Raw genomic sequence first — 142,218 nt, 5'->3', positions numbered from 1 at the left:
AAGTTTACAAGTTGAAGAAAGCCTTATATGGTTTGAAACAAGCTCTTCATGCCTGGTACACTCAAATTGACAACTACTTCATTGAAAATGGTTTCATTAGAAGTAAGAGTGAGCCTACCCTCTATGTGAAGAGCAAAGGTAATTCCCAAATCCTTATTGTTGCTCTTTATGTTAATAATTTTATTTTTACTAGAAATGATGAGAAGATGGTTGAAAAAACTTAGAAATGAAATGATGAAAAAAAATATGAAATGATTGATATGGGATTGTTGCATTGTTTTTTGGGAATTGAAGCTTATCAAGAAAAAGATGGAGTGTTTATTTGGGTATGTTTAACATATCCTAAAAAAGTTTGGCGTGGCTGGTTGCAATCTTATATCTACTCCTTTAGTTGTGAATGAAAAGTTGAAGAAAGAAGATGGTTAATGAAACTCACTTTAGAAGTCTTATTGGAAATCTCCTGTATCTAACTGAAACCAGACCTGACATCATGTTTGCAATAAGCTTGCTTTCAAGATTCATGCACTATCCTAGTCATCTACATCTTGGAGCAGCAAAAAGAGTCTAGATATATTTGCAAGGCACGGTTAAGCTTGGAATAAAATATTTCAGGAAAATTGAAGTGAAGCTAGTTGGCCATTGTGATAGTGATTGGGGTGGCCATATTAATGACATGAAAAGCACATCAGGCTATGCATTCTCCCTTGGTTCAAGTGTTATATCTTGGGTCTAAAAAAACCAAGGTTCAGTGGCTCAATCCTTTGCTAAAGCAGAGTACATTTCAGCTTCATTGGCAACTTCTCAAGCCATATGGTTGAGAAGAATTTTAGAAGACATCAAGGAGAAGCAAAATGAAGCAACAGATCTACTTTGTGACAACAAATCTGCTATAGTCATTGCAAAAAACTATATTTTTCATAGTAGGACTAGGCATATTGTAGTGAAGTATCATTTTATTAAAGGAGCTATTTTAGATGGTGTGGTTCAATTGATGTAGTACTGTAAATCAGATGAGCAGGTTGCTAAGATCTTCACTAAAGCATTGCCTTTGGAGAAGCTTGTTCACTTCCGAAGGCTTTTGGGTGTAGAGGAACATCACATTAGGGGGGAGAATGCAACATAATGTGCCTATGCTGTGTTTAGGTTGCATGTGTAAAAAATAAGTACAGTTGGTTGAAAAACACTGCAGGTCCAATTACTAAAGCGAAATAGGTGTATATTATAGAGTATGGACTGCTATTGCAGTTTTGAGCAGCTCATTCTCCTACCTCAAAAATTCTGTGGTAGAAAGGAAGACATCAAACTATTTACATTGCTCCTCCTGCTACTCCTTCCACTGTTGTTCCACAAGGGACAATCGTTCTTCCAGAGTGAGCAATCCTTCTCCCGACTTGTCTCCTGATATTGTGAAGAGAATCAAGTTTTTTTGTGCTTGATTCCCACAGAATGCATGAAGTGTTGAGTCTAAAAAGTCTCTTGCTCCAAGGTTGCTCTTATTTATAGAAAAGACTCTTGCCAAGCGTCTCATTCTTAGTGGGTGGAGGATAACAGAAAGATCTTCACTATCGACGAAGGTGTCTCATGTTAGCTATAGAACGAACTCTCATGTTGTCGCTAACATGAACACCTGTGTTGCTCTTAACACGAACTCTACTTATGCTAGATGAGTATTGCTAAGCCAATCTTAAACGAGCTATATTTTGCCCAGTTCAACAGCCATCCTCCAATCGACCATCCACCAATCTCTTCTTACTGGTTTAATACATTAAGATGAAAACACCAGGGAAAAAAAAGAAGAAAGAAACCATATTTCTAATCAAACATTTAGCTTTCCTTTGACACGAGAAACAAAATTGGAGTATGTGTTAAAAAAATATGCAGGTGTAAATTTGGCATGTTGCCATACGCTAGAGATTTTTTGATCTAAGTAAGGATGACAACAAGGTGGATTCAAGACGAGTTACCCTAATCCTAACCCCACCTCATTTATTAAAAGCAAAGCACGTATGCAAATTTCTTATAAAAAAGAGACATTTTGAAAATATATATTTTAATTTTTTATAACTTATTTTTTTAAAAATCAATTTTTTATTATATATATAAATAAAAAAATAAAAATTAAATTAAATTGATTTAATATATAATTGAAACGAGACGAGGTGAAACAAGGCAATACTTAAACTCCTTCTGAATCTGTTCCACATTTTTTAAAAAGAATTTCATATCCACGTTTAACTTATTTATTTAAATTTTAAATTTGTCTCATCAAGTATGATGCATGATGGCTACCCAAAAAGACCCACCTCATTGCCATCCCTAGGCCAAAGCCCAGCTCGGCCTCCATTTGACAAGGTTCCTTTTATTCGAACCCATTGGAAGGCCGATATGTGTCAAGTTTTGGGTGGTCCAAATCAGGTGGAAACCCAAGCTAAGAAGGCTCGAGTCTGGCCCGTCTAGTGCCTACTGAAAAAGGACTCTAGTACTCATTGCTCACCTGCTGTTGTCCAAGGGAATGCCTCAATTTCCTAGCATTCTTGCCACGAATGCTAATAAAACACAATAATAACACCAAACCAAATGAATTTGTAGCAAAAGAGCAGGAATTTGCAACATACACTTCGATCCTGCAGCAATGGGTCCAAAACAGAAAAGGTGAAAAAAACTAAAGGTCCAATTGACTTGACACCCACCATTTCATGGATATGTCAACCTGATAGATATGTCCAGCCTTGACCTCTGCGTGGGATTGGGCCATCAACTTTCAGGTTAGGTCCCAACCTAACCCAACCCACAGCCCTACTGATGAACAGGAAAAACAGACCACCTGTAGAGAACCTCTGATGACATTCAGACACCCTTCTGCCTCAGCAGAAATATGGTGATAGCATAATCCAAGTATGAAAAGCCTTATCTTCTAATTACAAAGAACTGGAAATGATCACATGAATATAAAATTTAATCAAATGAAAAGAAAAACAAAACAAAACAAAAGATGAAGATCCGGTATGCCTTATAACTTCAAGGAACTGAAAATAATCACATGAATATAAAATTAAATGAAATGGGAAAAAAATAAAAGAGATTGTTAACTTTACATAACCAGAACCATCCAGTAGGCACGGTGGATGAGGCCATTGGTTTTTATTTCAACTGTGTTTGAGATACACTGCACAGGATTTCATTTGGAAAAAAAATCAAGTTGAATGAAAAGGTGAACCTTCAAACCCTTTGTTCGTAAGAGTTTTCAAGTATTGGGACACCTGGTCCATATATCAATCGACAACGCTCGCTAAAGGATCCAACAAGTCGAGAGACCACCTCCTTAAAGAACATGGAAGCCACCTGAGCAACAGAAAGATATCACCAAATTTAGAATGCTTCAAGCTTCATATTCTGGACCTTTTGGGGGTGATATTCCAATATAATGAGCATGGACATACAAATTTATATACCCTGGAAACTTTTACAATTGAAATTGGCATATGAGCCCACAAACATTATAAATGACACATGTAAACAAGGTCCAGAATAAGCACGAAATGTTTATATGGCATAAGAATTCTCCCACACATTGAAAAATACACCTCCATCATGTTGGAGATGGTACCTATAAAAAACATGATAATTGGAGGAGTTCCTGGTTCATTGATGGAGGTGATTGTGGTGGCATGGCAGCGACAGTTTGGCAGGTGGAGAAGGTGGTGGTGGAGGCAGCCTTGGTTTCTTGGAGGTGAATTTGATAATAATTTAACTTCCTTCTACTCCACAAATATCCAGAAGTGACTAAAACTCAATAAAGTTTAATAGGCATTGGCTTGATACGTTGTTGGAGCTTAAGCTTTTAGGGTGAGTGGCAGGTCTAACACGGTATCGGGTTCTCTTTGAAAGCATCTGTTTGTTCATTTCTTTGTCTATCTGCCAGTCTGCCTTTTCACCTGAGGGAGAGAGTGTCGTGTGAAGGAAAGGGATTATTCGCTTAATGTGCATTGTTGGCTTATTCCCTAACTGCTAGACTTTGACCAGTGGCAGTCTGACAGTAGGAACATTGTAAACAGCTATACCTATTTCCAGCGTTTTAAAAACTGACCGCCGGGCGGTTACCAGTCTGGTCCGGTTCACCCCTTTGAACTGGCCAGCCTCTGAACCGGCTTCGAACATCTAGAACCGACAGTCAGACCGGTGAACCAGTTGACCTAGCCGGTTTTTAATTAACCGAACGGTTCAAATGAATTTTTTCCTTTTCTTTTTTTTGTCTTCCAAAACAATGTCTTTCCTTTCTTCTTCGTACTTCCAGCCCGTTCTCCTCCCCCCACCCCCAAAACAGTCGTTGCCCCGCCCACAACCAAACAGTCCACAAACCACCCCCCAGTCATTGGCCCGCAGCCCGTTCTGCCCTCCACAGTCGTAGCCCCACCCACGCCAAAATAGTCCACTGGACTCCAAAAACCACCCCCCACCCCACCCCCCCTTTCCAGCTCGCGTGTTGCTGCTCCAGTCAAACTCCCATCTCCAGCCCAGCCAACACAACATCGCCGGCCTACATGGACGCCATTCCGACGGCCATAAGTCCATCTTCATATTTTCTTTGTTTCTTTTACCCTATTACCTTATTTATCTTAATTTTTACATTTGTAATTCTTTTGACTCTATGATTTTTAAAATTTATGATTTTAATCTAAATTAATGAAACATTATGATGTTAAATAAATTTTTGAAATTTTGTGTCCTCATATTTTAAATAAATAAATTTTTTATTTTAAAATAAGTTTATGATTTAAAAATAAAATTTAAATTTTCTAATTTTAAATTAAACTTTCTAATTTTAAATTAAAATTCCTATTTTAATCTAAATTTATTATTTGAAACTAATTTTCTGATTTTTAAATAATTTTATCATTGTTAGCTTATTGCTCATTTGTGGATATAGGATAGTAATGATTTGATAAAAGTATTATATTGATTTACATTATCATCTTATATTGTATTAGAAACATGATAATGACTTAGTAGAATTTATTATTTTTATTTTTTATAATTATTTTTAATTTTAATAATATATAAAATATATATTTATGATGTCATTGGTTCGACCGTGATTCGACAATCGGTCTGACCAATGCACCATGAACTAATAACTTTTCCGGTTCGATCACCAATCCGGTTCTGAAAACATTGCCTATTTCACTTTCTTGCACAAAGTAGACACATTTTTCCGGACAACTCAACTACTTAGATTATCATACCTGAAAATACCTTTAATTCATGAATAAATGTAATAGCAGGCCCTGGTATGAGTCCAAACTTTATAGAGCTAAAAAGATGAATGGTATAATAAACCGACTAAAGAAACTTACCTGACGATAAAGTGGTGACTGGAATTTGAAATCCACCAAAAAATAGAGGTTGCAAGTTCCAGGACTTGGACCCGGATTGAATTCCCAAATATTTATCAAGTGATCAAAAAGAGAACTTTCTGACACAGTTGTCTGGAAGTAAAGCAGGGAAAAAAAATTATCACAATGGGGCCAGTAAAAACTACATGAAAATCAAAACCAATTATAGGAAGAGCTATATGCTACTTAGAATATTTGTAAAGATCCATTTATGGTAGTAACAATTATCAGACCAGACAAAAGAGAATTCAACACTCTGACAGACAATGTAGAGCCTCACATACCTAGCAGCAGGATCAACTCTATAAACTCTAATTTGCATAAGAATTTAAAGCCAGAACAACATCAATAGGTTGTGTCTAGTAATCTAATCCCTTGTCTAATACCTTAGCCCTTTTAACACCAATGCAGTTGCGAAGAAAAAATGAACCAATCATTTATGGTATCAAAGGTCTCACCAGGTTGATGATGGTGCTGAATGATAAGCATTATCAATCTTCTAATGGCTAAAAACTAGAAATGTCCTTTGATATGACAAACAACCATCTCAAGCACACATGATTTTTTCTAGTTAGTCTTAGATTATTTTATTACTAACAACAAGAACAGTCATCAGTTCCAGTTCAATAACCAAACAATCTCTTCTATTGTTTCTTGTTTCTTAAACCTTTTATTTCTGCCTCAGAGAGACACTAGAATCTTGAATCCTGATCCAAAGTCTTGCAGTTTTCCTCCTTGAAAACCGGTTAACAGCTAAATAGATCCCTCAACCAAATTTCCTACACAGTTTCATGAGATGCACACATGATTATATGCTTACATGCTTCAATCCTTAGTAATGAACTCACAATCAAACAAAATATACTACTTTTTATCTAAAATTTAGAAGAACAACAAAAAAAAAAACCTTTCATTGAGAAGTCTCAATGCTTTGTCAGAATTGAATGGGGACCCCCAAGCCTAGATGGGATCTCAATAGCCTTTAGGCAATTTAGTTGGGATTTTATCAAGAATGAGATAATACGGTTTTTCAAGGAGTTATATAACCATGGAAGGTTCGATAGAAGTCTTAATGCAACATTTTTAGCGTTGATTTCAAATAGAGTGAGTGCAGAGGATCTAAAAGACTGTAGGCCTATTAGCTTGTTGGGTGATTTATATAAGATTCTTGCTATCGGCAAAGAGATTGAAGGTGGTGGGAAAAATGGTTTCCAAGTCTCAAAATGCTTTGTTAAAGGAAAGACAAATTCTTGAAGCAGTGCTAACAGCCAATGAGGTTGTAGATTCTATGTTGAAAAGCAATGCTTGTGGTGTCATATGCAAGCAAGACATCAAGAAGGCATATGATCACATCAATTGGAGTTCCTTGCTATCAATTCTTGAAAAGATGAATTTTGATAAAGAATGAATAGGATGGATTAGATGATGCATATATTTTGCAAAGTTTTTGGTTCTTGTTAATGACACCCCTGGCTTTTCTAATCAATGAAGGAAACAATAATTCCTAATCTTTTCTTATTCTTCCTCACATATGGTATTAGAGTAGGAACGAATCTTATAGGCCTTGTTTAGAAATTGTTCTTGAAAACAATTTTTTGCTCTTTAAACAGAAAACAATTTTTCCAATTTAGAAAACACATTTAGCAAACTTTTAATGGAAAACAGTTTTTTTAGAATTTGTTCTGAAAACATGTTTTTTAGAACAAATTTGAGGTGTTTTAGTTATTTTTTTAGTACAATGTTTTAATCAACAATTGAAAATATGGAAAATACTTTGAAAGTTTTTACGTTATATGTAAGTAAATAGTACCTTCATGGAGAATAAGCCAAAAAAACTGTTTTTCATATTTAAATTCCCAAATAGAATTTTGTTCTTCAAAACAAGTAATAATAGTTTTCAAGAATTGTTCACAAAAATTATTTTTTGAGAACTATTTTCTGAAAACATTTCCAAAAAAGCCCATAATTTTCTTTCCTAACATTTAATTCGGCTTTCATTGTCAATCTCTACCTGCAAGTTTTTTTTAGGTATTTATCTCCACTTTTTCTTGTCTTTTTGCCTAGTTTGTCTTTACACCTTTTCAGCCAAAATCAATCACCCATTATGAGAATCCAACTCTACAGATTACTTCCTAAAAACTAAATGGTGAAAATTTCCCAGTGTGGTTGCAATCAACAAAGCTTTCTTAAAAGCAGAGGGTTGCTTGATACTATTGAGAAACCAAAGGTTTCTGATCCTTCCTTTGAATCATGAGATGCTGAAAATTCCATGACTATGTCATGGTTGACTAACTCTGCAACTAAAAATTAGTAAACCATATCTATTTCTCTCTTTGGCCAAGGAAGTTTGGGATGCAATCTCAGACCTATTCAAAGAAGGGAAGCTACGCGGATTTTAGAGTTGAAGATGACAATCCATGACACCAAACAAAGAGATCTTACAGTGACAGCCTATTACAACACTCTGAAGGTCCTGTGACAAGAGTAGGACTTTCAACAACACCTTGAAATAGAATCTACAGTGGAAGTAGCAAAGTTGGCTGAGGTGTTGGAATGAGATCAAGGTTTTTTTGTTTGTTTGTTTGGTTTTTTTTTTTTTTAAATCAGAAACAAGAAGTGTATTAATTACACATAAAGATTTCATGAGAGGGATGAGGAATCCTTCCTACAAATATACAAATCTGATCTAAACCACTAAAAACCTCCGTTATACAAGGAGATTTGTAAAAAAAGATGGATCACAAAAGAATGTACAGGAGAAACCTCTCCTGAAAAAACGGCTAGGCTCCTCTCAATGGTGGCACAACTCTAGTGGTGTACATACCGCAAACTAACTAAGTTGAATGACGTTCAAAGAAATGCCTTTAAAATCATTAGTACAAGAGGCCCACAAAGAAGTAAAGAAATGAAATAAATCTCATAAAGTCTCAGACGTCCTCCATTTATCCTCAAATATTCTAGCATTTCTCTCTCATCACACCATCCAAATCAAAGTGAGATAAGCAATCTTCCAAAGTGTCTTGCCTTTGGTGGTGTTCCCAAAACCCATATAAGAAATAGTCATTATATCACAAAAACGCCTAGGCTAAACCCACATCATCCCTGCCTATATAAAAAGTTTATGCCATAACCCAACAAGATCGAGTTCTTTTTTTTTTTTTAAATGTGAATAAGCAAGATATATTAAAAGCATTTGTCAAAAGGCACAACAAAGCACACACAGAATATACAAATAAGGTTGATCGGCAAGCAAGAGAATAGAGAAGAAAAACCCACCACCCTAACAATAAATAGTCACAAAAGAAACTGAGACGCAAGAGAAAAGAGAAACCCCTACTGCAACCCCAAAAAAGAAACTCTTATTAGGCACTAAAATTTCCTGAGCCCAAGTCCAACCCTTCTCTAAATTTTGGCACCCCTTCCCTTTCCCCTTACAGTGGAGGGAAAGCAATCGTAGTTAATTGAACTCTCTAGCTTTCGAATTTCCCTCTCAAAACGGAAAGAAGGCAAAGATTTCTTCCCCTTTACCCCCTTCCCTTTTCTAGAATCTAGTTTCTTAAGAAGAAGATTGGTTTCCTTCTCTAAGCCCGCGACTAGCATCCCCAAACTATTGCTAAACTTGACAAAGCTACTAGGCAAACTAACAACTTCCTCCCCCTCCGCAACTCTTTCGAAACCCAGATCACAAGGTGGAACCATCTCCTTATCCCTTACCACCAACTACTTACCAGAAGGACTCTTCGTTGCGTTTCCCGAAAGCTCCAACAAACGACCATCCTGAAGCAACATCATTGAGGACTGACAACCAAGGCTCAAAGGTTCCACACATGGGAGGGTAGAACTCCCAACATGTCTATTTGCCTCTACCGCAAGAGCCTCGTCCATGATTGCTACACGAGATTCTGAAAAAGACTAAGGGCCTTGTCTTACAACACTCCACTCCTTGCACCTCACAACTGCCACATAGTCATCGTCAAGGGTTGACTCCGCCACCGCTGTTGGAAAGGGCTCTCGCCTCTCAGCCCTAAATCCAAAGCTCCCCCCTTCTCACTTTGCAGTCGTGACTTCTTTTCCACCCTCTGGCTTCATTGCGAAAGCCATAGCAGAAGTGTTGCACCCTGGCAAGCCCAATTCTTCTTTAGGCCTCTCCTTTAAGCGTCATTCCTCCCTATAAGGCCCTATGTGATGTAGGACAACCCTAGGATGGTTACCTACACTCAAGGGTAGGTGGACTAGGGTTTATTTTTTAAGGTGTAAGGAGAGGAACAAAAAATAAATTTTATAGTAAAGAAAATTATAAGATAAGAAATAGAGAGAAAGAAGAAACAATGAAGAAAATATGAAAAACCTTAAAGTCTCACTAAGGCCTTTTAGGAGTCTCACCTAGAAGAAAATCAATGAAGTCTCACCATTGAGGGTTGCAACCTTGCAATGAAAGAATATATAATATTATTTATCAATTCATTCATTTGATTTACATTAATTAGCCTATTTATAGGCTTCTCTAAGAAATCCAAAGTCTACTAGGACTCTAATAACCTATCATGATTCAAATTCTAATTATATTATAACTTAACTAGCTAATCCCAATTTGATTCCAACAAATATTAATCTTAATTTAATTCCAAGTAATATTAATCCTACTTAAAGTTTACTTAGGTTTTCCCTTTCTTCCTTGAATAAACTTTAAAAAGGCATTCCCCCATCACTATGTTTATTAGGTTAGATAATCCAAGAGAGGGCCCAACCTTGACAGGCCCCTTACTCCTTCATCTGAAAGCAACCGAGCCTTAGAAAAACCCACCACCTAGGCCTTAGACGAGGATGACCCTTCAGAGCCTTGGGCCTCCTCCAACCCTCGGCGGCCCAGTTTCAAAGACCCAACTGAGCCATCCTTAAAACACGACTCAACCTAACAATCTTTGTCTTCTCTTGTTGTACTCCTTCTATCGCCACCTAGATAATCCCCCTCTTCTGCAAAAATTACAACGCTGACTGACATTGCCTCACCTGCCACTTCTTTCCTATGCAAACACAAAACGATCACATCCGAAGACAACGAGTGATGTAACTCCTTTCCCGCCCCTTTGTCGACGTGTGAGCCTCTCGCCGCACCATTGTTTTATTGCAGCTCGCTGGTATTGTTGCTGCTTCTCAGCATCACATGCAAAAACCAAGGAGAAACTTCCCACCATAACTGAATGGAAAAGCTAGAGCTGCCAACAACCACTTATAGCGAACCGGGCAAAACTCTCCCTTCAAATTTAACTAGGATTGACAAGATCAAGTTTTGGCATTCCTTGCTAGACTCAATGCAGAGTTTGATTAGGTTAGAGGTCAAATACTTGGTAAAGAACCTCTTCCTTCCTTACGAGAAACTTTTGCCTATTAGCATAGTGAAAAGAGTCATAGGATTGTGATGATAAAATCAAACCCACAAGAGAACTCAATACTCAAAATTGTTTAGGACATCCCTATGTGCTACAATTTCACTTAGGGTTATTTGATTAAAAGGGATTAAAAGGGTCATTGGAAACCCAATTTTGGAAGTCTAACCCTTCATCCCTTTTTTGCCTCATTTTGACAAAAATACCCTCATTATTTTCTTATAAAAATAACCATTTCTTTTAAAATATATTTTAAATACTTGAAATAGTTAAAAGCATTTATGTTGAAAATGGATTATTCTTCAAACAAAAACATAGGGAGGGATAAATTCATCCCATTTAACCAATTATTTCTTTCACTTATCAATCTAAGTCATGGATGAAGAAAAATGGAGAAAAAGACACTTGCTGATGTGATTATTGCCAAAAATCAAGACACACCAGAGAAATGTGCTAGAAGTTGCATGAAAAACCTCCTCTTGGTGACAAAAGGAAACAAGCAACACTACAAGGAAGCTTACCAAAGTGTAACCACTCAGAACTCTGAACCTACAGACAGTATTACTCAGCACTTAGATGGCACACCATTCACCAAGAATCAATTCTAGGCCTCGCACAAAATAATGGACCAGGAGGTTCTAACCCTTCTTAAACTTTTGCTCAATTAGGTAATATCTATTCAACTTTAAGTGCCTTCAATGATAGTTCATTTAACCTTTGGATCATTGATTCAGAGAAAAAAATCATATGGTTGGTGATTCACATTTTTTCTTAACCTATAATTCATGTCCAAGAAAAGTCAAAGTAAAGGTTGGCAATGGCTCCTTTATTCCCATTCATGGGAAAGGTTCAGTTCCTGTATCCCAATCTTTGACCCTATCCTCAGTTCTTCATGTCCCAAATATTATTTGTAATATTTTTTCAATCATTAAAGTTACAAATACATTGAATCGTTCAGTAACTTTCTTTCCTGCTCATTATTATTGCCTATCATATAAAAAAAAAAAAAAAAATCTTCTATTAAGTTGCTGTTAATAAAATAAAAAAGAAAACACACAAATTGCTATTACAAAAATGAACATTCTTCAATTGACTTTCTATTAACCAAAAAGAAAAAAAAAATCAATATCACTTTATTACTTCTAAAACAAACAGCTAGAAATTGAGTCAATTACCTTTATGCACTTTGGCCTGTTTAACTCCACATGGGAAACATAATTTTCAACAAGAAATTTGAAACCAATCTCCAACTCAGCATCAAATGATCCATCTGGATATCGTTGAATTATCTCTGACTGTTGACACCAGGGGACAAATCCATGATATAAGTCAACAGCTGCAACTACATCAAATAACTGCTCTGGGGAGTACCTGATATACAGAAACCATGTCCACATTATCTCTCTCATAAAACAAAATATCCAAATGATGTAGTGTAGCCATGAGAGAATATATCCAAATGTCAACTGTAAATCTGATGGGCAAAAACAAACATTCCTTCACAAACCTCACGCAAACCTAGCCCCCACCCCAAGGGCTAAGGATGAAATCTGCTTCAGAAAATATTTCTTTGCAAATAGTAGAATACAGAAAATATTTCTTTGCATAAAGAAAATAGTAAAAATAGCCAGCTTCAAGCATTCAAATAGAACAAAATAGTTAGGGAACTTAGGAAGTGGGGAAAAAAGGCATAGAGGAAATGCTTTAAATAAACAGAACCAAAAGATAGATGAAAGAAAAGTATAATCAAGCTGGGGGACTAATGACCAGCAGACTAGGGTACTCACCAACTGACCCAGCAATGATCGAGGACCTGGCCCCCACCCCAAGGGCTAAGGGTGAAATCTGCTTCAGAAAATATTTCTTCGCATGAATAAATAGTAGAATACAGAAAATATTTCTTTGCATAAAGAAAATAGTAAAAATAGCCAGCTTCCAGCATTCAAATAGAACAAAATAGTTAGGGAACTTAGGAAGTGGGGAAAAAAGGCATAGAGGAAATGCTTTAAATAAACAGAACCAAAAGATAGATGAAAGAAAAGTATAATCAAGGTGGGGGACTAATGACCAGCAGACTTCTTGAAGCAAACCATTTAGAGTAACTAAGGTTGCCCATCAGGTAAAACTGCTGACTATGGAGAATCCTAATGTTAGTCAATGATGGATGTGATTTAGGAACCTTATGTCCTGTATGACGATGCATTACAAACAAAATGCAGAAAATTTTCTGAAAAGGAAATGAAAATGGATGGTGCTTTCAGTTACTATGCTCAATAAAATAGACAATTGATCAATCACAAAGACATGCATTCATAAGATGAGTGTGGATCAATTAGAATGTTGGCATGAGCAGTCAGAATCAGATAAAAAATTGTAAGTTTGGAAATGTACACAACTAATATAAAAGTAGCCTATTGGTAACAACTCAAATAGTTTTGCATGCCTTTAGAAGGATAACAACAGAACAAGTGAGAATTCCTTAATACATTACTTGGATGCAAAGTGATAAGTAATGGAGTGATAGAATAATGAAACTAAAAAAATAATAATTATAATTTAACCAAATGCTAGGAACCAAAAAGAGTAAAAGGAGTTGTTCGATATGCCATTGTCAATAATAAATGGTAGGAAGGAAAAGGAAGTTAAAATTTTTTGAGCCTGAGGGTTCCCAACAATTGATTGCCATGGAATATCTGCAAGAGGATTATCCTCTTTATGAAATTTGTAGCTCTCAAGAAGAAAAATAGAATTGATGGGACAGATACTACTCACGATTTCAATTTTCTCTCTTGTGTATGAGTGCCCTAAATATGTAAGACTTCTTTCTATCCTGGGTTAAACTATCCTATTTGGATTTGAAGAGCATGTTCATGGCATTTGCTACTTTGTTGATTGCACAACAACAATGTTTGTTGTTCAAAAAACAAATAACCATGGAGTTGAAATTAGATTTCGAGAAAGGATGAAGAGAAAATGGTGGTTCTAGAGGTGTAAGCATATTTTCATAGAGGTGTGAGAATGAATTCTAGGCATGAAAAAATGCTTCTATTAACAAAGAGAAATTGTTGTTTTGGTGTGGAATCAAAGTCCTTCGAAATCTTTTTGGAGTCCGTAAATGGTAAGGCAGTGGGGAAGATTGTAGAGACGGGTCAGGGGTTTTCCTCTTAGATCAAATTTAAGATGAGTCTTCCTTGGCTTCTTGAGGGAGTGGAAGACTGCTGTGAAGGAAAGTTCAGAGAGCCTTTCAGAAGAGTGTGGAATGAAGGGGGAAGGAGCTACAAGTTGGAGTTGCGCAGCTGCAGCAACAAAACTGGAAGGCTTCTGTTGTGTTCAGCTGTGTGCATAGAGGAAAAAAGGTTTTCCTTAGTTTTCCTAGAAGGAAAGGCTCCCCAAGGGGATTGGAAGATTCTTGCCTCAAATCTTAGGAGCATTGGGGTAGTCCCTGTGTCTTAGCCTTTGGAGGAGTCAAAGGAGCAGGTCAAGCATTGGGAGGAAAAAATAGGTGACAATCAGTTTAAGGAAGCTTCCTTTGCAAAGGTGTTGAACAAAGGCAAGGAGTTGGGTGATGAAGTGTGGGTTGAGAGTGAGTCAGGGGAGGTATTAAGCAACTTGGGGTTTCTCAAGAAGTGTCAAGCGGGGAGGTGGGATGGTTCTTTAAACTGGTTGCCAGCTTTGGACACGCTGAATTTGTGAGCTTGACATTCTAAAGGTTTGAATGGGGATTTGAATCTACTTTTGTTGGGAGACAATCTTGTTTTATTTGAGTTTGAAAATGTTTCTAAGGCCAAAAGTGTTTCATTTTTTACGTCTTGCTTGTTTGAGGGAAGAAGAATGAAGCTAGAATGGTGGGATCCGGATGCTGGTTACTTCAAAGAAGGTGCTTGCGTCGGTGAAGTGTGGTTGAGGGTGTTGGGTCTACCAGTGCATCTATAGGGAAAAAAGTTCTTTAAAAAGAGTGGACAATGTCAGTGGAGGTTTTGTGATGGTGGATATAGAGATAAAGGAGAGGCGTCACCTGAAATGGGCAAGATTACTCATTAAATCTAGTGGAAGAAAGGTGTCAAATCAGTTAGTGGCTGTGGACATAGACAATGTCTTTGTCATCTTTTTGTGGTGGGAAGTTTCGCTATGGTCGTCGATGAGCTTTCAAAGAGGAGTTGCAGAAATCCAGAGGTTAGGGATAATAAGAAAAGAAGTTCATGTGTGGTTGGGAGAGTGTAGGAGAAAGAAGGGAGACGTGTTGCAGATGTCGTGCAAGAAGAGGTGACTGAATAGAAGGCCTTAGGGGTTGTGCCTAGTCTCTTAGCACAAGATATAGAGAAACGTTTGTGGTCAAAGTCGGGCAGCAGCTTAGATGGGGAGCTCCTTGGACCTCCTTGCAGGTCACTGGGTCATAAGGCTTTAAATGAATTGGATACTGGTGAAAGGAACACATGTTTCTTCTCAAGCCTGCCCAAAACCTCTTCTTTAAGTTTGTCCAAAGGGAACCAAGCTGGGCTTCCTAAGTTTGGGCTAGGTTAAGAGCCATGTGAGCTGTTCCCAGTGGGCAATATGGAGAATGTGGAGGAGTTGGCTTCTGAGCTTGGTTGTAAGGTGGGAAGTTTACCCTCCACTTGGGAATGCCATTGGGTGCTCCCTTCAAGTCTGTGACAATTTGGGATGGAGTGGAGAAGAGATTCCGTAAGAGATTGGCTATGTGGAAACGTCAATATATTTCTAAGGGAGGAAGAATTACCTTGATTAGGAGTACACTGTTCAACTTGCCTATTCTTCAATTGCCAAGGGGGGTCAGATTAAGGTTGGAGCAAATTCAGAGAGATTTCTTGTGAGGAGGTGGAGCTTTAGTCCGAAGACCTCATTTAGTAAGATGGGCAACAACTTATCTTCTTAAGAGAAAATGGGGTCTGGGGGTTAAGAGCATTTCTACACTCAATACGGCTCTCATTTGCAAATGGAGCTGGCATTTTGCAAATAAGAAAGGGGCTTTATGAAACCAAGTAATTAGAAGGAAATATGGAGAGAAACAAGGAGGGTGGTGTTCTCGGGATGTAAGAGAGGGGTATGGTGTAGGGTTGTGGAAAACAATTAGGAAGTTCGGGCACACAGTTAGCAGTAGACTCTCCTTTGTGGTGGGGAATAGGCAAAGGGTGAGTTTTTGGAAGGATGCTTGGTGTGGGAATACACCTTTGTGAGTTTCTTTCCCTTCCTTGTTCGCTCTAGCTGATCCAGAAGAAGCTTGGGTGAAGGATGTTAGGTCCGGGACAGCAGAAGGAATTGAAGTCCTTGCTTTACAAGGTCCTTTAACGATTGGGAGATGGAAGAGGTGGAGGGCTTTCTGTTACGCCTGTGTGGTCAAAAACTGATCTTGGAAGAGGAGGATAGGGTGCAGTGGATGGAAACAAAGGATGGAATTTTCTCGACAAAGTCACTTTACAAAGTTCCTCGGTGTTATTTCCAATGAAGAACATTTGGAAGTTGTGTGTGAAGCCAAAAGTAAGCTTCTTTGCTTGGGAGGCTTCTTGGGGTAAAGTTTTAACCTTGGACCAAGTTAAAAAAAAAAGGGATGGGCCTTAGCAAATAGATGTTATTTTTGTCAAGCGGAAAAGGAATCCACTAACCACCTCCTTCTTCATTATGAAAAGAAAAATGCATTGTGAGAGATGTTTTTCACTCTTTTTAGAGTGTCTTCGATGTTCCCATTGTCGATTAGGGAAACACTATTGGGTTGGACTGGTTTCTTTATGGGAAAGAAGCGCAAGACTGTTTGGAGAGCGGGTCCTCTTTGCATTTTTTGGACAGTTTGGAAGACTAGCAATAGAATCGCCTTTGAAAATGAGGTGTTGTCCATCCAAAGGCTAAAAACTTCTTTTCTTAACTCACTTTGGTCGGAGACTAATTTGTTTATAAAAGATGATCCCTCTACCTTTGTTGAGTTCATTCATTGAGTGGGTTCCCGTTGATACTTTTTTTGTACATCTTTATGGACAATTTTTTATTTTACTTGTAAGGGGGTGAGTATTTTCCTTTCTATTATGTACATCTTGAGTCACTATTTTAGCGCCTCTTAGCAATACAATACTTTTCTTACTTATCAAAAAAAAAAGCCAAGCCAACCCATGTCTTTTGGAACCCTGGTTTTAAGTTCCCAAGAAAGATGTCAAAGGAACCCTAACATTGGTGATTCTGCTTCCTCTCTGGAGTTCTTCGCATATCCCCTCTCCTAAAGGCAATGATTCAGTCTGATGGAGTGGATTTCAGGTGTGGATGAACCCTGATGGCAGAAGCAGTAGGCTTAAAGGTAGGTCCCCACTCTTGATGTTAGCATGTCAGACAAGGGTGGCGCCTCCCTTGGGGACTCTAATTTCTGGTTCTTGGCCGTTTTGAATGATGTTCCAAAATCGAAGGATGTTAGATCTTATGTGGTATGAAGAGAAGGGTCCTTCGGGTAAGGAGTTGGAGGTCAACCAAGTTGTGGAGGCCTATTGCCTATCAAAGGGGAAGGAGCTTAGCTTTACGAGTCTTCCTAGTAAGTTTGCCAATTTCAGTAGTTTTTTGGGTTTGTCAATGGTGGGATTTGAAAAGGAAATTACTTCCCTTTTAAAAAGAATGGAGTCAAGAAAAGGACATGGGTTTAAGGTCTCAAGGGAAAATAGGAAATTCTCATCTACTCGTTTGGAGAAGGAAACCTAAAAGCTAGAATGTTCAGTAAATTACAATTGCTCTCCTCTCTCAATCAGGGAACGAAGGGAGAGCAATGGGGTTTTAGTTCTCTCTATGAGGTCGCTTTCTTCACCCCTAGCTTGGTTGATGGTTTTTGGTTGTAGAAGGACTCTCGAGTGGTTTCTTGTCCATCCTAGGCTTTAGGTGTTTCTTGCGAGGTAGCTTTTAGGTATTTCCCATCAGGCCTGTCCAGTTTTCTAAGGAGTTGGGGTTGGATGCTGTTTGGATGGTTTGTTTTAGCTCTGCCCTTTTCTCTCTTGCTAGCCTTTAAGCCTTTTTTGTATAAGGGGGGTGGGGGTGGCAACAAGGAAGATGCAATATCTTTTAGAATTCTAGAATGAAGTGAAACATCATACAGATTTTCAATTTTGTTTCCTCAGTTATGGGAGAACCTTATTTTGTGCAGAGGGTTTGCCCAATTCTTCGAATTGTACGGGTAGCATTTTTCAAAGAAACACAATAACAATGCTGACAGACGAGAATGAAGTAATTTCTTCGTTTCATTTGCAGAAAAATCATCCAGGCAACAGAAGAGAAAAGAAACAGAAAATTAGGAATATTACAGCAGCTATTTCAACCCCAAAACTAATAGAAATTTCCAAGTTTTATTTTCAATTATCCTCTTACAAATCCTTAGCAACGAAACAGAGAATAAGCCAAATTGGTTACCCTATAATGCGCCGTTCCTCATAAACTTTAGATAGAATACCGCCCTCTTCTCCGTCTACACAACCAAGAAAACTCCTCCTTTGAACAGCACTGCTGCAACACATTCTTCCCATCAAAGTATTAAAATCCTTGTTAGCAAGGAGCGATTCATGGACCGGAGCAATGCCACTCAAGCACCTAGTCTGATTGAATAACATCCGCGACTGCCCACCGTTCTTGGCAGACCTCACGCAGTTACTACGGCGGACGAAGGACCCAACAGCCCTCGCCGTCGTAAAAAATGGCTGCATCGTGATTGCACACCTAACTCATGCAAATAAAAAAACTGCCCCGCTAAACAACAAACGACGGGGGGAAAATGGGTCCTGGGATGAGAGAAGGAGCGAGAAATCAGAGAAGAATGGAGGGAGGAGGTGTTTCAACAAGTTTTATCAGTTTCGCTTCCCTTTTTCGGTTTCCCTTTTTGTGTCCTATCAAAAAGGGGGGGGGGGAGATTGGGTCGGTACCATGAAATAGAAATAAACGGACTCTTTAGAAGGTTCGCCTTTGCTTCTTTGACATTGACCCGACCATCGAGTCAAAAGCATGCCACTTTTGAACTTTTGTTTAAATTTATGATGCTTGGAAGTTTTGAAAAGAAACTTCAAAAATGCCATAAATCTAGAAGAAATAATTTTAAAAGTGTCATATTTTTTTATTATTATTATTATTATTATTTTCAAAATCCCATGAAAATTTGGTGCCCTTTCCCAGATTCCAATCATTTACGATTGAAATTTAAAAACCATCATCAGTCATTCTTTCTCTGATGGGCGTGGACCCAGAAATGGATTTGTACGCCAAATCCTGTATATGAAATTGGATTGGACAAAATTCCCATATGAATATGCACGTAGGATTATGGTGTGCAGTTCATTTTATTGGGGTTTGAAAAGGCCTAATATAACTTCATTCATATCTATATAATATAATGCGCTTGCTACACATCCATAAAATCACAAAAAAGAAACATATACAAATGTTTGTTATGTGCTTGTTATAGCCATGGAAGTCAGGTTCTCGTCAATACATATACTATGCCCAGACACAAATCAACAACAAACAGCTCCACCCACCCAAAAAGAAAGAGGAAGAAGAGTGGTCGCACACAACATTCTTCATTCTTGTCCATACCCCAATTTGTACTACCAGAGAGTAAAGACACACCTATTGGTGCCGTCTCTTCCTCTCTCTCTCCATGCTCCTCTTTCATAGTACTAAAGCCACATCTACTATGCTTTCCCTCTCTTGATTTTGTTGTTGGTTTATGAGTTATAACAATCAATATGCCCCAAGTTTCCTTCATCCACCTCCGGAACAGAAAAGAATATATACACAGACCAAATTGTGATCTGAAGCCAGCCTTGTTGCTTGCTTGACAGTCATTGATAGAATCCTTCATCAGTCTGCAGGGACACTGTTCATAGTGGCATCTCCAGTGACAGTATGTCTGTGAGAAGGAACAACCTGAAAAAACCACTTAATGGATTGAGAACCACATGATATTATGATGTACAGAATACAATAAAATGATGCTAACGGTCCAACACAGTACTTGATCATTGACACAAGTATCAACCACTATTGTTTTCATCCTCTTTGCACTGACTAGACTGTTTTCCCTCCCCCCTTCAACATCATCGTCAAGAAAGTTCTGATCAGACACCTCTGCATGAAATAAAATATTCTAATTAGTTTCAGGAGCTAAAATCACTTAAACCTTCCTTTTTTTTGTCCCTAATTCGCTAGTATCTGAAGTATTAAGTGGCTAAAGTATGGAAGGATCATGAAAATTTCCTGTCAATGAGTAAAGAATCTCCATTTTGCAGCATACAGATGCATCATGAATCACAGAGTACAAAGCAGAAAAAGGAAAAAAGAAAGGGTGTATTGTCCATGATTGAGATACCATAGTTTTCACCTAGTAGCCAAGCCCAAGCACAACACAGGCATCACTGTGACATGTCAAAGGAACCTATTTCTCCAGTGCCTACGGGACTGGATATCTCATACTCAATTCAGTCTCCATTGGCATGCATCAAGATGATTGGCACCTCATGTTCAAACTACAGACAATGATTGAGAATATGGCAAAGTGCTAAGAATATCGGCTTAGAGCATGAGGGATATGTTTGGCTATTAAAAGGGATTGGAGCTCGTCATCGGTTGAAATGCTGTAGTGATGGCATTATTGGGGTGAATTCAGAAATGTTCAACTCTTGAGGCTTAGGCCTCCCGAGAATCACAAAATGCATTGAAGTAGAAAAGGTCTTGACAGGGAAAGAAATACAAGTATTTGAGCACAAAACATCATAAGAGAAAGCATTTTCAAGTTCTTCCCTCTTAAAAATGAATTCAATTAATGATTTAGAGCCTTGCTCAAGCCATTCTTGTTAAATCTGAATCCAGATTGTAGAATCCTAAGTTTCTCGGTCCCATATCACAAGGGAGACATTTCTTGATCTTTAGGTTGACCTTAGTTTTTCAAGTCACCATTGTCAACCAAACCTTTCTGAAAAATTAAACAAAACCCCGGTTTCTAACATTGTAAATGGCCCTAGGTTTTCAAGTCAACATTGTTAAGTAAACCTTTCCAAATAAATAAATAAGAACCACTTATAATATTTATGCATTGCCTTTACTTGGCAGAGTGAAGCAAGAAAATTTAAGTGACGGTACCAAGGAATAAATAAGAATTCACGCAGCTAACAAATCTGAGATTATGTATCAGCTAAAAGAAAACATTAGATTTTGAAATATTATTCAATAAATGCACCAAATATTTAAATTATTCATGCTCTGTATTTCTCAGTGATAATACTTATATCAACAAGCAAGTAATTCAGAATGTATATAGGAAGAAGCACGGATCAGTTAACACAAATCTAATATACATACATACATACATATACATGTGTGCTTGTGTGTCTTTGCATACACAATAAGAAAAGGAGAATCTTCCAGAATACAACAATATATAGCCAATGACTACCTGTATTGGTGCTGAGGGAATCTCGTTGGCGCAAATGACAGTGATACATGGGGAACTGCTTTGAAGTGGTGGCTAATCCACAGGGTGATGCCTTTTTCCCTCTAGAGGGGACTGCTTTCCTTGTGGAAGAACCATTCTCCTGAGGAGCAGGCAACACTACAGTTTCATCCCTGCACGCCGATCTGAAATGCTGGATCCATGGATTTGCTAGAAGAACATGAGATCCATCTGCTTTAACCATTTGCTTCCTAGCTCTTTCAAAATTGATCTTCTGCCAGAAGCCACCACGAAGAACCTTGAACTGGGAAGTTGGAAGAAAAGAATGAAAGGAGTCACACAGAAAGCAATGGCAGAAATTTAAAGCCAAAATCTCATATAATGAGGAAGGCAGCACATGAAACAGAAGAGAGTGGTAGGTTCAGACCTGGCCAGATGAGTTGCGGGTTTTACAAAGCATTTGCAAGGATGGTTTGGAATCTGATGGGTTCTCTTTTTGAGAGTGCCAACCAAGCAAACCAAGAGAATTATATAACTGGTCAACAAATGATGCTTCCATGGATTTGAGGTACAAACTGTGCTTCTCATCCGTCCATTCCATGGACATAGGTTCCGTCACTGGAGAGTCCTATCACATTATTATCATTATTAGAACCACATGACCTCAAAAAATGCAATGGGAATTAAACTCAATACAACAATAATCCACTAGATTTATGGTAGACAGAGGACACAGAACATGGTATGTAGGAATCAAAAGAAAAAAGCCAAACAAAGGTAAGAAACGATGTCAAATGTTCTAAGGACAGACATTTTCCCAATTGTCATACCATATGCACGATCATAGTATTCACTAACACTATTTCTTTTCCTTCTTGGTACGAGGAAAACAGACTTAGCTACTTAAGTCTGTTGGAGACTACAAACTGCCTTCCAATTCAACTGGAGCTCCAAGACTTTCTGATGCTATTTTTTAACGAATTTCTCCAGACTTATTGGTCTGTGTCTTGAATCGTATTACAAACACCCTCTGATCTAATCAATTAAAACGAGGCACGAGAAAGATAAGAACCAGAAGAAAAACACCCAGAACTCGAATATGGGAAATAGTTTAAAATATCTGTACGCAATACAATATTCATCAGACTGACCGATCCCACAGCCTACTATGCGTTGTTTGCAGTTCTATCCCCAGACCCATTTCCCCGTTGTAAAAAGGCAATCGATTAAAAGTACAAACCTGAATTAAAATTAATTTCTTCTGCACTAAAAAAAATAACAACAATAATTAAAAAGAAAAAAAAAAAAAAAGCTTGAGCTTTTCATTCCATACGCAACTTAAAATATTCAGGAACAACCTTGATTCTCAAACTCTAATAATAAGTAAAAAAGAAAAAAGAAACCAATCAACAAAAGCAGACCCCAAGATTCCACTGAAACCCAAAACGATTATATAAAAAAAAATTCAGAAAAATATATTAATATGAACTAGGAAAAGAGGAAGAAGAAGAATTACTAGGCTAGAAGTCTCTTCCTGGTCAACAGACTCGGTGGAGTCGCCACCGGTGAGTCCTGAAGTCTGCCTGGTTCTGAAACTCTCCATATCATTAACAATAAATATATATGTTAATTTTTATGGTGAAATCAAGCCCAAATTTAGTATTGTGTAACAGGGAAGGGATTGAGAGAGAGAGAGAGGACGGAGAGAGAAGATGAGGGAAATGAGCACCCAAAGGGATGGTGGAGGGGACAAAAGAACGCGCCAGCTGTCAACACTTTACACGTGGCAGGAGGTAACGACCTTGCCACGTCAAGATGGTTAGAGGCGTTGAAGATATTTTTTTCCGCCTACTCAAAAATATCTGGTATTGGAAGGCTGTTGACATTTGGAGTGCCTGACGGTTCGGTCTGAGTGTTAATATGCCCTTTTAATTATTCCCCTTTTGTGGCTTCTGAGTATCCAAGCATATCAAGACGACACCTGATTGCATTTAACTCCACTTGAATGCACCATATCTCCTGACTCAGATATTTTGGATATTTTGGTATGACTCATTAACTTTATCCAATTATACAATTTTATACCACAAATTAGTAAATTACTCCTGTGTTATACCCACCTGAATGAAATAGAATTGGATATAATCTGATTCAGGGGTCATCCGGGTTTCAAGTGAATCGATTAGAGTTTAGAGTCTTCAGACAGGGTGGCAATGGCAGTGGCAGTGGCAGTGGAGTTGGAGTCGAGTCTTATTTTTTTAAAAAAATAAAAATAAAAATTATTACAATGATTGGATGAGTGAGTGCTATGCGTGAAGGGGTGGTCCAGACATGTACCCGAAACGAGAATGGATGACCAATCAAGGAGTTGGAATGCTGCCTTCCCTTTCAATACAATTATTCAGTTAGGAGCTGTTTTTGCCACTCTGCTTGGCTTTGAAATGGAGAATAAGCATGTGGCCTTGGGCAACTAGATACTACATGCTATGAATCAACGAGTTTGGCGAGAAAGGAAGATATTTTTTTTGCTAAACATGACTTCAAAGAGAGAGTAAGCAACTAATAGAAAAGAGAAGCTAAGCAGCTAAGAGAAAATTTCCAACCAGCCTCCGTCTGTTTCCATCAAAGATAAAATAAATAAATATCTCAAACTAATATCTTGTCTCACGAGTTCCCAAAAATATCTCAAACTGACATAGAGGCTTATTGATAGAAGAATCCTCTGGCTTTCCTTTTAAAATCTTGGAATAGGGTAGGGGAGATAAGCTGTTAAATCATCTCAAGGCATCAACAAATGTGGGCTGGTCACATCGACTAGTGTAAAGTCTATCTCCTGCAATCACAGCCATTCTTTTGACATGTGAATCAATCCAAACGCCATAGATCATGCAAACAGTTCCAAATTTCTGGATCTTCCGAAGTGAGGATACCGTTACAATATATATCTTCACAAGTTAGAAAGCTCTTAGATATATGAGTGCACACGGTCGAAGAATCTTACATTTCAAAGCACCCCCAATATAAGATAAAATCTGTACTACAAAGCATATATGCAAAAAGCTTAGAATACACTGTAACATCAGACATCTGGAGATAGGAAAAATGGTATGAACTTTGGTTCTTATATATCAGGGAAAAACAAAGACGCTCGGCCAAAAATGGTTCTCAAATTCAGCTTAACATGCCATTGGATTTGCGTTTCGACACATATATCACCATATATGGAAGAAGAATAAAAGAATATTTCCCAAGACCATATCAACTTTTAAGCCTATTTCTTATTCATGCCTTTGTACAACAATTCGCCAAGTTGAGTCTTCTCCAGTGCTGCTTTTACAATTGGACGTGTGGAAAAGAAAAAGGAAAAAACAAAAAAAGGCATGCCAATTCTTTTAGAAGGGAACAGAATTAAAAAACTAAAGCATCCTCCTTCTCCTCATCCTCTGTTGCAGTTTCTTGAAGGTCAATCTGGCCTGCAGCAGCAGAAGGGAGCAATAATTATCAGAATACAAAGACTTTAAAAAGATTTTTATTTCCTTTTTAAAAATATATATATATACTTTCTCTGAAAATATTTTCTCGGTTGAGAAAAGAAACCAATAGAGCCATTTAATTGCTACAACATAATAATTTACATATCATGGTATGGAAAATCAAGTGCATTGTTAACATGGTTTACTGCAGTGCAAAATTACAGATGAAGAAAAAAAATAACAGTGTATATAGTCCAAGTTGTTAGAATCTTGAAGCACATGGCAAAGGAAAATAACAATTTGGTCAAGGTGAAATTCTAAAGACACCAGGCATTTAATTCATTTGCAGATAAGAAACAAACCACAAATTCTGTGTAAGTTGTTCAAAATTAGAGAATATTAGTAAACAAGATTAGAACTCAATTTGGGATTTTACAACCAGATTCCATTTCTGAAAGAAAACTGTGTTGGGCTGTACAAGACATTAAACATCATTTTCTTTGAATCATTTAGCGGTTAAGGTACAAGGTCAAAGTTCACTAATGTGAATCTGATGCTGAATTTTTTCAATTAATTGCATCATATTAAAATGAAACCTGCATAGCCAGGCACTTTTCAGGAAAACAGTATCCTAACACAAATAAAGTCCACATTTCCAGGGTCATTTGTTTCAGAGAACTGTGAAATTTATATCTACAGAAAATCACTCTCATTGTGCCAGACATGATAACAGGCAAATTACCTAGAATGACTCTGGATCTATTTTTCCTTATATCAAACTAAGTTTTCATGACTAATAAATAGTAATTGAAGAAAGTTAACCGTACCAAACAATGAAACCAGAGAGGGGGCCTTTGAAGATCCATTAGATCTAACGTCTGTACCTGCAATTCGCATCAAGAATAATGAGCCTCCTCTACTATTGATAGTCCTAGGAACATATTTGTCAGAATATACACATTTCGGCCAGATTGTAATTTACAGTTGTTACTCAAATACAGTGTTCTTCCCTTCTATGGAACCTAGAAAGATGAAGCTAAAACTTACATGAAGCATAAAAAAAATCCGAATGATAAACAGTAACATACACCAACTAGCTCAATTTTATAAGTACTGGGTCCCAAAAATAGAAATATAGAAGCACAAACCCACTACTTTAAAATGGCAGTAAAATCATCTGTTGTCAAGTTGTTTCCTTATGGAAAAATCATCACATATAATGCAGCATCCAAGGTGAACAGTTATCTAGAGAAGGATTTAATGGAGCATGTTCATTAAAATTACCATTGCCAGACTAATGATCATATACTTTTTGGAAAAACCTAATGAAACCAACCCATACAAGAGCATTTAAGATATTATGATGTGCTTTTAATCCATATCATATACATGTATTCATCAAGTTATCATCCTTTTAAATAGCATCACCATCTTTAACTAGACTAACCCATGGACTCCAGGGTTCACAACTATATATGAAGGGGACTGACAGATACGTGGCAAGCAGAAAAAACAAAAGCAAGGGTTGAAATAACTTTTAACATCTACAGTAATATGGAACAATTGGTTAAATAAATGTGTAGCACCAGACACAAAATGGATCTTACAACTATTACCCTAACTGACATTTCCATACGAGTAGTGGACTATTAACCTATAAGAAACTCATCCATACATTAGGGAAATTTGAACCCAAACTGTATGCACTATATCTCTCCCTGCAGATTTCTTCCAAAAACTTTAGGTAATAACAGCAGAGGAGCCTTTGGAAGGTTTTGGTCCACAAGGGACATGGCTAGTTCCAACGGAATTCAATGCAGTTTCTATCATCACATTGAAAAATGTCATGGCTAACTTAACGTCAATGCTTAATTCATCATCATGTAAGGGTTTATAGTTGGGTTTGGAGATGGCCAAAATCACCCACTGCATTCTTTGTTCATCTTGATTGAAATGGGATTGTCCATTTTAGAGAGGATACTTGGGAGGATTAAAGAAAAAACCAATGTTTTTAAAACCAGACTGATCATTGAACTAGAAAAGACAATGATTCAAAGTTCAATGTTCAAACCGGTGGTTAAACTATGGTCAAACCGATGATGTCATAAATATATAACTTATATATTATATAAAATTAAAAAGAATTATAAGAAATTAAGAATGTATAGATATATATATAATTGAAAATTTAAATAATATTTCATTTTTTTAATTTGATATGCCAAATTAAATGATAAAAATATATTAACATTTAAAATTTTATTAAATAAAATATATATAATATTTAAGTATGAAGATATATTTAAGATGAAAGGAAAATTGTAATATTTAATTTTTAGATGTTTATATATCTTATTATTTTAAAATTTAAAAAATTATTATATTAAATTTTTTTTTGATAGATAAGCACTGAATATATTAAAAAGAGGCCAAAAAGCCACACAATATACAAGAAGTATACAAACCAGAAGCTTCACAACCAAAAAGAAAGCAAAAAACCCCACCAACCCTTAGCTGGAGGTTAACCACTCCAAGAAGCTTATAAGGGATAGCGAACTCTCTCCACTATACAATCTAGCCCAACGCCATAAATTACAAACAAAAGAATTTTTTAAGTTCTGAATTGCTAACACTCCTCCCCTAAATGCTAGTCTATTTCTTTCATTCCAAAGCATCCAAAAAATGTACAACGGGATAGACTTCCATATCTTTTTCCTTTTTTTCCCTACAAAAGGGCCCCTCCAGCTCAATAAGACCTCCTTTACAGTTTTTAAAAAGACCCACTGAACACCAAACAAAGCAAAGACCATATTCCACAGGACTTTTGCCACTATATAGTGTATGAGAATGTGATTTACAGATTCCTCTTCACAGCCACACAAGAAACAACAATTCGGGAGTTGCCACCCTCTTTTCTGGAGCCTATCTAACGTAAGCACCTTCCCCCAAGTGGCCTCCCAAGAAAAAACAATATTTTAGTTGGAACTTTATCCACCCAAATGTTACTTTTCGGAAAGTTGGTGGCAATGGTATTGACCACCAAATTGTACGCTTCCTTGATTTTAAACTGCCCATTTCTTCCTCCTTTCCAATAGACTGAATCTTCCTCTAAAGTAGGTTTATAGTCCCTCAAGACATGAAGCAAGTTACCTACCATATCCAATTCCCAATCATTGAAATCCCTTATAAACCTTAAATCCCAGTCTCCTTGACCGACATTCTGATCCCACTCTAAAAATTATTATATTAATTATTTTATATTATTTTCATACTTATCATTATATAATTATTATAAAAATAAAACATGAATGTAAATATTTATATTTATTTAATGGTTCTATATGATGAAAATGTAAAAAAAAAAAAAAAAAAAATCAACGTGTCTACATTATCATTTAAGTTGTTGTACAACAATAGATAACAAAGTAATTGAGTGGCTAAGTGGTCAAATCCTTTGCTTTTGTAACTAAAGGTCTATGGCTCAAGTCCCCTTGGGTGCAAAAAATTTTTCCCTCATAATCATTCCCACATCAGAAATATGTAGCCTACATTTTATTTTTCAATACCTTGAAACAATGACTAAAAACACAAGTGGGCTTGAGTGTGGCTAGTCAACCAGACCAAAGAGGCCATCGGTCGATGGTTCAATTGGTCAAATTGGCCGGTTTGACTTTTAAAACATTAGAGAAAACCTATATGCCTATGCTTGTGGAAAAAAGAAAAGTAGAGAAAGGGGAGAGATAAAAAAAGGAGTATCTGATGAAATGGGATCAAGATTGCTAGTGGTACCAACATAAATTGCTTTATGTTGTGATGATAGTTTATTTATATTCTTCAGTCTAGACTTTTTTTTTTTTGGAGATTAGAAACAAAAACATTTTCATTGATATGAGAATACAAGAAAGGATGCAAAACCCTTCCCCACATTACAAAACCTAATCAAAACAAAGGAAAAGAAATACTCTCCAATAGACATCAAAACTACTCAACATTGCTATTTTAACCCTTTTGAGCTACATGTTGACATCTAATCAAGTTGAATTATGTTGAGAGGAATGGCCTTGAAAGTTGTAATAGTCCGGCCCAAAAAGATGACTAGAAGTAAACTAGATCACATATCGTTTTAATATACCTCACTTATCCGTAAAGATCCTAACATTTCTTTCTCTCCATATTATCCAAATCAATGTAAGACAAGTGATTTGCCATATAACTTTGTTTGTAGTAATTCTATCCAAACCCTAAAAAGAAATGGTCAACATTTCACTAACATTTCTAAGAGGAACTCAAACCAAATTGGCTAGTTTGAATAGTTTGTGTCATAACTCCAAAATTATTAGCAATGTAAAAAAAGATGATCCATCGATTCTCAATTGCCAATACAAAGAGTGAAAACATCCAAATTAAGGGTTTTGAAAGGCCATTTCGCCTAAAGTAAGTTATTAGTCTCAACCTTCTTGTTAACCACTAACCAAACAAATAACTTGACCTTTGATAGGGTTTTTGATTTCCATATGAAATTTGTAGGAGAAAAGAAAACTTAAGTTCATTGATTAGATATAGTTAAGAAGAAAGATTTGACCGAAAATAAGCCGAAGGCAGATAATAACCAAGCTCTCATATCTAAGGAAGATGGTGATAGTTAACATGACTGAGAATAGATACGAGACTTTCAAGATTCTATATCTTTGAATTAGTGAGGTTATGTTAAAATTCAAAGCTAAAAGTTAAAGGGAAAAGAGTCCAAGCATAGATGAAACAAAGGAATTTTTAGCTTATGTGACTTTGTAAAGACTTGGGAATTGAAAAGTCAAAGGTTGTTTCCCTCACCAAAAATCTTCCCAAAAAACAGAATTTTGTCCTATCACCAACCAAAAATAGAATTCGACTACTTAATTAAAATGTTGGTGTCCCAACCCTTTAAATGTGTCACATAGGTGCTCAAGAGACCTTGTGTAATACAGTAGTAATCTCCCTAGGAAATTTCTACAACCACTTTCCTATGAGGGCCTTATTTCACAAAGATGTGCTCTCGAGCCTTAACCTTCCTTCCCCATTTGACTTGCATACTTGAATTCAACTAATAACATGATCTCTCTTTCCCTCCCCAAACCTCAACCAAAGGGAATTTTGCTACTAAGGATGGAATCTTATACAATGAAAGGAAATAATTACGGATGTGAGATAAACAAGATCCAATCAAAGTTATTCTTCCGCCTAAGGACAAAAAAGTTTTTTTCCATACATCGAGTATCCTTAAAATTCTATTTATGATTAGGCTCCAAACAACACTAGCCTTAAGATTCCCCTCTAATAGAAGACCCAAATAGGTTAAAGGCCAATAAACTTTACATTCTAACAATGAAGACAATCAAACAATTTGATCCTAGCTCATATTAATTCCTAAGAATGTGCTCTTGTCAAGATTGATCTTAAGTCATAAAATGCACCTAAAACAACAAGATAAGCTTAAGATTTTGTAAGTCTTCCATTATGGCATTAACAAAATAAATAATGCCATCTACAAACTGTAAATGAGTCACCTTAGTCTTTCTTCTCCCTACTAGGAAACTTCAAGAATAGCTCTTTCCTTTGCTTTTGATTACATCCTGCTTAAAACGTTAATTGCAATGATGAAAAGGAAAGGGGAGATAAGATCTCCCCTCTAGTTGCCTTAAACCATTCTTTGGCATTTTCATTCACTAAGACCACAAAACTTGTTGAGGACAAACATACCCTCATCCATGATCTCCATCTAATACTAAATCCCTTTTTTGTTAAGAGCATATCTAAAACCCCCAACCCACATGGTCATAGGCCTTTTCAAAATCAATTTTGAAAACATCTCCTTTTCTCATCCACCATTTCGTTGGCTATCAATACTACATTTGAGATTTGTCTCCCTTCCACAAAAACACCATGGGAAATGTTTATGGTTTCATTAAAAACTCCTTAGATGCAACTTTAAAGACTTTAACCATAATCTTAGACAAGCTTGTGATCAAACTAATGGGCTTAAAGTCTAAAATTTTGATGACTTAATTCTTTTTTGGCACTAGAGCAATGCAAGCGGCATTAGTGCTTTGTTTGATTACCTTGCTATTATGGAACACCATGAACACTTTTAATAAATCATTTTTTACCATGTCCCAACAATCTTGCTACACTACTATGGAGAAACCATCTGACCCTTAGGTTTTTTCCATGTCTAATAGAAATTTTTTTTTTACGAATTTCCTCTTAAAAAAAAGGTCAATCCAATCAAATTGCACTCTTTTCTAAACTAGAGGCCAGTTCAAGTCTTCTAGCCACCATGAATCTCCAAAGGGCCTAGCATATAATTTTTTGAAGAATCTCACTATCTCCTTAGAGATACTCTCTAAATTGTTTAAAGCAGCCTCTTCTTGCTTCTCCAAAGACTTGATGATCTTCCTGCTTCTACTTCTATTAGCCATCCTATGGAAAAACTTAGAATTGCAATTCCATTTTTGTATCCATCTTATCATAACCTTTTGTCTTCTAGTAACCTCTTCCTTTAACAACAATTCTTCCATCTCCACTATCTTCAAAGCCCTAAGAGCTAGAAGCTCCGGAGAGAGATTTTCTTTCTACTTGTTGGTATCAATGTTGACAATATCTTCGAGAATATTCTTTTCCTCTCCTTTCAGCATCTAAACGCAACCTTACTCGATTCTTTCAATTTTGATTTGACATATTGTAGCCTTTTCACGAATCTATGACCTTCCCAACCTTCAACCATAAACTCTTTCCACCAAGAGTGAAAACTAGTCTTAAAGTCAGGGCGAAGCAATCACATGTTTTCGAACCTATATGGAGTTGGTCCAACAGATTTATGTCTATTCTTTCAATTTTTGATTTGAAATATTGTAGCTTTTTCATGAATCTATGACCTTCCCACCCTTCAACCAAAAACTCTTTCCATGAAAAGTTAAAACTAGCCTTAAAGTCAAAGTGAAACAATCACATGTTTTCAAACCTATATGGAGTTGATTCTTATTTGAACAGGTTTGTGTCTATTCTTTCAATTTTGACTTGACATATTGTAGCCTTTTCATGAATCTATGACCTTCCCATCTTTCAACCAAAAACTCTTTCCACCAAGAGTTAAAACTAGCCTTAAAGTCAAGGTGAAACAATCACATATTTTCGAACCTATATGGAGTTGGTCCCTGTTTCAACAGGTTTGTGCCTAAGACAATTGGCCAATGATCAGAGGTGAATATGGTCTTCTTAGAGGCTATGTGTAAAGTCTATTCCCGTTCATTTGAAAATAAAAATCTATCTAACCTCTTGCAAACAAGGAATTCTTGTAAATTGGACCATGTAAATAAAGCATTTTTAAGTGGGGGATCGACCAACTCACTTTCTTCAATGAATTCATCAAAATCTTTCGTGTAAGGGGTTAATCTTGAACTACATAATGCCAACACACACACAAATAAATAATAATAAAAAGATCTAATATCATTGTCCAAAAGTCTTTTATGAGAATGGAAATGTTGGTATCTCCAACTAAAACTAGCTTAATTGAAACTGAGAAGGATCCTAGCACTAAGTCTAAACATGTAAAAGAAAAAAAAAATTAGATAGGTCAAACCAAAAAGATCTAATATCATTGTCCAAAAGTCTTTTATGAGAATGGAAATATTGGTAACATACACTAAGGTAAGTCAAAAATCTATTTCTCCAACCAAATCTAGCTTAATTGGAACTAAGAAGGATCCTAGCACTAAGTCTAAACATGCAAAAGAAAAAAAAATTAGATTGATCAAACCAAAAAGATCTAATATCATTGTCCAAAAGTCTTTTATGAGAATGGAAATGTTGGTAACATACACTAAGGTAAGCCAAAAATCTACTTCTCCAACTAAAACTAGATTAATTGAAACTAAGAAGGATCCTAGCACTAAGTCTAAACATGAATATTTTCTTGAGTTCCATATTGTTAAGACTCCTCCCGATGACCCACAAGTTGGTAAAGTGGCTTACTTCTTGTTTCTGCTTGTCCACACGAATCTCATGTCACACTCGTCTCTCTTTGTTTCCTAAAACATCACAATGTCTGGAGATCCGTGGTGAAGAAAATCCTTTACTACTCTCTTTTTCTTTCTAGACCCTAAGCTTCTAATGTTCCAACTTATGATTTTCATACCACAAGTGAAAATCCCAACAAACATGGTGCCAACCCCAGTTAAGCATCTCTTCCGGATATCACAGCTTATACTTCCCCCTTAAACATTCTACTTTAAACTATTGCAACCCATTGGAAGATCATTCTCTCAATACTTGACTAGCTTAAAATTTATGATTGCCAAAACAGACAAAACTCTTTCCATTTTATTAGGGGTAATACCTATGAGAAACCCTTCAAAAGAGAAGGAACCTAGGTCTATTGGCTGTTTTTGTTTTGCAAGGAATTGAGCCCCCTTGGGGGGACCGGGCAGTGTTCTAAGGGAAGTAGCACTCTAATACACTGGGTTATATTGAAAATAGGACACCCTATTCCATCACAGTTGGGACTGCTGACAATTCAGTCAGGTACTGCATTTGGAAAAATTGGATTTGCGACTAAGAGAGGATCTGAATGGGTTGTCAAATACGGCTGAGCAGTGACTGGAACTAAATAGTTTAAAGGAATCAAAAAGAGATTTGAAGGGGTGGGATAAATGGGAATTTGGCTTTGTGGAGCTGGTAACATTGGGACTTCTCTCTGCTTTTTGGAAGGCAAATAGCAGGCCTCCTCAAAGTTCCAGCCCTTTGCAAAGGATTCTGGCCTAGAATGACTTACCTGAACTTGTCATGGTGAGAACACCCTCCAGCCCCTACAGTCTGGAGTTATATTGCTGCAAAATCCTTGGTTTTCTGTCGGTTACTTGAACCGAGATACTAGATGGTTTTAATTGCTATAGGGGTCTATGGCCACAAGGCCCACAACATACCCCCTTATCATTTTAGGTTGTCAATGTAATTCCTATTACTCAATTTCTGACCCTTTTTTTTTGAAAAAAAATTATTTTTCCAGGCAAGTAGGTTGTATGTTAAAGGCGTCTAAGGGAAAAGGGGCACGCTATCTAGGTGCCCAGGGACATAGCTCCTGTTCATCATACATAATGCAGGCAAGCTAATACACAGCTCAAGTGATGACTTTACCATTTTCAACTACTTCTGTCCAATTTAAAGCCCTATGTAGGCAGGAATTCTGGATATAGTAGCACCAAAAATTCACAGTTGATTCCTAATCTTCCTAGGTCACCTCAGATCAACACATTTCTGATTGCTTTTTTACCCATCTAATGACTCCTCATTTTGGCTATGCCATGTCTGTTAGCGTCCATCTGTTGACTCCCCAATATTCTGCGGCATACCGATGCTTTTTTGGTCAGACTTTTGCATGGATAGTCAAAGTAACTTTCTTTTCAAGTGTTTCCAGATTACAATAAATAGTGTTACTTGATCATCAGGTTGATCACTGGACAATAAACCAAAATGACTAACAAGGTAAACAATCAGGAATTTAAAATCAATAGCTAATTCTGGGAGCAGCAAACCTGAAGTTCCAATTGATTTCATGATATCTGATTTCTTGAAAGTATATCCTATGAAATTGGCATCTTTTGATGTCAACATCTGCAAAATTGGACATGCAAAATAAAACTGAAAATTATACCTCCCCATACCTAGAACCATTCAAAAGCTTAAAAATTTAAAAAGACAAATATCAGAATTGACAACATTTTTTTCTAAGCAATTTATTTTCATGTGTTCCTTAGATAGTTGAAAACTTGAAATAAATCAACATATTGAAAAAAGAAACGAGTCTTGAGCTAAAAAAACAAACAAACAAACAAAAAAACCAAAAGCAGCCATGGATAACATATATTTTCACCAAATATCATTTTTTTAGCACAAGGGCTTCTCCCTTCCTGTTATCCCAACTGGCCAAACACTCTCACCCAACCAAACACCACACCCCCACCCCCAAAGCTCTCCTTGCCCAAAGTACAAAGATATATATAATAAATAAACAAAACAAACACTTCCACCAGTGTTAGAAGTTACTTTGACTGCCATAATCCATGAAACCTCATAACAGATACAATAAAGATCAGACTTAATTAGGAACCAAATCTCCTAAACAGTGTTATTAATTGTGTATACTCATGGCTAAAACAATTTGACGTAGCACATCCCCTAGAATGATTGTCTACAATCAAATAGGTGGGCTAAAAAAATTTGATGTAGGACAATCCCTAAAATGATCGTCTACAATCAAATAGGTAGGCTAAGGTTTCAATCTTTTAGGCTATGTTTGGTTCTCGAAAAATTTGAGGGAAAGAAAATAGAGAGGAAAAGCAGAAGAAACAAAAAAGTGAAAGAAAATAAAAATAGGTTTAAATTCAATAAATTATTTTTATATGCTTCTTTTTTATAGGTAAGTGCAAATTGTATAAAAACGTCAAAAGGGGCGCACCAAAGTACACATGGTGCATAGAACGGTCGCCTAATAGCGGCAAAAAAGGACAAGGAAAACAAAAATACTCCCTCCCTCAATCCGCCTATTTTTATATGCTTCTTCAAACTCATTTTTCTTATTTTCTTCTATTATATAAAGATTTAATAATTTAAAAATATATAAAATTTTGACAAATTTTAATTATATTTGATTTTCTTTTGTATTTTCCATGGTGAAATCAAACATGAGAAAACCATTTTCCTTAACACTTTTTTTCTTTCCTTAGTACATTCAGGGAACCGAACATAGCCTTACGACTTAAAGAGAGGAACATAAAATTTTATGTCAACGAGGAAAAGTAAAACAAAATAAATAGAAAGAAAGACAAGAAGAAGATATCAAAATCTTAGAATCTCACTAAAGCCTTTTAGGAATCTCACCTAAAAGAAAATAAATGGAATCTCACCATTGAAAATTGCAAGATATGTAAAGAAAACATAATATTATTGATCACTAATGTTTAATCTTGTTTTACATCAATTAGCCTTTTATTTAAAGGCTTTAGAAAATCCTAGAATTTGAATAAAAACCTAACCTATATAGTTACTAATTAGTACACTTATTTTCTTCCTAAAATTGTTAAATCTTCTAAAAGAATTAAAAGAAATAAATAACTTACATTTTAGATTTAGAAACTAAATATAATAAAATTTCTAATAAAGAAGACTTCTAAATTCTATGAACTCAAAATAGAAACTATTGGATTAAATATTATTTTAAACAATATAATGTTTAGAATTTTCTTCCTTATTTTTTAAGAAAATGGTAAAACTTCCCAAATTCTAAATTAAACTAAAATACTAATTACTAACTACTTATGACCCCCCAAAAAGTTCCAAAATTACCCAACTACTCTCGATAGAGTAATTTAGTTTATTATTATTATTTCAATCCTTTTGTGCATAGATCTTAGAGATTCATCCTCATGACCACAATTCCAAAGGAAAAAAAAAGTAACTAATCATGAAATAAGTGCACCACATGAATGAGTTTTCTAGGTGCCAAACGACGGTCTCCTTGGAGACAAGCTATTGCATCAGAAACCTTACATGTATTCAAGAAAAAGATAGGTCTTGCTAAATTCATTTTCAAACCTTTGAACAGTAACTCAAAATAATCATATAAAAATTATGATCACACATAGGTTCCAAAGAACAATATCCTCTCAAATTAATACTCATTTGTTGGATCTTAAAATTACTTCTAGATAAGATGTTCAATTAGATCAAAAGGAAAAAAATAAAATAAACAAAAATAATAATAATAAAAATCAATACAAGTTCATTACCTTTCTCCAAGGTCCCACTCTCGGTATTGTTGATGGTGGACCTTCTACCTGTCAAAATGCAAAGGCTTAGCAAAAGAATTTTGAATTAATGAATTGAGAAATGGAAGCAAATAGAGCACAAAATTGTAAAAAAAAACTACATTCTTAAGAACTAAGAAGTTGGGATGGCATCATCTAGAGACTTAAGGGTTTATTTGTTTTTTTTTTTTTTTTTGGGCTAAGTCTTAAAGCTACTATTTTTAAGATTTAAGATATTTTAGAGCTGTTTGCTTTTTTAACTTATCACCTCCTAAGACAATTTTGTTGAAATAAAAAAAGTTAATTTTTTTTACTTTTGTCTTCTCAACCTTTAACTTCTAAAACACCCAAAATAAAACCAATTTTACTTTTGAAAATTCCTTTTATTCTTGACTTAAAAATAAATCAAAACTACTTCAATTTTGTACTAGTTGACTAAGAAATAAGTTTACCATAAATTGAAAAATCTATCATCCAGAAAAAATTCAACATAACCGATTTTTCACATTTTCTCTCTTATTTCACAAGAAAATTTAGATAAATTTTTTTGAATAATTGTTACATAGATGCAAAACCAATAATATAAAAATTAGTTAATTTGGATAAGAAATGAATATAAAAATTTTCAAAATCAAAATACTATTTAACTAGATGGAACTATTATTTTTGTCCTATAACTCATCCAATTCTCAATGAAATTAAATTTTGTAGATTACTCTCAGAAAATAAATAAATAATTAAATAATACAACAACAACAACAACATTGAACTCATAGAATTTGGATAAAAATGAATTTACTACATTTTTTTAAGGTCCAACCTTTTATAATATAACAAAATTGAAATATATAAATCAATTATCATTAATTCAAATAAAATTTCCTACAATTAGAACTCCAAAGTATGATTCATGTCCATCCAATTATTTGTTAGAATCAACAATTTTAATTAATTTTGAAAAATAAAAAGTTAGGAAGTCATGTTCTTAATTCTCTAATTGAACATCTAAAAAATAATGAATTGAATTTAACAATTGAGCACACATTTCAATCACAAATACATAGATCGAAATACGCATCACATATAAATCCATGGTTAATTAATGAAACTTAACCAAGAAAACTTCTAATATTTTCTTAATGACTAAACATAATTACTATCTAGTGACTAATTTTCTAACTAATTGCATAATTAATCATTAGGATTCAAATATCTTTATCTTAATTATATAAAATAAAAATAGAAAAATAATTAATGTATGTAAGGATAAGGATGGTTTATTCGACACATAACTACAGTAAGAAATTAATAAAAGCGAACAATTTAATACTTAATATCATTTAGACATTATTAAAAATAAACAACTTAATATTTGATACCATATATTTACAATTAAGTTAAATTAAGGTCCATTCAAATTTGAGATAAAAAACAAATGCTATCTAAGTGAAAGAAATTGCAGAGATGGTTTGGTCATCACCAGATACCATTTCCAATACATGCAGATAGAATATTCTAGGTAACCAAGCAGAACATCAAAAAGAACACAGAAATATGGGCTGTGAAAGAGCAACTGGTTAAACAGTGTTCATATTCTGAAATTCCTGTTTGGGACAAAGGGTTTGTTCAGTTGAATGAGTTCTATTATCAATTTTCCAGAAACTTTTTCCAAAGTTGAAAATTGAATTCTACATTTATAATCAGTGTACTCACTTCATCAAACTTCTCGAAATTCTGGGTGTCTAGCTCTCCAGTAACAGTAGGTTTATGAGCAGCTTCCATTTCATATAGCTTGTCCCATTGAATACATCTAAACCATGGATGTGCCTGAAGAAATAATGATATTATAAAAACGCCAACTAGATTGAACATCAAAGGGTGAATGGACTAATGGCAGGAGCCACAAATAAATGGTGTGCATATTACTGATTAAGCTAATAAATTGGAGAAAAACAAATAAATGTGGGGAGTGCCTATTTACAACTACTTTGGGCAATCCCTCATTTTTATTTCAGGAAAAACAAAGCAAAACCTTTAATGAGCCACAAATAAATGATGTGCATATTGCTGATTTACCTAATAAATTGGAAAAGACAATAAATGCGAGGAGTGCCTATTTACAACTACTTTGGGCAATCCCTCATTTCTATTTCATCAAGAAAAACAAAGCAAAACCTTTAATCTCTGTAGATCCATTCGATACTTACTTTACATGAATCATCAAGGAAAATGATAGTTTCATGGAAGGGTGATTACCTTTATTTCTTCCACTCCTCCAGTCCCCAGCCTTGTTTCAACATCACATAGCAAATGACAGATCAGATCCTTAGCTTCATCAGATATTTTGGGTTCCTCAGGCAATTTCAAGCATGTTTTCCAATTGATAATCTGATACAAAACAGAAACTTTTTCGATTCTGAAAACACAAGGGATACTCAAGAAATAACAAAGAGCCACGGATATGGTTTCACCTTGCGGCATGTGATCCTTGGATCATCAGAACAAAAAGGAGGGTAGCCTATGAGCATTTCATACATGATTGCCCCCAACGACCACCAATCACACTCCATACCATATCCTTTCTTCAGCAAGACTTCAGGCGCCATATAATCAAGAGTACCAACAGTAGAATAAGCCTGCAGAACATTGAAATACAGCAATAACTTGCAACATTCAGGATTTGCTCAAAGAAGTAAATAAATATAAACAATAGAAAGTGTAACAATTTTAACATAAAAGAAATTACTGTTTATACTTCCACCATGTCGTTAAAAAAGTAAATGAAACCCAATAAGGTAGAAGATAAAGTTAATACCAATGCACGACGGTTACGTTTCCATTGTTGCAATCGTTCTTTTGGCATTGACCAAGGGGCTCTGTCATATCCCGAATATCCCTCAGTTTCACTTGTGGATTCCTGGGTATTAAAAACATCATTTTCCAATAATATTGTTGAATATTTGTCATCCAGTGGCTTACACAAGCCAAAATCTGAAAGCTTCAAATGCCCATTCTTGTCCAATATCAAGTTATCTGGCTTTATGTCTCTACAAGCAGAGTAACTTCAGAGTCAGAGCAATCTTTCATGTTATTTTGAAAATAAAAAATAAGAGTATGTGCATGTACATAACAGAAGGCTGCAACAAAACCTTTCTTGAGATGTGAAACCCATAATGTACGATGAAACCCTTATTTATTTTACATTTACTAAATCTCTAAAAACGGAGTGTAAACGAAGGCCCAAAGGACAAGTTTTTGGCTCTTTACAATGACGTAACATTGAGCAATCAGATAAGTTTTGATTGTGGAAAAAGCGGCGGGATGAACCATTACAAGATGATTTACAATGAAATAATGGAAAAAATCACTATGACATCAAGCACCAAGCTGAGAACCTTTTGTTGGCAAAATTATATAGTTTAAAACAATTTCAAACTTGGCATTATAGTTTTAATAACAATGTCGAATGTAGGATTGAGATGTCATAGAATGAATGTGGTTTCTGCAACTCTTTACATCAAGTCGAGTGGATGAACTCGAAAGGACATTTCCATTGTTGTTACAGATGAAGATATTAGCACTTGCATCATTGTTATTTTCAAAACTTCTCTTAGGCCTTTAGTTTCTATTTAGCGGTGGCAATCTGCCAAGGTGGGCCTAAACAATGAGCCTACCGCAATCTTTAGCTTTAGCCTACCCAAGCCAATCATGACCAAATCAATTAGTTTCTTGGTCATAATGAGGCTTGAAACGTCCATCTCCAAAAAAAAAAGGGAGAAGTACCACGCAATGTATTGTCAGCTCTTTATCCTGGACAAGACCAAACACAGTTGTGAACTATGCAACCATGATGACCAAAAATAATGGACTGGAAATTGTCATTTCTTTCAAGATCATTAGTTTGGAAGGAAATTGAGACACAGATATGCCAACCTTTGTTTTAAATTCCTTTTTTGATAACCGAGGAACCTTCCATGGCTGAGTCCTTCAGACTCTCCATGGGGATCCAAACTTTGAGGTGCTGACTGTGTCCACCACAACCAGCACAGAGTAATCCAGGGCATTCAACCAACTGTAGAAATCGAACCCAGGACTGTGTGCCTCTACTATACATCCTGGTCTTCATCCTAACCAACTGGGCATCCTAATGGGCATGGATATACTGATTTCATATACTAGAATTTAAGTTATTTAGCAACAAGGAAAAACTAGTTCTAAAAGTCAGAATGTTTTGTGCATGCATACATGTGAGTAGCTATGGTGATCACACAAACTTATACAACACTAGATTATCTTGTGCATTGTTGTCACACCTATGGACATAGCTGTGTTGATGAATTGAGTGAATAGCTAGAATGCTCTCTGCTATGTAAAAACGTGCAACATCTTCAGAAAGAACATCTTCTCTCATCAGTAAAGTCATAATATCACCACCAGGTAAATACTCCATGATAAGGTACAAGAAATCAGAGTCTTGGAAAGAATAGAAGAGCTTTACAATGCACCGACTATCAACCTCTGCAAGCAAGTTCCTTTCTGACCGAACATGCTCAACCTAAAATATGGAAGACAGAAACAAAAAGGAAGTAAAAGAATGAATATATGCAGATGAAACAAATTGACTTCAAATCAAGTTGTGAAAAAGGTTAGTAACCACCAGGAGGAAAAGTACAAACTGAGGCTGTGAGGCATACACAAATCAAATACATACCAATATGTACTTATCTGCTCAATATGTCCACAAACAGCAATAGTTTCTATTTTGTTATAGTTGGTTAAGAAAATGAGAAGATCATGACATGTCCAACAGTAGAACATAATAATATTTGATACTTCAAAGCGGTTTGGGGGTTCTTACCTGTCCACGGCTAAGCATCTCTGATTTCTTCAATTTCTTCATGGCAAAAATCTCTCCGGTACTTTTACCACGACATAACCTAACCTGCACTTGTTCAACAGTTTATGGTTAGGAGTCAAGCTATCAAGGATGTATCATATTCAAAAAGTGATCCTTTTTTCTTGCATAGGAAATATAAAGGCTATTTTTGGTTTCCAAAAAGTTTAAGGGAAAAAAAATAGAGCAAAAAAGTAATAGGAAAGAAAAGATGAGGAAAAAAAAAATGGATTTAACATTAAAAAAATTATTTTTATATACTACTTTAAACTCATTTCATTTATTTTTCATCTTCTATGTAAAGATTAAGTAATTTAAAAATATATAAATTTCTAACTAATTTTGATGCAACTACATTCCTTTATCTGAGTGCAGATGCCTTCCATAGAATGATTACTTTAATTTTAAATTTGTGACAGTAAGGAGAAACAAGCCATGCAAAAAATTAGACCATCATAAATGTAAAAACAGCATATGGAGTGAGGCAAATACAAATATGTAATAATAGGAAAAATATCACTAGAGAAATATGGCCCCTACAAGGTCAAGAGTCACTGAATAATCTGTCAAAGTCTAACATTATTATTATTATTCTTTTTAAACTTTACCAATTATATGGTGTTGCTAAAAGAAAGGTCAGATAGGTTAATGCTGCAATTAATCACTTGATTCCTCTTTTTGGGTAGGCAATTTCTCACTCCATTCCATATATTACAAAATTTTTATTAATAATTTGAAATTTCATTCTAAATCTATAAATTATTTACAACAATGGTTTTCATTACCTCGCCAAATGCACCTTTGCCAATGATAGTCAATTGTTCAAAGTCATCAATTCTAATTTTATGTCTTTGAAGTCTCATATACTCAGTTTCTTTGCGTTCCAAACTCCTTAGCATCTGCTCTTGCTCCTCATTTGAAACCTGAGCTTCCTGTGCTCTTCTCTGAAGTGCTCTACGTCTGAAACAGAGTAATGTGACCAATATTACTATCTGTCTTGAAAAGGTAAAAAGTCCTCCCTTTGTCCTACTTCAAAAGGCCCAAAAGAACTTGTTAGGGGTAATACTCTGCAGACAAATTGAAAAGGCACACACCATTTCTTTCCTGAAAAAATGTTATACAGAACAAGGAACCAGCCTGTTCTATTAAAGAATTTGTTACAAACCAAAGAACCAGGGGCTAATAAAAAAAGGTAACTAAAAGAATTACATACCAAAACAAATCAAGAACAAGACTGAATCCTGCTTAACCAAAAAGAGACATCCAAAACTAGATAAAGAATGGCATAAATCCAAAACAGCGAGCCTCCATTTGGACTACTAAGGAAAATAAATAAAAGAAAATGGTTCAGACTGGATTCCTTATCATTCTATTTGCTCTTCTTTTCCTTCACCATTTCCGAGAAACCAAACAGAATGATTTGCATACGGACATGAACACACTAAACAAACAAATCCTACATCAAATGCAACAAAACATAAAATCAGAGGAAAAAAACTACTGTTTAATTAAGAACAAAATCAGTACATACCTCTCTTTGCGATCTTGCAAGCCTTGAAGGTAGTTCTTGTAATGATTCTCAATAAACTGCTTGGCAGCAGCGGCCTTCTGCCTCGTCACAGGCGACGAAACCGCCACGTCCTGTGCACAATCTAGATATGGATCGGCCTTCATGTTAAGCGGCCCAAACTTCACGGTTCCATCGGCGCCGTCCATCTTCGGTCACCGGGAACTCAGTCAGATGAATCTAGGGTTGAGAAGAAAGGGAGTCAATCGATGGAATCGATGAAGAAGGTTTGCAGAGAAGGAAGGGAGACACCTGAGGGTTGTCATAGCAGTGGCAACAACATATCCTCAAAAGGTGTTTGATATAATGACTGACAGCAACAGAGAAGTTGAAGCGGGTCTGAATGGCTGTGAACTGTCATCTACACGACTCGATCAAAGCTGTCCGGTTTACCTATCTGTTTTTGGCTTTGTTTTTGTTTTCATGTTTTTTATTTTCTTTATTTAGTTTCTCAGGGCATCGCTTTTTTGGGGAGAATGGAGTGCGACCAACGCCATTGTTTTCCTCGCGTTTACATGAGAGGGTTGTATGACTTGTTGACTTCTAGCGGCAGAGTGAAGCCAGGGTCGGTTCAGCGACCCTCCTTTGTGTCGGCGGGGATATATAATAGTACAGTACAGGCCAGCTAAAGAAGAGCGTGGACGACACTTTTGATCAAGCCCCTCCGTAAAAACATTTTCATTTTGGGGCTATGACGTCTTCGACGCTCGCTGCCAGTTAAGGAAAGGACATCGGATTAGGTAATCCTATAAATTCTTCCTTTTTCTTTTTTATTTAATTTCATTACATGACTTAATAATAAAATCTTTTAGCATTATGGCTTAATTTCAACGTTACCAGCAACACTTCATCATGCACACATTGAAAAATAATATTACGGAGAGGCGCTCTTGCACCGAAATATCATTAAATCATTTTAAAAAATAAATTAAATAAATTTTATTTTATTTCAAAATAACTATTTCTTGGTGCGGCAAGATTTCAGCAGGGTGCGAGGAATATCTGGGATACGCAGAGCACTAACCAAAAACTCACAAAATTTTACAAATTGGCAACTGTTGATACGCATTTGACAAAGGAGTGGGCCTATTATAGAAGTTGAAGCAAGGTGAGGTGCAACGGTGAAAGTCAGACCAATAAAAAAATTGCGTCTTCAACGGACGCTCCCAACCCCACACCGTTACTGGATGGTGGTATTAAATATAGAGTGAGTCCGGCCCACTCCATGAACACTGAACGGTCCAGATGCAACTGAAGAGGCCACCCTGGCACCTGTCTCCTTACCTGTATCCGATATTCTAAGACACCCTGTCTTCTTACCTGTATCCCGTCCCTGTTAGGTGGATCCTGTTTACCAAAATATCGTCTCACGTGAACTACATTTATTACACTCTTCAAAATAATTCCGAAAAGATCGCAGGTCATGTAAGTTTTTTTTTAAAAAAAAAAAATTATTTCAAAATTTACACCTATCACATCTGAAAAGCAGGTAATAAGGGCCAAAGGGGCCTAATAATGATGGGAAGTGCCCCATCAATTCTACAGGGAGATAAGCAAGCTTTAATGGAGATTTGTTTGCAGCTCAAAGCCTGTCTAATAATGCGGGGCCGGTGATTTTGGACTCTCTTCCTATCTTTCTAGCGGTAGATATTGTTGGGTGGTTGGACCCCTTGATGCTAGCGTGTAGGCCTTTGCTCTTGGAACAAAAAAACAAACACTGGAAAAGAATAAATGAATGATGACTGCACTTTAGAAATAGTCAAATTTGTATGCAGTCTGCGCTTCTTTGTTGGATGAGTATGGCCCAAGGCAACCATGGACGAATCTAGATTCGACGAGATGTTTGACCCAACAATCAGTACTACTAATGCTGATTACTGGAACCCATGAAAGGTTCATTGTAAAAATCAGCGACGAAGTCCGAGAAATCAACTACATTCATCTTTGGATACTGAAGTCCTTTATCCATTGTATCCCTACTTTTGAGACACTGGAGGCCACCTTTTATTTTGTTTTCCCCTTTTTAAACAGAAAATGATGGAGCCCAATCCCCACAAATGGGCACATTGCATATATTGTCAGAACAAAGATAGCAAGCTTGGATGATTCTGGTCAGGAGTAATGGAAGAACGTGGCTTCAATTCTAGCCAGATCTCTTTTTTAATTGTGAAACACACACTTGCAGTAAAGATTGTTCTTTAGAAAGGGAATGCATTTCTACCAAATTACTAATATCTGAGGGCATATTACAGCTTAGAAGAAAGATTTATTGTTCTTTAAAAAGGGAATAAGCATTTTCATCAGATCACTAATTTATGAGGGCATATTACAGCTTAGAGTATATCTCTTCATCTTAAATATGTTCAGCACTGTTGACAACTTGGTTCAATTTCTCTCTTTAAAATTATGGGTTGGGTTGAAGTTGGAGCCTTAACGGGAACATACGAATTGAGTAAAATTTTGAACCTCTCTGATTCACTAAATCCTATTCGTCTGTGATATGGCATTTGTTCTCTTTTTAGGTGTATAATCAGAGCAAAATCGATTGATGGCTAGAGCCGTGAGATAGTCATCACGGGGTGAGGCTTGCTGTGAAACATGCTGTCACAATTAGAATCACTAGTAACCAGGGTGCCAGCACAAAATCAGTACAATTAGAATCATTATTCTTCTCTTTTCACTATCTAATATTGATATAAAAAAAAGTTAATATGATATTCTTTTAAATTTGACGTATTTTTTAAGATTTGTTTTAAATTTTCTAATTTTTTTTTAAATAAATAAATTTCAAATCGAGTTATATTAGATACAACAAGGGTAGGGATGCCATTTGGCTATCAATAATAGAACTATGGAAGTGCATTAGTAGGTAACATCAGAATTAAATTGGAGAGTTATGTCACGATGATCTGTTGTGGAAATTTCTAGGGAATTTGATAAGTTGTGGAGTTAATTCACAAGCAAAACAAATCTGTCCTTTTCATAGACTTGCACCACCATATCATAACTGAGATTGATAAAACTGGCGTTGGTGCCCGGACTGAGGTTAATGAGGTTACAGAAATGATGGAGGTTTCTTTGGCTATTTTACCAATCTCAGTGACTAAAGCAGCTTCCTCTCGTCCCCAGGGTTCCTATGATGGCTTGAACTTGTTCGCTATGCATGGTATCCATGGCTGGAGTGAGAGCAATAGTTATGAAACGGAAAGGGTTCTCTCTTCTTTTGTGAAAACGCAAAATTAATTTATACACTTGTATAAGATCATGAATCTCCAAGATGCCATAAGAAAAGCACTGGTGAAATTAAACATCATCGCACGGTAGCTAGATTTTAGGAGGAGAGAGCTGCTCGGCTTATGTAGTATGGACCAAATCAAAAACATTAATTAGGAGCAGAAACCGCGCGCACGAGCTGAGCTCCTATATGAGCCTATGATATTGAAAAGCCGCTTGGAACAGGCAGTGTGATGGACATCTTGGAGGGCCAACTCCATGGCTATCTCCTGCTCCTTACCCACACGAAAGCTGTTATCACAAATACCCCCTATGCTTCCAATAAACCGGTGGTTCATTGAACAACTGTCCCCACCTTCCTTGGCCATGACTTTTGATCCCACCCAACGACAGCAATAAGAAGCAAGAGGGGTCACCAAGCATTAGGTTCCTATATCTACCATTTTTAAGTTTTCGTCAATGAATATATGAAAAGATGGTGGGGGGTTAAGTGTGCAACTTGGATAGGTTGGTCCATCCAACTCAAATCCAATTCTATGTTTAAGTGGATTTGGACAAATATTTTCAATACTTGAAATGAGTATCAATTAAATATATTCAACTCAAACTCAATTTGAATTGATCTCGAGCCAATATTTGAATAAGTTGAATCTAACCCAAACTCTACTTATGTTTTTATAATATTTAAATATTTATATTATATATATATAATAATTTCCATTATATTTATAATATTTATATCCTATATAATAATATTTATTTTTTTAGATTTTTTTTATAATTATATCATATACTCTTTTCATTTTTTTTAGAAAGATGTATAAATTTATTTATTTATTTTATTGTTATCTTGAAGTTTTGTCTTATCTATTTTTAAAATTTTAATATAACCATACAGATTTTAAAAAAAAATATCATACAAACAAACAAACAAACAAAACAAAACCACTATAGATGGATTTTGAATCATACCACTTAACCAATCAATCAACTTAAGTTCAGAAAAATGAGGTTTAGTTGCATTTGAATTGAATATCTCAAGTTAGAAGTTGGATTGAATTAAAGTTAGATTGATTATTTCTTAATTCGAGTTAGGCTCATGTTAGTTATCAATCTAATTAACCCTATACAAGTTACAACCTCAGGAAAGATCTAACTTATAATGTGTTTTACAATAACTTATAATAATTTTTTTTAAAAAAAAATCATCTATTAAGTATTTTTCAATAAATATTACAAGTGATTTTAAAAATTTTAATAATATTTTAAAATTTTATCAAATACCTCTTTTTATAAAAAAAAAAAACACTAATTTTTTTAACTTTTTAAATTATAAAAACTTCATCAAACACACTCTTAACCTTATATGATTATGGTGTTTATTCACCTTACCTTTACCCTCACTAAAGACAACAACTATGACACTAAAGAGGCTAGGGCAAGAGGGACTTTCTTCCATGCATGAGAGCATGATTAGAACAAGTCATATTGATTTTTATAGCTAGGTTATTTAATATTTTGGACCATTGGGGACTAAATGGCATTGGCCAATAAATTCTATATCATCCTATGATAATTAAGTTTTTCTGTTTGATAATGATTGTTAGGGTTTATATTTTGGATATTTCTATGAAAAGTTTCACCGGTCACAAAGCATTTGTTGGTGGAAGGATCTCGTTTTTGTATATGGTAAATAATAGCATAATTTTATTTATTTATTTGTGATCTCTTTTAATTATTCTTAATTTTATTTTTTATACCTAAAACTTGAAATCATATAATATTTAACGATATTAATTATTAAGTTATTTATTTTTTAATATTTTATTTCTTTTAAATATTAAAAAGTAAAAAAAAAACTAATAGATTATTTTTAACATTTAAATAGCCAAATGTTTTTTTTCTATTCAATTAAAATTTTTAAAAATAAGTAATTACTTAATCAGAAATAAGAAAATAAATGATCTAAAATTTGAAAGTAAGTCGCTTTTACTAAATAGTTACAAAAGTAAATTAACACCTATGGTATAAATTTAATCACATGATTAAATAGTCTAAATTATAAGTTTAATAATATTTATTTAACATCATATATAACGTTTTCTTTGTATTTTCTTCATGATAAAAAACGGTTTATATTTCGACATACAAACCTTTCTTTCTTTTTCTTTTTCTTTTCTTGAAAATCATGAAATATAAGGAAAAAAATGCTTGAATAAATTGTTCATTTTTTAATTATCTAAAAAAAATTCAATATATAGTTTTTAACTTATGTTTTGTAAATAAAATTAAAAATTAAAAGAGAAACAATTCTTTTTTTTTTCTAATGTATATTCTATGGGAATATGTTTTGTCCAAAAATAATTTTTTGTCCATCAATTAGATCATATAAATAAAATAATAAAATTGATAAAAAAAAAAAGGAAAATAAATATTAACATTTTTAATTCTAAAAAAAAAGCCTAACTATTATATATATAAAAAAAGTTCTCTCTCTCTCAATTTTTATTTTGAGTAAAAAATATTTCAAAAAAAAAAACTATTTTCTATTTTTAATTCAATATATATAATAAAATTACTGGAAATTGCAATGAATTTTTTAGAAATAATTGATGTGGCATGTATTTATAAACTATAGATTTAACGAAACTTAAAAGATATTCTATCCAGATATTATTACTTGTAAAAAAAGGGTGATGGAAAATGTCTAATTTATGTATTAGAGGGCACTCAAATGAATTAAAAATAAATAAAAAATACAAAATAAAAAGGCACTATTCATCATCTTATGTTGCTGACAAATCCAAAACTCGTAAATTAGTGAGGCCTAAAATGATATAAATGGAGTCACAATAACAACTTCTTGTAAGAATTGACACAACTTTAATTGTTTTGTAAAATTAGGTTCTGTTTAATCCTTGAGCAAGTGGCCTTTATTAACACCATCCGAAGCGACTCCAAGTAGGTTTGTCTTCTTTGTGGCTGATATAGTACAACTCCGTAGGTACGAGGGCATTAGGAGATAGATATATACAAAAATCAATGCTGTAAATGGCATATGGGAATTGATTGGTGAGGGAAATTATAAGGTTTAATTCAAGTTTGCGCTAAGTATATGCCCACTGCCTGCCTATGGGTATTGGTATCCTGAATGGAGTTTTCCTCTGGAGGTTGGTGTAAGGAGTGTCAATGATGCCCATCTGAAAATTCTTATTTTTATTAATGTTATTGTCAGAGAGCTTGAAGCCTGACAATGCTTTCCCAGTAGACGAGCCACGGTGATGAATAACGCTACTACTGAAATACCACCTGATATCAAAAATAGACTCCAGAAAGGCTCAGGGCCTAATCTTGGGTCGTCAACCAAGTTGATGGGAGAAGAGCAGTTGGAAGAGGAGAGCAGCTGTGTCTCCAATCGCTGGACTTCTCCGCTTTCTCTAAGAGGATTGCTTCCGAAATGTCTAAAACCAATGAAGAGCCCTTTGGAAACACCTCTGACCCAGAAGCAAAAATGTTCAAAATCTAAACTGAAATTAGTCAATTACTAGAGGCTGAGAGTAATTAAATTAAATGGCCGGATGGGAAGGAAGAAAGGGAAAAGGATTACAAAGCAAAAGCCGCCTAGATTGAAGGTGGGTCCTGTCATTGTGTAGCCCTTGCAATATTTAGCCAGGAAGACTTTGGCGTGTGGGACAACAAAGAAGGCTGCTGAAATATCTCCTCTTTCGAAAGCGTCTGGGTATTCGTTGATTGAATGTATTGTCTTGATATTCTCCAGTTTGAAGCCCAAATTGACCAAATACGTGACGATAAAGGAGTTCCCATCGCACCCAACAGCTGCATTTGCTCTCTGAAGTGATTCAACGTCTACCACTGATGGCTGGAGCCTTGAGACAGTCAGCATGGAGCTGAGGCTTGCTGTGACGATGAGAATCACCACCAAATATGGTGATGCAAATGGAGAGCACGTTTCCCAGGCGGAGATTACTCCTTAAATCTTGGAGGATGGGGACTTATTCAGCTGCTAGAATTCTTATCCAATCTTATCTATTTACTTCAAAATTCTGTTGCTAAGTTGTTATTTATTTCCTAATTTATTTCCGTGAGACTCTATTACTAGGAATCCTTTTCTAGTTTATTTCCTGATTTATAGCACATGTAATTCTTTAAATGTAGTAGTCATAGAAAAGAAAGGCAGTTGTTGAATTTTGGAAGGAATTTTTATTGAATTTTAGAATGAAAAGAAATTTTTATTGAATTTTAGAATGGAGAGATTTCATTAACAGAGAGACTCTGTTTGTATTTTATTCCCTCTTGAACGTCAACGTGAGGTTGGCTCTATTAATGAAATCAAAATGGTGCAAGCCTCCAGAGCCAACCTCACGTTCACGTTGACGTTCAAGAGGGAATAAAATACAAATAGAGTCTCTTTGTTAATGAAATATCTTCATTCTAAAATTCAATAAAAATTCCTTCCAAAATTCAACGACTGCCTTTCTTTTCTATGACTTCTACATTTAAAGGATTACATGTGCTATAAATAAGGAAATAAACTAGGAAAGGATTGCTAGTAATAGAGTCTTACGAAAATAAATTAGGAAAGAACTAATAACTTAGCAACAGAATTTTGAAGTAAATAGATAATATTGGATAAGAATTCTAGCGGCTGAATAAGTCCCATCCTCCAAGATTTAAGGAGTAATCTTGGCTTGGGAAACGTGCTCTCCATTTGCATCATATGGTGTCAGCACAAGTCGAGCCAAATTACTCTTGATTGGCTATCCTACAATTTGAAAATGGTCACCGAATTGAAACAAAGTTGTGTCGTAATAGGTCTTCGATCGAGAGAAACATAAAAATAGAAAATCAACAGTGTGGGATCCTCCTTAAAGTGCCGCGTGGCTCCCTCTCCCTTGTGACACGTGGCATCGCTCATTCTACCGTGGTATATCATATCCGGAATTCTTCTCCGTCAACATTCCATCCGGACAGAAATTCTCACTCATTCCACCCGGATGTTTCACAGCCGCAATTATATCCGGCCGACGTTCCACCTCATCCGGATATCTCACATCCGGATCTGGCTGACGTTCCACCTTCTCCGGATATTTCACATCCGGCGCCTGCCGCCGGATGGGAGAGGAGGACGATTCAACTTCCCCGGATAGACATGTCCGGATACTCTAGTGACGCTTACCCGAATAGCTTGGCTCGTCAGACGCTCGCGATTCGCCGGATCCAGTTCCGCCCACAATAAAAAAGCACCAACAATACTAATGATCAAGTCTCCTGAGCTGTCACTCATCTTTAATGCAAGATACATTCGACAAGACATTCCCAAGTCTTCTCAGGTCTCCTGACACATCCCCGATATTTAAAATCATAAATTGAGGCGATATCCACCGCCTAAATATCTTCTTAACAACCATCACCTCGCACCAGAAACGTCATGATTACTTCGCCACCTTATGAGCCGTAATCATGACGATGGGACCCGCTAGCACAGTAAGGCCATACTTTCTGACTCGTATATAAACTCTAAGGAAACTCTTAGGAAGGTATGAGATAAAGAGAAAAGGGAGAATAAACAAGAGAAAAACAACAAGGGATAAACATCCTGCTAAGGGATAAACATCCTTGACAAAAAATCATGGAGCAAGACTCCTAAAGGAAAACCCTATTTTCCAACAGCTTCCAAAATACTAACTTAATCATTGGAGGGTATGTCCGGACAACCCATCCGGACATCTTTTTTGCAGGAGGAAGGAAGATTCATTGTAACGCGTTGATCGAGATTCCGTTGTTGGTGACGACTACTATAGCAGGGGAATTTTGCCATCAACAAAAAAGTACTAAAAATCTATTACCCAGTAGTCTTATGGTATCCAACTCTTCTACTTCATAGTTAATATGACTAAATTAAGTCTAGAAATTGCTTGAAAAGTATAATTTAATTCCAGCCGTAGAGACTTACTTTGTACCAAAAACAGTACGATGATGGAAAACCAAAGCATGGATCCAAACCCATCGAAATACAGATTGTCTCCCTTTTCAATTAACCAAATTACAAACCCCGCTAACAAGCTCATTGCTCCCATTAGAAACCACATTTCCTAGTGTTTAAGAACATCCATGTTCCTTTCTTTTCTGGTTCTACGTCACTATCCGCAATTATTTCTATATCGCTCAGTGCTACATCCAATCTCTTAATGTACATGAGTTAATTAATAAACATTAGTATTGATAAAAACTGTCGATATTGAATATATCAAATCCTTGAGTTATAATTTCACTTATTATGTGATGAAATGATAGACTCTAATTTCAAGGAGCATATGTCAAATTCCATTAAGGAATTATCGTGGCTACAGATTTTATAATCATATGTCGTTTGGATTACCTAAATGGACATATTGTCTTAATCCCATAAGATATCATGATGTCTTTATTAAAAATATCTACTGTTATCAACCTCCATTAATAGTGATTCAATTCATAGGGATATATGATTACTTTAGAATCTTGCCCATAGATCGAAGTTTCTTATTAATTTTGATACAAACTCAATATCCTCTTAAGGTTAAGAGTTTATGTAATATAGTAATTCGGTGAATTATGACAATTGATAGTCTTACGTTATGATTAACTATAGATTCCGTTCAATGTACATCACATACACTAGTATACTCACCATATGAAATCTAGCTCGATAGCTATGATACAAGAAGTTATCCCTCTAATTAGGAGATTGTGCACTATAGTCTCTATTGGATTACCCAAATTTATGAACCAATTATAGACAACTTATCTACTTATGAAAAACTCATTACTTGAATCTTATGTGTAACTCTTAATGCACTTAAGTCATGTACAATATAAGAGACATGAGTTGAATACTCAAATCAATAACAATATACCGAAGGGATATTAAGGGAATAGTTAAGTCGAATTTTGTTACATCATGTTTTACTTTTAAGGGCTCAATCCCAACAAGTAATTCATAAATTACACTTTTAGTTTCTCAACGGGGAAATAATACATAAGAAAAATACCTAAAATATTCCACTTCTAGTTTTTTATTTTTCATATTCCACATTCTAAATAAGTACCTAAGAAAGAACCTAATGCTTTAATCGTTATTTACTATTTCTTCCTCTCTATTTAACAAAAATAACCTAAAAGAACTACTTACCTCTTTTAAGCCACATTTTTCACTTTCCATCACCATTAGAGTAAGTATTCCAATATCTTTACTTCCCCATATTCCTTTCTCCACATTTTCTCATAAACCAAACAATGGCACATTCCAACCAAAACATAAGAAAAAAAAAAAACCCTTAAAAGATTGTTGGTTTTGTTTTCCAATCTTGAAATAACCAAGCATATAAATTCACAACCTCCATTTTATCTCATTTTGTTACATTTCCTAACAACCAAACAAACCTAAAAATTTAAAAACTAGAGCAAAGCCTATACCTTCTCATTCACCATGAGTATCATCGACATCACATACTCAAACAACATCATTTTAAGATCGAAATTAGCCTACAAGCAATTTTTTAGATACTAACTCGCTTCTAAAATCATAACCCTCTGCAACGATACCGTTTTGCATCTGCTAGAGACCACCATCTTTGTCTCGTATATCTCCTTCCCCAACTTAGAGTAAAATGACTTCTTGGGCTTTGAGTCGTCACCGACTTTGGACCAATTGGCTTCTACTATCTTGGTGAGCCTATTATGTTGGATTTCGATAAGAGTGATGGAGTTGGGAAGAGTTGAGCTGGTTTTGGGTCGACGACTTGGGTGGGTGAGTCAATTGGGTACTTGGTAGCCCAATGACATTTAAAGTCGTAATCCCCGGTTCCGTACACCTTTGTCATTGAGAGGTAAGAATTAGGGTGATGGTTTTACGAGAAAAACAAAAAAAGTTATAAAATAAGGTGAATTTGAATAATCAGGATTTGAAAAATTTTCAAACTTCCCAAATTAAAAGTAAACTAGTTAATTAGTTGATATATTACTTATAAATATTTTATAATGTTGATTAATATTAATAGGATGATTTGAAAGAGAATAAAATTTATAACTTATAGATATTAATGTGATAGTAAAATAAATTTGGTAAAAATAGTAATAAATAAATTGTTAAGGGATATTTTTAAAATTAAAAAATAAATTAATGAATATTTTTGGAATGGAAAAATTGATAAATACTTTGTATTTTTTATAGTTGTATGGATATATGGAGGTAGATAATCAGATAAATATTCTAAAATAACATTATTATCTCACAAAAATATTCATAATATTTCGATAAAATTGTGCACCGCGGCTGCTTGACAAGTATAGAGACAGTGGCTTTATTTACCTTGTGATTGGAAGCCACGATTCAGAGGGAAAGAGGGGAATGCGTGAGAAGTGAAGTGGAAAAGCAATAGTGCCATCACAGCTCCGCTATGGCGATGGCTTACGTGGCTAGTTCACTGCTGCCTGTCCGCCTACATAGAAACCCCATCTCTCTCCACTTATCTCCTTCCCTTCGCTCTTTCCCTTCCCGTCAAACGACGTCGCTTCGACCAGTCCTATGTGCCCGGAAGCCTCGGTCCCCCGGTGGCAAACTCGGGAGCCAAGATGCCCGCGCTTCGGATTTTCTTAGGAAGCCGACTATCTCGCCTGGCGACGATGGCGGCGGCAGCAGTGTGAGGGAGAAGAGCTATAAGGGGAGGGAAGAAGAGGAATGGGTTGATTGGGAGGACCAGATTTTGGAGGACACTGTACCACTGGTTGGATACGTCAGGATGATAATTCATTCGGGAAAGTAAGATCTTTTTCTTTACCATGTGATTGGTTACTCTGAAAATTGAAGTACAAGCTCTAATTTAATGTTTTATGTTGCTTGGCCTTGTGAATTGGGATTTGTTGATTTTAGATTGTTGTTTTCTCGGGTCAAAATCTATAAAGGCCTAAGATTCAAATTTTGGTTTCTTATAATTTTTTTTCCCTACATCTTATTCTGCAACCAAGCATAATACATATTTTTGCCCTTGTCATGATGAAAATGTCAAATAATAGGGCATTGTCGAACCATTTCATTTCGTTTCCACATTGTTTAGGGGCAGAATTGAGCTGCCTCCAAATTATATCAGAGGAATGGCGTCCCATTGTTTCATAAAATCCTCAAATGATCCTAATGCCTGCTTTTCATAGCATGTAGTTTGTCAAAGAAAACAAAATAATTCATTCGCATGGAATGATCAAATTCACCCATACTTGATGACTCAATTTTGTAGGGTTCACGATAACCTTTACCAATCTTGTCAAACATATACTCTGTCATCTTTATTTCATTAATATATATCCTCCTTTTCCTACATAAAAAAAATGGATGCTGAGGATGTGTCTTGGTTTCCTACAGTTGTTTTACGGTTGAGCAGTCAAAAAGGTTAAGGAAAACTCATCTTGGTGCCATTACTTTATGCCTAAAGCATAAGTAGAGGATGGTTCATGGTAGCATTAGTCTCTTACTGAACTTTTCACTTGTAATGCTGCCCAAAAACCATGTTGGTCTATGAAATTTATAACTTTTAATTGAATCCTCTACAACTTGTCACAGTACCGTCATGGCTGCCTAAGGAAAAATGCAAGGAAGCTTTGCATTTAGTATGCATTAGAAAGGTTAGAGGTACTGAGCTAAGGTTCAGGTTATCAGGCTAGTCTAAAAGATGCTAAATTTAAAATTATAAGAAAGTAAGAAATGGAAAGATAACTTGAGGTTCAATCTGGTGATTGGAGCCCCATCTATCAAGAGAAGCAGTGGGACCTGGCCACGATCATAGACATTATGTATCAGAGAAATATTCATCTTATTTGAAAGATCATACAAACTTGATTACTTCAATTCAAGGGTGTGAGTATATATGTGGCCTGGCTCAGCTATCAGAGTCTAGAAAAGTTGGTTACTTTAAGAGGAAAACCTATCTTAACAATAATATGCTAACATATGAACTTAAAATAATTTCAAGTGGGTCATTTACCTTTATTGTCAACTAAGAATTCATTTTTTTCATATGAGTAAAGGGGTGCAACACTAAAACTTTCCAAATTGTCAATTGAGAATTCATGATTTTAAGCTTCTTATAATGGGGGTGGTTTATTTGCTGGCATCAAGTAGTGGGGATAAAACACAGAAAATGCAACATGAAAAAGAATTGATATGGTTGATACCAATTATTTTGGATTCAAGCTTTGCTGAGTTCATTGCTATAACCCAAAAATGGTTCCATGCAGATTTACATTGAATTTCTGCAAGTATCTATAGTCTATGCATTGTATGTGAATGCTGAAAAGGATGAAGTTTAGCTTTACTAGGTTTGAGATTAACTGATAAACGTGATCAGATATGGTGTCACTACTGTGGTTAGTTTTGAATTCTCAATAATAACTGAAGTGAGGAGTTACTTTACTAATATGTGTATCCACCATGAACAGTGTTTCTGGCTCTGAATCACATTTATCACGTGCAATGTGATCAGGAGGTCCATCATTTTAAGTCCAGCCATCATATCTTACCCTCTAATTTGGAGCCATGAAGACATTATTTTCCATTTGTTTTTTATCTGCTTCTTGTGTTCTTTTTGTTACCGCTGACAATTTGATTGCTTCAGGCTACTCAGCAAAATCCATGTCATCTGAAATCATTGTTTCCATTGGCTTAAGCTGTACCTGCAAATTGGTTGTCCTTGCCTTTGATGTTTGTTTGACCTATCATATTTTCCTGATGTTTTTTCCTTATCCTGGATTTAAGTAGAATGAGGAATAAATAAATGTTGGCCTTCTTTAGTTGTGATTTAGAAAGATCTGGGTTTTTGGTGTCTCAGTTATAATAGTTTCTTTCCTTTTTTTTTTTCATGGATCCATGCTCATTCCACCACTCACCCTTCCTGCCTTCTAATTGGAGAAGATATGAGTTTTTGTTTTGCCTTTGTCCAAGTTTATTTTCCCTGGGTGAGCATCTAAGAAGCTACTCACAATATATCAACCCCAAAGGCAATGAGAAAGAGCAAAGCTGTTGATTTTGGGTTTTAGTGGGACTTTGTATTGTCACTTGTTTTATGTCTATCAAAAAAAGAAAAAAAGAAAAAAAAGAAAGAAAGTATTATTACTTGTTTTTCATAGAAGCCCTTTACTAGTGCATGCTGAACCTTGAAAATTGAAATCAAGCTGGTTTTAGTGTCTGAACTTGAAAGCTGTTCAGACACAGGAAAGTATTATTACTTGTTTTTCGTTGAAGCCCTTTACTATTGTATGCTGAACCTTGAAATTTGAAATCAAACTGGTTTTAGTGTCTGAACTTGAAAGTTGTTCAGATACAAGGTATTAGCTGGCCTGCATTTTGTTCCTTTTTTTTTTTTTTGGAGAGAAAGATGTCATGTACATTAAATATATTATTTTTAAAGCTCTCTAGTCATTAGACATGATCAAGGAACATCTAGGAGCTAATTCTTAATTTGTGAGCATAATCATGTGAGTTTGCTTTTTGTGCTTCTGGTTAAAATTATAATGCAGATGGGGATCTTCTTGCAGATATGAAAATGGTGATAGATTAAGTCTGGAGCATGAGAAGTTTGTTCTAGAGAAGTTGCTTGCATATCATCCAGAGTGTGAAAAGAAGATTGGTTGTGGAATTGATTATATAACGGTCTCTCTCTCTCTCTCTCTCTCATTTGCTGAGTTTTACAGAACATCCACTTAAATCTCTTGGATGCATTGATTCTGCCCATGTTTTTATTTATTTTGTTTATTTTATAACTAAAATGATACTTCTTGGTTTATAAGGTTACACCTGCCTGCTGTGTGGAGAGCCTTGACAGGACTTCATCCCTGATCTTGATAATATTGGGCATGACATCAATCACTGGATCACAAAAGCATTCTTGGTTTTCAATTTTCTCATCTTGAGTGACCCTGATCAAGATGATGCATTTACATCAAAAGCATGACATCACTTAGCCCAAAAAGAAAAACGAGGAAAAAGCATTTGACCTATAACAACACCTCTAGGATGCTAGCGACATCCATTCTCATAAATAAAGACCTTAAACAATTATTAAACATTCTGAAAGCCTAGTGGATTGGATTAAGTTGTTCTTCTCTGTTAAGTGTTATTCTGATATTTGATCTTCACTTGAATTGCATTACCAAATGATGCATATTTTTTGTTCTGGTTGGTAGGTTGGATATCATCCTGACTTTGAAGGCTCACGATGTTTATTCATAGTCCGGAACGATGGAGAATTGGTTGATTTTTCATATTGGAAATGCATAAAGGGCCTAATCAGGAAGAAGTACCCCCAATATGCAGACAGTTTCATTCTCAGGCATTTCCAACGCCGTTATAACTGAAGAAAACAACTCTTGATGTTTTATCCACCAACTATTGTATGAAGACAATAAAATGTCATTTATTTCTGCAGAAGACAGCTGTACAAGTTAATAAGGGCAAAGATTTCAAATTCTTGATTTAGACTCTTTAGGGAAAATTTCAAAAGGATTTGTATTCTAGGATGAAAAATTTTGCTACGGAATTGCTTTGACTCTTATCTATTAAACAGACTGTCCTATGCTGAAAGAATTTTCTGCACCTAATCTGGAGTTCTGGGACGTTAAAAGATATGGTGAGGGAAGTTACCAGTCGGTACCATTCTTTCTGAACTTTTTGCAATATTTTTTAGTGGTACAGTTCCCATTTTGTCAAGGAAAATATAAGGGGTAGTTTCTCCCTGCAAGGCGTTATCTGTGTTTTATCTTTTACTTTATTGCCAATATGATACAATATGAGCAAGAATAAAGTATAAATATAGTGATCTTTTACTTGGGTGATGCTTGGATTGGTTTTTAAGAAGCTAAAAACTCTTCCCAAGTTCAACAACAGCTTCTAGACTCATTTGGGTGATTCATTAAGCCCAGGAGCATGGTGCTTCCATAAAAGCTTTATTCGGCTCGTGCATGAACGATTTCATCCTTAAATGTTTAACGATATTTTTGCAACTCTAATATTGCTTTTTGAAACTCATGCCTTCGATTTTGATTTCAATCTTTAGTTAAAGCAAAAAAATAGAAAATAAATGGAGTTTTGGTTATCACTATAGACCCTTGCTGTTTTTCTTTTCAAGGGGAGGAGACACTAAAATCCGTGCCTATTAATTAAATTTGATTTGTTTGAACTTTGGACAAGGTCAAGACATCTTGAGCTTACTAGCCTTCATATATGATATACCCCTGCAAGATAGGTTAATGTTACATTCACGCCTAAACTGAGGAGTCCAAACGAAGGATTTCTGTAATCCACTGTGTACCCACCGTCAAGGAGAGGAATCTGCGAGCCACCCCATATATCAAGGACTACCCAATCGACTTGAACTGGCTGTACTGCATGACACTAGTTATTGCAATGCTCAATTTTGATAAGATTTTTGTGGTGATATGTGGTGCCTTTGTTATTGGATTAGGTGCCGTAGACATGTAAGAAGGAAGACTCATTGCCTTTGTAGGCAAAGCCTTATCTTTTTAGAATCAAGCCCTTTTTACTCCTGAAAATGAGATGTTTGCAATAGTTTCTACAACCCTCAAGTGTTGGGACAACACTTTAAGGTTGAGACAAACCACTATAGCCTCAAATATTTGCTGGAACAACACATCAACATAAGTGGCTATCTAGACTCATTGGATTTGATTTTGAAATTTCATATCGTGCTGGTCAACAAAAAAATGTGAGAGATGGGTTATCTCGAAAATTGGAAGAATGTATGTCTATCACGGCCTTCGCCTATTGCAAAGTGAATGGAGACATTACGCCACGCTTCTTGCAAAGTGGATGGAGACATTACGGCTTGAATGAGCTATTGCTCCAAAACTTCTGCAATAAACTTACCCATCAAATTATCCAAATTTTACATGGGAACATGGGTAACTAAGGTTCCAAGATCACTTATGGCTCGGGAAAAATTCTGCCCTCAAGGAATCCATTCTCCAAGAGGCTTGTGATAGTCAAAGTGGAGGCCATTTAGGTGTTTATTAAACTCTCCATCAGACATGACGAACTTTCTATTGGCATGGAATGCATAAGTATGTGTGCAAATATATAGCTAATTGTGCCAACGAAATAAATCTAGAAATGTTGTTGCACCATGACTGGTACAACCACTCCCAATTTTGGAAAAAAAAACATGGAGTGATATGAATCTGTTCTTGCTATTTTCTTATTGGTCTCATCAGATATCATCAGGCATGTTTTGAAACTTAAATAAAAAAAGAACATGTTTTAAAAATCAATTCACTTTTCACAAATTAACATCCCAATAACCTTAATATACACCAAAATTTGTACAAGCGAACAACTAAAAGAGAAATACAGTGTGTGCGCATATAAACTGAATTAGAGCAAATGCTGGTGTACCTCACATAGGTGAGTTTTACTACGGTCAAGCCACTGAAGGAGGCAATTTTTCGTAGATAAATTTTATACTGCCAGGACAAGCACAAGGGTAATAGAGAGGGTTATCAAAGTCCCGAGCGTTTCGACAAATTCCGCACACGTCGTCCTCCTCATTTTTATCTTCACTATCGAAAGCCAATTACTGTCCAACGATTTCCATTATCGTCAGCATCGGTAGCAGTAGAAGGTTAGGGATTCGAGGAGGTTTCCCTGTAAGACGAAGCGTGCAGGAAAGAGGAGTTGATCGATAAGACCGTGATCACCTTTTACCTAGCGCATAGACAGAAAAATAATAGAATTTTATGCTACCAGTTTTTCCAACTTGATTCTTTAAAGCTCTTCTATTAATTAAGGTGTCATTGGATATGGTTTTATTTTGGGGAAATAAGAGGTCTGTTTTTTTTTTTTTATGGGATTTGGGTTTTTCGGATTCAGATCAACATGAGGTGTTAGGGTTTCTGGATTTAGAGGATGGAGTCTTCTATTCAGTGTTAGCCTCGACTAGGGTAGATAGAAAAACGTTTTTCAATTTTTTATTTTTTTATCCAATGTGAAAGCTGAGCTAGAGGAGTGATATTAAAAAAATCAAAAGTTGGGTTACAATTTCCTATATTTTTCATATTACCAACCAAAACACAAGTTTGAACTGGATCTGTGGCTGTACTGGGTATCCCGTGGAATAATCTGTGAGCCACCCTATTGGCTCTAGCCTCTAGTTAGTCCATTTGCTAGGTCATGCTTTGAAGTTTGAGATAACACAACCGTCATGAACAGTACATAGTTGAGTTGAACTGTGGCTACCGCTGATTCATTGACCTGATCTTTTAGCTAAGGATCTAGATTTCATTTTCAGGAACCCAATGATCCGATTTCCCGATCGAGTCAGGATATCAACATATTCGCATAAATATCCGGAGTGGCACCAGATTCCCCAAAGCCAACACGAAGCTTATGTAGGCATGCGTAATATCCTGTCCATTTGTCATCCTCAGATGCTTCTTGTGCGCGACATGGAAGGAAATCCGCTCTGCTGATGTCCGCAAATGCAGACAAAATGTCTATAACACGTGCCCTCACAATTAATTGTTGGGAGGCCTTTTGGATGCAATGTATGAGCACCCTTTTCATGTCTTTGTCCCAGCGTGGTATGATAGGCGGACACGTATACTCCCTGCAGCCCACGCCCGCTGAGGCACTCAACATGCGACGAGAATGTTCTCTGTTATTTCATCATTAAAATGGAACGTCAACGTGTCCGGAAACTTTGTACAAAATTAAGCAAACGGAAGTTGGTTCTTCTGACGTGGGCGGGTCCAATTTAATCAGCGTAGTGGGCAGTGGGTACCCATTTGCTTTGCTTTTTAACTTGGTTGTTTGCCAGAATTGATATTAAAGATAGAAAGAATGCTTAAAAAACCAGTAATCTTGTATTGGAACTGCAATCCCACTGTGACCTCCACTTATCCTCTTTCCTTCGGTCATACTTTAACCGAAATTGAGTCTACATATCTTGTTTAATGGCGGAGATAGCGAAGAGTTTGTCTTTTTGCCAAGGTGAGCCATGATACGCTATTATCAAATCATTAGCCGGCCTGTACTTGAATAATATCCGTTGTTAAGTAGCGAGATATTTGATGGCTTATTTTCCTTTTTGTTTTCCCATTTGAGTTGAATCACTCGACAAAGACAATTCCCAAAGTAAGAGAAGATGAGAGATTTCCACGAATTTGACTTCACTCTTTCTGATTTTTCCGATTCATTGAATGCGTCCCTTTCTCCTTTGTTCGCTTTAACGCGTTAACATGACACGATTGAGCTACAAATCACACAGCCCTGGATTGGATAACGATGTGGGACTGGAGGTTGGAATTTGAATCAATCTCAACGGACTATAGATTATTAACGGAACAGCTACACGATGGGCGGGAGTTGATGATGGGAAGCTTATCCTATTTGGTGGGGAAGTAGGTTTGGTGGTAGGTGAGTGGCTAAAGTCAGAAATGGTTGCATCATTCCCCATGCATCTCCTCTTTGTAAAGGTCCAGAGTCCAGGTTTGTGCAAGCGCGCGTTGGGCACCCAATCCGACATGACAGTGCCTTTCACTAACCCTGTCCCGTAGCTCCGCCCAAAATCCAACCCAGACCGAGGGTAATATGAAATGGGGGCGTCTTTCACGCCCATGCCGATGCTTCATTGTGCTTCAAATTTCAATCACGTTACATAAATAATAATAATTCAAACAGTCAAAAAAGCGCAAAAATTTCCATTCTTGGTATGCATGTTTTCTATACCCTCCCTGTAGTCTGGCGACCATCTGAAATAGAGAAAAATTAGGCATAAACGAGATGAAGGAGAGAAAAACGTGAGCTGAAAATGGGAAAGAGTCAAAATATATTTTGGAAGTTGAATAAGGGTTGTCTGCATTAGGGACTTTAAAGCAATCACGCTACCTCCTGCAAACAATAATTGAAGGATTTATGGCTTCATCCGCTTCCTTGCCAACTTAGAACTTCATCCTTGGCCTCCCATGCTCTCTTTTATCCTTTTCTTTCCTTTCCTTTTCTTCCCCCTTGAATATGCAGCAATATTCGAAAATGGAAGCCAAAAATTAAATATTTTAATTATAATTTGGATTTATATTTATATATATAATATTAGTATTACTATTTTATTTTTGAATTTATTAAAAGTTGTAATAGAATAATTATTTAAATTTTTGAGACGGAATAAAAAATAAAAAATAAATTATGTTATTGACTTCTATCACGAAGGAAATAAAAAGGTAAGGTAAATAAAATGATTTTGGCAGAGTGGAGAGTTGGGTGGCGGTGTTTTAACTTTTAACGTGGAGCGAGGTCGGTCTTATCCGGAGGAGACCTAGGGCGCCAGGCATCGGCAAAAGTGTGGGCTTTGCGGCTAGTGCGTAGTGCACACCAGGCGTACTTTTGGGCTTCTTTATAATATTGGCGAGTTGCCATCTAGGCCGCACATATTGGGTAGACGTGGAGGGTGGAGATGGATCCATGGTGCAAATGGTGATTGGTTAGATGTCACGACCAACCCCTCCTACTTCATGATGATTGGTCCACGTCTCAGAGGCAAGCTGGCCCACCTCCAATTAATTTTATGTTAAAAGAATCCAAACTCCACCTTATTAAAACAATGTAAAACACACACTCGACACTTGTCGGCTCCTCCAAGCCCTAATGCCCCCATCACCAAGTAAACTTCATTTCCTATTCCTACACCCCCTTTCTCTCTCTACATTCTCTCTCAACCCTCTGCCTCATCCTCCTCCTCCTCCTCCTTCTGGCTCCTCTGTTTTCACCTGTTTTTCCTAGAATTACTCATTCTAATTTCATTTTTCAGATCCTTTTGTTGATTGTTATCTTTTTTTACTGATCCTTACTGTCTGGTGCGTCTCTCTCTCTCTCTCTCTCTCTCTCTCTCTCCTGAAATTGCTATAGTTTTTATAATGAATTTTAGTTACAGTTCTTGAATAGCAGTGGAGGAAGTGCATTAGTGTTAGGGTTTTGAATTTATGTAATTTATATCTTGTGTTCTGGTTTTAAAATTGTGGTTTTAAAGTATAGTATAGTATAGTGAATTTGATGCATTCAGATTGATATAGTGGAAAAGGGTTTCTATTTGATCGGGTTGATTTTGTTTGGTGGATGTGGAAAGGATTGAGCTTGGATCAGTTTTGGGACAGTGTCACGTTCAGATTTTAGAAAATGGGGAGTAATTTGAACTTCAAAAACTTCGGAGGCAGCCAGCAGGGCGATGGCAGCGGTAGGCCTCCAGGAAACATGCCCTTGGTGAGACAAGGGTCGATCTACTCGCTGACCTTTGACGAGTTCCAGAGCACCATGGGAGGCATAGGAAAGGACTTTGGGTCGATGAACATGGATGAATTGTTGAAGAACATTTGGAGTGCTGAAGAGGCCCAAACTATGGCTGCGGTAGCAGCAGCAACGGCGCCACCGATTAGTGTGCAAGAAGGGGTTGTGGCTGGTGGATATTTGCAGAGACAGGGATCTTTAACGTTACCGCGGACATTGAGTCAGAAGACGGTAGACGAAGTCTGGAAGGATATGTCAAAAGAGTACGGTGGTGGAGCTAAGGATGGAAGTGGAGCTGGAGGATCGAATTTGCCTCAAAGGCAGCCGACTCTGGGAGAGATGACTCTTGAGGAGTTTCTGGTGAGGGCAGGTGTGGTGAGGGAGGATACTCAATTGGCAGGAAAGCCTAATAATGGAGGGTTTTTTGGTGATTTAGCGAATTTGGGTAACGGCAATGGTTTAGGCATTGCATTTCAACAAATGGGTCAAAACACAGGATTGATGGGAAACCCTCGGATTACTGAAAGTAATAATCAAATTTCCACGCAATCACCTATTTTGCCATTGAATGTTAATGGGGTCAGATCTACCCAGCAGCAGCCACAACAGCTGCAACAACTGCAACAGCTGCAACAACGGTCATCACAGCAGCAACTCTTTCCAAAGCAGGCTCCGGTAACCTATACCACTCCGGTTTCTGTACAAAGTAATAGCCAGCTGTGTAACCCAGGAATTAGAAATGGGATGGTTGGAATTTCGGATTCCGGTATAAATGGTAATCTGGTTCAGAGTAGTGTGCTTCATGGTGGCGGGATGGGAATGGTTGGTTTGGGAGCTGGGGGTGCTACCATTGCAAGTGGATCTCCTGCCAATCAGTCATCAGATGGGATTGGGAAGAGTAATGGGGATACATCTTCCGTTTCACCTGTTCCCTATGCATTTAATGGAGGTATAAGAGGAAGGAAATGCAGTGGGGCTGTAGAGAAGGTTATTGAAAGGAGACAGAGGAGAATGATAAAGAATAGAGAATCAGCTGCTAGATCACGGGCTCGTAAACAGGTGAATATTTGTTCTAACCTACTTCTTTATACAAATAGCTTTGAATTTTAGTTATTTATTTGCGCTGCTGTTCTAGTTCGTTATGCATATATGGATCATCACTTAACAATACCCATTCCATGTTACATCCTACATGGGTTATTCACACATTCAGAATATCCACATCCACAATAGTACTTTGACGTGTAAAGCCTTCCTAATTAAGACCAGGATAAACTTAATGGTAGTTTTAATGAAAAACTTGATTATATAGTTCAGCATAATGACTAAAAATATTGGGACATTTTATGAAAAAGAAAGCAAAGCTCATTTGATAAGTCTGTTCTAATGTAGAGTTTCTACCATTACCTATTGTATGTGGGCATAATTTGAGGTGGAATCTGGTGCTTTCTAAAATCTGCCTCTGAACCTTCAAAGTATGCATATTAGGGTCTCTTGACTCATCTAAAAGGCTCGGCCATGAAAGGTTCCTTGTTATCAAAATATATTTATGTATATATGATAGAATTTTTCATAAAGTGTTCTTTGTATAGGACCTGGAAAAACTATCAGTAGGGCAGATCTTGGGTTTTTTTTTTAAATGAATCGGGCATAGCTCACAATCGGAAATGCTGATTGAATCCCAACAAAATGTTGCGCTTTATGAACAAAGGAATGCGGGGCCCATACTTATTGCTATTGTAGCATGTGTCGCAAATTCTGAGTAGGGATCCATTCTGGATTTACTTTGAAGGTCTCCTGATTTAAAGACTCAGTCTTCGAGATGACCTATTCTTTCACTACCTTCTTTAGGAACATCCAATATTTTCCCCACACTAGTAACCTGTTTGGGAGTGCTTCTAATAAAAGGACTTAGCCTGTAGTGATTTTGTCTGTACCATAAGCACTTTTGTGAAGAAACAATTGGCTATTTGAATGTGAACTAGGGAAGTGCTTTTAGTATTTCTTAAAATTAGTTTGGTACTATGCAATTTATTTATTATATAACAAAACAATGTTTTTAGAATTGATATAAAAAATGACTTTATGGATTTTATTTTTTTAGTATATAATTTTGATATGTTAATATATATACCTAGATATAATTATTGAAAGTATAAACAATTATTTTTATTATGGTATTTTTTTTAGAAAACCTTGTTTTATTTATATATTAGCTTAATTTATTAAAAGGCTAATATAAATAAAACAACTAATTATTTGTAGGAAGCACTCTAGATTTTTTTAAACGCTTTTTGATTGTTTTTAAACACAATTTTTCTTAGAAAGTATTTTTAAGTATTAGGAAGTACTTTTAACTCATAGAAGGCACTCTCAAATGGGTTTTAAGTAACCCATCAGATGAGGGCATGAAGCTCTTTCACTTGTGGCATGGTTTGGTAGACAATTTCATCTTGTTGAACTACCAATTTTCCTAGTATCTTAAGCTTCTAAGGTTTGGGTCCACAATGCATATCATGTACTTTTAACACTCTTCCCCATACCCGGACATGGAGAGACACATAGGCTTGTAGGCAAACAACCATAATCAACCTCTTTTGGGCTTACATGTGAGCCTAATAAATTAGGTAAATAAATTTTATGTGGTGAGGTCCAAACACATGACCTCATGCTAAATGAGACTCTGATATCATATTAAACTACCAATTTTCCTAAAAATTTAAACTTGTGGGATTTAGGTTCATCATGTATATCATGTTCTTTAACATATCTGATAACAAATATTTTTTTACATGGCTTCAAACAATTTATTATCTAAAGTGGCATTCTTCATGTAAATGCCATTTGACTGCAGTATCATTATACTCTGCACTGCTGTAGAGGATAACTTATTGGGGGCAAAGTTCACTTTTGATGGAATGGTGTAGCCTTATTTTGGGATATTAAATTTCATGAAAGAAAACTTGTGTCCATGTTAGAGACGAGACTCCAGTGCCCATAAGACTCTTAATTTTGGGGGTCTTTGCAGTAAAGGTTTCTTTATGAAAATTGTTCCATCTCACGATTGCTTCGTTTCGAAGTGGGTTCTCAACTTGTTATAACTTGACACAAGGAAATCTAAGGAAAATAGTGACAAAGTTTCATCATGTTGTCGCTTTATGAATTTTGCTACTCATTAACCTTCTGCTTTTATCATCTATATGGACATGCGCATCCCATAACTTCTTGAAAGATTATGCGGCAGAATGGTAATGTGGTAGCAATCTGATATCACAAGAGATCAAGGATTTTGAGAAGTTACGAGTCATGAGAAGTTATAAGGATCCCGTTTATTACAAGGTAATGGTATGTAGGGAAAATAACATCAACTTGAACTTGTACCATCTCAAAATCTATATAAATTTTATGTAAGATGAATCCATATGACCTTAATGCTTTTTATAATAGGTCATGATCCAGAGGGCCTAGAAGAAACTATATTTATTTTAATAAATAAAATCAATATTGTCATAACCTTGTTGCAGGATATGTGCCTAATGTTTTTGTTTGCCTTATCTTTTATCGTTTATTTTTTTGGCTTCCACCAGGCTTATACTATGGAATTGGAAGCAGAGGTTGCAAAATTGAAAGAGAAGAATGAGGAATTGGAGAAGAAACAGGTAATTTTCAATGTGGCACCCAGACATCCACACACAACAAAATATGAAATTGCTGTGGAAAATCTTCATTGACTTTTACTTTGGTTACTGCAGGCTGAAATGATGGAAATGCAGAAAAATCAGGTACTGTAGCTTTCCTTTTTAAAGAACCGTTTAACAAATCAATCTATACTCCTTGAGATAACTAAATCACGATCTTGCTAAGAATATCATGACTGATGTCTCATGTTCAACCACCAAAATATCATGCTATCATGTATTTCTGTTCTCTCTCCTTGATAACCTGAATTTTGTTACTTACAGTGTTTGTCAAACTACTCCCACTCTTGGAAAGCAGTTTTCCTTTTTGAATACATATTCCTAAGCTAAAGGGACAGAATATCATTCAGAAAATTTTTTGAAATCTTTTCTTCTTCTTCGTTGTGTGTTTGTGTTTGTGTTTTTTTTTTCGTTTTTACTTACTATTTTGGAATGGTTAATAGCATGTCCAATTGCAAGGTTACTGCTATCTGGTGAATGTCTGGCTTTGGCTATTTTTCTTTAGCTCCTTAGTTTTTCAATTAATTTGTGCATTTACCTATTTTCTTGATTCTTTTGGATACTCTAGTGTTTGATTTTATTATAAGATTTCTTGCATGGACTGGTTATATAAAACGGTTGGGAAATCATTGCATCTAGTTGGTGATTGTAAACTTTACATAATTCCATTTTGGAAACTTAAATTAACTTGAGAATACAGTAATTCTAAAGAATTAGTCTAGAAGATGAAAAATCAAACAATCTTTTTTCTGCATGTCCTGGTTATATGAAATGCTTATGGGAAATTAATGTGTCAAAATGCTGATTATGAGCTTGACATAATTTTGTTTTTGTGAAACCTGGATTAGCCCGAGCATATATGGGCTCTAAAGCATTATTCCAAAAAAAAGAAGCATTAGTTCGAAGGACAAAATTGCAGAACAGATAGATAAAGTGAGGGGGGAAGGGAAGGAAGGCTGAAGGAAAGGGCTAATAGCTCAATTTGATTCAACAAAGCCTAGATCATAGTCATCAATTTTCAATGCTTCCTCATTTCTACTCTTAGTTTTACTAAAACAAATTTTCACACATTCTTACTCCTTATCCCAAATCCCCCAGATTCTTAAGCATCTTTTGACAGTTGTAGGTTAAATTTTTTAACAGTTTCACATTTGAGTACAAAAGTTTGAGAGGATGCTAATAGCTTAGTTGACTCTACAAAATTCTAGGCCCTAGTAATTTGAGCTTGTTTGACAGTTTTTTTAAGACTCAAAAACATGTTTGGTAATTTTTCAACGGAAAACAACTTTCTAAGAACTTGTTTTGAAAATAGGATGTTTTCGAAGAACATATTTTAATTGTTTTAAGTTTTCTAGGGGCCATTTTGAAAAATAATTGTACAGATATGGAGAATGATGTGGAGAATGATTGAAAGTGAGACATTGATGCAAAAGTTATTTTTAAAAAATATTTAAAAATATAGAAAACAAGTTGAGAACATTCCAAATTATTAAATGGACTTTTTTTTTAGAAAACATAAGAGAACTATTTTAAAAAACTGATCTTAAAAACTATTTCCAAAAATGTTCCCAAATAGTCTCTAGTTTCCAATGCTCCCTCATTTCTACTCTTAATTTTACTAGAGTTACTGTCCACATATCCTTAGTCCTGCTTATCCTTAAGCCTTTAGCGTTTAAACATCTTTGATAGTCACAACTTAAATTTGATCTTAGACTAGTTTTGTTGACTAACATTATATTGTTGGAAGACCACAAATTGTCATTCGATAAAGCATTATCATATCTGAAATCAACTAGCTGGTTGACATCGAGCTGATGCCCCATCCTGTCAGCCAGTCTAGATTGCACTGTCTAACTGGTAACTAACATTATATTTTACTGTGAGGATTGAACCTTGAACCTCTAACCATAAAACTCATGCTGTTTGAAAATTTTGTGCCTTTTGCATTTTTACATTTTAACTTTCGCGGCTTTGCTACAAAATTCAACCAACTCCATTGTTTTTGCTAGTTTAGCCATTAATACTTTTCTCAACCAGTGGTAGATTTTGTTGTGGGGTAGCTGTGGAGCTTAGGGGCTGGTGGTGAATTAAGACTCAGCTTCCTTCAAACAACAGCCGTACCTTAGCATGGCCCCATCTAGTTAACAACCATTCTATTGTTTGACAAAAACTTTTGCCTGAAGAAAAATAAGCCCACTTTGATTTCCTTGTCCCACTTTTCAAAATTTTACTGTTACTTTTATCTTTTTATTTAAAACAGAAATAGGGAGTAAAAAAAAATGTTATTTATTACTTATATATATATTCAAAAAATTTTAAATGAAAGGAAATTAATGATTTTTTTTTATATTTATTTAATCAAATTTCTTATCAATTTGTATTTTAAAATTATTTTTTTGAATTGAAAAGGGTAATCAGTCTACTTGGTTTTTTAAAAACTTATAATTATAGTTTTGATAGGCTAAAATGTATTTATTATAAAATTAAAAAATTATTCGTACAAAAAATTTTGAACATTTTGATTGATTACAATTTGTATATGGTCATATATGATTTGAACATGGTTTTTCTTTACATCCTTCGACATTGTAATACTGAAATCACACATTCTGATGTATCATGTGTTTGTATTTGGGTTTAGTTTCATAATTATGTTTAGAAAGTGCTTGTATGGTTGATTGTGGAAAGAATTGAAAATCTAATGAGTGGAGATGTTATTAAGTAATGCACAAGTTTTGTATTTTATTGATTAAAAAAATTTCATATTTCTGATGTTAAAAGCCAACCCCTGGAAAAATTTTCTGGCTCCTATCCTAAAGTTGACTGAGCCTCTTTGATATTTCCATTTGTGCACTTAAACAGGAAATCAAAATTACTTTGCGTGCACATATCACAAGATTCAACTTCTTGCAAAATAGGTTTAATTTTAGAACTGCAAGTTACAAACACATTAACGCGTGTAGATACATATTAGAACTCTTTGCATCAATCTGACATATTGCAAATCCCAGACTTCGCTATTAGTCTGAACTCACTGGGTGTCATTTTACTATTTTGGCATGAAATTATGGTTCTGAAAAATTCATTGACAGAATGGTTAGGAGCCGGGGCTCTCTCACACTGACACTCACAAACTCTTACTCGGTAACCAATTGAAAATTTCCACCTTTTGAGGAATTCATGTAAGAGGGGGGAATATTAGACGCATGTTTCTCAAATTTTTATGCAAACAGGTTATGGAGATGATGAATCTGCAACGAGAAGTAAAGAAACGTTGCTTGAGACGCACACTGACTGGCCCCTGGTGAAGTAAAATGTCATGGTTGCAGCCCGACTATATTTGTTAGGTGACTGTACATATTTAAGGGAATTGTTTGCTGTGCTGCTGTACATTAGGAAGAGAGTTTTAGTATTGTTGTAGATTGAACTTTGCCATTTCTGTAGTCTTTTTTGTTTTGCTTCTGTCATGAACATCGTGCTTAGAGAGGGGGCAAGGGAAAGAAAATATGATGTCCATTACATATCTTTTGATATACATTATAGAATATTTATCGTTCCCTATCATCATCAGTTCAAAAAGATTTCGTCCTTGCATTTTGAATCATGTCGAAGATGGGGTTAATTAGTTTTTTTTACATTTACTTCATTTATTTATTTTTATTCATATAACGAAACAATAAATTAAACATACATAAATTTTGAATTAATTTTTTTTTCATACTTAGTATGATTTATCAAACGTGAAAAAACTTGCTTCCCTTTGAATCAGCCATAAGAAGGTATTTGATAAATTTAATGTTTATTACTTAATAACTTAAAAATGATTATTGATTTAAAATTTATTATTTGATTTTTATATTGAGTATTAGGATTGCTTGGTTGATATATTTGTCTTCATTAATTAATTTAAGTAATAAATTTATTTTATAAAATATTTACATTAAAAATATTATAGAGATATGAAATAGCTATAAATTACTTATCATAAAAACGGATATGAAATAAAAATGAATTGAAATTTAGAATAAATTAATTATTTTAATTTAATAGTTAATATAATTTTTTATAATAAATTATCATTTTTAAGTTATTTTATCAAATATACTTAATCAACTTATAGACTTAAATTAAATTATTAAATCGTGTTTAATAATTCCATTGATTTATCATAATGCTCTAACTTATTCTTCAATGAACACGTAACGGGGGATGGTAAGAGGCTCTATTTTCTCTTATCATATTACATTTTTTGTCCAACCGCACAAGCTTGCTCTCAGAAATAAAGGGGGAATCTGGAAATGGTGAGGCTTGTTAAACAAGGGGTAGTCATAGCCTCAAAGGTATGCATTTCGTTCTGAGTTTGAATTCCATTAGTAGAACATGAAGGACCCAATTTCCGAGGACTTTGGTAAGCTGTAAATTTGCCCTTACACTTTGCTCTCCCTTGTTCAGTGGATTTTTTCACTTATCCAAGACACCGCATACAAAGCCGTCTAAAAATTCCATGTAAGTTGTGTACACGCCAGGGGTTTAAGATAATTTTCTTCATTACCTATCTCATGCTACATTTCATATTGCCCTATAGAGCTATCGCTTAAGCACACAATGGGAAGGAGGAATAAAAAGAGGGTGCTTGTAATCAGACTTAAAGCTTCCTCTAAAATGGGCAAAATAAAGCATTTTGCAATACCAAAAGATAACTATCCCAAAAACAGATCAAGTATTCCTTTAAAGCACAAAATGAGATTTGAAAGAGATAAAAGATGCCTTCAAAACTGTAAATCAATCAATTAGAAATACATTGAATTATGTCAAGAGAATTACTCAACCATTATGTGCACAAGTCTACAACTCCAGGATCCAACAATCATCCTCTGGGTTGAGGACCATATGAGCTGCAATGCACAGTAAGAGCAACTCAGCATCAAGATTCAGAGGAACATATGAACAAAAGCTTTTCTTTCTGAACAATCAACCATATTTGACGTGAGCTCCTAATCCATAACAAAAGTCTTGCTCTGGTGCCCACAAAATTTACTGCAGTACAACATATATAACTTAATCTTGAGAAATCTGTCTTCCAGACTTTTGAACCTCACAACACCATGGATTCAGACTAGGGAATGAAACAACGCACCCTAGAATATATGTCCCTATTGTGAAATACTAATGCTAAAAAGGAGATGTTGAAACAACCCTTTTTGCTAGTGCACACTGTTTTAAAATCCAGCAACTTTTGTACCTAATCTAACAGGTACCACTTGATGCATTACTACCATTACCTTTGGAACCCAAAACTGTATTTCTAGTAAGGATAGCCAGGAGTGCATTCCATATCTTTCCAGGAGATCATCTTCCTACGATCCCTCCCTCTAACTGATCTGGCAAGAAGCCTACCTGTAACAGGCTTGCATAGACCAACATCAACCACGGAAGTACTTTTTATTTTTTCAGAAGAAGAAGATGCTTCATCCATGTGATAGTCAAACAACATTGCAAGACAACACACTTGATGAGCTAAGATATAGTTCTCTTGATCCAAAGGCAGCATCCTTAATATGTGAAGATTGATCTACAACATGCAAAGAGAAACATGCATTTATTGCCAAAATTAAGATAAAAAATGTAACTAGGATAATTTAAATGCATCTAAGAAATATCAGGAATGTGATCTGTCAAGTGGAAGACAATTATTGCAATAGAGAGCTGTCCTGCTAGAGTCCGGCAGCAGTGTATTGATTTTACTGGCAACAGTGTATTAATCAAAACTTTCAATTGCCTACCTCTGCTTCCATGGCACGCAGTTCATTGTACCACTCCGATCCTTCAATTTCAGAATCACTTTCAACAGGAGATACAGTGTATAGGCTGATTGCAAAAAGGGGAGGCCTAAGAGGATACTCCATACTGATTTTGATCTGCAATAAAGAGGCTGTAGTGAATTGTGAAAAGGTTAAATAAATTAATGAAATACAGGAAAATAATATAAGCTACCTTTGCCTCTAACTTTACATTCCTCTCATTTGCATCCATTTTCCTTGTTAGAACAAGGCAAAATTCCCTGACACCATAGTCCACCCATGAGTTCTCGATCATTACATAGCATCCATCACTAGCTATATTTTCTGCCTCTGGCTCAATTTGTGCAGGCTCATCGAGATCACTATCAGAATCTAATAAGAGGTCTGAATCATCATCATGTTTCTTGAAGCTCAGTGATTTTATCTTGTTAGTTGGAGGCACAATGCTCTTTGAAATCAAAGCTAGACGTCTGGAATGCTCAAGTTCAGATCCTCTCAAGGGAGTGAGTTTAGCCTCATTTACAACAGATGCAACTGGAACCAAAGATGGAAGTTCCCCATCTTCCCTTGCACTCTCTACTTCTTCCCTTGGTGTACCGGACTTCCCATCCATATCGATGTCCAAAGTCTCCTGAACTTGCTCCTTACTGGTGACAGACAAAGCTGAAGCCTGATTAGGAGAGGACCCTACAGACGACCAACCATTGAAATTGCACAAAGGGGTATGCAGGGCCCAGGGAATACTTTTGCAACTCACAGTGGGCCATTTAAGCTTCATAAGAGAATCAAGCTGCTCCCTGTAATCCAACCAAGTTTTCCAAATTTTCAACATAAAGGCATATCTTATTGCAAGAGGAAAAAAATTAAAGAGCCCAAAGAATAAAATGTTGCTACAGAGAGGAAGGCACATGCATGCATACACCATATGAAGGCAAAGTAGTTTGAAGTTCCCAAAACAACCACAATATCAGCCACATATATTATCAAAAATGTTAACAGCAGGCCCAACCAGGTGAAACAAAATGAGCCAATATTCAGATTTGACAACAATGTGGTATTCGTCTCATATTAACTTTCTAGTCTAATCTCAACTTATGATCCAATATTCAATCACACAGAGCATTGACTCACACAAGAGCCAGCTGAGCCTTTTTCCGAGAGCGAATCCTTTGCACAACTGTCTGAACCCTATTCTGCTGGCGGTATAGTGAAAGGCCAGAAACAACAGTAGCATTTTTAGCCGTTTCACTGCTTGGGGTTTCACTGCAAGTAAGCAAAGGTGACACCTCCGGCAAAAAATCAATTCCTGCCAAATGCTGGGCCCACTTATATGGACGAGAAGTTCTTCTTTCATCAAATGCACGGGCATTACCAATAAAAAGCTTAGCTGACTGCATTGTCATTCAGAAAATATTATCATAATGCTGAAAAACAGAAGAGACACAAAGGGAAAAAAGGAACAACAAAGCTAGGAACATGGGTAAAAGTATATCAACCACTATACCTGACGAGGAAGGTCAAGGCCAGTGTCATCAGGGAATAGATTGCACAGGATGTTATTCTCGGGTCCTTCATGAGAGCCTTCAATCCCAACACATACAACGTTCAACTTCAACAAGTATTCGAACTTGAGAGTAATGAGTTTTGCAGATTTTAGATCAGAGACCTCATCATCGTATATGTGAAGGATGATTTTCAGTGGATGAACTTGGTATACTCCTGCCTGGTCAAGATTCTCTTTGCTTGGTACCTTCTTTGGCCGCTTTCTCCTTCTCTGCCCATCATCTTCCTCATCAGGTGCATCATCCTCTAACCTGGAATTGTCTACATTGGTAGAAACACCTGGGCCATAAAACTACATTAATATTCTTTACCTTTTCAGATTATATTAGTCACTGTTTGAAATTTGGGACCAACCTGGAACTATTCAAATATTTAGGGTTGAAAACAAAATCAAACAGACGGAACTTGAACACTCAATTCTTAAGATGGAAAAAATTGATCTGGACCTGCCAGTATTTTAACTTGTATAATCAGCTCAACTAAGAGCCCATTTGAGAGTTATCCTGGTTAAAACACTTTTAGTCTAAAGCGCTTTTAGCATTAATGTTTTAATGAGAATCCCTTGGTTCTTGGATATAAATAAAAAAATGTTTTAAACACATTTTTGGTAATGCCTTGCATAACGAAAAAGTTATTTTTGGAGAAATTACCTACCAAGTGACCGTTCGAGAATCGCTTCTCACTACAGGTGATTCTCTAAATTTTTAAAAGTGATCTTAGAAAATGTGCCAAACACCTAATTCATACAATAAAGCACTTTCAAACATTAGGAAGCACTTCTATTCCTCCCCCCCCAAATCACTCTCAAGTAGGCTTTTAATTGAATTATTTTAGATGGTGATAGAAGATCCATCCGAAAAACATATATACTTAATTCATAAACCAACTAACTTGATTTGTGAATATGTGTATTTCTATCAACAGAATGCTGAAGAAAAAACAAACCAGCCTTTTCCTCAGAAGCATAATACCATTCTGCATAGTTTCAAGGAAACATGCATCAAATGAATTTATGTCACCAATATGGTCTTCAAACAGTTTGGAGAAAATATTAAGTCACCAATCAGAATAGCTAGAAAGCAAAAGTTACACTCAGTTACCAGAATCCTTATTTGCTTGCTGACGGGCAAAAGCTTGAGCTTCCTTCACACTTCCTACTATCTCCATATCTATATTTTCTCCAAATGCTTCTTTTTGTGCTGTGAACTGTGAGTAAATTACATAGAGAGGAGGTGGAAGCAACTCTGCTGAGTGCTGCTGCTTTAGTTTCTTTGTATGCAAAACCCCTAATTGCTGCTGTACTGGCAAAGATGCTTTCTTAAGAGACTTAAGGTGTGAAGGGAGACTCGATAAGAACTTCTTCCGATTTGCAATAGTCTCCAAAAGACCTTTTTTCCTCTGTTCCAGTTTTTCATGAAGCTTGCACAGTTCCTTACGCTGATACAAAGAATACATATCTCAAGTAACAGTAATAATACCAAGAAGAAGAACAAAAATAATAACTAGACTTTCAACAACCCCTATAAAACCGATTAGGACATGTTGAGGCTGTCTTTGCAACCCAAGTTCTCCTTTTCACATTTAAACATCCAATACAACGGAAAAATCAGATGGTCCGGATAGCTAAAATGATTAAAGCTCCAACATCAAGTCATCAATGACAAAAAAGAGTCAAATCTTAATCGATGGACATACAGTATTTAATTGCACACAATTGATTCTGCATTCTGCGAAGAATAAACCATATTGAAAAAATGTTTAACTATAAGGCGAGGATATCTTCTATAACACAAGGCCAACGCTTTGAATCAAATACAACAAAAAAAGTTAAGTACCTGGAAGAGCTCAAAATTGAGCCTCTTGAGCATCAGATTGTGAGCACTGTCATTTGACATCACGGTGCCTTTAATATCCTCATGTGCATCTCTGAAAAATTCTTCCTCGGGCACCAGTTCAATGTCAGGATACTTGGACTTGAAATCTTTGCAAGCCTTGATGGCTTTCACATAGTGGTTTTTCTCATACATCAAATTGTGAAGCTGAAGTGTCGTGAAGTCCACCGGGGTCTTGGCACGCTCTGTTTCAGCTTTCGCACGGTCTTCTTCCAGCAAGATAGATCGATTCGCCTGTAATCCAATATTCCAGGCAACGTCAGCTTGCGTAAGCAAGATCTTGAAGACTTGTGCCCCATCGAAACCCTAACTTTACATTATAGGCTCTAAATTTGGTAACAAAAGGAAACCCTAGGTGAATAAGTGAGGGGAGTAGGACAAAACCTGGCGGAGAACGACGAAGTGGAGGAACATTTGAGTGACGAGTTCGCGGAGTTGAGATTTGGGTTGAGCTTCTTTCTTGATAGAAAGCATCTTGCCCACGATCTCCTCCATTGAAGCCTTGCTTTGCTGCAGCATATCGTACGCCGACTTCTCGATCCTGGGCTCTGGTGCCATCAGCGCATCTTCTGTCTCATTCTTGTCATCCATTGTCACTTCCATCCTCACCTCTCTTCTACTCTCTCTAATCGCTTTCTTTGCCCCGAGCCCCCCCTGTACCGGCCGAATAAAACTCAAATCTTTCAAACGGCGCTACTCAGTTCACCAGCTGCTGAGCTGCGCAAACCTATTGATGTTGGTTTGTTTTCTTTTATTTGAAAAAAAAAAAAATACAATATATTTAAAATTTTCATGTACATTTATTCTATAAAAAATTTAAAAAAAGGCTAATTTAAAATGGTTATTAAAAATAATGTTTTATTTTAAAGAATAGAAAATAATTTTTTTATTCCAAAAACTGTTTAATACTTTTTTAAGAATTTATTTTAAAATTAAATTTATATATTAGAATATTCTGAAAAAATAAAAGATAGTAAAAAATATTGAGAATTTTTATATTATATATTCCAAAAAAATATTTTTTAAATATAATTTAATTCTTAAAAATAATTAAAATTATTTTTAACAATTGTTTTCAAAAACCCTTTTTCCAGATGTGACTGTGGGGTTTAAAGTTACGAAGTAGCGTTTCTCTGAGGCTGCGTTACTACCGTAAAAGGATTTCATAATAGTGAAAGGTAAGGAGTCCTCTTGTTTAGAGGTCATCAATGGAAACCCAAGCACCCGCTATCACAGCCCTCGGCTCCCTCTTCCGCCTCACTCAAGTTTCTCTTTGGTATTTCTCCTTTTTCCACTGTATTTATTTCTATGTATTTTTTTAAAACCTTTTTCTGCGTTATTTTGGGCGCCAAGAGACTAGGGTTTTGCTAAGATTCAAGAAAAAGAATCCAAATTGAGCTGTAGATAATATGGTTGGAACTTTTTCATTCAACAGGGACGATGCCTCAGCGGAGGTACCAGAAGTATCGTCCTTTTCTCGACGCTCTGTAAGTGTTTTCTGTCTTTGTTTGTTAAATAAAACACTTGGATGAAATTTTGTCTCGATGAGTTGCATAATCCTTTTCTAATTGCAGAAACCATCTGCCGGTGATGAGGAAGACGAGGGCAACTCTGACATTATTTCTGCAGCTAACGGCTAGTGTTCTACTCCATTTATGATTTGTTTTCCGTTATCCTTTTGAATGATGGTATTTGAGACAGTGGAATCTGAGGTTGTGTTTTGTTGTCTTCTGTTGGATCCTTGGAATTGGAGGTTCCAATTTCAAATCCACAATCTGGTTGCTTATTGAATTTACAGGAAAATCAATCAAGATGTTTAATTTCCATATAACTAAAATACCAATTAAAAATCCATTCCTGTGCATCCAAACACGGCCTTATTCCATTTAATTATGCTTTGCGTCCATAATTATCCTCAATTGAGTTTTAAGACTCCATGTTGGTTATTGCTTGTTCAGATTATAATCCTTCACAAGAGTATGTGGAACTTGCTAAAGAAATGAATGCATTGGGGCTTCCTATTTCCTTCCACACAAACAAGGAGGTAAGTTCCACTGGCTGTCCCTGGAATTGAGATTTTACAAACATGTTTTACTGTGATGCATCTGAAGCAACAATTCTGCCTTTCAGATTTGTATAATGTGCAAAACCCGCAAGTGCTAATGTTTCATCAATAAATACAAAAATGGAGGTCCTTTACTTGCTTCATTTGGGTCCACCATATATTCAATGAATTGGTAGTGTAGGAAATGCTAGAAATGATCGCATTGTCAGAATAGTAATAAAAAATTTTAGTGACTAAGTCTAAAAATTGCACCATGGAAGCATCTCAAATAAATCCTACTAGAAACAAACTGGAACCATTTTTGTGCTACAAAAAATACACTGCAAAGACTTCTTTTTTAAAGGTGACTCGAATTCATTTGTTATCTTGTGACAGTTCTTCTTGTTGTTTGTTTATTTTTTATTTTATTTGTTGATTTTTTTCATGATATTAGCATGTTTTTGTAGAAGAGGAATGCAGTGGTCAAAGGGAAAAGGAAGAGTAAACAAATGAAGCATCCACACTGTGATAAACAAATTGAGGATGGAGTGCTAGAATTTCCCAAAGTGAGTGAGGGAGATATTGTATCACCTACTGTTTTTCATGATAAAACAAGCAATTCTTTATGTTGCATGTCAATGCTGGGCAAAAGTGAATTCTCTTGCTGTGATATTGCAGTTGATGTCAATAAATCTCAATGCTCCACTGGTGAAGGAGATGATTCAGTGAGCTTGACTGCTGGGACTACTAATGGTGCTACTAAGAAATTCATTTGTGATGGAAATTCTGACATAATGGCCAATGATTGCCCAGGTTGTGATTTTGTAGAGAATGATTCTGTTTCAAAAGATGACATGGAAACTGCAGCAGATAAAATGAATATAAATTCTGAAACTTCTGCTAGTTGTTTGGTAGATGCTGAAATTGATTGTGGCAAGCAAGAAGTAGATGGAAGATTAGTGGAGTTTGAACATTTAGATGGTTCCTTGGTTGCTTGCCATGATGCACAAGGTGAGAAGATTTGTGATGATATCAGCATTGAGCAGCTAGGGGTTCCTAATTTGGTTTTACCATCCCAGTCTTCAGAAGTGATTGACCATGATGGAATTGACAGCTGTGAATCCTATGGGGGTTTTGGAGACTGGAGGGTATATTGGGACTCATTCTACATGAGGAACTACTTTTATAATATCAAAACACATGAGTCCACATGGTTCCAGCCTCCAGGTATGGAATTCTTATTGGGTGACATAACTAATGAGTTTAGTGAAATAATTCCTGAGCAAGATTACATGAAAGCAGTAGACGCATGTGGTTTACAAAATATATTTGTGGTATCCAATCCTGGTGATGAAGTAGCTGGTCAGCCATCGAACGAGCACTCTGTGGGGATTGAGCTTGATGCTGAAAAATCCATGTCCAGCATGACTATGCCTGATGTGAGCAGCTGTTCACTTCAAGAGATTAATAGAAATTGCAATGATAAAATTCCTTCTTGTATTTTATCAGAATCAGATACCCATAAGTGCATTGGCAGGTGATTTTTCTTCTATCTTTAAAACCAACCCTTCAACCCCAGGCTATGCTGTGCCCCCGCATTCTCCTACTCCCCTGCATGTGTGCACGCATAATTGATTGTCATTAATCTGATTTAAAGCTTTTATTATATAATTATTTCATGTATCTGAATCTACTGTTTTCATCCAACTTTGATTACAGTTTGGGGAAAAAGCTTGAGCAACTTGATTATGATGAGGTCTGCAGCAGTGATTTGCAATTTATGCTTACAAATAGGACGGATGAAATGGATTATTCTGAGCCCAAAGATGGAACCAAGATGATTGTTGCTTGTGAAGGGATGTGCAAAAAGTATGATGATCATTCCATTTGATAGGCAATAAAATTATTTTTCTGCTGTGAAAAATTTGTTCATTTGGGCTTCTAACATCATGCTCTGGTTGCAGCTTGACTAATGCACCCACTGAAGCAGTTTTTGAGAGCTGGAACTGTAATATGCATCCTGGATATATTGTTTCTGCAATAGATGAGTTGGATATCACACATAATTCTGTTACTACGAAACAAAAAAAGAAAGTGAGAAGGATGCGTCCATGGAAGAAATTATCCAATGAGAATGAAGGTCCAAGGCTTATGTTACTTTCTCTTGCATCTGTTTTTATTCTTTTTCGCTATTAGTACTTACATATTTAATCCACGCAGTTTTTTATCATATCAGCTACATTATCTCATTGGGTACTAAATTTTGTTGGTGTTGTGCATATGCTCTGTATGCATTATTTCTAGCCTAAATTAGCTATTTGTACAGAAAATTGAATCATTGACATTATTTTCCATGTTATAGTTTGTTTGTTAATCTATTCATATAATCCATTACATTTATTCCCTTCTCTTTCTGTGTTGGGGCTCTTCTCACTGGACTGGCCGGCATGGCCCTTTTGCACCTGTGGGAGTCCTTCAGTCAAGAAACCTATGTTTATCAATACGTACCTTACTAGTTTTTACTGGTGGGCGAAAAACTAAAAATCACCTTCCAACATAATTGATAGAGATGACTATCAATTATGTTGGAAGGTGATTTTTAGTTTTAGTAAAAATTAGGAAGGTACGTATTGATAAATAATCTTGAAACCTTGATAGTCATCTCACTGAAACCTTGAAGCTGGACACCTGAAAGCACTTTAGTTTTTATAATAAATAAAATTGACTTATCAAAGGCATCTCCAAAAAGGAGGCATCCCAAGCGCACAAAAAGTATGGAAAGCATGTCAAGGAAGGAAAGAAAACGAAGGCCAAATCCTTTATCCTATTTAGTTGTAGTCTAGTTTGGAATCCACTAGATTAAATGATGTCACTCATCATCCACTCTCAATATTTGAATGTTCGTCTATCATTTGATTTGAATCTAGGGATTTTCAAATGAAATATAAAGTATTAGGCTTAAATTGTTAGGTAATAGGTCAAAAATGTATATCATCCACTCTTAACATTTGCATGTTAGATGTTAGTCTAACATTTGATTTGAGCCTAGGGATTTCTTGATGGAATAAAAAGTATTGAGCTTCAGCTGCTAGGTAGTGGGTCAATAATATATATATATTTGGAGTAATATTTGGAGTACTTGTGTGCCTACCAAAGTGAGCTTCTTTGCTTGGGAAGTTTATTGGGGGAAGGTGCTAACCTTTGATCAACTTAAAAAGAGGGGCCGGTCTCTAGCTAACAGATGCTTTCTTTGTGGTATGGAAGAAGAGTCAATTGATCATATTCTTATCCAGTGCTCTAAGGCAAGAGGGTTATGGGAGTTATTGTTTGCTCTGTTTGGTGTTACTTGGGTCCTCCCTTCTTCGGTTAGAGATACTCTTAGTGGTTGGAGTGGCTTTAGGTTGGGCAAGAAGCGTAGGAAGGTGTGGAACGCAGCCCCGTTGTGCATTTTTTGGGCGGTTTGGAAGGAAAGAAACAGGATAGCTTTTGATAATGAAGAGTTATCAATTCATAGGTTGAAGAATTCTTTTGTTTGTAATCTTTGGTTGTGGACTAAATCGGTTGTAAATGATGGTCCTATTCCTTTGATCAATTTTTTTGATTGGCTAGGCGCTAGTTGAGGGCTGGTATTGTATTTCTTTCTCTTTTTGTGTCTATTGGCGCCTCTTGTATACATCCTGTATGCTTGGGTCAGCCTCAAGGCGCCTTTTCTAATATATTTTTGTTGTGTGTTTGCCTATCAAAAATATATATATATATATATATATATATATATATATATATATATATATATATATATATATATATATCAAGTTCATTGGGTTACAACCTTACAGGCAGCCTTACTTAGGCTTGCATGCTTTTTGAGAAATAAATCATGCGGCTGAGTATAGTGTCTTGGATAATTTGTTAAAATCTTCACCCCTCCCTCATGATGTGGAAAAAATACTGCACAATGTGAAGTTGAGGCTAACAAATAAAGTCTGTTACTGTTATCATTAGCATGACAACCATATTTTCTGTCCCAAGAATTCTGATCGCTCTCTCTCTTTCTCTCTCTCTCTATAAAATACATAACATTGTAATTCTCACACTAACAAAGAAAATTTCTGAACTGTTTTCATAAGCATAATAATTGTACTTCTGGTTCCAAGAGCTCCCAATACTTTAATTTACTTGTCTCAGAATGAGAAACACATCATATGATGCCAATACTGGTTTTATAAAAATTTTAATTTCAGGCATGGTGAGGTTTAAACTTCTTAACCTAGAATGCAAAGTTTCTTAAATTTTTCATACTGTATCATCATGGAAAGCGCTCCAGATTCTTGTGTATTTATGAGAATGCATCTAGCAAGTATGTGTTTGTATATGGGTACTAAGAAGGAAATTAGGATTTCATGATATATCTTGAATATAGTTTTAGACTGTAAATAATGAACTCTTGACTACATGTGGCTCTTGCAGTTTGGGCTGATCTTGAGGTAAGTGATGAAGAGGATAACTGAAGACATGTAATATTTTCCTTTTTTGCCTGCTTAAAGCACCACCACTCAAGGAAGTTAAAAGGAGAATTAAGGCTTTAGATTCTGATTTCAATCCAACTGTCAGAAAAGTTTGCATACTGTTTCTATGGGTCTAGCAGTTTGATAATATTTTTGTATCAAACTACAAATGTTTTTCAAAAGTTTTATATTGTCAATGTGAGTTAAGCAGTTCAAAGTAATTCCATTTCAAACTGCATATATTTATCAAACAGTCAAACAGTCAAACTTGTAAAAGGTATGGGCTGAAGCCAGTTGCTCATTTGGTCAATACTGCATTCTAATGGAGATGTAATGTCTTTGATATCTATCTACCTGCCATGGAGGCAAAAACATTTCAATGCTTTTCAAGTTTTCATCTGGTCTGTTGCTTATATTGCCAAGATGATGGGGATGCGATTATTAATGCTTGTTTGCTGTTTTAATGGCTTTGAATTTAATTGATAGTTTATAAAGGATGGCTAAGATTCTATTAACAAGCCTTTTTCTTTCTTCCAGGGTTTGAATTTCAAGGGCTGCTGGAGGACTCTTCTGCTGATATTAGTAAATATTGGTGGCAGAGGTACCTACTGTTCTCCAAATATGATGATGGTATAAAAATGGATAAAGAAGGATGGTTTTCTGTTACTCCAGAAATTATAGCTAGGCATCATGCATCCCGATGTGGAAGTGGCATCATTGTTGACTGTTTCACTGGAGTTGGTGGGAATGCCATCCAGTTTGCACAGAGGTATGAACTACCAATCCTCCATGTCTTGTGTCTTTATTTTGCTATGCTTTATATTGAGGAGAGATCTAAGGTTCTTTGGACTAAACTTGACTTTCACTTTTAACAGGGATAGATCTGATATGATGTGTTTGATCTTGGGGCAACCATACCAAAAATTAATGTTACTCAAATGATTGTAATGGCCATATATTGTATTGATCTTGGGGATCACTATGCCAAAAAGTAATGGCCTCTTGACCATCCAGTGAGATGAGTGTATGTCATGCATAACCATCCATTTAAAACTTTTTGATGTGATTATCAAGTCTTCTGTTTTAAATGGATTATGTGCAAATTCACTGATATAGGCATTTTTAAAAGTTTGGAACATTGCTAGATTGGTAGTGTCTTGTTTCTCTGCCTATCAAAAAGGTAAAAGAAAAAAAAAGGGGAAAAGAAAATTTCTTAAGAGTAAACTTTCCAGTTGGAAACAGTAAAACTTTTGTTGTCTGGTTATCCACAGTTCAACTAGTTTCTACCTTTCAAATTCTATTTTGCACAGAATTTGATGTAGGCAAAAGAATTCATGCTTCTTGTCTTGAAATAAGGAAACTTTGGACTTTGCCTTTCAATAACTTCTTTTCATGTGCAAATGATTTTATTATATTTGTGTATTATGCGATATTTCAGGAGCAAACATGTTATTGCCATTGATATTGATCCAAAGAAGATTGAGTATGCACAACATAATGCGGCCATCTATGGAGTGGATGATAGAATAGATTTTATAAAGGGAGACTCTTTTCTTTTAGCATCAACGTTGAAGGTATTAGTGCTGTCTCATTTTATATACTGAATTAGGTAATGTGACTTGTATGGTGGGAACTGCAAAATGCTTTGAGTTATGTTGTCCCCTTTTTCCCTCAATTTTCTCAATATTAGTTAAACAGTTCTTAAAGGGAAGGAAAGAAGAAAAATTAAGGGATGCCATTATCTATGTTCAATGTCATTTCTGAGGTAATATTTTCAAGTAAAACTAGATAAGAGCATTAAGTAGTTGGAGGCTTTTGACATAAATATGTCCAGTTGAGGTATATAAGATGTGATAACATGAGCATGTCTAAATTGGGATGTTCTGATGGATGAGTGGTAAGACAGGAAAGGACAGAACTATAGATGAGGACGTTCATTACAAGTTAGCATTACTGCCGTGGGACAACATAGTTGACAGTAGGCATGATCATCTCATAATTTGTAACAAAACCTGGAGCATGCATTGGTGGGAAGTCATTTGGTTCTTGAAGACATTAAAGTCAATAGAATATCAGTCCAGGCTGTGAGAAAAAAATGGAATCTACGACTTAAGAATATGTGACCTGGATAGAGCAGAATGATGAAAAAGGATTCCTGTATCTCTTTTGTGGGGAAGGCTTTGTGCATTTGTTGGTTGATAAATATTGGAGATAGGAATGATGATGTGGTCCATTAATTAATAAACAATCAGTGCAAAGTTTAGAATTTCCATAATCTGCTAGTGTGGACCATGCTTTAATCTAGTATAGGTAATGCAGAATGGACTAGTGTTCTGAACATAACCCATTCTTCATATTGAACCAAACATCAATTACTTCATTGGCTAACCCTGCACAATTACTATGCAAATGATGAAGGGACGATTAACTTACATATGGAACACTGTTCTGTACATAAAAAATATATTTTAATTATATTACTATAAAATAAAATTTTGAGGAAAGTGATGTCATAGACTCTCTAGTGACATGGTGCCTTCTGTGGCTCCGCCAGATCAGTGTAACCACAGTTTCTGCCTTTCTGTTTATTTGTTAAAGGGTGTCCTTGATGATGTGATGTTAGCAGTTGTGGAGCATTTCTGTCATTTGTGCAGGACTTCTCATGCCAGCCCTTACATGAATTTATTATATGCACTTACATTACTGTTGAATCCTTCTTTCTTTCTTATTTGAGTCCTTATTCTGAGAGTTGCACTAGGACTTGAAGTTCTCATCATTTATATGTTGTCCCAGTTGATGGCCTCATAGGGCATTCTCCTTACATTACCGTTTAATCCTTCTCTCTTCCTTATTTGAGTCCTTATTCTAAGAGTTGCACTTGGACTTGAAGTTTTCATCATTTATATGTTGTCACAGTTGATGGCCTCATAGGCCAGTCGATCTGGAGGCTGTAGAACTTGCCATTAAAAGCATTTTGTTCCCTTTCTTTGTTATTTTTTTTCCAAATTTGTAGCTAACCCCATTGGGATTGAGGTTTTTCCGAGTTGTTCCAGTTGTTGTTAAAGTTAATTTTTAGGATTTACCCAACACTTAAATAAGCTGCATAATTAGGGTGAAGTTTGTTTCTTGTTTTGTTGTTTTTTCTTTTCCTTTCTCCAGCCACCTTATGAGTTTTGTAAACTTTAATATTCTTGTGTAGCAGGCTGATACTGTCTTCTTGTCACCTCCTTGGGGTGGACCTGATTATGCTAAAGTGGAGACATATGACATCAAAACCATGCTTAAGCCACATGATGGGTATGGTTGCTTAAATCTGGCATTATATTAACACTAAAAAATTTCTTGTTCCCTATTTTCAAAGGCTGGTTCTCACTGTATGCCACTCTGATATGTATATGTGCCAGATTTTTTCTCTTCAACACAGTAAAGAAAGTTGCTTCCAGAGTTGTCATGTTCCTCCCAAGAAACGTTGATGTCAATCAACTGGCAGAGTTGTCCCTATCTGCTGATCCTCCGTGGTTCCTAGAGGTATTCCTTTGAATTATTTTTACTTGTGTTCCTTCTCTTGGATACCTAGTAGGTTTTGTCCTTGTTCTAATGTGGAAATGTAGGGATCTATTGGACTTTGCCACTTCAAATTCAAAAATAGAATTCAAGGGCACATAATTTGGCTAAGAGTGCATTTGTGTGTTTTGTGGAAATAGGATCTTAGGGTAATTCTTGCTAAAAGGATTCCCCAGTTTAAATGCACACTTTTATGACTTACCCATTGCCTCAATTGGTGTAGGATCAATTGTATGACTTCATGTAATAACATTTTTTTTTTTTTAATATTGTCATTAATGATGGTAGGTCATTTCCTTTGAATGCTTTACAATGGAAGTGGCTTTATACCTTCTATTTCTGCGGAGAATGATAAAGTCTCATTTCCACAGGGATGTTCAAATCTGCCTTTGTCTTGTTACTAGCCATCCTGTTACCTATTGGTTAATGCTTTGCTTGTGTCTTGTGATCAATAAGTCTGTTTCCAATAGTGATTATGGCATGAAATAGTAAGTGGATTCACTACTGTACCACATGCTTTTTAATTCTACACCATCTCAGAAAGGAAATTGCTTTGGGTGCTGAGAGGGAATATTTCTACCTGTTATTCCTTTCCTATTTGGGCATCTGATCTAATGTAGAAAGTTCTTGGCCCCATCTTCTAGAACAGTATAATAAGTGGGCTCAGTTTTTGTAGGTTGATTTGTTTCCATGTGACTGATAATTTTATACTATGAAACTAGATTATGTACTCACTACTGAAGGCAAGGTTCATGATTTTCAGGTGGAGAAGAACTTCTTAAATGGTAAGTTGAAGGCAGTAACAGCTTACTTCAGTGACACCTCAATACAAAAGAACATCTCATCATTTCAGTGAACACATGGTGATAGCAGAAGTCAACCAATCTAAGATTTTGTGGGCATCAACTAACCACGGGTTGATTTTACAACTTCAGCAAGGTTTTACTGTTCTAGAGTATCACATGTACAGTTTTTGATGCTCTCATATAGATTATTTGTGGACTGTAAGTTTGTGGGATGGCAACCTAAGTTGGAGTTGTAATATTAAGTTTTGTTGTAATTATTTGGACAGGGATACTCTGTATGTACTCATGTTGAAATGGTGTAGAACTATAGTTACCCATAAAATCAAGACCTATGGAATAAGGTGATATAATTAAAAGGATATTGAAAATGCAAATCGATAAAAATATCTTCCATTAATTTTTTACTCCTTATCTAATATCAAACGTGAAAAAATAAATTTTATATATGAAATATATCTATAGAAGTGTTAAATGTCGACATTTGGATGATTAGAAAAGTGTAAATGAAATTAGCCCTTTTGACACAAGGAAGTTGTTTTCTGGTAGAATGGATATTATGTTATCCCTTCTAATCATGCATTTCTGAGGATGTAAGCCATAATTGAAAAATTAGACCTGGAAAACTAATGCCAGCGGCATTTTGGGTGGCAAAATGGTATAGGTTTCCAAACTAAATGAACTGTGTTGGTTTGTGGTTGTATTTGTTGAACTAGTTAATCTCTTTTAACATCTTGTCCTTGATGATGAATTGGCATTAACCTCGAATCGGTTTAGGTGGTACCAGGGAACCTTTTGGTTAAGGTACAATGCTGCAACTCCCAACTAACGCCTACTCAAGTCACGGTAATGCTTATTCTGATCTAATCTAATATTGAAATGTGAATACTCCTCTGAAACCTGCATTCGTCATCTAGAAATTAGTAGTTCCTAAGACTTTATATGAATTAATTGCATTAAATATTCTCCTGAAAATAGTCGAGGCTCTTTGGCAACTCGAGCTCGACTCTTATGTAACCCACACATGGGATCAATGGTGGCGATCCCCTTTCATGCTACAAGACAACCGTCGAGGCACCCGCGTGGATTCAGGCACCCACATCGCATGTGCTGTGATGCATGGCGCTAGTCCTCTTTTTTATTGAGACAGCCTTAGAGTGACTTGGCTATAGATTACTAGGCACCCACATCGCATGTGCTCTCATCTTCAATTATACACCGAATAGAACGGCGGGAAATGCAATGTGAGATGGTTGGTGCGTTTAGGTAAACGAACCTCAACTCAAACTGCAGAAAACCTAACCCAACGGCACCAGCTCAACCTAATTTTGTGATGACCAAAGGTTTGACAGGTGACACATGTGGGTAAAATGACAGTCACGGATGGACAGAGATGGAAATAAATGCAGTTTCAGGTGAATGAATGAGGTGCCAGGAGGGTCGCTCCTACGGTCCTACCCAAACACCATGCATGTGTCCATTTCAAGTTACCAAAATAGACACTTTCCTTCACTAAACTCCCAGCCTGCCAGTCTGGGCTTCTAAAAACGTTGCCCACAGAGGCACCCCTCGCATCCATCCATCATGCGTACGGCCTTCAATCTTAGGTGGATTTTCCGCCAACTACGTGACCCGCTTTGACCGGCATTAATTCAGGCTATCCAGATACTCCCCCCACCGGCTCCACACCTTGGTCCTTGGGGCCCTAACCCCCGTCTCACAGGATTTCTTTGCCACCCTTCATATCTCATTTTACTCTTCTTATGTTGAATAAATTTAACTTCCTGAGAATTGTCTGCAGGGGATTTGAATTTTTAACTGATAATTTGAAATTGAAACCCCCACAAGAAAAAAATAAATGGAAGAAAGAAACCTTGGATGCTAGAAGCTGCATTGATCTGACAATCACGTGAAAGAGGATTCCTCCACAAATTAAGCTTCCACAGTAACACACCGGAAGCATATATGACTGTCATTGCTGTTTCCAATGGCAACAGTAGTAGAAATAAAATTACGAGAAGGAAAAAGTCAAAAAAGAAAAAAAGAAAGCACCGTTTTTCCTCTGACAGTATTAAAAAGGTAAAACAATATTTTCCAAAATCGTCTACTCTATTTCCTGTAGTTTTATCTCCAAGCATTGATATTCTCAAGATGTTTGAATATATATATGAGGAAAAGAAATTATAAGAAGAGAGGGATACCCAAAGCTACTAAATATTGATGAGAAGGTCGCTTTTGGAAAATCAGACATATCTATGGACAAAATTAGCGGGGCCCTACCCTCAGTTGGTGAGTGAGTCAAACGCATGGTCAAGAGCCATGAGAGGGGGCAACATTTAAAAAGGTCGGTAAGGCAGCGGCCCACCTTAACAGCCCAAAAACCATAATTAAGTAACCTAAAAAGTCGAAATCAACGTCTTATATCTTAGGCGTGGCCTAAAAAATAATGATTATGACTTTAACAGAAAAGAGTTTTATGGGATATACAATTTGTCCCTCTACCACCCGCCAATTAAACAGATCCTCACGTTGAAAGCCGAAGGATCTCAACTGCAATATACAAATCTCATTTCTCTGTGGATGTGAAGCGGTCATTTTCAGAATGGCGGAGCTAGGGTTTCAAGATCAGAGTCTACTGAGATTTGGGTTGGGGGCTCGTGATGCTAGTCCTGATTCTGTTATCTTCACTCAAGAGTCCAACTTCAGTCTCTTCTCCTCTGCTTCCGCCAGCGTCGATCGTTGCTCTTTTGCTTCCGATGTGCACGATCACGATTCTCTGGCCTCTGAAGTTTCCCTGGTAATTTCAATCCTTTTTTCCTTTTCAGTTTCTTGAATACTGTTCCCTGTGATACATTGCATGAGGGCGGGTTGTCCAGTTTGAATTTTTTTTTTTTTGGCTCGAACGTGAACTGGGAAATGTAAAAGCTTTAGATGAAGTGTGGAGGAGAATTGATAGGATAGGATTATAGGAGGAGCATTGGTTCTGAAGATAATGGATTTGATTTTCAGTAATCCAACTGGCGATGGCATGCGTCGAATCCAGTTGGTTCGTCGATTTCGTAGAGTTGAAATCTTTGATTTGATGCAGCATTTGGCAGGACACGATCTGCAAGAGACCTCAAGTGGTCCAGATCTGATTCCAAACAAAGCTACAGTACACAAGCACAGTCGTCTCATTAGGAAGGAAGAAAAAGCAAAAGGTACTGCTATAGGCTCTTTGAAATTTGAATAATTAAGTAAAGAAAAAATAGCGCAAAGAAACTGTTCCCACCATTTCCTTCAATTATACGCAGTTCTAAAGGAAGACAAGCAAGTAGAAGCAGAAGAGGAGAATCTGGTCCTAGATTCTGCAAGAAATTCCTTCTCTTTAGCTCTCAAAGGTACCAGAAGAATCTAAACCGAGCATTAGTTTTAACCTGCTCTATATGAACTCCCCACTCCAATAATTACTACTTATTTTTGCAGAGTGTCAGGACCGGAGATCTAGATCTGAAGCTCTTTCAAAGAAACATGACCGGCGAAGACCTGCTTCACTGGATCTGAATAATGCTACTAGCTCTTCCCCGCGGTTGGGAGGCATGAAGAAGAGCTCTGCTTCCTCTCGCAGGTCTGGCACATTTCCAAGCCCTGGCACGCCGAATTATCGGCACAGTAATTTTGGGATCCAGAAGGGTTGGAGTTCAGAGCGAGTACCATCGCACACGAATGTGAACAGGAGGCATGTCAGTGCTGCATTGTTGCCTTTCAACAACGGAAGGACGTTGCCATCGAAATGGGAAGACGCAGAGAGGTGGATTTTTAGTCCAGTGGCTGGAGATGGTGTTGTCAAGCCATCTTTTCCACCACCTCAAAGGCGCCCCAAGTCAAAAAGTGGTCCACTTGGACCTCCTGGGATTGCATACTATTCATTGTATTCGCCAGCCATACCAATGTTTGAAGGAGGAAATGCTGGAAATTTCATGGCAGGTTCGCCATTTTCAGCTGGAGTAATAGCTCCAGATGGTTTGGCTATTCATTGTGGTGGTCGGGGTGGAGTGATGCCTGTGAGAACAGAGCCTTGCATGGGCCGCTCAGCCAGTGTACATGGGTGCTCTGAACTTCTGAACCAGTCATCCTTACGTGACTCCCGAGGTAGTGATTTATTATCTTGAACGTGGCTTTCTTGGGTTAAGATTAGACTTGCATACGATTCAATAATTCATGCTTATTAGGTTCCAAATAAATCACATGATGTGAGCAAGAAAGTAGTGAAACCCACATCCAAAGGGTTGCTCTTACTTGATTAGCAGTTAATTATTAGTTTGATAATTACATAAATAATGATTATTCATGTCTTAACCCATGCATGGGAACTACATCATTATAATTGATTGGCTAGTAGGATAGACTGTTATAACCACTAGAAAACATAAAAGAAAATATGCCTGTCTCTAAAGCTAGCACTGTAGAAATAGTTATAGAAACTATTTAAGAAATTTGAAGTTTAGTCATGCAGGCATAAGGTGTAAATGGTTTTTCATATCATTTATCCCTTTGCCTTCCATAGGCCTCTTATTTCATTTCTGTTTTGTTGCTTGGGATCAGTTTGGGGCTAGTTGATTTGATTTCTAATAGCAACTTAATTGTAACAGGAACCTATCCAATGTGGGTGATTATGATATTAAAATATCTTGGATGAGTTGTCATGAATGAATGATTGCTTTAAGTATTCTAAATTTAGGAAACCTATCAAATATTTACGGTTTTGATCTTGGCTCATTGTCCTTGGATGCAGATGAGAAATTTGATGGGGTCAAAGATGCAGCCACTGATATTTCTCGTACTGTTTCAAGACGGGACATTGCAACCCAGATGAGCCCTGAGGGTAGCATCTTCTCATCTCCTGAAAGGAAACCATCTTTTTCTCCTTCCTCTCCTACTGTCTTGCCCATTGTGGAGTTGCAGAGTGTCAATTCCTCTAAATTGGAAATCAGGGATGTTCAAGTTGATGAACGGGTCACAATGACAAGGTGGTCCAAGAAACATAGAGGCAGAATTCCTGGGAAGGGCTCAGAAAATGTTGATGGCTGGAAAAAGAAAGCCGTGGAGGCACACTCTTCAGCTTGGGAAGTTTCAGAGACAGCAAAGAGCATTTCAAAGTATGTGCACTTGACTGTTGTTCTATTCATGTCTCCTGTATTTTGTTATGATAGAAAGAATATCATGCAGGATAGTTTTGAAGTGACTGGGGCTTTTGGGATTTTGTCAATAAGAATGCTGAAGATAAGAAATAGTAAAATCCCACCTTAACCAAACATAATGAGATCCATAAATAAGGAAACTGAAGCTTTGTGGTCAATGATTAGATGGACCCCATTGTGGATCACTCCGGTATTGCCAACTCCAGGAAATGTCACCCCATTAAACACTCTAGTATGACAAGAAATTGGTGTGAGCAGCAATGAGTTTCTGAATTACACTAAGCATGAGATGGCTAGGTTGACTAAAATGTGATTGGAAGCTCTAAAATTAATCCAGTTTATATAATATAATTATGTTGCACCCCTCCCTGTTGCAGGGTTAAAAGAGAGGAAGCCAAAATCACTGCTTGGGAGAACCTGCAGAAGGCAAAAGCTGAGGCAGCAATTCGGAAACTAGAGGTTCTTTTCTGGTTGCTTTTTCCACGTAAATAGAAAAAATTTGTGGAGACATTTACTGTCGAAGAATATAGTTTCTTTTCTTTGTCATTACCAAAACATTTTCCACTGGACTTTTGTGTATCTGTTAGATAGGTCTGCTAGAAAGGATTGAATCATCTAGAAGCATAGCACATTAAGTGCTTGCTGTGGCAGCCATAAAATAAACCCTACCCCCCTGCAATGGGCCAGCAAAACTCCCTCTTCTTGCCCTTATAAAAAAACTCTGTTTGCTAATTTCTGGTTATTGATTTTTATACTATTTCTTATAATAAAATAGAAGGGGTTAATTTCGCTCACTTCCCTTGGGATTTTAGCTAAATACAACTAATCCCTACTAATTTGAAAATTCTTCAAATACCTCCCTTATTTTGAATTAGAGGGGAGGTGAATGAAAACAACAAATAAGAAAGGAAGGGGAGGTATTTGATGAAATTTCAAACCAATGGGGACTAGGTGTATTTAGTCAAAACCTTAGGGGAGGTCAATGAAATTAACCCAAATAAAATGACAAATGAAAATTTTAAATTTAGAATTCAGTATGACAAATTTACTTCATGTCCGTAAATGTAATCCTTCCATAGAATTAGTTTTTATATATTGATATCCAGATCGTAGATTGCTAGATTACCAGCATTTTGTGGGAACCTTGTAATGTTTGCATTGTAAGGTCCATGCTTCTTATAAATGGAAGCATGAGCATTCACTACTGTGGCTCTTACCGATTTAAACACATGGGTTCAGATGAAACTGGAAAAGAAAAGATCATCATCCATGGATAAGATAATGAACAAGCTAAGATCTGCTCAGAGGAAAGCTCAAGAAATGAGGAGCTCAGTGTTAGCCAACCATGCCCATCAAGTTTCTGGGAATGCTCACAAGGCTGTATCCTTCTGCAAGACTCGTCAGATGAGTTCCTTGAGTGGTTGTTTTACTTGCCATGCTTTCTAATTTCACATCCAGCCATCTGGAGCTCCATGTTAATCAGCTTTAAGTGTCAGGTAAGTTTACTTCTGTCTGTCATATGTCTCTATAATCTTGCATCTATTATTTTTCTTCATAAGAAAGATTGATCGAACATTTTTAGCACAACTAACCTTTATATATTAGTTGCTTGACTGGACTGGAATTTTATAAGCTTATGTTATTGCTGTCAAATTTTAACATCAAAGTATGATTGCATCTTAGTTTTCTGGTTGTTATGACATCAAGACAAATGACTTCTTTCTGTAGAAGCTTCCTCATTTGCCTGGAAGGGACAGTTTTTATTTCTACAGCAGAATGTAAATCAGCCTGACAAATGGGCAAGGCTTCCCTGCCCATTTGTGCTGTTATTTTCATTCTAGAAATCTACTTATGCATAGGGGCAACAAAGGCAATTTTGTTGCTGGGAGTGCTAAAATTAAATACAATTCAGATTTCTGTTTATGGCATGTTGGTTATAATGTGTGGATGTCCCCTTTGGTATTATATCATTTGAAGGCACAATTTTACACTACCATGCCATCACTGGAAATGATGGTAAAAATTTTAAGTAACATTTGTGTTTGAAATTCTAAATTAGATATGCAACACCGGACTAGTTTTGAATGATATGCAAATCCAAAAAGTTCCTCATTATTCTCCTAACATTTATTTGATCCTGATGGAAGGTATGCTGGGTCTCTGGTCTGGTATAAATAAGAGCGAGAAATGGAGTGCTAAGTTAAGTGCAAGGAAATGAATGAAAGGTGTACAGCACAGAGCAGGTACTATTTTGACACTACATTGGTGTCAATGCAGTTTTGTGGAAAACTTGGAGCACCATTACTTCACCAAGATTTCAGATAAGATGTAAGATCCGGGTTGCAGCATTACTGGGGATTTCGATGTGTGTAAAAATGTTTGGATGATAAAGGCATGTATTCATGTGTGTGTATATATATATATCAACTTTCAGGCTTGTCACACTATGGCAGTTGCCATTCATCTGATTGGGCATTATATTTCATAACACAATTGGAGGGCTAATTTTTCCATGGCTGTGCATTTTAAAATATTTAGAGAAATTCTTGCAACTACATGGCTAGTTTTATTTTAAAACAGTAAGAAAAAAAAATTAATTGCGGAAGACATGCATGTGTTATACACAATCGGAGATAGCTTTTTAAACAAAGTAGGTGTCTAAATTTTCTGGGTTTGTTATGGCTCCTAGTGTCTCTATCAGGTAAAGATTCTCTTGAGGAGAATGAGCTGATTTACCAACCCAATTACTCTCAAGTCTTAACAGAAGACAAAAAACCATCCTTCCTTTATGGTCCGGACCCTCTGTCAATGGGATGAAAACTTCTGTTGGTTCCAAGACTGCATTTAAGATCTTGGTTATGACCCGTAACACCAAAAAGCTAAATGTTGTTTAGTACTTACAATATAACATGGATGGAAAAAGAATATCAATAAATTATGGATGACGAAAAAAATTAACAATTAAATTCAGTTTTTTCATCTACCATTGGACTATCGGCTCATTCTGAAGCTAAAATTTTGTAGGGAATGAATTAAACACAAGGTCAGCAGCAGCTATTGCAATAGAGCCACGTCCCAAAGTGTTTATAAGCCACTATGTCATTGCACTAGCCGCAGCTCAAATATCTTCCATTATGGGCCTTCAATTTCTCCTGAACTCCCCAATCTGCTCATCCCCTACGCTTTGCTGCCCAAATGTGTGACACTTCTTCCGACTTCTCCATCAACCCTGCCTCTTCATGATACGCTGGAATATCCACAAACAGTATGGCTACTGCCCCCACCTAAGCTGCATCCTATCAATATAATTGTTGCTCTCATTCTTTTGGAAGATTCATGATTCATGTCAGCTTTTCTCTGATTGTGCACGAAGCCAATGATCTTCCCTTTCTTGCTCAATTTCCTGGGGACATTTTAATCTGCACTTTTGTTGGCCGAGAGGTTTCTTAATGCTACAGTGGATATCACCCACATTCGGCTGCTCATCTGCCTCCCTGGAATAGCCTGGTGCCCCTGAATGCTACCACGATGGGTTCAGCTGCTTAGGGTCAGCACTTGTATCACGGAAAATGAGCGTTTGCATTTAGGCTTGCTCCTAGTGAACTGCTGTAGACATTGGATCAAAACTGTGTGTTTTCTACTTGGCGTTAAAATGTTGGTTGATTCTTTCACTACTCTGCCAATTCATAGACAGTTAGTCACTATAGCTGTTATCGCCATTGTTCACGCTCCTATCTAAGTCGAATTGGGTGTCCAAATTTTTCATCTGTCGAGATTTTTCATCAGTCTCCAAACATGAAGGCTGCTGGAAAGCCTGAAATTTCCAACGTACTTCCTTTATGAATAATTTAACACCAGCTTCATGCCTTTTCAACGCTCCATAAATCCTCCTTTTAATTTCTAGTTCACAAGAAAGTAGGAGGAATCCTCATTTTTCTAGTTCACCAGAAACAGGGCTTGCTTTTTTCTGGTTTCAACACTGTTGCTGATGTCTGCTCCCCAGCCAAGGAGTTGAAACAAGGAAGAAGACGAAGATGAATTGTTGCTGTGCCCATGTCCCAACCGAATTACCAAATCAGGTCAATCACATTTATCTTTTTAATACAGACAAATTCAACAATGTGTTCCACATCTTAAAAGGAATGTCGAGAATGGTCATTTAATACTAGTCCTTACATTTTTAAGTTCCGATTCTTTTGATCTTGAAATTGCAACAATACCACAAGTATCACAATCTTAATTCGTACAGAATCTACAGATGTTGCCTTGTGAGTCGTAAGTGGGACATTGCTTAGAGCTATGATCCTGTAATCACAATGATAATAGTAATCAAATTTCTTCTGGTGTTAAATTATATCATAGGTGGTTTCTATACAATAAGAATCAATTCAATTATATATGTATATAACTAGGTATCAAACAAATCCTAACCCTTTTTAAGCCCACATGATTGCTTGATGATTATACTGTGTATTAGAATCCCAACTAAGAATTAGATCATAGCCTGTGGATCATCTTTAATTGGGAAACCCTGTTTCGGGAGTTTCCAATGAATAATTTGTAATAAATTATCTCTTCACTAATCACATGCAATGTTCTTTTTAAATATGAAATAGAATAAGTAATAAAATATATTATTTAACATTTTTTTTGTATCTCACCTATATGAAATATAATAATTTTAAATCGAGATACGAGATATTGTATTTAAGAATACAAAGTGCACTAGGATGCCTTACAGACGCAGGTCCATTGATAGAAGAATGATATTTCTGTGTCTGCTATCTCAGTTCGCTTCTATTTCAGTTCAAGCAAACAGATCTTTTAAGAAGGGAACGTGGAATCCAGTGCAGCGGAACCGAATCTTGTATGTGATTCAAGTTTAAGAAGTTGTTGAGTTGGGTCTTAGAGTTGTGGAGTTAAAGGCAAGGATCCCAATCTGGTGGCATTTACATAATCTTGAGGGCCATGATCTGACAATCCAGGAATTACCAACCCAACTACCCTTAACAATCTCTGAAACCACCCTTCTCTGTAGTCCGGACCCTTGATGTATGGGATGATAAAACTTCTAATCAGCTCCCAAACTGCATTTAAGATCTTGGGAATGGCCCACACCACGGAGAAGTAATTCTTGTTTGGTTCCTCCCGTACCACCTGCATCCCAATCAGGTCAGTATATGGACTCAGTCTCAGGGCCAAAATATAAACAAATTATGAACAATAGCACTGATCCATGCATCAATATTCAGTAAGATATATTCATATGCATGGAGATGTAGAAAGGGAGATATATAGAAGTAGAACTGGTCACCTCCCCACTGTAGCAGCTATTGAAGTAGAGGCAGGTCCCAAAGTGCTTAAACAAGAGGATTCTGTCATCATAAGGCAACCTAACCACCATATCGTTGCAGTAAACGCATCTCAAATATCTCACATTATGCGTTCTAAACTTCTCCTCCATGAACTTCCCAAACTGCTCATCCCCCACCCTTGGCTGCCCAAAAGTGTAGACCCCTTCCAACTTCTCCATCAACCAGGACTCCTCATGATACGCTAGAATAGCCACAAACAGGATTACTAGTGCCCCGCCCAAGCTGTGTCCCGTCACTATAAACTTTGCTTTTTCATCCTTGTGCAGAATCTCTCTCAGCTGTTGTCTAATGGTATAGTAAGCCAATAATGAACTGTCATTGCCTTGTTCAATCTCCTTAGGCCACCCTATGCGCTTTTGCTGGCCGAGAGCTTTCATGAATCCACCATGGATCTTACCCACATTGGGTAGCTTGTACCATGAGATGTCAAAATCTGTCCTCCACGCATCCGCGTCAAATGGCTCGGTGCCTCTGAACGCCACTACGATGAGGGCAGGATCACTACTTGTATCACGGAACATGAAGGCTTGCGTTGAGAATTTCTTTTGATATTCTGCATGCCAAGCATTAGTTGGATTTAAACTTTTTGATGAGTACCGCAGTTCTTGCCTGAGGAAATTGTTTAAAGCTTGGGGGGTTTGACCATTAGGAACTTCTCTAAATAAATCCATTACACACATCAAAACATTGTGGGATTTTAGGATTTGTACTAGTACTACAAACTACATGAGTCAGAGTCATGATTTGAGTCACTAAAAATTTATGCTTGATATAATCTGATCTTTAATTCTTCCAATTAGCAATGTAAGGAAATAAAGAAATGTTTAGTACGCATTTAGACAATACAAAAGGACACTGAGAAAAAGACGAGCATTTAAATAGTCCATGTCTTTTTGAAGAATATGAGATGGGTTAGGTTTACCTACCGGCTACCAGTCTACCACTAAGACAATGCGTTGACAAGTAATGCAAGACTTGTCATACTTGTAACTTTTAGATATTTTCTAGGAAGTTTCCTCAGCACTTCCTTTTTTCCTTGTGTCTGTAAGTAAAGTTAGTAAACACACCAATTTGATTCTTTAAAGGCAACTGAGATGGAGACCCTTTGTAATTAAAGAAAAAAGATCCTTAATACTTTACCTACTTTGTCCTCCTGTGAGAGTTCCAAAGTAAGGATGAAGAGGATTAAGAAAGTTGAAACAATTTAACTTAATCACGAAATTTTATTCCCTTTGACAATTGACACCCAATGAGCAAATATCAGGTCAATTTGTGATCAGTCTTTCAGATGGGACTTAGGCGGTAGCCTCTTAACATTACTATGTAGAAATGTCTGAAACAAAAGATAAAAAAGAAAGGCAACATAAAGGTGTTCATACCGTTCCAGAAATTGTAAAACGTCAAGAATTCCATCTGCACAAGATACATGAAAATTAAAAATTAAGAATCATTAATCACGAGATGGATGGGGTTCTCCCGTGCAATTAATGATGCTATATTTACCTTCCAGTGATCTCTGACAACAGATTGGACGAAATCTTCATTCTCGTATGATAATTTAGCAGCCATTATAGACAATGAGAGGCTATATCTGCGGTCATCGTTTTTTATGCTCCTGTCTAAGTCCACTCTAGTGTCAAGATTTCCCAACACTGATGTGAATTCTGCTGACGATTTATCTGGCAGCGCCATCTTCCCTACACGCCACTCAAATCCTTTGGTATTAGCCCAGCTATTACACGTGGGATTCGCAAATCCAATTCATCATCATTGCTGTTTTTTTTCCTTTCTTCTTTTTAGAAAATTTTGATATGCAAATGAATGGGTAACCCTATTTCATCAATACAAGGTGCCTAAACATGGACCGGTTTTTCAGTGCCCCCTCTTCTAATGTAAATTGCTTTTATTCCAAGTCTTGACTCCATCAATATAAATAAAATAAAATGAAAAATTAGAAGAAAAAATAGTGAAAAATGGATTAAATTTTAATAAATTATTTTTATATTTTTAAAATTTATTTTACTTATTTTTTTAAAAATAAAGAATGAATAATTTAAAAATATATAAATTTTAATTAGATTTAATATATATATTTTATTTTTTTATAATGAAATCAAAGGTAAAACCGTTATGTATTTATTTATTTATTATTTTATTTTTTTGTATTCTTTGAAAGGAAACAAAGCCTTAGAATTACACAGATGAAGGCACATATTTTTCTACCATTTTCATTCTTATTTACCTACTATGTATGTAATAATACCCAGGAGAAATGACCTTTGGGATAAGACACTGAGCGTGCACGGCCCGTGATGATTATTAGACAACCATGTCACTCTCACCATGAGTTAAGGTTCAAGATGGTTGAATGGGTGTGTTGTATGGGATGACTCCAGGTCCTCCTGTGTATTTCCGATGGTTAAGCCCTAGGATGAATCTGAATATAGTTCTTAATCCTGGTACTAACAGCTGTGAGGACTTTTTTAATGATAAGATCCACTTCATGTTCTACACATTCAAGCTTGGTTTCGGGCGGTTGATTGACCAAGCATGTCCACCTTTTAGCTTTCTTTGATCTTATCTGGGTTCACTGATCTTTTCTGTGAGTGGGAAATGGGAACAGCGATACTACGGTTTATGACTTGTATTCATTATGCAATTAATTTAAATATATTAATGCATCATAACATCAATATGTACTAAACTACATGAACGCGTATTTAAATTCCCATAGCAGTCGTTTCTGAATTTTTGGAAAGATGCCAGGCTTTATAGTTTTGGAGGAAAAGCAAACAAACGATAAGAGAAAAAGCTGAGAGATGGTTTACAACATGAATGATGCAAACTGAATAATATTTAAGGTCAACGTTGACACAGTTTTTGAAGGAAGAAAACCCAAACCTTTCAAGAGATTTAACAGGAGGGCCAGAAAGCCGCCATTGCTTGAGAGAAGATTCAGCCACAGCTCCACTACAGACCCAGTGATAGCCATAGGCTTTCTCAGGTAAAGGAGCATTTTCTGCACAAGGAGGGAGATGAATATGATCCATCGGCGCTCTCTCATCAGCTCCTTCTCTTCCGTACACTCTATAAATCCTCTTTTCTCCCATTCAGAACAACACAGAACGCGAACCAGATCCAAGAAGCTAGCTTCTTCTGGTTTCAACAGCAGATAATCTCTACAGAGATCATCCTCGGAAGCCATGGCTTGAAAGCAAGGAAGAGATGAGTTGGTTCTATGTCAACGACCCAACTAAATTGAGGCTTAGCATGCTTATATATTTTGTACAGGAAGACTGGGCAATGCTCATCGATAATCTTAGTTGGCCCTAATTGACAATATCACTACTAAATTTAGGTCCAATTGATCTTCTCCCACGTGCCCATCGATTTTCACATTTCTTCAGTATTAATCGATACGAAGTTACGTCCTTATTACCTTCCTTGAATTATAATAAAGCCTGATATATGTGTGACATGTGGTCCCTTAATTAATCCAACCCTCAAACAAGTGATCGATTTCTTAAAGACAAATTAAATAGAACCCAAAGGTTGCCTATACCTATACGCGATTCGGTTGATTAAAATCATAGTTTAGTGTAGTTCCACCACGACGAGTCTACGACTTCACCACTTTTACCACATACCACATCCTCAAATGCACCGATCAATTTGGATTTCAACTACCTTTTCTCTTCCACCGTCCCTCACTGTTTTACACATGAGGTTGGCATCTTGGATAAGTGTTTTCAATATGAAGGATGGCAGGAAAGAACAATTGTTGCTTTAACTTTACAAGGACGCACACTCATCCTCTCATGAAGTGTCTCATGTGAGTGCCGAGGAAGAAAAGGTTTGGATTCAGTAGGCAAAGAGATGAGTTTCAAACGTTGAAATGGCTGTATTATTTATTCAGATCATCTGTTTGATATTAGGCGTGCAGCGTGCTATGTATATCATATTCGATTCCTGTTGGGATAAAATATTATATTAAAATGGTCTCCAAGAATTGGCGTGGAACTGGATGCCTAATTATAAACAAATCCATAATTAATTGTACTAACTATGAACTTAGTAAAAAAGTGAAATAATTTAATCATTGAAAACTGAGATTATCCGCACACATCTAATGAGGTGATTATGCACTCAGTCCTAAAGCTTTCATTCTAGCTTTGAAAATAGATGCTGCTACAATGACAATGGGCCTGCTTTTTCGGATGGTTTTCTAATGGAACAATTACAGTGAAGGGGTTATGAGTAGGTTTGACTTAAAAGAAAAAGAAAATTTGAGATAAGTTTTCCCATTATGGCGCCCTTGATTATACACATAGTTGAATTTAAATTTGTATTTTTCCATTGTAACACATATGATAATAAAAAAGCTATTTTTCAATCAAATAAATTATAAAAATTTATATTATTTATTTATTTAAAAATATATATTATGAATGTAATTAAATTAATTAAAAAAAAACACTGGATGAGACAAATATGAGATGAAAACTAATTTATATAAAAAGAATGGGATCGAGACGAGGGCGACCTGTTTTGAACTTGTCCCATTAAAATCCCTAGATTTGAACGGGCATCAACTTTAATAACCCATCAATAGTGCACATGAGAAATCCTTAGATACCCAAAATGGATGTCACCCTTGGTAATATTGCTGCATAATTATAGAACAAAATAAGCTTGTTAATTACTGCTTTCATTTACACACTTCTAAAACCGGAGTTTGCTCTAGGTTTATGGGCGCATTCGTCCGTCCAGTTCAGGATTTACCAATTGGGCCTGACCAGAATGTTTACGCGTTTAGTTATAATTTACTGCTAGTATTTAATATTAATATTAGTGGCAACTAACGTAAACTAAATCTTTTTTTCTATTTAAATTGGGGAACTTTTAGCTGTCTATAGCTTTTTCACACACTATTTTCGTGCGAGCCCAGCGTGAAGCCCATGAAAACCCAACAAGAACGGTAAGTCTGGGGTATTGTGAAAGTTGTATTATTCAAACTAGCCCAGCGGGACAAATTCTCAGCCCACCCTAGCATTGGCCCAACTCAACCTTTAAGTCCACTCCCTGCTGTTATTATTAAATTAGGATGATGACGACCACAATGATTGAAATGATAACAATAATTATACATAACAACCATACCGATAATGAGACAAGGATTAGAATAAAAAATGAAAAGAAAATACGCAGGACAATTGTAACCAGATAAGCTTAATTCATACTTTTCGGAAACATGTGGTCGCTTATACATTACAAATCTTTTTTCTTTTATTCTTTATTATTTCTAAATTTTGTGAGCTACTTTCTGAAAACATATCTATGAAATTAACCATGCTCTTGGGGTAAATTGATCTGCATGCATCTACAAACAGATTGATTGGTTTAGCTACTATGTATATTTCACCTTGTACAGCACTCCAGATTAATGGTGTGGTGTTTCTAGAAACAACATCTAGACAAAGTTTCCATGGATTCCTTTATGATGATTATGTTGGAATACATCTCACCTTGCAAAAGGGACAAAGCGAGGAAGAATTTTAGGCTAAGATATTATATTGCATCCTCCTCTGCATACCTGGAGACCCCACCAAAATCTAATCCAACCAACCAACTTATATCACTGTTTTTTGTTTTCATATACTTATTTATTTGCCTCTTTCATATCTTACTTTATCATTTATTATAGAGCGCGAGGTGTGATCCAGAAGCTTGCACAACTTTCACCCTCTCTTTATACCAATAAATCTACTGTCTTACCCTTATCTTATTGACCCTTCCAGAAAAAACCAAAAGTAAAAAAATGAAAAGGTTTTGAGTTAAAAGAGAGGAAGGTAACAAATGGATCTGCACTTGAGTAAAGAAGTTTTTCAAGTTTCAGAATCACTTGGCATTATGCAGATTCTGCTGCCTAATAAAACATCAAGCAGTAACACACTTGCATTATTAGGGTCATGAAGCCATTTCCTTGAATAGGACGTTTATGAAATTTTGCTTTACCTAAGTTTTGAATGCTGTAATCCATCTTTTTGGAGTGTGCCAGCCAACATCCCACAAATTTCTTGATACTTTATGCCGTTGAGGACTCAGCTAATTGATGAGCACTTTTTCATCAACAAGGAAAAGGTGTATCTCTATGAATAGTGTCGACCTTCATTAAAGAGCTGTAAAATACTGTGGCCAGTTTTGTTCTTTTGGTTGGCCACTGGTTTAGGTGATCTTGTTATATACAATGATGCAGGCTTCCTTAAAAACTGCAGAAAGCATAAGCTATGAAGCATTTAGCATGCTTTACTAATAATGCAAATAACTAGAAAACTATATTAGTGTTTGTTTGCATCCTATGAAATCAATCTTAAATAACCAAGTCCGGAATCCTCATGGACTCTCCAGTCCCAGATTTGGCAGTATGCTAGCCTAGGAGAGATCTGGATTCCTACTGAATTTATGTTTGTCCAACATGATTTACGTGGATAAATAAAGATGTCAGAAGAGGTACAGTGCACTTGGGTATGGAAGAGTCTATGCCCTGTATTCACAGGACAGGGGGGCACCCTCCTACTGAAATGCGGAAAACCCTGTGGTAAGGATGTTGGGAACTTAGTGGGACGTCTCACATGGGTTTCTTATATTTGGTTTGACTATATCTTCATTTTTTATATTCTTCAATTTCCAATTTGAGCTATTGATTTTTGTTGTGTATCTCCTAGACTAGATTTGTTTGGATTGGATTGGGATTCGGGTGGGGAGGAATAAATGGCTTTTAGTGAGGCATGACTCTTGAGACATAAGCACTTCTTGCATTCGATCCTGCCATGGGAGGCAAACCTACCCTCTGCACTTCATTTTGTAATCTATAGTGCTATATATTTATGCAGGTTAGCGGTGGATACTCCATCATTCATCATTTCTATTTTGGAGTTTGGATTCTTCCCTGTCGTGACTGCATCATCTTACTTCATTCATACCGACTCATATTAGCATATAAAAACCTCACAACATATTGTATTATGGGCACCATATCAATTAGCCTTTTTTAACATTTATCTGATTGAGCTGGTAGAGATTATTAAATGATGAATCACAATTTTTTTTATTTTTATGATTATTTATTTATTTTGAGTCTTTTTTAAGATGTTATGCCGTGAGAAGTTTTGATGGGAGCAGCAGTACTACCTTTTCAATTTGGCGGTAAGATAGCTCAGAAAATCAGCCTCAACCTTCTACCCATTAATTCTTTCATAAATTAAGCTTGAATGATTCCAGAATTCCAATTTATTTAAAATCTCAAGCTTGTCATCTTTAGTGTCATTTACTCCTGCTTATCTTCATAGGTCATGGCTCATACTTTATGTTAGTAGCTAGGGTTTAATGCCAATTAAAAATATATAGCATATCTACCCTCCCCTTTTTTGATCTTATGCAAAGAACTTCCTCTGAGGCCCACGCCCCAAACTATCTTTTTCCCCATCATAATTGCTGGATTAATCTGAAATCTTTTACACAATCCTTTACTGAAGAATAATTAGTTTCAACTCTGAGTTATTTTCCTTTCATGCATTTTCTCCAAGCATTTATTTCAATTTTGTTTGTTTGTGATACAGCATAGGGTCCATATTCTTGATGGATTAAATGTAGCTCACAAAGCCACACACTAACTCACACGTATTCGCTCTAAGCCCAGCCCATTAAGTACAATTTTTAAAAGGTGTTCAACATCAAGCAAAGAGGTCCAATTAATTCAGTGTCTTGACTGATAGAACCAGGCGGTTTTGTCTCCTTGTTCCAACATTATATAGCAGAGCCATGTTGCGATTAACATCAAGAAAAGAGCTAGTGGGCAGTCCATTTTGATGAACCGATTGACAGCCTCAGAACAAGGGTTTGAAAATGAAATTGGAGAAAATTTGTTGTAGATGGGAAACACTTGCCATCATACCCATGCAGCTGACTTGACCTGATTTTGAGTGCAATACTTATCCCACCAAGAAGCCTAGCTTACTGGCACATTAAGTTTGGAGCTGACCTTATATGGCGGGAATAAATTAGGTGAGAGAAATGCAGGTTTATATATGAGGGGGGTGCCACACTGTCACCCCAAGTCCACATTCCCATCAGCATTAAGTTGAGGAAGTACAGCAGAAATTGTTGCGATATGGCGAATGTGAAAGGTGGGTAATTACTAATTAGGAGGAAAAGGCGGTAATTAAAGCGGAATTGACAAGGAGATAATAGGTGGAGAGCCACTTAGGATGGTGGTTGACCATTGTAGATTGTATTCACGTGTCTAGTATTACAAGGGAAGGAGAGACAGGGACGTCATGGTGGTGCCTAATCCTAAAAACCCACCGCATTTGTCAGATCTTCACGTGGATTTCCCATGCATTCTCTATGTATAGTTGAATACTTGAATGTGACATGGAAAAATACAACTTAAATAACACATCCACGGGCCACCGCGATATGCTCACCCCCCATCTTATGCCATTTCCATCCAACCCCAAACAAAAGTAATCAGACGGCCCAACAGCTGGATCCAACACGTGTAATAATTCAATCAACCCACAACTGGAACCCCACTCCCTTGAGGCTGCCCTTTCCCTTGTTTTCTTCTCCATCTTTCTGGTCCTTGGAAACCGGGCCAGCAGGTTTCCCGGTTTTCCATGTTTCCCTGAAAACTATCATGAAATGCCCTAGTTCAAAGCCATGGGGTTTTTGTTGCAAAACTTCCCTCTATTTGTACAGATGCATAGATGATTTGCACAGGGTGTAGTACAGTACTGCAGTAGCATATATTTTTAAAATTTACTTTTGGTTTCCCTAACATCTCCAAGGAAAACACTTTGCTGGGTGCAGGTGGTTCTTGGCCATTCAGTCTAAAACACACAGCAATGAACCATCTTCAAACAAAGTTGCTATTCCATGGAATCTTTTTAATTCCCGGACATAGAGAGAGAGAGAGAGAAGCAAGTCTCTTACCCAACAAGTTTCAACAGTTGGGCTATATTTCTATTCACGGATTTGTAATTATTTAATAGTAAGATAAGATGGATCACAAGCCTAATCATGAAGAGAATAAGAGCCATGCATGATCTATCTTTACAACCTTGCAAGCTAGCATCACTAGTCAAATTGCAATTATACTTAGAAAGCTAGCTCATGATTCTCTCCCTTAGTTAAGCATCTGGATAATGGTGAAGGTTTTGGGAAGGTTGGTATTGTTTTGTGATGGGAAGATAACTCCCATTAGACATGGTTACCGGGAATCCAATGCCGGCCGGCCTATTAGCAGCGGCTCGCTCCAGGGATTGCACCTGGGTCTTCAAAAACTTCACATAGTGAATTGCTTCGTCCAGCATGGAAGCTGTGTCCATTTTGGTTCCTCCAGGGACTAGTCTTTGAAGTATCCTTATTTTCTCGCTTATCCTTTCTCTCCGATGACGTGCAGCAACGCTCTGAGGGTCCTTTGATATCTTCACGTTCCTCCGCTTTGGCGGCTTCACCGATTCTGGGTCTATGTGAACGGGCTGCATGGCTGCAATCCGGAATATCATCTCCCTCATGGCCGCCATGGAATTTCGCTTCTGAGCTGGTGTAGACAAATTGCACACACCAGATAATTCTCCGGTGCCCCTCCATCTCGCTACAGCTGAATTGGTTAAAAAGGCCGGTGCAGTTGGTTCTTGGGGAGGCGTGGTTCCGTTGAATGATATGGTGGAGGGTGAGTTTATGAATGTGGGTGAAGCAACATGTGGGTTATCAAAGATTTGAGGCATGGTAGCACTGCCACCTCCAGAAAACCCCATCGACGGCAATTCGGCCATTTCATTATAGGTCCCGCAGAATTCGGGAAGCTTGTCCATCTGCATCATCATCATCTCCATCTGATCTTCTGGGGCAGACTTTAACAGGTCAATATCCATGGTTTATCACTGGTCTCTTATAAAGAGAAGGGAGAAAAAAACGAAAAAGTATTTAAAAGCTGAGTACTGAAGAACTGATGTACAGAGGGATGGGGAAGATAAAGGGAAGGGGTGGAGACTTGGAGTTTTATCAGAATGTGCAGTGAAGAAAAGAAATGTAAGAGTAAGGAGAAGAAATGAAAGGCAAAAAAGGAATTAAATAGTGATATATGGGGAACGGAGTACACTATCAATCCAGAAAGAAGACTATATATAACAAGTGGTTGAATATTATATTATATTTAAAATGCTTTTCCATTTTCGTCCTTTTTTTTATTATCACAAAGTTGTTGGGTTTTTTTTCTTTCTTTATTCTGAAACAATCTTCCTCCATGGTTACAGTCTTACAGATAGAAAGTTAAAAATTCGTATATGATGATTGCTGCCTGGAGTTGCATCATGTAGCACGCTCCCTGACTCCTGCTAATCTCACCATTGAACTTGTGGGCCACACCTCTTAGCTAGATTGGGGAATGGAGATAAAATCAACGGTGAGATCCAAGCACAAGATGGGTTTTAGCCATCTTATCTAGAGCCATTTGTCAGAAGAGGTGTTACATCTTGAGATAAAATGGTGGCCTACTAGTTGGAAGGCTTCAGATCTACCAACTCTTCTTCTATAAGTGCTTTTGATGGGTGCATGAATCATTTTTTTCCCCTATCAAAATTTAATTTTTTATTATATATAAATACATTTAAGTGGAAGAGTGGAACAGTGGAAGTCTCACTTTGCCTTTAATTTTACTTTCTTTAAAAACCCTATAACCCCACTCACATGACAGGAGTCAGAAGTCTCACCACACCCCTTTAAATGAGATACTTTCCCAGTCGCCGGCGATAGAATCCCCGCCTACCAAACCACCGTTAATGTACACTTGGCAATGATGTAGTGCGGAAGAGGGCCGGGTCGGGTCTTCCCTGTATGGCTGGCTGTATGCATATTATAATAGAATCCAATATTATCCTGAAACTCTGCAACTACACCCTAAAGCTCCTCCTCTCATTGAACGGGAACGCCTTTCGAGATGGATCAGGTTCTGATGGAACTGCTTGTGTTTTGCTAGCGGCATTTGATGACCAACTTACCATGGGGGTGAAGTGGTGAACTAAGCCTTACTCAGCCACACTATAATGACAACCCACCACCGCCAAAACTCTTACCTCCCATTATTTGTCTCTCCCTTAAATTTTTTTTTGGTTTTTCAATGGAAAGCTAGCATAGAAATAAATGATAATGAATGATAGTCAGGACAAACAAGAATTAATTTTAGTTTAGAAGGTCCTTTCTATTATTAAAAAGACTAAAAGGTTCGGCCTTTCTCAGAGACAATTAATATTATCTTGCATTTCAAATGAATTTCCTTACAATATTATTACTTTTATAAAAAATTTATCTCGTGAATAAATTATTTCTTTTACAGATTCAATAGCTTATCATGTAATTGTTTATAAAATTATTTTACTCTTACCAAATAAACAATTAAATACGAAAAGTCTTGAATGCTGATAATAATTTAAAGTAGTATTTTTTAATTTCTTCATTATTATTGTTTTTAAAATTTCAAGGAGTAGCAAGCTCTGAGCGTCGTTGTAGTGGTAGACCCCACTCAGTTCATAATGAGGTGATGTATACGTTGATGTGGGGACATCAAGAATGAATTAATAGAATTAAGAATGAGCGACTTTAATGGTGTTTGATTTGGTAAGAACTAAGAACATCAGTGCTTTAAATGCCTGGGTCGGCCTTCTAAATGAGTGTATTGGCCGTAGCTTAAGGGACTTCAAATGAAAGAAATCATCAGAAGATGAAAACATCCAGCAGAGGCATTCATGCACGTAGAAAGCCTGCATGTCAATTCAATTTCACTGGCGGTTCGCGAATGGCTCGTGATATTAAAGAAGTGGGCACAACCCTTGTGAGAGGTATCTGTTTTCAGTGGGTCGTTATCTTACACAAAATGGAGGCACAATGTTGATCAATAATGGAATACCATGTCAAATTAGGACTTGCTCCACAAGCTTGAATGGATAAAAAAATGAGCAACATTCCAAATTACGCTAGCCATTGCCAACTGAAGCAATGAGCATGAGATGGTAAAGATAATATAATCTATCACATTATCTTATGCGTGCACAAGTTGTAGGCTAAGTACCCGGCCCCTAGCTACTCCCTAGCTAGCTAGCTCATGCATTTATATAGTTTTTTTGTACAATTTGCTTACTATATATGGTTATCTCTCTGCGGTTGATTAGGTTTTAATAAATTAAAACATGCCTTATGAGGTTGAGAAAATGATTTGATATATAACATGTGACACTTTCGAAAGAAAAAAAAGGGGGGGAAAGAAACTGTTTGTTGTGGTTGTTGAAGGTGGCTCTTGTTAACTTGGAAGGCGAGTCCTTAATACAGCGTGTAATGTTATATAATTTGAACAAGGGACAGTTGGACTTTGCAGAGGTGGGGAAAGAGTAGGATGGAAAGTGAGAAAAAAAACATGTGTTGTTGGGAGTAGGGTGCCCCTTTTCTGCAGCGCCAATCCAAGACACTCTCCGCACCCTGATTTCAAAGCACTGCAGATGAGTGAGGAGAAACGCTATTCTATCAGCTGATTAAAATAATAAAAGAAAAGAAGGGTTTCAAATTATTTTATCTTTCTTTTTTTGTCAAGATGACATGAATAAAGGGACATGTTCTCTGCAAGAAGAGGTTCGATTGGATAAAAAGAATCCAGACGGGAGAGATATTGTTGTTGGGTGGGTGTTTTTACTTTGCATTATCACAGTTGCACCACCTTATCTTCTCTCCCCCACATCCCATTTATAATTCTTATATTTTAATCATCAAACAATATTTAAATCATTTTAATTCCCCCCACCACTTTCCCCACCCTCCCTTCCTCATCGGGAACTGCAGGCTGTCTCAGAGACGAAAAGAGAGAGAGAGAGAGAGAGAGAGAGAGAGAAGTATATTTTAATATCCCAATCAGTAATGGTCCCACTTGTTTCCACATGATTTTCATCACTTCATCCAGGGGTCGTTTTCCTCTTGCCCAATTGCACATATCATACAGTCAATGCATCTTGCCTTAATTCCCCCAACACATGCTGTGCTCGCTGTAAAAACAGCTTCCCACCCCCCCAATTCATTGCCGGCTATGTGGCGTCACGCTCTGCTCACTTCTCACAACCCATTTGTAGTTTGGACTCCACACTTTTTGGGCTGCACCTTCATTAAATCTCTTCTTTTAATCACTGCTTTGCCATTCATTCCAAAAATGTAATTCATCATGCATGTATTGATAAAGCAGTTTGCGTGAAGACAATTCTAATGAAATGGTTCCACAATATTATGTAATAGATTATATTTTAAAGTGATATTATTATAATAGTAAGTTTCTCCTTATATTATTTGTCTTTAAATCAATACTCCAAACTTGACTTTGATAGTCTTGTACTTTTAAAAATTAAATTTAACTAACAAATCTAAAGACTACCATAAATGGCATAATTCTAGAGACTACTTGAAGTAAGATTATAGCCAACTTTGAAAAGTTGAGTAGAGGAATGGGTTCAGATGCTTGATGATGTAGACTAGTGGAAATCAACTAGTAGAGATAAAGAGATAGGTTGAGAGAAATAGGATAAAAAGGAAAATAAATATCTCTCCATCCTTTACTAAAGTGATTTTCAAGTCAAAAATGGAAAAAGATTAAAAAATAAATAAAATTGAAGTGGTGGAGCACATTTGGTAAATTAATTCAATGATTTAAAATAACTTAATGATTTAATGACTTAATTTATATTAATCTCAAAAAAAATTTTAAACATAAGTTTAAATTTAAATAAAAATAAATTAACTATTTTGATTTAATAGTTAAATTCATTTTTAACCTTCAATTGTTTTAATAAATATGTTTAATTTATTTAATAACTTAAATCAAATTATTAAATTATTTTAAGTCATTAAGTTGATTTATCAAACACTTATTTAGTCTCATATCAACCGGTGAAAATGGTAGTGGGACTATAATTCTTTTTTTAAGAAATGGAGGCATTTTTTTTATTATATTGGATGACATTTATTATATATACAAATGATAAAAATGGTGATAAAAGTGGTGCCTTTATAGCATCCTTGTTATAATTTCGAATGTAACATCGTGAGAAAATGGAAGGAAAGCCCATTGCATTTCTAGCCTGTGGTCGATAAGGACATGCGATCTTGGATCGGCCCATTTTCAGTGATAAGATGAACCTGGGGGAGGCTGAACTTGTAAATATTTTGGGCCTAGTTTGCTATTGGGCTGAACTGGATCCAAGTCGAAGTATAGCAATGGAAGTAATTTTATATATATTAAAGTCTAGTTTATGAAATTGTTTGAATGTCATTTTCAGATTGGATTCTCTTAATTATTTTATTTACTTTTGGGCAAGTTGAAAATCCCTAGAAAAATTATCCACGTTGGTTCTCAACAGAAAAATTATTTATAAAATAATGTTATAAACTTGAACTTAGTTAGCCATCCTAAGCAATTTTGTACAACATGAGCATGTTTAAAGGAAGGCTTGGGAGTTAAAAAATGGAAAGCTCTTATTGAACAAGATAGCCTATACAAGGACATTTAAAAGGAACATTCTAGAAACCATGGGATTCACGATATGTCTAAGATCATTTTAGTACACTAAGCTATGAACAAGCTTTATATATGCCTATAAATTTGCTCTTTTTAACCTAAAAGCTTTTGCTAACTCTGGAGAACTTGGAGCTTCTCTTAGGAAGCTCGGACTTGAAGAGTCTTTCGTAGAAAAAAAAAATCAGCAATGGAGTGCCTTGCTTTTGCTTAGGCAACAACTCCCTCATCTACAAAATCTTAAGGTTGGGATTTTTTTGTGCAAGGTGTGACGATAAGCAAATATGCATCAGATTTGAACTCTAAAACTTATCTAAGGTTCTTGTTAGGAATTGGGAGATGTTGTAATATATGGTTCATATCAAAGAAAAGATATATATGAAGAAAAATGGACAAATATTAAAGCGAAGTGACGACATTTGTCATTCAAACTAGTAATTTTTTATTATTAAGAGCAAACAATAGGTTGGGGGTGTTGCCCCCTGCGGTAGAGTTCAGAGACATTTTTGAAATTTCATTACCTGAAGATTAATATAAATACCCTTTTATGTAATCCTAATTAGATATATAGTGAAAGTCTTCTTCCTTGTTCCTGTAGACGTAAGTAGTTTGTCGAATCATGTTAAATATGTGTTTTCTTTTCGTTTTTCTTTAATTTTTCATCAGAAATCGTTGCACAAAAATCAATTGCAGATCTCAATAAGAGTTTAAAAGACTAACCCAAGCAAAGAACATTTGAAGAAAGTAGGAAAGCAAGTATAGCAAGACCATTAATACACGAGATATCTCCTAATTCCTTGAAGTTGTTTTCATTAAGTGATGAAACCCTTATTAGTAGGTATTAGAGGAAGGTACCCTTTTTGTACATTTCCAATATAGGATTCAGATAAACTTGGCAAGCACCTCCAAGTATGTCAAGCACGTTCATGCTGCTCCAAGCGCTTCCAAATTGCATCAAGCACGTTCATGCTGCTCCAAACGCTTCCAAATTGCATCAAGCACGTTTAAACCTCTCAAAAGTTGCTTTAATCATCTCAAAGTTGCTCCAAACACTTGTAGGAACCGGAGAGTCCTAGAACATTCTAGAATTTACTTGAAAGTGGGAAAGCTAGTGTGATCACATTGGAGAGCTTTACCATACTACATTTATTTAACTCCTTAACATTATTTTCAATAGGTTATGGGTCCCGTTGTATAGATTTTAGGGGAGGGAACTCTTCTCCTCAGACAAGCTCATCAAGTGTAAGCACATTCAAGCTATCCAAACACTTCCAAACTACTTTTAAGCACGTTTATGCATCTCAAAAGCTGCCCCAATCATCTCAAAGTTACTCCAAACGCCTCTAGGTATCTCCAGGTTGAGAATGGCAAAATGACATAGATCTACATATATCAAGAGTGTTCTGTGACATCCCGATTTATTACTCTGGAGAAGGTTGGGACACCCACGGCCCAGCCCATGCGATAATGACAAACCAGACATTGCAAACATAAAGGCAACACTGTTAACCGTTAATTTATGAATTGCAACTGAAAGTTATGAACAAAATGCAATAATAGTAATGAGGCAGTGTACTTAACGTTTATGTCAGTGTGCAATAAGTTCTCATTTTTTATATGATCTGTATGGGGGAAATTGTAGTTTAGATTCATAAATAATTTAGTATTAAGAACTACAATCTTACATTCACAAGAATGGTGTAATATTACTCAAGTTTCTGAACCCAAAGGAGAGGAAAAAAGAAGGGTGTTCTCCAATGGCGAATGAAATACAAAGAACAGCATTAAAATGAGGAGGCTATGCACACATTAAACTAGATGCACATTCTCCTAAACATTTGTTGTCCATAGAAACTTGCAAGCTGAACTTAACAAAAAGCACAGCTATATTTCAGAGTTGTTTCAATTGGAGACTCCTGCATGGTCTGCATCCAAAAGCTCATTTACACAGAATTGATGCAAGTTTTCATACATTTTCTTCCATTGTTGTACCATTTGCACAGATTTTTGGGAATCAATCTTCAATCTCTCCATCTCCATTTCAGTAGCAGCTGAAGACCCTTGTTGCTGCAGAAAAGACACAACAACAAGCTTATACAACGGTTTCTGGTCACAGAACTGCAGTATTCATTTGTAACCATTGAATAATAATAATCAACCATTTTACAATTATTTTCAATTAATTTGGCCTTGAAATTTAGTGAATTGACCTAGTGATTAAAGATTCTAAATATTACAGGTAATCCAAGTTCCGCCATCAACCTCAGACAAATGCCAGCTTCAAAACCAAAATAATTTCTCACCAATTGACAAGTCAAAAACCACATGCACACTTGCAAGATTCACAGCTTCAAACCCAAAAGACCTTGCAAGTGTGCATGCTGTGTTATATATTGACACACAATAGAAACCAAGGGGATGAATTCAATAACAAGAAAAAACAATTTATAGAAAGCTCTGCCAGATATTAAAGAAGATATAACAAGGATAAAATCTGTAGCAGTGACATGGATAAGAACCTGGAGTTCTTTGATTTGATCAATAATGATGTGACAACTGCGGTATGAAGCATCCACAGATTTACTGAATGTAGTCTGGCAACCGATGAAGACCTTAGCATCTTCATTTTCATCAGACGAATTCAAATATTTATCAAGTGGAGGTGATAAGAATGACCCATGCTTCTTTGAGGAAGTTTGTGAATTCCGAGGGTTTGAGTCATTAGGTCGCCTAACAACAAGAATATTGCTCACAGGACCTGTGCAGTACAGCATGAAGTTATACAATAGGGAATAATGTATCTATGAAACTAAGAGTCAACATCAAATAAAGGAAAGAAAACTATAAACCAATTTCCAGGGAAATGTTCTCATGAATTCAAGCACAAAATTCAAATTGTATAGAACCTAGATTTAAACAAACCAAAAAAAAAGTGGCATCTCAAATTGGAATCATAGTTCAGACTTTAATACTAAGTGATGTGTAAATAGAAGGGAAAAAGAGGATTATGATAATGAGAGGGAAGATCATAGTAAAACCCTTAATGTTGCAAAAGAAATTGAAAATATGACTGGAGTTCATTCAAAAAGCAGCTTAGGTAATACATTCGAAATCTGGGTTATATGCAGTCTCCAAATCTCATGTGGATTAATAATGTCTTAGGTAAGGTTTCTCAAAAACTAAGCCCCCTCATATAAACTAGCCTTTTTCCCCCTTTTTTGATTGGCAAAGAAATAACTAATCAAAAAGCACCTAACAAAAGAAGGGAGGCACATCGTAAGTACACAGAGGGGTACACCAAGGGGCAGCAATTGGCAGAGAGAAGACAAAGAAACAATCTAACTGGTACTCATGCACTATTTACAACCAAACCAATCTATAAAATCTAATACAGACAAATGACCAGCTTGAAGAGGCTGATGAGACCAATAGACAAGGGTGCAAGAGGGAACAGTTTAGTTATGCCTAAATCATGATTTAGTATTTCCAAATGCAAGGAGCTCTTAGATTTCCCAACCAACAAAGATAGAAAGAAAATAATCTCTCCTCTACAGGAAATATCATGTGTTGCTATAAGATCATACAATGATTCTAACATAGTAACATCTACTCTAATTTCTAACCCAAGAAAGTTTAAAGCAAAAACATAAAGAATGTACAGATGCATTTACTTGAAGCTAAAATATGGTGTGTGCATGTGTGTGTGCGCGTGCATGCAGGTGCATGCACATTTATGTGCTTTCAAGCATGCACACTTATGTGCTTGCAAGCATGCACACATGCACAGCACTAACCCAAGTCATTATTAGTTATATTACCAGGATTTGCCAGGAACTAGTACAACCATATCATAATAATTAAAGGGACAACATACTTCCTCAAGATAAAAACACATAATAATACAACTGACCTAATAAAAACTCGTACAAGCAATTAAACAGCATTTCAGTGCTCGAGCAGTGCTAATTTAAGTCAATATCTAGTTACATGACCAGAATTTGCTAGGAGTCAGTACAATCACAAAAATAACTATTAATATACTTCCACAAGAAAATAAACACAAATAATGCAATTGACCTAAGAAAAACCTCATGCAAGTAAACGTACAACACATCTAATGGTTTAGATTATACCTTTTGCATGCTTGAAAATGCGAAAGATGTTACGGGTTTTAGTGTCCCAGACTCGTACCATTCCATCCTCTGATCCAGAAACCAATAAGATCCCATCCGTAGCAAATGCTAAGCAAGTAACAGCCTTACTGTTCCAAAAAACAGAGTATGAGATTTTTCGAGGAAAACAAAATAACTAAGCTTAAATTACAATAAATGCATGCGATATCAGCCAATCAATAAATAATGTTAGGATAGTAGTGTAATATAAAACAACATACTAGCAAATATTGGATATGAATCCAAGGGGATGAACCGAAACCACAACATATGAGCGGATCGTAAACTGAGGCAGAACCTTGAATAGTTAGAACTGCTAGGAAAGCTGCCAAGAGCACAATTGAATCCAATACAAACTCTGGCTTGGCTGTTTCAAGCCAAACTCAAGTTAGGCCAAGTAGGGTGGGGCCAGGTGGGCATCTTCAAGCTGTTTGTGTTAGGAGGTAGATGATGAAGGGGTTTAAAATATTCATGCTAAACATCCCTATTTTTGGATACGAGAACCAGATTATAGAAGACCATTAGGCTTCTTTGAGCCATATATAATGATGTAAGAAAAGATAGAAGCTTCAACAGAAGCAATATCAATCACCATTAGTAGCGTTCATAAATGTCAGATCATGCCAATTACCACAAGCTTCCATAAAAGTAAATAACACCAAAACTATGAGTTATGCTAGATAATTTTTACTCTGTGCAACAAAGCATGCATACAAAAGAGTTGAATAAATGACACACCACTGTTAAAACTAGAGGATAACTTCAATAGTTGATGACAATAATAAACGAAACTTGTAAGAAGATAGCTTTGTAAGCTAAATACCAAATGATTTTCATGCATTGACAATGCAAAAACAAGGAAAAGAAATGGCAAACCTGTGATCAGACAATGAGCCAATAATATGCATCCCATAAGAGTTGCTAGAGGAGCCTACGGCATTTAGTGCAGCAATATATATCTTGCCATCTCTACTGCCAGCATAGAAAACATGTTCCCCAGGGTCCAATGCAATTGCATCAATTATCGAGGGAAATACAACATTTCTTAACAATCTCCCCGTAGACAAGCTCCAAACCTAAGAAAACATGCATCAGAATAAAAAAGATTCACGTTATTGATAACCAACTGTTAAACAAAATAAAAATACTTTGAATAATTCCATGCAACTCGTCATAAAAGAGACACTAATTAAAGGGACAATGGTGTTAAGCATCAACCATGAAATAAATTACAACAAATCATATGCAATACTACGAGTGATATCTTCCTCAACTTTTCCCTTTTTACAAACAACCAAACACATATACTCTTATAATAACTTTTGAGCATCCTCTCCATATCATAAGAAATTACCTGCCTAAAATTTATAAATCTTAAGCTATATCATACCAAGATAAATACACAAAATATTACAACTTCTGAAGAACACCTTTTACTCTATTGCTGCAATCCAACCAGTTTTATCACACTGGCCATCACAATACAATACATGTACGAGAGTTAATGCAAAAGCACACCTTACAGGTTCTATCCTCAGAAGCAGACACTATAATTGCATTGCCTCCTCCATAGCCCGTGACAATATCAGTAACCCGCAAAGTGTGCTCAGAGAAACTATGCTCATATAGGTGTCCTGCTTCCTCCCTCCTCAAATCATCAAATATCCTAATTCATAAATAATAAGAAGACCAAATCATAATTAGCAACCACAAGAACCCAAAAGATATCTGACGAAATATGAGCAAGAAGATGAGCAAGTACATGAAAAGGGACCAAACCCGCACGCATCCATCCTCTGCCCCAGAAATAAGTAGCGATTCATCATCAGAAAACACTAAGCAAGTAACAGCCCTATAATGAGCATGCCACTTCTTAAGAAGCCTACCACTGGCAACCTAAATTATATAACATACATCATACACTGTAAACATCATAATTCACAATTCTGCCAATCCCTAAATCTATAATTTTCAAAGAAAACATCAAACAAACAAAATAAGAAAAAAAAATCACCTCCCAAAAATATATATCCCCTGATAAACCCCCTCCAGCAATGTAAGTTCCCTCACGGTTAGCCGCTAGCGGCTTGATTGGTTCAGCGGGAAAGCTCTTAACTTCCACCTGTGGCTGTACAAACGAAAAAAGGATGCACTAGATGTGTCATGCAATGAAAATGTCACGGGAAGAAGCAATAGGCAAAACACCACCTTGGGTGTTGGTTTTGAGGGGAGAAAAAGAGACGAAACGAAAACCTTAGACCAGGACCAATAGAAAATGGAGCCGGAGGAGGAGGAGGAGGAGGAGTCGCGGAGCTGAGAAGAGGCAAAGAAGCGGTCGGCGACGCAGACGAGGCCGTGAGGAGGAGAAGCGCAGGACCGATGACGGAGATGCTCCGCCCCTGACTGCAGGTCCCAGCAACTGATGCCGGCATCTACAGGGGACGAAGCCACGACCACCTCCGTTCCGTCCATTGAGGTTCTGATTTCGCAATTCAAAACGCTAACCGATGAACGGGAAAGATTTTGATGGGAGACTAGGGCAAATTTTCCACGAAAACAGAAACGGGCTTCTACTTGTGGCCCAAGTACTCTCTTTCGCAACACTCGGGCCAGAAGCCCATTTCCACCATTAGGTCACAGCCCATCCGTTTCTCAGCCTAACACTTATTAGTTATTTCAAAATTGCAGTTTTAAATTTTAATCGGAAACTCTACTCATTTAAATATTATTATAAAAAAATTTACAAAAAAAAAAAAGTAACTAAGGCACAAAAAAAAAAAACCAATATATAAAAATGTAACTAAGGTACAAAAAGGTAACAAATGTACGAGGAATATAAGTCAACTAAGAATATGTGATTGAAGTATAATAAATATTGAGAAAGATATTACTAAAGTCTAGTTGTCTTTGTTTCCCTCAACTACCTTAAATACTCTCATTTACATCCCACAATTTTTTTTTATTTTCTATGGACCTCAGTTCACCAAGTGTTATAAGCACGATACTTGATATTCCTCATTCATTCCACTTTTTCCACTCTTTCTTGGATAGAGCTTCTTGAAGAGTACTATATTCTTTGATAGTAAGGTTAGATTTTGACCCTTTTTTGTTTAAAGAGGGACTTTAAGCTTATAAATTCGAGAGTTTGAGTGATAATCAGGGGTGTAGAGATTGGCTAGGAAGTCTTTTTATTATGAATAGTTTTGTTTTGTATTTAAGTTGGTATGACATATGGACAAACAAATTTGTCAATATGACATTTCAACTTGTATAAAGACATTTATAAAAGACAAGACAAGACTAGACATTTTAATACTTTATGATGAACACATATCCTAAGAAAGATACTTGGAGTGGGAGGATAGATAAAACTATGTTGGTTAAGAAGTCCTTTTCCTATCCTTTATGTAATATCATAATCACCTTTTACGTGAATAAAATACTTTTTTTGTATTTCACGAGTTTATAGGGCAAGGTAGATAAATACCCCTTACGAGGTTGAATGAATGGATTCTTATCGTGTCTCCTAAGATTACAAGACGAGATAGATAGATAGTCTTTACAATGTTAGATGGACAAAATCCTACATTAGGATCGGGGATTAGCTTTAATGGTCTCTCATAATTATTTTAAGATGTAATTGCTAATGAGATATTTGAGGAGCTCTTCAATATATATATATATATTTGAAGCCTTACGGCGGAGGGGTATAGAGGAGGAGATACCGGTTTGGTTGACAACTAATTAATTGATTTAAATTTAATCCACATTATGCCGGCCCATCTGCCACATACTGTAGAGTGTAGACTACAATCTTCTTACCAATCTCCAGGCTTGCTGCTTCTGCAGGCACGCATGTACTAATTAAGAAGTGTAATCTATATGCCAAGGAAAATAGCAAGCAAGGGGGAGGCGAAACGAGTGAGGTTTAATAGAATAAACAACATTTAACATTAAAATAAAATAAAGATGTGAAAAGTAATGGAGAAAATTTAATAAAAGAGGAGCAGATTATGGAGAAAAGAAACTTTTGGAAGGGGGAGGATTTGTTAAATGTGAAATGGAGGGAACGGCGTAGTTAAGGTTTTGCTTTGTTTATACAAGGAGGGGAGGGAGGGGGATAGTGTAATTGTCAAAGAAAGTACACTAACAAAAGAAACGTCAAAAAGTGTGGATTCATCAAAAGAGGAAACGAAGGAAACATGGGGGGTTTCGGTAGATTCAGAATTAAAGGAGGGAAAAAATTGGGGGTGGGTGGTCCAACGGTGGTGTTAAGCAAACACAGAAACACCTTCCTAAAGCATCTTTATCGGATCAGCCGTATCTGCTTTTTTGAACCCTCCCACCATTCTCACTTTCTCTTCAACCCCCTTCGCTTCTGGTTGGACTAGACGTATCCTTATACCACACTACACGTGCATTTTCTAATCACGTGCCACACCCAAAAGTACGAAACCAATTGGCTTAGGCCCAAGTTGCAAACCCCCAGGGCTGTCAAACTAGATGTTTAGGGTTAGGGTTAGGGTTTTGGGGTTCTTTTGGTTTTTTTAACAATTTTTTTTCTTTTTTTTTTTTTTGGATTGGGACGAAATCATTGCACGACAAAGACATTCCACACCCCTTATTCTCTGGATCTATTTCTAGACCCAAATGGCTATTTCTTCTTCTGATCTTTCATCTCTGTCCCCCACAGTTTCTCTGTTTACAATTTTAATAAACATGGAAAAGCATAAACAACAAGAGTCAAGAAAGCCATACCAGTAGAAATGCTAGGTCAAACTTTATGTGGAACTTTACTTGTATAGGGATGTTGGACATCACAAAGGGACAAGCAAAAGCAATAAAAGAGATGGGTTTTTGGGCAAAGGTGGTGTGCTCATCTACCAGTCTAAGTAACTAGTCTCTCTCCATCTCACTTTCTCTATCTCTCTCTATGGGGATATAGTTTTGTCTGGAAGAAGGGGAATAGGGAGGGCTTGGAATAAGTAAAAGAGGAGGGGATCCAAAGAGAGCTTTGAAGACTTTGATCAGATACTTAAAGTAGGAAAAGGCAAAGGTTTCTGGTCCTCAGAAGAAGCATAGAAGCATTGATGGAAACGTTTCAAACCCACATTTTTAGTCAGTTCTCTCCCATACTCATTTCGCTTTCATCAAACCACCCACTCTCCTTCCTTTTAAAATGATTTTATTTTCATTATTTTCATCTCTGTGCCTGTTTCCTTACTTTGCGTGACTGACAGTTCAAATAAACTAGAATCGGAGTTTATAGCCTTCACCATTTGATATGATGACCTTCTTTTCTAAATCATAGTACTATATTTACTTTCTCTTTTGACAAGAATAGTGATCGATGATAATTATAACAATAATAATAATAATAATAGTGAAACCCTTAATAGGATTTTGAGGATCCAATTATCATTGGGTGTCAGCTATACTTCATTTTCTTCAGTGAAAAGCAAATATATTTTCTAATTTAATTTTTGGTGAATTCCAAGTGAAGTATTTTATATGTCGAGGCGCATAGCCGTACGTATGATACATTAATGAGATTCATCAGAGCAAGCCTTAGAGGAAATTGTTAAAGAACAAGCCTGAAAATTTATCAGCTTTTTCTCAATAGAGAGTGATAGGAAAGCCTTCAAGACACATACACTCTCTTTCACATGGAACCTCCTGCATTAATGTAACTGAAAGACTCAGATATCAAAATCAGAAAAAAGGAGAAGAAAAGGAGGAGGAGGAAGAAGAGATCCAGTAATCGAGAGCAATCAATTGCACCACTGAAAATGAGTAAAGCTTAAAGAAAAAGATGGTGTGGAGGGATTTAAACTTGCTTTGATCTTCACTCTAACCAAAACCCACCTGCATTCATGGCTGGGGGAACCAGATAATACCGGTACTAAAGTTTATATACACTGTCACAAACACCCACACGCACGCACACACACACACACACACATTTCATCAACAATATCAGACTCTCAAGAGTCAAGACCCAGAGAAGAAGAAGACAATCAAACATGAAAATAAAAAATAAATTAGAAACAAAAATAGTGAAAAAGAAAAACAAAAGATACTTTTAGATCCTTCAATGGATGTGAGGAAGCTAACAAGGAGAAGGAGGCATGAGATTCAACCCTAAATCATCCTTATCCAAAACCAATCGAGCCTTGTTAGTCTCCATGCTCGTAGTAGTAGAAGCATACTCTGGGTGCAATCTCTTCTTGGATTGAAGAGGCACACCAAACAGCTTAGTTCGACAGCTACTGCCGTTGGTTTCTTCCAACACGGTTAAAGAGCTCTTTGACGATGTAGTAGTACTAGAGTTGAAGGAACCCATACCATGATTCCGAGGAGCTTGCTTAGGGTTGGACTGATAACAGCCAAGTAACTGGTTCAGAGGCTTTTGCACCATTGCAGTACTGCTGCAAGTAATAGTAGCAGCAGCGGTAGTAGCAGAAGAGGGTGGGTTACAGATAACTAAAGAAGATGGGTAGGAATTACTGGGAGCAACAGGCTTCACATGGTTTTGCACAAAGTAGATAATGTCATTGTAAAGCTTTCTCATGTGAGCTAGCTCAGACATGAGAATGGAGTTACTTCGCCGGAGTCTCTCATTATCCTCAGACAACGCCGTGACGGAGCTGTTATAGCCACCACTAACGACCGAAACTCCAGTTGCTGCTGTTGGGGAGGAGAGAGTCGGGGAATCACACCAATTGGCTTGGTCGTCGGAGTCAGGCGGAGAAATGCTTACTCGGCCAGGGAAGGGAAAGAAGCCAGGTCCAGCATTGACACCAAGTGGAGAATGGTGATGGTGGTGATGGTTCATGGGCACTTGAGGTTGTGAGGTTTTTCTTCTATGGATCTCGCAGAGTAAGTGCTTCTCTCCTTTCTTGAAGAACTCGTTGGCAAACTCCCATCTATCCGGTACAATCTTTCTAAAACCCTAGTTTCCGGAAGCAAGCAAGCAAAACAAAATCTAAATCAGTAAAAACAATAAGAAGCTTGTTTCATATATATATATATAACCAGTTACATCTCCAGAAACGATTTGAAGAAGGGAAGTGGGGGAAGAGAGAGAAGGCATACATAGGTGTTGAGCTGTCTGACGAAGCTTGAGAAGTTGTTGTGTTTGAAGTAATTGGGAAGGAGATCGCGAGCGAACTCAGGAGGACGCCACACCACGAAGGTAGTGTCGTCTTCACCCCAAGAGACGATGTGATCAGTGGCTGGGTCGTCCACCAGTTGGTAGGTCTTGGTGAGAAAGGGCGCTGGCACAGATTTGTGGGAATCTAAAGAGAGTAAGATGCCTTCGCAATTGTCCAGCATAAGAGCCATTGAACGAAGAAAGAAGCTTCCAAGAGATCTAGAGGTTGTGGGAGAGAATGGGAGAGAGGTGAGTGAAGGGATGTGAGAGCTAGTGTGGTTGTTTTTGAGGTGGATAAAAATGTTGGAGGCTTTGGAGGAGAGAAGGAGAGAGGGGAAGTGTGTATGTGTTACTGTGTTAATGCTGTTATCTTTCCTTTTTAATATTTCCTTTCCATCCTCGGTTATGTAGTGAGAGAGAATATGTGTCTGTCTGTCTAGGACTGTGAAATAAGGGCCTTTCAAGACAAACCCGTGACTCTCCTCTCACTCTTTCACCCCCCAGCATCCTGAGCTTCTGAATTGACGGTGCCACCCCTCGCCCTTCTCCTCCATTCTTCTTCCTCCTTACTTCTCATTAATCCACCACATCCACTCTGCTCTACTGCTACTGCTACTGCCTCATAAATAAGGATTACTTCTTTTTTTCACTCTTCACTCTAAATAATAATTTCATTAAATAAATAAAATAGTTTATGCCTCAAATTTTCCAATTTCTGTCAAGGGTATTTTGGTCAATGGACGTAATATGTTTGCAAATTTAAAAATAGGAAAGGAGGAGGGGTGGGGGAGAGAGGGAAGGAGGTTTCACTTGACATGAAAACGAGTGTCCTCTTTTCAATTTGTAGTTTTCCTTTTGTTGTTTAATGTATACCAACCAACACACACCCTCCAAATTTCGAATCCCCATCATTTTCTACTACTCCCTACAGATATAAGGTAAAGGATACATCGAATTACGTGACAGGATTTAAAGCCTGTGGTGACGACATTTCTTCTTCTGCTTCTTCTATTGCCTCCACTTCTCTCTCTCACCTTTCTTCTTCTCCTTCTCCTCACTTCTTTTTTTGCTTCTTTCTCTCATATATTCCAAACTTCAATATCATGTGGAGTAGATATATGCCCTCTGGCCACTACCTTTACTGACCATCATATTATTACATTACAGCTCTCTCTCTCTCTCTCTCTCTCTCTCTCCCTCTGAGCCTCTAACTTTGGCTCTTCTCGGCGCGGCTTCAATGCTGACGTGGCTCAGGTGATTGAATTATTGGCCCAAAAGTTTCCATGAATAACCTGAAATTTTTACAGCTTTTCCTTTCCTTTGTAATCCCCCGAGAAAAATCTGCTTTTATTCTCTCCAGTCTCCATACTCCATGCTCCATGCTCCATAGTCCATCTCCATCCCAACCGGGAGCGTACCTCCCATCCGTTTTTCATGCCTTTTGGGATCAAAAAATCTTGGCATCCCCCATCAGTAACGGGGCGACCTTTGGATCTGGGATCTCCTTGGCTAATTAATTACATCAAGTACCAAATTGCAGCCTCAAAAAATCAATATATAGAGATAGTGAGGGCAAGCTCACTGTTTGTACAGCTGCAAGTGTCAGACGTTGAACATTACTGCATGAGAGGAAAATGAAATACATGTAGTGGTTACAGGTTACAGAGGGATCCTATAAAAGTAAAATACATTTGTGATATGAGTAAGTGACAGTAGCAGTAGGGACATAAGCTGGGCCAAAGTGAAACAATAGGAAAATGATGACTAATTATTCCATAAAGATACCCAACTGATTATTTTGATCATGCCTATGATACTCATTATTGGGAAAACAAAGTTAAAACTGTCCCAGTTCCTCCACCTTTATCATCTTTTCTCTCATTGCATTTTCTTTTTCTCTCCTTACCAAAAGGTACAGGTTAAATTCCATATTTGTAGCTTTCTCAAAAGTTTTTCTGTCTGCCGTTGTTCTAATTTATTTACAGGTCACTCATATAATCCCACATTTCACAGGATACGTATGGATGAGAGGAGGGTGTAGAGTCGTAGACTTGTAGTGCGCATGTGACAATGTATTTTTTTTATTTTTTTATTTTAAGGAAAACAAAATAGTAAGGAGCATTGTCAGTTTCAAGTCCCGATATTCAATTAAAATGGAAATGCATGTTCCCCCACAAGTCTGAGAAGAACATCTTCTAATCTTCCTTCCCCTTCTGGCCTTCTGTTTCTCTCTCTCTCTCTCTCTTTTCCTTCTCCTTCCTTTCTTACTACGTCTCAGTTCACACCCTTAGCCCTTCTGTACTCTGCACAACTTGCAGCGCCTGACATGGAGACAGTCTCTTTATTTTTGATAGTTTTGTTTATGCCATTCTCGTGATTCTTGTTTTGTTTTTTTCCTTGATAACATATATTTTTTCCCATCACTCTATTCCCCTATTCATGTTACATGCATATATTTGGGAATATTTCCCTGTAGCTCCTTCCCACACATCAATCCCAGTGTTCCCAAACCCCCACCCCCCCCCCCCCAAAAAAAAAAAATCTCCCCTTTTCTTTTAACTTCACAGTTAACAATCTGATTGAAGTTGTTAACAACCCACTAATTCACTGTCACATGCATTTAAAAAATGTGAAACAATGACAAAAATTGAAGAAAAAAGGAGTCCATTGATGACCCTTTAATGAGTGGGCATGGCAGGTAAGTTTGTAAAGCAAATTTGTTTTGTACAGATGGGGATGGTGCATGGGGGGGCCCCAAGAAGAAGTAGAAATCTAGAAAACAAAGGGGGTGATCATTCACAAGTTGTCAGCAACTTAAACAGATCCTAGCGAGCCCACCACCATCACTAGTCACTATAGTAAATGTATCCCCAACAAAACCTTCCCATCTCTACACGTTCAAGAGCCAAGAAGATTCTATTCTAATTTCTAAAACCCAGTGAAAGTGAACCCCACCTCCCCTCTCACATGACCACCGCCGATACCTTTTGAAAAAACAATAACTTGTACTGAACAAATTATTATCATATATATATATATATATATATATATATATATATAGACATTTTGAGAGGTTACAATCTAAAAAACGAGAATTTCAAGGAGAGACAGCTTAAAACACAGAGCGAATACGGATAAAAGCCCCTTATTAAAAATTGATGACACATATGTATTATATTGAGAGAAGTTGTTTCTTTTTCTCTCTCTCCAAAAGAAAGAATCAAAATCTGTATTCTATACGACAAGCTACAAGGTTCCTTCCTCTGTCTCTTCTCGCACTCTCTTTTGTCTGTTTCACTGACCCTCTCCTGCAGGGCGAGAAACACAACATCTTATACCATATTATAAGTTTTTATAACTCAATAACACTAGTTGTTCAAATAAATAAAAATAAAAATACAATCATCTCTCTCTCTCCCTCACTCTCTCTCTCTCTCTTTGTGGAAGTGAATAAGAATCATATATATGGTAATGGGAGGTGGTCGGTCAAAGACGTTGAACCTGTGCAACCAATCTGAAAGACTGAAAGGAGCTATGGGTCACGAGGTTGAAGAGGATATGGATCCCACCACCAAATGTCCTCTCTCGTATTAATCCTCTGGACAAGATACCCGTTTGTCTTTCTATTCCACGTATCCACTCCCCAATTTTTTTTCCCTCTCTTTCTTGCTTATCTCAATCACATCTATGCCCTTTTTCCTGAATACGTGTATACTTATATTGTATCATAAACATAAATATCCAAACTTTTTTCTTTTCAAAAATTTTCATCTCTCACTTTTCTTTCCAAGTACTTTACCAAAAAGCTGTAATTTCCATGAAAAGATTATTAAATAAATAATTATATTTAGGGAATTATTAAGTTTATTAATAAGGAAATAATTATTTTTTAGCTACTAAGATTTCGAAACTCGTTAAGAGGAGTAACTTTAGTGGTCATTTAACCCTATGGATTAATTTTACTATTTTTGATTGCCGTGATTCGGTTGATGTCCTGAGTCAGAAATAAATAAATAAATTAATCTGAGTGCAGTAGCTTCTGAATTTTTTTTTTCCTCTAACTTGTCATGTTCTAATGTCACTCTCATCCAATCCATGTCTTTTCTTGTAACAAAAATTGACTAACCATTTCTCATACAAGTATACATGAAAGGTTAGATTAACTTTTTGGAAAGAGATTTAATTCTTTTGTTATAATAGGAATATTCAAAGCATATCATGATGAAATGATTTTAATATTCTCCTGAGTATAAATAAATAATTCTTTGAAATCAGGATTAAATAATTTTAAAGAAATATAAATCATACTTTACACTTCTTTGTATAGAAGACAGGAGCTTATATTATTTGAGATGACAGGGTTTTGGAGTTCCAAGAATCGGCTCGGCTCCATCTTAAGGATTAAGACAAGGGAGGAAGATTTTTTTTTTTTTTTTTTTTTGGGTGGGGGGTGTTTAAGCGACTATTACTTGACAAGGTGAATATTATTTTCATGCCACACTGTATAGTGACTGTGTTGATTGTGAGATTTTCCCAAAAATTATTTCAAGAGATGATGATTAAGAACAAGTGTTTTACTTAATATTAGGTTAATTAACCAAGGTTAATAAAACCCAGGCTGGTTCTGATTAGATGGGAGGAGAATCCATGAAAGAGAAGATGGATTAGAAAATTGGAAGGGATTTGCAGCCATGCAAAAAGTTCAAATTCCTGTAAAAGAGACATTAAAAAGCAGCTTCCTCTCTATAATATCTCTCTCTCTCTCTCTCTCTCTCTCTCTCTCTCTCTAGCATAGGTCCAAAAGGATTTTCTATACCAAAGGTTTAGACTTGCATGGCCTATCCCTTCTTATCAAAAGAAGAAAGCTCATTTTAACATACTTTAGAGATACATTAAAAGGAGAGAACATGAACAAGAGATGTCTTTCCTCCATTAATTTTCTTCCTTCCTTTCTTCTTTTTCCCTCTTTTTCTCCGTTCTTTCCTAAAGGCAATAAATTCAACTTCTACGTCCTACTACGTGAACAATATTACCTAATTATTAATTAATTAGTGATACGTGTACATAAGACGATTGATGAACCACCAGATTCTACCACAGTAGGGCTTGCACCAAAAAGAGAGATCCATATGGGGTGTTTGATGATACAAAAGATGGGTTAGGATGGGGGGGGTGGGATGATGGAAAATGGCCGACCTCGCATGTCAAGAAATGGGACCCAAGTAAGTTTAATAGAAAGATAAAAATGGATGTATGACCTAAACATGATTAAGAGAAAAAGTTGAGTCACCGAATGTCAAAAGAGACAGAGATGGAGGAAGGGAGGGGGGGAGAGGGATGGGTGAGTGGTGAGTGGTGGTTTTGCATATTGGTTAGAAGAGGGGAACATAAAGGCTGTTGGATCACATGCACATCACCTTCTTTTTCTTCTTCTCTTCTCTTCTTTTTATACTGTGGCTGATGAACGTTAAAGAAAAGGTGGAGGAAGGGAGGGTCCCATGGGCCAGGGTTCAAGGCTGCTGCTGCTACAACTCCTCAATCCAAGGGATTCCGTGGTTATGATCAAAACTCCATCTGGGTCCCTCCATCATCCTCTTCACCATCATTTCATGCATATGAAGACCCACCTCTCACGTCCATTACTTACAAAGCAGTTCCTAAAGTGGCATTTTTTTTTCTCATGACAGCCAATAATGCAACATATAAATTATTAGTTTGATTGGGAAATCGCTATCCGATGTCATCGAAATTTGGTGAAATTTTTATGGGCTTATGATCGGAGGGTGAGAAAATTTGCAGTTTTGGGGGAATGCATTTATCATGGAATCATTTGCATGATCTGGCCCCGTTTACATGATTTTTTTACATATTTCCATAATCATAGAAATATTATTGACACCCAATTATCCACCTGGGGGACACCCCTTTTGGCTTCTCAATCATATCAACCAAAAAGCTAGCTAGTGATCTGATGCATATCACTTGATTGTCACAACTCGGTGGACGGTCCACATTCTGGGTTGGATATTGAGAATGATTTCCTCCAATTTGTGCGAAGTTCATTTCTGAGACGCTCCTCACCACCAAATGATTAGCATGCTAAAATCATGGAGGAATAAATGTTTCATCCTGTTGTACTTGTATGTGACTGAAATACGTAGCATGCATCTCTCTCTCTATGTATATATAGTACTACTCTTTCACCTCCTTCTCCTCCTCCTCCTCCTTCCCTCTCACTCTCCATTTTTAATAATTTTAATTGCCATGCTGCAAATCACAGCTGAAGGAAAGCAATAAAAGGAACAGTTAAGAACAAATGATGTCCCGCCCTCAATTCAGATAAATGTGTTTACGTATAGAATCAAAGCTCAAAATCATCAACCTATTTTAGCTCATTTTGTCTCTTGAATAGCCCATTAATTAATATTGTTTGAATCCTATCTATATATTCATTATTTCAGTTTGTGTTTATGGACTCCTAGCCACAATAATTAGAGGCATGTTGAAGGGTGAAGCACAACCTCTAGATTAGCAAATAAATTTGCAGAAGCTAGATCCAAAGGCATCCTCCATTTTGAGGGAGAAGATGACAACAACCCATCAACCTGCATGGTACAGACATTTATACTGTCAACCTTGTATCTGATCCCACTAAACCTCATGCCCGAGGCAGGCAGGGGGGGTGGGGGGCTGGGGGGCTTTGGGCATATCACAAGGTACATGTTCAGTTGTGAACCAACAGTAGAATAAGGAAGGGAATAACTTTTGACAGTGTAAAAATACACACACCTATGGAGTCCAAAAAATAATTCAGAAACGTATGAAAAGAAGGTAAGAGATACAAAGTGGAGGGAAGGCATATAGATAGAGATGGCAGAGACCCCACAAGAGAAAGAAGAAAAAGAGAGAAGAAACCAGCTTTATAGGGAATAAGGAGGGAGGTTGGATGATTGAACTGAAGTGAAGTCATTCGTCCTTAATTGAAATTCTATTATGTAAGTAATATGTAAGTTTTAGATGAGCCCCCTTTTAAGATATATATAAAAAATAAAAATAAAAAGAGATAAGGAAGAAAAGGCAAAGGCATGACAGGACTTGGATCGGCTGGGGTTTGCGGTGGGAGGTGGAAGTGGAGGTGGAATAATAGCGTGCAGATAGTTAATAATCATGGGGGAGGCACATTCACTTTCCTCTTTGTCATCACTTTCTAAGGCATGATTAGAAAAAAGTTCATCAATCTTCTCCACCTCTCCCCTTAAAACAAAAGCATTCTCTTCTCTCCTCCTCTCCTCCCTACTTTTTGTCCAAAATAACAAACAAAACTTGCTTCCCAAGCCTTCAACCATTCTAAAAACATAATTAGACGAGAAAAGTTGATGGTGATTATTATAATGCCTCGCTACATATTCTCAGCTCGGCTTGAGTACTGTCTTTTGGGAAGAGGCTCCATTTCAATGCTAGTTTCGCAGTGGGTCAGTGGAGGGGACAAATCAGAATTTGTTAACCAATTAGGAGGATTGGAATCCAAAATTCTATCTTTGGGCTAGCAAGGTTTCGGTCTACAAAAAAACAAAAGACTACCGCCTTCTTTGACCCACCATCGAAGGAAATACATCATTTTTCTTCATTCTTATTAGGCACATTGGCCTCTTTTGTAGAATTTCGCCAAGATTCATCCCACAGGACCAGTTTCGGCCTTCTTATCAGGGACTAGTCCAATTGAGCTAGCAAGGAATTATGTGAATAAAATTATTATATACGACCTAGAAGCTTATGAAATGCGTTTGGACGGTGTGCAATCCATCCCTGAGCTAGAGCGTCAGAAGAAAAGAAACACTTTTATTTTCTTTTTAATAAAAATGGCACTTAGTGTGGCTAGTGGCTAGTACGCTTGAGGGCGCATTAAGGCTGGATTGGCAGGTCCAAATCCAATCATTTAAAACCGGGTTTGCTTCGAATTGCCCAAATCTCGCCTGTTAAGAAGGGGGGGAAAAGAAGTAGGAACTGAAATCACTACAGCAGTGGCCAAAGCTTAGATGAAACGTTGCCAGCTGTAGGATTCAATTTGAAACTTTTGATTCTTGGCTTTATGGAAAAACAATATGAGGGAAAATGAATGCGTTTTTGACTTTATTAAAAAACTGTGAGAGAGGAAGGGAGCGAGAAACTCTGGAAGTTCATTTGAACCGTACCATGGACCATGGACATGAAAGGGGACCACAAAATATCAATGTACTGATAGTATCTTCTGATTGCAGTTCACGCGGGGGCTGTGTCCAAACAAACAAAGGGCATATTTGGATGTCGAAGGGAAGCCCAATTGGCTCTAATAGCAGGTTGAACTTTGAAGGACTTGTACCCAAAACGCCCCTCCTCATGATACGGCTTCAATAGGGTGGATCCAAACATGACTTGGCCTAGAGTTTAGCCTTTTAGGTGCTTCATAATCCCAAAAGCCCAAAAAATTGAATGTTGGCAATTGGCATGCTAAGGAGGCCTACACATTCCAGGCTGAACCCCATCCCCATCATAGTCAGTCTGATGGATCAGCCGAGACTTTGAGCTTCGTCACCAGTACGGCCAAGAGGAAACACCCAATTTCACCCATCAATCACAGGATACATGACTGAAAAGAAATCTGAAGGGCTAAACATATTAAGAGTGCGCTTAACATTCATTTTAAGAAATGTTTTTAATACTTAAAATTTTTTATCTCATCTTTTAAATATTAAAAAAATTATAAATATTTTTTAAAATAATTTTCAAACGTACTCTAAAGTATGCAAAGCCGCAACTTCTAAAGTATTGAGATCTAGAGACCTTGATATTCTGTGCAAGTTATGTTCATCTTTGTACCAATGGAAGAAGAGACCCGGTTTATTCTCTTAACCGTAAAAGCTAAAAGGTTCCTATAACTTTTAGACCTGGGTAGGATGTGAATCCAGGCATGCTGGGGTCACATTAATTGCACATTTTAGAAATAATTGACTGGTTACTAAGAGTAGGGGTACCCTCCAGATTTGACCAGCCACACTTAACATTTCACAAAACAAATAGTTTGAAGGTCCGGCTGCTCTCCTTTTTATGTCAGACCTTTGGATAAGCAAGAAATCCAGGAGCATGCAAGGAGTCACATTCTGCTGCGAATGCAAAGCAACAATTTCTAAAAAAAGTAGTGAGTCGATGAATTAAAATGTTCAAGATTCCAGAAGTGAAAGGAAAACACAATCTATGTCATATAAATAAATAGCAGATAATCAATAAGTTTTTACAACAAAACAATACAATCCATTTAATTCTCCTGACATTCAACAAAAGGTCAAAGAGAAAGCCAAAGGAAAAAAGAACACATGAAGATAAGATTTTTGCATATTTTTGTTCCTTGCAAAGTAGCACTTTCTGCCGTATCCCAATGGTGAAAGATTAGTCTCATAATGCAGGATAACAATGTTCAAGATGATACAGCATAAAAGTAAATCACAAGTATTTCTATGGCTGGATAAATGAAAAGCTTGTGTGACCAATCTATGTTTATAAGCGAGGAATGAGGGATGAAAGATTCTACAATAGCACAGTATAACACTTCATTTCTCAAGCACAACAATGGCATGCAAAGCTTTGAGCAAATGATTATTATCAATACACTTAAAACTCTTCCACTCTAGTTTCTCACTAGAGTAAAAGAAACGATCCAAATTACTCTTTATTGCATATCTTGGCATTTCAGTAACTCTATTCCAATCCAAACTTACCCATCTAATTCCATCAAATGTTATTAAGGTGCTGTGTGATAGAGCCTTCAGATGGACTAAGAGATCTTAATTCTTAGCCTTAAGCCGTGTTTGGCGCACTGTTTGTGCTGAAAACTCCAAAATTTGTTGTACACTAAACAACTCTAAAAGTAGAAGAGGCTGGAGCTCCAAGAACTCTTTTCAGTAAAGTTAGAAGTAGGATGCATTTGCAGGAGGGCTTTCAGAAGAAGTTTTGAAGTTTACAACTTTTCCATATAAAAGGGAAACCTATCATGGGTATTGATCTTTTCAAAGAAGCACTTTAGTAAGAGATACAACTGCACCAAATATGGTCTTAGTGTTTGCCTAAAGGCTCTTTTCAGTCGGGTTGAGAATAACATACCTTGTTATAAAGCTTCCTTGCAACTGCACAAAATAAACCCTTTGTACAAATCTAGCAAGGGTTCCCTAATGTCAGTTCAACAAGATAGCAGAAGAAATTATGAAACCATCACAAATCAAATAACTAAACAGAGAACCAAAATAATAGCCAAACATTAAGGCAAAGTACAGTAAGAATCCTGAGTTATTGGGTAATCCTATTTTTGTCCCCCATAACAAATGGACTGGCCAATTGATAACAAAGCATCACCAGGATCTCAGGTTTCAGTCAAAAAGCAATTGTTCATTCCTCCCATTCTCTACCTTTCCCCTTGCATTTATTGCTGATTTTGAACATTGTTTTCAAGGGAGAAAAAAAAATATTTTCAGGCCATCCAATAACAACACAAAAAACAGAACCTAAGATCACAACTAGAGTGAAAATCACATTACATGAATATTTATGAAAGTCTTGTATCATTTCAGCTACTTAACCCAACAAGTAACACAAAATACAAGGTAATTCCTGTCAATGACAGGAAATTTTTCGAAAAGTAATGTGTAGAATTCCTAATATGCAATGTATATAATCCAGAAATACAGAAGAGCCAAAGAAGAAAATAGCAAACCATAACAAAGAAGCGACCATAAAAAATGACAAGCACAATGCATATAATTTTAACATCATATTGGAGCTTTTTGAAGATATCCCATTACATATAGACCTCCATACCAATAAACTTAGATGACTGACACAGGGGACAAAAACTAAACTTGCTTTCACAATCTTTACAGAGGCAAAGGTGCTTACAAGGTAACAAAAGCATGCATACTCCATTAACTTTGCAGACCTTACACGTCATCAACTCCCTCATATCATTGTTCTCCTTGCAAAGCAAATGGAAGTCAATGGCACGACCATTGCAGCAAGAAGCTGTATCATCTACCTCACTGTCACCACATCCTTCTTTACTATCTCTGCTCTGAGCATAGACTCGCTGAAGACTGAATTTGAGGGCAGTGATCATGTTTTCATTGTATTTTGCCCGCTGTTGCCATGCACCCGCTTCAACAGTCAATTGTTCCATCCGCTCTTCAAGTTCCATGTTCTTCTTGTTAATGCTCTCCACCTCTACTTCCTTATCACGGAGTTGCCGGAGGACTTTATCTTCCAATAACGACATAGTTTGAAGTTGGCTAGCCTGAACCTTCTCTAAGATAGCTTGCCGCATCCGGTCACTCTAATAGAGTAAAAAGTTAAACATACTTAATAAAGTACAAATAATCAAATTATAACAATGCCTTACTTATTGCTACAAATTCAAGTTATCAGAAATAAATGTAAAATAATCAATGCTTAGCAATACTTCATTGTTACTAAGAGTTCGATAGTGATTTCAGGAAGCGCTTTTAACCTAAAAAACATTTTTGAAAAAAAAAATAGGTGTTTGGCAAAATTTAGGAAACATTTTTAAAATTTTGAAAAATCACTTCTAGTGTTTTTTGAAGAAACACTTGGGAGGTGATTCTCTTAAAAACACTTCCTAAAAAAACACTTGCACTAAAAACACTTAGAGTAGAAACACTCCCAAACGGGCTCTAAATGACTGGAATCCTTCATAAGCAAAAACAAAAACTAAAACAAACAACAAATACATTAGCTTCCAGTGAGTGGTAGATCTAATTTTTTTCACCCATTTTTAATGACCAAATATTGTTGACAAATAAAGAAAGCAAACTCAAAATCCAAAGCAACACTTTCAATGGGGACAAGCTCAAGAAACCAATAAAGGGTGTATAATCACATACAATAGCTCAATAGGTTTCACATTGCAATAATAGATTGAAAAATGCACCTGTTAACTTAATAATAAGGAACCTCACATTCTCAAAAACTTATGCTGTCCTTCCAAATATACCACAAAGGCACAAAATACAATAAGGCCAAACCTCCAAATAGCTTGCCCACATAGTGCCCATTTTTTATCTCCATCAAAGAAAAGATACCTAGAAACTGATTACCCACTGACCCTAATAAACACCCACAATCTCAAGTGTTCATACAAGTAGAAATATATGGTCAATTGACATGGCATCACTGTTACAAATGCAAACAATTCTATCAATTAAAAAGTTAACCATCCAAAGTTATCACCCACAACAATCAAAACATGGCCATATCCTCTTAGTCAGAAAGATAACACGTGTGCAAAGAATCAAATAGACAAAAATGATTTAACCACTTTGCATGAGAATTGAGTAAGTTTATTGTGCCTTAATAGAGGTTTAGTGGCAACGTAAAATGGATGTATAACTACTTGAACCACCATAGAAGTATAACTGATCGAACAACATACAAATACATGACTATAACTGCTTAAACAAACATATAACTATAACTACTATAGGTGTTAACTCATTTTTTTTATAGGTACCATAGGTGTTAACTCATAAAACGCATTGTGTGTTGTTTTCTATTTATTTTTTTTGATAAGCAAGCACATATATTAAAGAAGGCAAAAAAGCCGCAAAGCATACAAGGGAGTATACGAGGCGGCTATGGCCTCTCAAACAAAAAACAAAACAACCCAACCCCTAATTGGAGGCTAACCACTCCAAGAATCCTATTAGGGAATTTGACTCCATATCAATGTACACTTTAGCCCAACCCCAAATATTGTACACAAACGAAGTTTTTAACTTCTGAAATGCTAACACTCCCCCCTCAAAAGCTAGCCTATTCCTCTCCTTTCATATTGTCCAAAAAATGTATAGCGGAATGGACTTCCACAATTTTTTCCTTTTTCTCCCCACAAAAGAGCCCTTCCAGCTACATAGAACCTCCTTCACAGATTCTGGAAAGACCCACTGTACACCACACAACACAAGAATGATATCCCACAACCCTTTTACCACTGTACAATGAATTAAAATATGATTGATCGTTTCCTCTTCACACCCACACAAGAAACATCGGTTAGGGAATTGCCACCCTCTTCTCTGCAGCCTATCCAAAGTGAGGACCTTCCCCCAAGCAGCTTCCCAAGCAAAAAAAGCAATTTTGGTTGGAACTTTGTCCACCCAAACATTGCTATGAGGGAAATCAACTCCTTTAGTATTTGCCAACACACTATATGCTTTCTTGACTTTAAACAGCCCGTCCTCTCCTTCCTTCCAATACACCGAGTCTTCCTCCAAAGTTTCTCTATATTCCCTCAACTCAACTAACAGATTGCCCACCATACCCAGCTCCCAATCATTAAAGTCCCTTAACAGCCTTAGATTCCACTCTCCTTGACCCAAATTCTGATCCCAATATTCCTCCACTGTGACATTCCTTTGGGCAGCCATGGAAAAGAGGTTCGGGAAGCCTTGGGACAACACATTATTCCCGCACCAAGGATCTGTCCAGAACCTTATTTTATTGCCTTTTCCCACCTTGAACACCATATTTTCCCAACACCAAGCGGACTCCTTCAAGATCTCCTTCCAAACTCCAACTCCAAACACCCCATTTGCCTTCCTTGTCCTCCACCCAAACTTCTCTTGCCCATACTTTGCCTCAAGCACTTTTTTCCAAAGCTCCTCCTTAGCACGCGCAAATCTCCAAATCCATTTGCCTAGAAGAGCTTTGTTCAAACAAACAAGCTTCCTTAACCCCAACCCTCCCTTGTGTGTTGTTTTCTATTTTTATATATATCATTTAGCGTATTGTATTGTGTATCGTAATTTTTTTTGTTATAGTGAAAAATCAATAGAAAAATATGTATATGTGTGTATATCTATTGAAAGTATGAAACATAGAGTAATGTATAACCAATTTTATGGAAGATAGTATGATATAAAGAGTTAAGCTATATTATATCATATGAAAACATGGAGAGTTTTGACAAGTTCACATTAATAAAATATGACTTTAATATATATATATATATATATATATATATATATATATATATATATCCAGCTTTCTAGGTTCTTCATCATCCCTTCCTCACCAAAAAAGAAATTAAAAAGAAAGCTAATATAAAAAAAATTTATTCAGTAATCACGTCATTTTCATTGTCAACATTCAAACCATTCAAATAAAAGCTCTCCAATGCTCATTGTAAAAATAAATTTATTTGACTTCTAATATAGCATTTGATAACACAAATGTAGCTTTTCATATAAGATTATTTTACCTATTTCTCTTTTTTATGATCAATTTTTAATCTTTTAGTACATTTTAAACAATTAACATAATAAATTTTTTAACAAAAAAAATTTTAATTTGATTTTTCTTAAAAATTATGGGAAATAGTTCAAAATGTATGTATCATAATATCATTATATCACGTATCATTCTATGTATCATATATATATATATATTGTAAGATACACTTTAAAATAAGATATGAATTGCAATATGTATTGATTTTCATAAAAAATGTATCATATTATTATATCATATCATGTATCGTAATTTTTTAACGACTATATAAAGATGTGATTAAAAATTTTAATTAAAAAATCGTGTGAATGATGGTTTCAATTCATTTTCATGTAATTTATTTGTAAATTAATAATCTTAATAAAATAGAGTTAGATAAGAAACAATGTAATAACAGTTGAGAGAATCTCTTCAATATGACTCTAACTACTTCTACAAATATACAACTACAACCACAAATGAGAAGGAAAAATAAGAACTTTTTATTGAATTTTCTTAAATGTCACAATCTTAAACTACATAGAAAATAATTGCACTTGTTTAAAAACTAACAAAGATCAATGGCCCGTTTAAGATCCAAACAAAACAGCACCAACTTCCTCAATCCCCTTGGGACATCCGTACACCTTCCCGACTACAAATATCACTTTTTCAAGTTAACAAGAACAAGTGCCAGATTCACAAACCTCACAGTGAAAGATAATACCATGATTTAAAATTACAAGTAACACACACAAACTTCTTCAATGCCATGGTCAATGCAAGTTCCTTGTAAGCCAAAAGGATCATTTTAGGATGAATGACTCACTCACAAATCTTAACAAACATGAACCTTGACAGTGCATTTGGTATGTGGAAATTGGAAATGGAGGTGAATCATAATACCACGTAGATTAGAGGAATCAGGATCCTAGTGGGAGCGAAATTTGGTTTTCATACTACTGAATTTTTTATTCTCATGTCATTCTAAAAAAAATCTAAACACATCAATGAAGGGGAATGGAATTGATTTCCCACTCTTATTTCTATTCAGCATACGAAATGTTATATGAAGAATAGGACTTAAGATCATTCTTTCAGCTAGAACAGAGAAAATGCAAAGTATGTCATACCAACAGTGAAAAAACAGCAGAAGATCATCATATATACATAATCATAACCACTAATTATCTATAAATGAATAATAAAAACAGAGTAAATTTTTGGAGAAAATCAAATGGATAAAGTGAACAATTCTTTGTATGAAACATGGAAAATACCATATGCAAATCCCATCTATACTATTTCAGTATATGTACCTAACTACAAAGGTAAGGTCTTCCTATAAAAATCAGACCTGAACTTTAAGAAACCTATCAATCTCGGCATCCTGTCGCTGCAACTCAAGATCGATGTCATCTCCGATGAGATGAATAAATGCGGAATCTCCCGATGAAGCCATTCGACCATGGTCTAGTGACAAACCTAACCCAGTAGATACAGAACGAGGTTGCAAAAAATCAACGGACGATATTTGCGAATGATTCTCCAGAAAATCCTGTTCCTTCAATCTTTTCTTCTTGGATTCCAACCCATAATTCCATCGCAATTCACCACCGCCATCATCTCCGTCCGCCGCAGCGAAGGGCCCAGGTGCGAAACCCTCCACATGAACTATCAACACAAACACCAAACAAAAGGAAATGCCCAACGGATTGTACGATTGATGTGAGATAAACTCAATCCGGAAAGAAAAAAAAAAGAAAGAAGAAATGCACCGTTTGGAAGCTGGAAAAACGCAGGAAAATAAAAGAAATGAAAAGAAAACTATGAATTTTACAACGTCCCCCTTCAACTTTAAGCTGTAGAAAGATTCCAAGATTTCGCCTTTTTCTTTTCCCACGATTTCTCATCAACCAAACTGGCCTACAAAAGAAAATCAAAGGTGGGGAAGAGAAAGATTTTACAGGGAGGGATATACGGCGGATGATGAGACTGATCCTGGAAATTAGTGGTGCTATAGAAGGCGGCTTGCTGCGAAATCTGACCCTCGTTTGTGTACAAATTCCTGAAAAAAAAAAAAAAAAAAAAACGATTACATCAAATGGAATAAAATGTTTGAGGCCTCTAGGGTTTTGAAAGGAAAAGTATTTGTTCTCATATGTGAGATGAAAACCTGTAGGGCTTGGATTCTTGTTGGAAAGGGTGGTGAGGCATAGCCATGATGAGAAGCAGAGATGGCTTTCGAGGAAAGCGAGCCGAGTGGGTGGGGGAGATAGGTATGAATCGTATGACAATAAGCTCTAACTCCAAGTCACCAGCTCCGGTAATCTCACCAAATTTTATCTTGTCCGTTTATAGCATGTCTTTGAATCGGATTTTGTATTTCTCTTTTTAAAAAAAATATACTCACCCTTCAAAATCATGTTATTCTTTACCCAATAATCCAAATCTTTCATCACACAATCATTTTTTAAGCACACCATTTTTACAAATAATAACTTCAATTTTTTACTCTTATTCATACACACTTGTTCTGATAAGAAGGTGTGAGACCATTTTTTTAAGTACAACCATTTTTACAAATAATAACTTCAAATTTTTACTCTCATTCAAACACACTTGTTATGATAAGGTGTAAGTCCATTTTTTAAGTATAACCATTTTTACTAATAATAACTTCAAATTTTTACTCTTATTCAAATAAATTTGTTCTGATAAGAAGGTATAAGACTTAGAGTCCGTTTGATAGTAATTTTAGAAAACGTTTTTAATATTTCTAATACTTGAAAATTTTCATCATTCAAGTGTTAGAAATACTAAAAACACTTTCTAGAATCACTCCCAAATATACTCTAAGTTCAAGCTAATAGTCCTTAAAATCGATACATGATACCTCGTCATATTGTGAAAGATATGAAAGTTCATTTCTTATATCAAGTAAAGTGAAGTTACGATTTGAGTTTGAAAATCAATCTTATCTTCCATATAAGCTATTTGAGTCTTTACAA

At 36.4% G+C, this 142,218-nt stretch overlaps 13 protein-coding genes across 23 annotated transcripts; 4 read left to right on the top strand and 9 right to left on the bottom strand.

Moving 5' to 3' along the window:
* Nucleotides 1-2,988: 2,988 nt before the first annotated feature.
* LOC100262583 (uncharacterized) lies at nt 2,989-18,662 on the bottom strand. The gene is made up of 4 exons (XM_002284717.5): nt 18,170-18,662; nt 11,956-12,151; nt 5,355-5,486; nt 2,989-3,342 (listed from the first exon to the last, which is right to left on the bottom strand). The coding sequence occupies exons 1-4, from the start codon at nt 18,457-18,459 to the stop codon at nt 3,220-3,222; spliced, it is 741 nt and encodes a 246-aa protein (XP_002284753.1). The 5' UTR covers nt 18,460-18,662; the 3' UTR covers nt 2,989-3,219.
* A 470-nt stretch (nt 18,663-19,132) lies between these two features.
* Nucleotides 19,133-22,932, bottom strand: LOC100267847 (cold-regulated protein 27). The gene is made up of 5 exons (XM_010666267.3): nt 22,714-22,932; nt 21,625-21,825; nt 21,201-21,501; nt 19,764-19,876; nt 19,133-19,675 (listed from the first exon to the last, which is right to left on the bottom strand). The coding sequence occupies exons 1-5, from the start codon at nt 22,798-22,800 to the stop codon at nt 19,610-19,612; spliced, it is 768 nt and encodes a 255-aa protein (XP_010664569.1). The 5' UTR covers nt 22,801-22,932; the 3' UTR covers nt 19,133-19,609.
* A 1,368-nt stretch (nt 22,933-24,300) lies between these two features.
* Nucleotides 24,301-43,662, bottom strand: LOC100257460 (uncharacterized). Of its 2 annotated transcripts, none has more exons than XM_010666266.3 (12): nt 42,936-43,662; nt 42,190-42,433; nt 41,369-41,452; nt 40,824-41,065; nt 39,326-39,557; nt 38,982-39,146; nt 38,767-38,898; nt 38,224-38,337; nt 36,493-36,540; nt 34,240-34,318; nt 25,498-25,554; nt 24,301-24,670 (listed from the first exon to the last, which is right to left on the bottom strand). In XM_010666266.3, the coding sequence occupies exons 1-12, from the start codon at nt 43,118-43,120 to the stop codon at nt 24,606-24,608; spliced, it is 1,647 nt and encodes a 548-aa protein (XP_010664568.1). In that variant the 5' UTR covers nt 43,121-43,662; the 3' UTR covers nt 24,301-24,605. The 2 variants fall into 2 exon arrangements, with proteins under 2 accessions (XP_010664568.1, XP_002284758.1); XM_002284722.5 differs by having other exon boundaries at nt 42,190-42,364.
* A 10,878-nt stretch (nt 43,663-54,540) lies between these two features.
* On the top strand, nt 54,541-58,853 carry LOC100252324 (protein DCL homolog, chloroplastic). 2 transcript variants are annotated; one of them, XM_002284742.4, is made up of 3 exons: nt 54,541-55,026; nt 57,792-57,906; nt 58,440-58,853. In XM_002284742.4, the coding sequence occupies exons 1-3, from the start codon at nt 54,665-54,667 to the stop codon at nt 58,608-58,610; spliced, it is 648 nt and encodes a 215-aa protein (XP_002284778.1). In that variant the 5' UTR covers nt 54,541-54,664; the 3' UTR covers nt 58,611-58,853. The 2 variants fall into 2 exon arrangements, with proteins under 2 accessions (XP_002284778.1, XP_019072401.1); XM_019216856.2 differs by having other exon boundaries at nt 54,572-55,026; nt 57,774-57,906.
* A 5,008-nt stretch (nt 58,854-63,861) lies between these two features.
* Nucleotides 63,862-71,818, top strand: GRIP55 (ripening-related bZIP protein-like). 6 transcript variants are annotated; one of them, XM_019226712.2, is made up of 6 exons: nt 63,862-64,118; nt 64,388-65,604; nt 68,133-68,204; nt 68,298-68,327; nt 71,336-71,387; nt 71,477-71,515. In XM_019226712.2, the coding sequence occupies exons 2-5, from the start codon at nt 64,438-64,440 to the stop codon at nt 71,342-71,344; spliced, it is 1,278 nt and encodes a 425-aa protein (XP_019082257.1). In that variant the 5' UTR covers nt 63,862-64,118; nt 64,388-64,437; the 3' UTR covers nt 71,345-71,387; nt 71,477-71,515.
* Nucleotides 71,819-73,007: 1,189 nt separating this feature from the next.
* LOC100242063 (THO complex subunit 5B) lies at nt 73,008-78,277 on the bottom strand. Of its 2 annotated transcripts, none has more exons than XM_002284768.4 (8): nt 77,884-78,277; nt 77,443-77,733; nt 76,708-77,044; nt 75,549-75,886; nt 75,176-75,435; nt 74,238-74,841; nt 74,027-74,161; nt 73,008-73,815 (listed from the first exon to the last, which is right to left on the bottom strand). In XM_002284768.4, the coding sequence occupies exons 1-8, from the start codon at nt 78,100-78,102 to the stop codon at nt 73,549-73,551; spliced, it is 2,451 nt and encodes an 816-aa protein (XP_002284804.1). In that variant the 5' UTR covers nt 78,103-78,277; the 3' UTR covers nt 73,008-73,548. The 2 variants fall into 2 exon arrangements, with proteins under 2 accessions (XP_002284804.1, XP_010664567.1); XM_010666265.3 differs by having other exon boundaries at nt 74,027-74,175; nt 77,884-78,268.
* A 328-nt stretch (nt 78,278-78,605) lies between these two features.
* Nucleotides 78,606-88,777, top strand: LOC100262697 (uncharacterized). 3 transcript variants are annotated; one of them, XM_010666263.3, is made up of 12 exons: nt 78,606-78,775; nt 78,935-78,986; nt 79,074-79,134; nt 79,458-79,543; nt 80,011-81,080; nt 81,263-81,412; nt 81,508-81,683; nt 84,586-84,817; nt 85,487-85,622; nt 87,248-87,345; nt 87,453-87,576; nt 88,376-88,777. In XM_010666263.3, exons 1-12 carry the CDS (start codon nt 78,708-78,710, stop codon nt 88,466-88,468), a joined length of 2,346 nt encoding a protein of 781 aa, XP_010664565.1. In that variant the 5' UTR covers nt 78,606-78,707; the 3' UTR covers nt 88,469-88,777. The 3 variants fall into 3 exon arrangements, with proteins under 3 accessions (XP_010664565.1, XP_002282801.1, XP_010664566.1); XM_002282765.4 differs by having other exon boundaries at nt 78,607-78,775; nt 87,251-87,345; XM_010666264.2 differs by lacking the exons at nt 78,606-78,775; nt 78,935-78,986; nt 79,074-79,134 and having other exon boundaries at nt 79,454-79,543; nt 79,998-81,080.
* Nucleotides 88,778-90,861: 2,084 nt separating this feature from the next.
* On the top strand, nt 90,862-96,108 carry LOC100257562 (uncharacterized). Its single transcript, XM_002282770.5, has 8 exons — nt 90,862-91,212; nt 91,504-91,615; nt 91,709-91,795; nt 91,881-92,546; nt 93,190-93,553; nt 93,973-94,054; nt 94,835-95,091; nt 95,743-96,108. The coding sequence occupies exons 1-7, from the start codon at nt 91,018-91,020 to the stop codon at nt 95,039-95,041; spliced, it is 1,713 nt and encodes a 570-aa protein (XP_002282806.2). The 5' UTR covers nt 90,862-91,017; the 3' UTR covers nt 95,042-95,091; nt 95,743-96,108.
* A 2,335-nt stretch (nt 96,109-98,443) lies between these two features.
* LOC100252216 (triacylglycerol lipase OBL1) lies at nt 98,444-102,310 on the bottom strand. The gene is made up of 5 exons (XM_002282774.4): nt 101,872-102,310; nt 100,474-100,667; nt 100,350-100,383; nt 98,910-99,523; nt 98,444-98,752 (listed from the first exon to the last, which is right to left on the bottom strand). The coding sequence occupies exons 1-5, from the start codon at nt 102,173-102,175 to the stop codon at nt 98,501-98,503; spliced, it is 1,398 nt and encodes a 465-aa protein (XP_002282810.1). The 5' UTR covers nt 102,176-102,310; the 3' UTR covers nt 98,444-98,500.
* Nucleotides 102,311-107,932: 5,622 nt separating this feature from the next.
* Nucleotides 107,933-109,069, bottom strand: LOC100247090 (transcription factor HEC1). The gene has a single exon (XM_002282781.4). The coding sequence runs from the start codon at nt 108,906-108,908 to the stop codon at nt 108,162-108,164; it is 747 nt and encodes a 248-aa protein (XP_002282817.1). The 5' UTR covers nt 108,909-109,069; the 3' UTR covers nt 107,933-108,161.
* A 6,136-nt stretch (nt 109,070-115,205) lies between these two features.
* On the bottom strand, nt 115,206-120,302 carry LOC100264347 (protein ROOT INITIATION DEFECTIVE 3). The gene is made up of 8 exons (XM_002284796.5): nt 120,004-120,302; nt 119,765-119,878; nt 119,513-119,646; nt 119,269-119,416; nt 118,627-118,826; nt 117,712-117,839; nt 116,098-116,336; nt 115,206-115,645 (listed from the first exon to the last, which is right to left on the bottom strand). Exons 1-8 carry the CDS (start codon nt 120,220-120,222, stop codon nt 115,481-115,483), a joined length of 1,347 nt encoding a protein of 448 aa, XP_002284832.1. The 5' UTR covers nt 120,223-120,302; the 3' UTR covers nt 115,206-115,480.
* Nucleotides 120,303-123,568: 3,266 nt separating this feature from the next.
* LOC100259171 (heat stress transcription factor B-4-like) lies at nt 123,569-125,337 on the bottom strand. The gene is made up of 2 exons (XM_002284800.4): nt 124,846-125,337; nt 123,569-124,702 (listed from the first exon to the last, which is right to left on the bottom strand). Exons 1-2 carry the CDS (start codon nt 125,092-125,094, stop codon nt 123,860-123,862), a joined length of 1,092 nt encoding a protein of 363 aa, XP_002284836.1. The 5' UTR covers nt 125,095-125,337; the 3' UTR covers nt 123,569-123,859.
* Nucleotides 125,338-135,682: 10,345 nt separating this feature from the next.
* LOC100241956 (probable BOI-related E3 ubiquitin-protein ligase 2) lies at nt 135,683-141,577 on the bottom strand. The gene is made up of 4 exons (XM_010666262.2): nt 141,384-141,577; nt 141,175-141,275; nt 140,565-140,881; nt 135,683-136,256 (listed from the first exon to the last, which is right to left on the bottom strand). Exons 1-4 carry the CDS (start codon nt 141,428-141,430, stop codon nt 135,729-135,731), a joined length of 993 nt encoding a protein of 330 aa, XP_010664564.1. The 5' UTR covers nt 141,431-141,577; the 3' UTR covers nt 135,683-135,728.
* Between the last annotated feature and the right edge of the window lie 641 nt (nt 141,578-142,218).

The sequence above is a fragment of the Vitis vinifera genome, chromosome 18 (genome assembly GCF_030704535.1).
Source record: "Vitis vinifera cultivar Pinot Noir 40024 chromosome 18, ASM3070453v1".
In the NCBI taxonomy this organism is placed as follows: Eukaryota; Viridiplantae; Streptophyta; class Magnoliopsida; order Vitales; family Vitaceae; genus Vitis; species Vitis vinifera.
Note: the sequence above shows the minus strand (reverse complement) of the source record. Positions and strands in the feature narration are given on the sequence as shown.

Coding starts and splice junctions, on each gene's coding strand:
- LOC100262583 (XM_002284717.5), bottom strand. CDS start 18,459: ATGCAGCCATTTTTTACGACGGCGAGGGCTGTTGGGTCCTTCGTCCGC. Junction 12,152..18,169: donor GAGGAACGGCGCATTATAGG/GTAACCAATTTG, acceptor TCTGTATATCAG/GTACTCCCCAGAGCAGTTAT. Junction 5,487..11,955: donor ACAGGCCAAAGTGCATAAAG/GTAATTGACTCA, acceptor CTTTACTTCCAG/ACAACTGTGTCAGAAAGTTC.
- LOC100267847 (XM_010666267.3), bottom strand. CDS start 22,800: ATGGAGAGTTTCAGAACCAGGCAGACTTCAGGACTCACCGGTGGCGAC. Junction 21,502..21,624: donor CCCGCAACTCATCTGGCCAG/GTCTGAACCTAC, acceptor CCAACTTCCCAG/TTCAAGGTTCTTCGTGGTGG. Junction 19,877..21,200: donor TTCCCTCAGCACCAATACAG/GTAGTCATTGGC, acceptor TATTTCATGCAG/AGGTGTCTGATCAGAACTTT.
- LOC100257460 (XM_010666266.3), bottom strand. CDS start 43,120: ATGGACGGCGCCGATGGAACCGTGAAGTTTGGGCCGCTTAACATGAAG. Junction 38,899..38,981: donor CAAGGATCACATGCCGCAAG/GTGAAACCATAT, acceptor GTTTTGTATCAG/ATTATCAATTGGAAAACATG. Junction 36,541..38,223: donor ATTTCGAGAAGTTTGATGAA/GTGAGTACACTG, acceptor GCATTTTGACAG/GTAGAAGGTCCACCATCAAC.
- LOC100252324 (XM_019216856.2), top strand. CDS start 54,665: ATGGCGATGGCTTACGTGGCTAGTTCACTGCTGCCTGTCCGCCTACAT. Junction 55,027..57,773: donor ATGATAATTCATTCGGGAAA/GTAAGATCTTTT, acceptor ATTATAATGCAG/ATGGGGATCTTCTTGCAGAT. Junction 57,907..58,439: donor GTGGAATTGATTATATAACG/GTCTCTCTCTCT, acceptor TCTGGTTGGTAG/GTTGGATATCATCCTGACTT.
- GRIP55 (XM_010665762.3), top strand. CDS start 64,438: ATGGGGAGTAATTTGAACTTCAAAAACTTCGGAGGCAGCCAGCAGGGC. Junction 65,605..68,132: donor GATCACGGGCTCGTAAACAG/GTGAATATTTGT, acceptor GGCTTCCACCAG/GCTTATACTATGGAATTGGA. Junction 68,328..71,476: donor TGGAAATGCAGAAAAATCAG/GTACTGTAGCTT, acceptor TTATGCAAACAG/GTTATGGAGATGATGAATCT.
- LOC100242063 (XM_002284768.4), bottom strand. CDS start 78,102: ATGGAAGTGACAATGGATGACAAGAATGAGACAGAAGATGCGCTGATG. Junction 74,842..75,175: donor AAGGCTCAGCTGGCTCTTGT/GTGAGTCAATGC, acceptor GTTGGATTACAG/GGAGCAGCTTGATTCTCTTA. Junction 73,816..74,026: donor TGCGTGCCATGGAAGCAGAG/GTAGGCAATTGA, acceptor TGCATGTTGTAG/ATCAATCTTCACATATTAAG.
- LOC100262697 (XM_010666263.3), top strand. CDS start 78,708: ATGGAAACCCAAGCACCCGCTATCACAGCCCTCGGCTCCCTCTTCCGC. Junction 79,135..79,457: donor CATTATTTCTGCAGCTAACG/GCTAGTGTTCTA, acceptor TTGCTTGTTCAG/ATTATAATCCTTCACAAGAG. Junction 87,577..88,375: donor ATCCTCCGTGGTTCCTAGAG/GTATTCCTTTGA, acceptor CATGATTTTCAG/GTGGAGAAGAACTTCTTAAA.
- LOC100257562 (XM_002282770.5), top strand. CDS start 91,018: ATGGCGGAGCTAGGGTTTCAAGATCAGAGTCTACTGAGATTTGGGTTG. Junction 91,616..91,708: donor GAAGGAAGAAAAAGCAAAAG/GTACTGCTATAG, acceptor AATTATACGCAG/TTCTAAAGGAAGACAAGCAA. Junction 91,796..91,880: donor CTTCTCTTTAGCTCTCAAAG/GTACCAGAAGAA, acceptor TTATTTTTGCAG/AGTGTCAGGACCGGAGATCT.
- LOC100252216 (XM_002282774.4), bottom strand. CDS start 102,175: ATGGCTTCCGAGGATGATCTCTGTAGAGATTATCTGCTGTTGAAACCA. Junction 100,668..101,871: donor CCTGTTAAATCTCTTGAAAG/GTTTGGGTTTTC, acceptor AGTGGCGTGTAG/GGAAGATGGCGCTGCCAGAT. Junction 99,524..100,349: donor GTTTTACAATTTCTGGAACG/GTATGAACACCT, acceptor CTTGGCATGCAG/AATATCAAAAGAAATTCTCA.
- LOC100247090 (XM_002282781.4), bottom strand. CDS start 108,908: ATGGATATTGACCTGTTAAAGTCTGCCCCAGAAGATCAGATGGAGATG.
- LOC100264347 (XM_002284796.5), bottom strand. CDS start 120,222: ATGGACGGAACGGAGGTGGTCGTGGCTTCGTCCCCTGTAGATGCCGGC. Junction 119,417..119,512: donor CGGGTTTGGTCCCTTTTCAT/GTACTTGCTCAT, acceptor TTTATGAATTAG/GATATTTGATGATTTGAGGA. Junction 116,337..117,711: donor CATTTTCAAGCATGCAAAAG/GTATAATCTAAA, acceptor TGTACTGCACAG/GTCCTGTGAGCAATATTCTT.
- LOC100259171 (XM_002284800.4), bottom strand. CDS start 125,094: ATGGCTCTTATGCTGGACAATTGCGAAGGCATCTTACTCTCTTTAGAT. Junction 124,703..124,845: donor TCAGACAGCTCAACACCTAT/GTATGCCTTCTC, acceptor TCCGGAAACTAG/GGTTTTAGAAAGATTGTACC.
- LOC100241956 (XM_010666262.2), bottom strand. CDS start 141,430: ATGGCTATGCCTCACCACCCTTTCCAACAAGAATCCAAGCCCTACAG. Junction 141,276..141,383: donor CAAGAATCCAAGCCCTACAG/GTTTTCATCTCA, acceptor TTTTTTTTTCAG/GAATTTGTACACAAACGAGG. Junction 140,882..141,174: donor TCCGCCGTATATCCCTCCCT/GTAAAATCTTTC, acceptor TTGTGTTGATAG/TTCATGTGGAGGGTTTCGCA.